Source organism: Mastacembelus armatus, chromosome 11 (assembly GCF_900324485.2).
Source record: "Mastacembelus armatus chromosome 11, fMasArm1.2, whole genome shotgun sequence".
NCBI classification, from domain to species: domain Eukaryota; kingdom Metazoa; phylum Chordata; class Actinopteri; order Synbranchiformes; family Mastacembelidae; genus Mastacembelus; species Mastacembelus armatus.
The window spans coordinates 22,809,971-22,941,789 of NC_046643.1; the positions used below are offsets into that span (position 1 = coordinate 22,809,971).

The 131,819-nt window shown below is 42.0% G+C and overlaps 8 protein-coding genes and 1 long non-coding RNA gene across 25 annotated transcripts; 7 read left to right on the forward strand and 2 right to left on the reverse strand.

The window, feature by feature from the left end:
• The first annotated feature begins 1,987 nt into the window (after positions 1-1,987).
• LOC113125872 (oocyte zinc finger protein XlCOF6-like) lies at positions 1,988-8,896 on the forward strand. Of its 2 annotated transcripts, none has more exons than XM_026299463.2 (3): positions 1,988-2,151; positions 2,354-3,933; positions 5,196-8,896. In XM_026299463.2, exons 2-3 carry the CDS (start codon positions 3,636-3,638, stop codon positions 7,316-7,318), a joined length of 2,421 nt encoding a protein of 806 aa, XP_026155248.1. In that variant the 5' UTR covers positions 1,988-2,151; positions 2,354-3,635; the 3' UTR covers positions 7,319-8,896. The 2 variants fall into 2 exon arrangements, with proteins under 2 accessions (XP_026155248.1, XP_026155246.1); XM_026299461.1 differs by having other exon boundaries at positions 3,682-3,933.
• A 2,194-nt stretch (positions 8,897-11,090) lies between these two features.
• On the forward strand, positions 11,091-44,401 carry LOC113125867 (regulating synaptic membrane exocytosis protein 2-like). 10 transcript variants are annotated; one of them, XM_033325431.1, is made up of 37 exons: positions 11,091-11,511; positions 12,864-13,037; positions 17,143-17,353; positions 20,043-20,218; positions 21,692-21,872; positions 21,972-22,188; positions 22,262-22,543; positions 25,304-25,368; positions 26,433-26,552; positions 26,644-26,743; positions 27,090-27,213; positions 28,148-28,194; positions 28,272-28,360; positions 28,452-28,487; positions 29,372-29,502; positions 29,718-29,889; positions 30,007-30,166; positions 30,325-30,348; positions 31,009-31,077; positions 31,322-31,457; positions 32,705-32,755; positions 32,857-32,925; positions 33,008-33,067; positions 33,711-33,878; positions 35,533-35,621; positions 36,354-36,383; positions 36,663-37,085; positions 37,235-37,276; positions 39,790-39,812; positions 39,903-40,000; positions 40,528-40,668; positions 40,837-41,021; positions 41,255-41,387; positions 41,710-41,822; positions 42,366-42,467; positions 42,866-43,005; positions 43,578-44,401. In XM_033325431.1, the coding sequence occupies exons 2-37, from the start codon at positions 12,883-12,885 to the stop codon at positions 43,764-43,766; spliced, it is 4,551 nt and encodes a 1,516-aa protein (XP_033181322.1). In that variant the 5' UTR covers positions 11,091-11,511; positions 12,864-12,882; the 3' UTR covers positions 43,767-44,401. The 10 variants fall into 10 exon arrangements, with proteins under 10 accessions (XP_033181322.1, XP_026155231.1, XP_026155238.1 ...); XM_026299446.2 differs by having other exon boundaries at positions 11,091-11,473; XM_026299453.2 differs by having other exon boundaries at positions 11,091-11,473; positions 21,809-21,872.
• Positions 44,402-45,395: 994 nt separating this feature from the next.
• dnai2b (dynein, axonemal, intermediate chain 2b) lies at positions 45,396-49,627 on the forward strand. The gene is made up of 12 exons (XM_026299465.1): positions 45,396-45,633; positions 45,994-46,155; positions 46,321-46,442; positions 46,528-46,670; positions 46,744-46,857; positions 46,939-47,078; positions 47,184-47,306; positions 47,523-47,746; positions 47,831-47,966; positions 48,040-48,186; positions 48,861-49,073; positions 49,544-49,627. The coding sequence occupies exons 1-12, from the start codon at positions 45,451-45,453 to the stop codon at positions 49,607-49,609; spliced, it is 1,773 nt and encodes a 590-aa protein (XP_026155250.1). The 5' UTR covers positions 45,396-45,450; the 3' UTR covers positions 49,610-49,627.
• Positions 49,628-50,901: 1,274 nt separating this feature from the next.
• Positions 50,902-54,702, forward strand: LOC113125873 (gastrula zinc finger protein XlCGF57.1-like). The gene is made up of 2 exons (XM_026299464.2): positions 50,902-51,390; positions 51,747-54,702. Exons 1-2 carry the CDS (start codon positions 51,123-51,125, stop codon positions 53,393-53,395), a joined length of 1,917 nt encoding a protein of 638 aa, XP_026155249.1. The 5' UTR covers positions 50,902-51,122; the 3' UTR covers positions 53,396-54,702.
• Positions 54,703-55,521: 819 nt separating this feature from the next.
• On the forward strand, positions 55,522-59,644 carry mllt11 (MLLT11 transcription factor 7 cofactor). Its single transcript, XM_026299901.1, has 3 exons — positions 55,522-55,675; positions 58,152-58,318; positions 58,485-59,644. The coding sequence occupies exons 2-3, from the start codon at positions 58,157-58,159 to the stop codon at positions 58,575-58,577; spliced, it is 255 nt and encodes an 84-aa protein (XP_026155686.1). The 5' UTR covers positions 55,522-55,675; positions 58,152-58,156; the 3' UTR covers positions 58,578-59,644.
• Positions 59,005-61,787, reverse strand: LOC113126091 (uncharacterized). Its single transcript, XR_003295265.2, has 2 exons — positions 61,586-61,787; positions 59,005-60,673 (listed from the first exon to the last, which is right to left on the reverse strand). It is a non-coding gene; the product is annotated as an uncharacterized LOC113126091 (long non-coding RNA).
• On the forward strand, positions 60,627-70,160 carry gabpb2a (GA binding protein transcription factor subunit beta 2a). 3 transcript variants are annotated; one of them, XM_026299895.2, is made up of 8 exons: positions 60,627-60,791; positions 62,774-62,881; positions 63,400-63,567; positions 64,353-64,547; positions 65,155-65,323; positions 65,416-65,592; positions 65,671-65,789; positions 66,424-66,780. In XM_026299895.2, the coding sequence occupies exons 2-8, from the start codon at positions 62,774-62,776 to the stop codon at positions 66,778-66,780; spliced, it is 1,293 nt and encodes a 430-aa protein (XP_026155680.1). In that variant the 5' UTR covers positions 60,627-60,791. The 3 variants fall into 3 exon arrangements, with proteins under 3 accessions (XP_026155680.1, XP_026155681.1, XP_026155682.1); XM_026299896.2 differs by lacking the exon at positions 60,627-60,791 and adding an exon at positions 61,022-61,531; XM_026299897.1 differs by lacking the exon at positions 60,627-60,791 and having other exon boundaries at positions 66,424-70,160.
• Positions 70,161-70,892: 732 nt separating this feature from the next.
• On the forward strand, positions 70,893-86,869 carry anp32e (acidic (leucine-rich) nuclear phosphoprotein 32 family, member E). 5 transcript variants are annotated; one of them, XR_003295264.2, is made up of 11 exons: positions 70,978-71,065; positions 73,008-73,157; positions 73,346-73,468; positions 73,548-73,710; positions 73,803-73,885; positions 74,524-74,566; positions 74,827-74,834; positions 78,202-78,274; positions 78,985-79,092; positions 82,283-82,386; positions 86,757-86,869. XR_003295264.2 is itself a non-coding variant. In XM_026299898.1 (10 exons), exons 1-9 carry the CDS (start codon positions 71,012-71,014, stop codon positions 79,083-79,085), a joined length of 798 nt encoding a protein of 265 aa, XP_026155683.1. In that variant the 5' UTR covers positions 70,893-71,011; the 3' UTR covers positions 79,086-79,092; positions 82,283-82,450. The 5 variants fall into 5 exon arrangements, 3 of the variants coding, with proteins under 3 accessions (XP_026155683.1, XP_026155684.1, XP_026155685.1); XR_003295263.1 differs by lacking the exon at positions 86,757-86,869 and having other exon boundaries at positions 70,893-71,065; positions 74,827-74,880; positions 82,283-82,322; XM_026299898.1 differs by lacking the exon at positions 86,757-86,869 and having other exon boundaries at positions 70,893-71,065; positions 82,283-82,450.
• plekho1a (pleckstrin homology domain containing, family O member 1a) lies at positions 84,840-98,545 on the reverse strand. The gene is made up of 10 exons (XM_026299903.2): positions 98,368-98,545; positions 97,545-97,694; positions 91,157-91,297; positions 90,258-90,362; positions 89,982-90,083; positions 89,550-89,873; positions 88,994-89,091; positions 88,339-88,501; positions 88,115-88,227; positions 84,840-87,538 (listed from the first exon to the last, which is right to left on the reverse strand). The coding sequence occupies exons 1-10, from the start codon at positions 98,392-98,394 to the stop codon at positions 86,728-86,730; spliced, it is 2,034 nt and encodes a 677-aa protein (XP_026155688.1). The 5' UTR covers positions 98,395-98,545; the 3' UTR covers positions 84,840-86,727.
• Positions 98,546-131,819: the final 33,274 nt, after the last annotated feature.

Below are 131,819 nucleotides of genomic sequence, written 5' to 3' on the forward strand. Positions count from 1 at the left end.
AGAACTTTACTCTGACAACTACAGATGCTACTGGTCTCTGGTGGCTTAGAGTCTCTATGCTGGATTTTGAATTCTCAGTGGTCGATGGCAACATTCAAAACCCTCAGATGCAGAGTTCATCTAAAACCAGACCTGTTCTCCTCTTGGACTGGTTTCTTTACTGATGCAGGAGCCGTTCTGTTTCAGTTCTTTATGTTCACACTTCCGGACACCAGGTGGCGCCTCCCTGCTCTGGATAAGTGAAAATTGAGAACTGATTGATCAGGTTGATCAGGAGCCAATCAGATCAGGATCTGATTGATCAGATGTTGCTGGTTTGTAAAGGCACAAGTTTCGTCCAGTCCTTTTTGTGGACTTTAGTCCTGTTCCGGGGTTTAGTGAATGGCACTGAACTAAATCTGAGCTAAATCTGAATCTTATAATTAAACTGATCGTTTCTTCAATTACCCCAAAAACCCGGATTAAGTCAACCTACCCGTCGGATTCAAGGCTAGTGGGAATTTTTTTACTGGCCCCCTCGGAACGTCGGCGGCTGTGAAGTGAAGCGAACCGACCCGAGCGCGCCAGAGAACGGACCCCCGACACAGATGTTACTGTTTGTGTGCTGCAGACTGCGGTGGCTCTTCCTCACAAAGTGCGTGACTCTAACGCAAATGTTGCAGCTGATTTGAATGTTTATTCGCGGGCACTGAAGTGGACAGTAACGACACTAAACGAAAAGAAATGGTTTAAACATAAAACCTGGTTTATTGATTATGCGAACAAATGTCTCCTCAGTGTCTAGAACTACTGAACATTCAAAGATTGATCAGAACCGGGAACTGAACGAAGTCCGTATGTCTCCTCAGTGTTAAACTGAAGGTTTTACTATTGATCAGATTCGGATCCCACCTGCCCTACCTGCGGCGGATGTGTTGCAGGTGTGAAGGCGGGCAGTCTGCAGTGGCCTGTCTGCAGACAGACGCAGCAGATCAGCAGCACAGACGCATTCAGCTTCATCTGTCAATCACCAATCGTCAATCAATCATGTGGTCATTAGCCATTTTCCTCTTTTTCTGCGGGATAAAAACAGCAGCAGTAGGAGGAAACAATAATCCTCTTAGTCTGGTTTAGACGTCACGTGACCTGACGTCACGCAGCTGAAAGACTGAACACCTAGATCAGGACGGTCACGCTGAAAGGTTATTGTGCAGCCAGGTTAGTTCTCTATGTCCTGCTTTAAATGATTTCATCATGTAAATCCTCATCTGCGTTTCTCTCAAATAAATGTGGTAAAGTGAACAAAAAATTCTCCAGTAAAGTACCTCAGATTTGTAGTTCAAGTACTTCTGTAAATGTGCTTCCTATAAACCAAGGGGTAATGCCCTTAACTTAAAAAAACAAACAAACAAACAAAAAAACCTTAATTAAAATAGTTTGTTGATAAAAATTTGATTATTCCAAACAGGAATATTCATACCAAAATAGAAGTAGACAAGCCACAGCCTGTGTAACATAAATTTTTAATATATGAAATCAATATTAGGAAATGGAATTAAGTATTTTAAAACTGTACTTTTGTACTTGTCAGATTAGTATGTAAATAAGGTACTAGATTCTTTCACCTTCTCAGAAAGACAGGAAAGAGAAAATTAGGATAATTATTAGGACTAAAAAAGACAACTCCGTGTTTTAGGAAAATCCTGGACGTATTTTTTCTACAGAGCATCTGGTTTGTGCAAGTTTAAACAAATTTTAAACAATTTTCTGTATCATCCGCTGAAAATTGTCTTTTGTCTCTTGGATGTTTCGCTCTGGACTCCAGTGCTGTTCATTCTAAAAAATCTGGAAACCATTGAAGAATATATGTGTTTACTTACAACAATAGTCACACGTGATCTAAGCAGCTTTACACTTTTAATTTTTGCGTTAATTGAGAGATTTAAAACAAACGATAAGAAAAATACCCATAGTGCCTCACTTTTATTTTGAAACGTGTTCCCGGAAGTGACGATGATGTTGTCGTTAGCTGAGTAAACCGTTAGTTAGGTTTATGTAAATAATAACAATAATAATGTAAATAACGGCAGAAACACCGGCCCTCTGCGATGGAGCGACACTGTAAACTGTCGGGTGTGGGTCTAAAACCCGCGATGAAGCTGGGAAGAATCGGTTTGTTTTGTGTCTGCTACAAACTGGTTATTTTTGCTAAGCTAACGTTAGCTCGTATTGGCCAGACAGTTAGCTCAATGTGGAAACCTTTATTAATATGTTTAGAATGGTTTACTAATTAAGGTATTTGTTTTTATCTGTATAAAGTCGCTAAATTTATCCTGTGACCGGGATCGGAACCCCCGGTTTTTTTTTTTTACAGCTGAAAACTCGGACCTGCAGCCTGATCATGGAGCTAACGTTAGCTCACCAAGTTAGCAGTGTCAGGTGACCTTTAGCCCTGTCACCATGGTAACCGAGCTAGTTCACTGTGGCCCCCGGTGCTGCAGGACCACCTCTGCGTATGACACCCTGCTGCTTCACGTTTGTGATGCTTTGAATCACGAACAACAGCGATTGACTCATTAGTCCAGGTAGATTGTATTTGCTTATCATTGTAACTCAGGTGAATTAATCAAGTGCAGGAAGTTCTCAGGAAGTGAGAGAAAGTGCTGTTTCTCATAACTCAGTGAAGTGAGTATCTGGGTTCAGGTGTATACTGTGAACTCTGGGAATCTGTGATGTACTAAAGTGGTACCCAAAAGAACACTGAGCAGATTAGACCATAATAAAAATAATGGGTTGTAGCTTATAGTGTATGTATAATTCAATATATGTGTGATATAGGTCATGAATTATTTGTGGTGCATAACATAAATTTTTGGTTCTGAGCTGTTGATATGTAAAACTACATTATTAGATGTTACTTTGGGCAATTTCATCACTATTACACTATATTTATAATAATAATACTACAAATTTTATTCATACCCCATGGTACACAAATGTGATTGTGGCTAAATGATGCTTTTCACTTAAGTAAAGACTAAACTTACTCTTTCTCTATAAACCTATTTTGGCATCATCCAGGTCCAATAACCAGAATAAACAATAAAGGAATAAGAAAAAGTCAGTTGAGAAGTCCAAGATCCATCTTGGCATGTTTTTGGTGACACCCAGATCAAGCAGTTTGTCCACCAGTCTGCTGGGAATTATTATGTTAAAAGCAGAGCTAAAGTCTACAAACAGGATACTTGCATCAGACTGTCCTAATGAAATATTTTTAAATCAATGGAAAGAAACTTCCTGGTCTAAACCCTAGTGGTTGTGCTTGTCCTCAAGGAGGTTCTAGTGGTCCTGTAATGGGATCTTGTGGTCGTTTTAATTAGAGCTTGTGATTATTGGGATGGTTGTAGAGTTTCTTGAGCTGGTTGTTGTGGTCATTTAGGAGACATTAGGAAGTGCTTCATGTCTTAGAGGAGGGTATAGGAGTCCTTTTGGAGGTTCCTGTAATCATTGGAGAGGTTTCAGGGGCCTTATGGAAGTTCCAGTACTTCACTCTTATAATAATTCATAATTGTAGGTTTCAGTGGTCTTCTAGATCAAGCTTGTGGTCCTGGAGGAGGTTTTACGAGTCTTTTAGATGGTTCAAATTTGTACTCTGCATGGTACTAAGTGTCCATGTGTTTGTGTGTTTACTGTTCTCTGTAGACATCCAGGGGTTTTTGGTGAGTAAAGACAAGATTTCTCCTGAACAGTGGAACCCCAGTCTGGACCAGGATCAAGCAGTGGCCCCACACAGTAAAGAGGACCAGGATCCAGCAGAGCACCCACACATTAAAGAGGAAGAGGAGGAAGTCTGGACCAGTCAGAAGGGAGAGCAGCTTGAAGGGCTGGATGAGGCTATCTCCCAGTTCCCGTTCACTCCCGTCCCTGTGAAGAATGAAGATTATGAAGCTTCAGGTACTATAGTGATAATTCTGGGGGTTCCAGGGGTATTTTAGAAATGTTTGTTTTGGGGTTTCCTAATGTGGTTCTTAGTACAGTTTCCTTTAGAACATTCTTAATGTCTTCATCCTTAAGGTGGTACCTGTGATCATCAAAGATTTCAGTTCTCCTGTTAAAAGTTGTAGCTGGCTTTACGAGTTGGTGTTCTGGTTGTATAAGCCCATACACTTTGCATGCACTATTATTGTTGAGCGAAATAGCCATGTGATAGTGATGTGAACTAGCACTAACATTTTCTTAACCAGACCAGAAAAATATGTCTAAATAAATTTGTTAGTTCCACAGTTTGTCCAGCATGTTTGATGTTGAACTCCAAATGTCAAGCAGTAAACTTTTCGCACTCTGCTGTTTCTGTCAGAGGACGCAATAATAACAGTAGCTTTGATAGCCAGATGTTTAGGCTAATGTTAGTAAATGTGTACTTACTTTGCTCTCATTAATAATATTGGGTTGAACCAGAACTTGAAACTTCTTCTTCCACTGGAAAAGTCCTGTACGCATCTTTCGAAAGATAAACATAACAAGCTTCTCTGTGACCCACAACTAGTAGGCTACTATATAAAGTTTTTGACAATTTATAACAGCAGATTATTCAAAAGATAGTGGGCCATTTTTTCTGATGATGCTTGATCAATGAAATGTTCTTCACTGGAGCAGTTCTCCCTGCTAATGCAAACACAGCAGAATCATCATCACATGAGAATGAGATCGCACAGGCAAGATTAAAAATAAAAAGAATCATGCAGCCTTCATGTTTAGGTCTTGCTTGTGGTTATTTACCAGTAGGGCACCTTTCCAAAGGCTTGTTGCATCAGTGGTCCCCAGGTCTGTGTAAGGAATTCTAAGGGGCCTTTAGCAGAATGTCAGGGTTCTAAAAGTTTAAGAGGTTTTCTAAAATTTTGCATCTCAAATTGTATGCATGTAATATGAGGTTCCTTAGGAAATTAAGGATGATCTAGTAGTCCTTTAGATTGTTTTACTGTATTTTATATGGTTTTAGTGGCACTTCATGAGACTGTAGCACTCTTGTACAAGATCTTTCTGGTCATGTCAGAGGTTCTAGAAGGCTTTATACAGATCTTAAGGGTCTTTTAGGTGGTTGAGATTTTGTAGTGACATGTTACTGTCATCACTGACAGTGTCACCACAGCCATCAACAAAACACGAAAAACACAATTCCCACATGGACATGATTCTGTGCCTACTTGTCCCTGCAGATGTCCAGCAGCTGTCAAGAACAAAAGTAGACATTCCCAATGAGCAGCAGGACTGGAGTCCCAGTCTGGACCATGAGAACCCAGATCCCCCATATATTAACAAGGAACATGAGGAACTTTGGAACGGTCAGTCAGAATCAGTAAGGTACTTACATCCAAAGAGACATGTACAGTCAGATACCAACAAGGTTTCAGACTCTTCAGAGCTTAAGACTGAAGTCATCGATGACGAGTGGGGAAGGGCCAGGGAACCTCAGTCACTTTTACACTCCCTGAAAATGACTGAAGTTCTAGCAGGAGATGTGAGATGTAATACTGGCAAGAAAACATACAACTGCCCTGAGTGTGGGAAATTATTTGGCCGAAGCCCACATCTAAAGATACACATGAGAACTCACACGGGAGAGAAACCATTCAGCTGCCCATTTTGTGGTAAAAGATTTACACAAAAGGTGAATCTCACATACCACATGTCCATCCACACGGGTGAGAAACGATTCAGCTGCTGCTTTTGTGATGAAAAATTCACTTGGTATACGCAACTCAAGAGCCACCAGTATGTTTGTGAGTCTTCACAGCTTCATCAGAGCCAGACTGAGGAGAGCAGGGACACTGAGACAGGTGAGAAGTCATTCAGCTGCTCTGAGTGTGGGAAAATATTCAACCGCAAAGATAATCTGAACATTCACATGAGAATCCATACAGGAGAGAGACCTTTCAGTTGCACAATTTGTGGTAAATGTTTTAAACATGGAGGACACCTGACTCAACACATATCAGTCCACACAAAGGAGAACAGATTCAGTTGCAATGTTTGTGACAAAAGATTTACTTGGCTTTATCAGCTGAAAAGACACAAGTGTAGTAGTGAATCCTCAGAGCTACAGGAGGTTTGGACCAGTCGAGAGGGAGAGCAGCTTCAAGGGCTGGAGGAGGCTGATATGACCAAGTTCCCATTCATCCCTGTTCCTGTGAAGAATAAAGATGATGAAGAGAAACCTGAGTCCTCACAGCTTCATCAGAGCCAAACCAAGGAGAACAGAGACTTTCTGGGAAGAGAGGACTATGGAGAACCAGAATCAGCCAGGATCTCAGGTCCACAACAACTTTTAGAACAAGATACTGATGACAGGACTCAGGACAGGCACAAAGAGCAGAAAAGGTATAGTGAACTTGAGTCAGGTTTAAAGTCGGTGAAATACCCTCGAGTTGATTCAGGATGTAATACTGGTAAGAAGTCATTTAGCTGCTCTGAATGTGGGAAAATATTTGGCCGCAAGGAACATTTGCAGACACATGTGAGAATTCATACAGGAGAAAGACCATTTAGCTGCTCTGATTGTGGTAAAACATTTGGCTGTAAGAGGTCATTGCTAGGTCACATGACAAGCCATACTGGAGAAAAACCATTCAGCTGCTCTCAGTGTGGGAAAAGATTTAGCCGTATGGTAAATCTGAAGACGCACGAACGGCTTCACACAGGAGAGAGACCATTTAGTTGCCCATTTTGTGGTAAAGGTTTCACACAAAAGGTGCACATGACTCAACACATTGCTATCCACACTGGAGAGAAACACTTCAGTTGTAGCATTTGTGACAAAAAATTCACTTGGCTCTCAGGATTTAGAAGACACAAATGTGGAATTGAACAGTCAGAGCTCAATGAAACTGAGAACTCAGAGGTAGAACCGGGTGAGAAACCATTTCGTTGCCGTGAGTGTGGTAATAGATTCAATCACAAACACAACCTGAAAGCTCATCTGAGAACTCACACAGGAGAAAAACCGTTCAGCTGCATTGTTTGTGGTAAAGGTTTTATTGCAAGTGGAGCACTGAAGAAACACCTGAGAACCCATTCAGGAGAGAAACCATTCAGCTGCCCAGTTTGTGGCTTAAGATTTACACAAGGAGGAAATCTGAAACGACACATGGTGCAACACATGGGAGAAACACGAGAAAAACCTTTTAGCTGCTCAGTTTGTGGTAAAAGCTTTACCCAGGTATCAAACATGAAGCGACACATGGTGCAGCACAACATGACTGAAACCAGTCAGTCACAGGAAGCAGGAAGTGAATCTGTGATCAGTCAAGAGTGTCAGCAGCAAAAATTGGAGTCTGCTTGAGATTCAAAGTCTCTGATGGCACCCAGTCACTGCCTGCAAACCTTCTGACAAGCTGAAAATGTTTTGTAATTTCTAACTGAGGGCCACCAACATGGATCCAACACACCAAGTGAAACAGATTCTTGGTTTGCCTCTTTCAGAACATTCTACTGTGAACAGATTTGTCAGGGGAAAGATGTGGTGGTGACATTTCAGCTGTTTCCCGCTGCAAATCTGCAGTTATTTTTATTTCTACACACATTGTTGTTTGGTTTATAAAATCAGAATTTTCAAAAATGGACTAATCAGTTAATTGACTGATTGTTGCAGCTCTAATTTAACGTGTCTATGTGAGTGGATGTCATTAAATGGTTGCAGTCCTGTTGTGGCAGAGTGAAGCAGAGACACTGACTCCAGATTAGGGTTGCACGATGTATTATGTCAGCATCGTCAAAAAACGTTGCAATGTCAGTTTTTGACAATACCATGCAGCGCTACTTCAGACCATTTCTATGGAACCGACCGAGACCTGCAGGACAGGTCAGCTTCTGGACACTGCTCCATAGAAACATCATATGTAAATCTAATCTAATAAAAAATTTCAGGAAACAAAAAACAGTGTGGAGTTCACAGACAACACTGCTGTGAAGCTCATATAGGGGAAAGGGAGTTTTTGTTTGAAGCATCCTGATGACTCAAGAGTCTGCACTTGTGTCTGGTGTGTGTATTGATCTTGTTTGAGTCATAATAAACTCATCCAGTGTAGCTTAGAGGAGTATGTGTAAATAAACAGTATGTGTTATGTAGTAGTACACACTGAATGTTGATAAGTGTGCACAAAGAAGAGAAATTTAAATATCACATTATTTCTGCTTTTAAATACTGTTCAAACATTGTCACTAAAATGGAGGAACTATGTATAAAATGAGCTTGTGGTTTGGACACTTGATTTAATGTGGAAACTAAAATTGAGTGTTGGACCTTTAACACAGTTTCAGTCACAGACACAATGAAAGTCTTTTTCTTCTTGTGAAAAGTGAAAATATCACAATAATACAGCGAGCTCTCTGTTTATATCTGAATATCTCTAATTTCTGAGTGAACAACAGGTGATGACAGTTTGTCTCTCACTGTTTTTTTAAAGATGTTTTTATTGCACATGGCTCGTGTTGCAGCAGAACTTGTCAGATACATTTGGTGCCATTTCGGATTTCACAGCTTGATGGAAATATTCTGTATTATTTCAGTAGTAAAATTGCTTGACCTGAAAATCTTGACAAACATCCTGAATGGTTCAACTTTTGAGTGTTTTAACTACAAAGATGTTCACTTTTAAAATGTGGTGTTAAAGAAACAAAAGGTTTTTAAATGTATAATTGTACAATGTTAAAACCATAATAATTTTTGTTTTTGCTCTGACCATTGACTGTGCATGTCGAGATATTTGATCTATATTAACCAATGAAATGCACTTTTCGGATTTAAAAATTGGAAGAAAAGTAAATGTATTAAGATAAAACTATTTAACAAGTCGTTTTGGACTGAGTGGAACAATTTGTCGGTACTGTAAATGACCATTAAAATTACATTTATTACATATATATGAATACTGCCATTGACTTAGCTATCAATCCACTGACATGTCTTATTATGACAAAGAGAGATTTTACCAGAGTCATGTTTGTTTTAAAGCATTTGCATTAACCCTGGATATGTCATCTCCATGTGATGCAGCTTGTCTTTACTTTGCTTCAAATGTTTGTGGTAAACTCGACCATTGTTCCATCAACAGCCGTCAAGTAATATGAAGGGGCAAGAAAAAATACAGGGAGAACATTACAGTTAAACACTTTCTCAGAGCTTGTGAGAATATGCTCAGAAATTAGAAAAAATGTGATCCCTGAAGGTAAATTCCTGAATGTGAATGTACAGGAAGAATGGGATAAACTGCTCAAATCCTGGGCCCGTATTCACAAAGCTTCCTGAGCCTAAAAGTTACTCCTGGTGACGAAATTCTAAGAAAATTCTTAAACATTCTATGATGTTTTCTTAGATTTTCCCCTTAAATTTAGGACTAAATCTTAGTAAAGATAAAAATGATTCACGAAACATCTCAGCCCTAAAAACAGCTCCTAAGGTAAAAATTGTTAAGAGTAGAGATTATTACTATTGAAACACTTTCACAGCCTCATGTAGTGACACAGAAACCTCCTGGTTTCAGTCTCTTCTGTCCAGTTTAGTTTTCTTCTTCTTTTACTTCCTTCCATCTGTCTTGGATTGTTGATTACATGCCATCCAAAAGTGCAGCTTAAACAGACTGTACTGCAGTCATGTTAATTGGTAAAAGCTGAGCCATGTTGCTTCCATTAATGTCAAATGGATTATAAGTAGTAAAATCTGTTTGGTAAATAAATGTAAACTTAAATATAGTAACTACTGTGGAAACTGGTTGACACATTTTCAACATTTGGCTGTTTTAATTAACTTTAAGATATTTTGCCTATAACAGAAACTTTACATAAAGTAGCCTGTGTTCATGATTAATGAATTTCTTAGTACAAACATTTTATGATTTCACTGTTTATCCTATTATCATTTATTCTATTTTCACAAAAAGGCATTTTAAGACCTTTACTTTTTCATCAACCAATCACAGTCCTTGAAATGCTGCATTGTCCCTAGCAACAGGGTCAACCACACCTCCTCACTAAGATAAAGGTTTTTGTACTTTCCTTACTCAGAGTTGCTCTGAGAAGTTTCCTAAACCACTTTTAGTCCAGGACTCTCAGCTAGGACTTTTTAGGCTAAGACAGGAGCTCTCTGTTTTGTGAATATGGGCCCAGGTCTGCAGAGCTGATAGACACTGAAGCAGCGATTGCTGCCAACCAGGCTTTTATAAAAGAAAGATTTTTTTTTTTTTAAATTTTAAACAAACGTGTCTTTTTCTACATACATCAGCAGCATGTTTTACTTTGTCATTATGAGTTATTGTGGGCGCACAATGTTGATGGGACTAGATCTGGTGTTGTAGTTTAAAAAGTTCCTTTGTGGGGTTCTGGTGTTCATAATTTATTCAGGAAGAAAAGACCTAGTCCGGCTCCAGAAAGCCTTGAAGGATCTTTGGAGGGTTGCTGTGGTCCCTGAGGATGATCTAGGACAGATCTTGGGGGATGTGGTGGACAAGCATCTTACTGACCCGCTTAATGTGGGATGGTGTGGACCAACAAGCTGAATACTGTGTATTCAACAGATTTGCATCTGGCTCTAACTCTCATCTCACTCACTGTCAGTGTTCCCTGTCACTTCTAACACTTCCAGTCCAGCTCTGTCCCCTCCATCACCCCCACCCCATATCTCAGTAGTCCAGGTGAGGAGAGAGCTCGGGTGACTAAAAGCAAGGAAGGTCCAGATGGCATCGCCTTTGGAGTCTTTGAGGCCTGTGCAGGTAGTGCATCACATCTTCAACCTGAGTTTGAGGCTACAGAGTGTACCAGCTCTGTGGAAGACCAGTTTCAAAGACTGCACAATCTCTGAGGGCCTAATGGTTACAGACAATGGCCTTATTCTCACATCTGACAGAGACTCTGGAGATGCTCCTTCTTACCGACCTATGTCCTGTGGTGAGACCAGGTCTGGATGGACTACAATTTGCCTACCAGCCACACATTGGGGTGGATGAACCTCTTACAACTCGAGGGCCAAGGTCTACAGGTACAAGACCATTTACTGTACAGCCATCAGTGCTGAGGGACAACATGGAGCAGACAGAGCCGTACCACAGCCCGAAGCAAAGATCTATCAGTGTGTGGGGCATTGATTCTGTTTGTGCTTCTATATTTAGCTTGTCCAGCAGACTCCCCCCCTCCCCCGTGACCCGATGAGCGTTTGTGCGTAGTGACGTCACGTCGTACCTTCCGCCCCCATCTCCCTCAGTCGGTTATTTATTTCCTCCGCCCCCTCGTCCTTCGCTGCTACACCGGCTGCTGCGTCCATTAGCGTCGGAAAGAACCGAGGAACCAAGGCGGGACGCCGCGACGAGAGCAGGCCGAGTAGGAGGCCTGGACCGCCGGGGAGCAGCGTAGGATGAGAGCCGCCACCGGGACGGAGAGCCGCTGAAACCCGGAGTAGGCGACATGACTGCGGAGTAATCAGCGAGAGGACACCTCTGTGCTGCCGGTGAGACACGGAGGACGGGTGGATGCTTTTATAGACAGGTGGATGTCTCATAGGTGGATGCTTTTATAGACAGGTGGATGTCTCATAGGTGGATGTGTTCATAGACAGGTGGATGCTTTTATAGACAGGTGGATGTCTCATAGGTGGATGCTTTTATAGACGGGTGGATGTCTCAGGTGGATGTGTTCATAGACAGGTGGATGCTTTTATAGACAGGTGGATGTCTCATAGGTGGATGCTTTTATAGACAGGTGGATGTCTCATAGGTGGATGTGTTCATAGACGGGTGGATGTCTCAGGTGGATGTGTTCATAGACGGGTGGATGTCTCAGGTGGATGTGTTCATAGACAGGTGGATGCTTTTATAGACAGGTGGATGTGTTCATAGACAGGTGGATGCTCTCATAGGTGAATGCTTTTATAGACTGGTGGATGTCTCATAGGTGGATGATTTTATAGACAGGTGGATGTGTTCATAGACATGTGGATGTCCTCATAGACAGATGGATGTCTCATAGGTGGATGCTTTTATAGGCAGGTGGATGTCCTCATGGACAGGTGGATGCTTTTATAGACAGGTGGATGTATTCATAGACAGGTGCATGCTTTTATCGACAGGTGGATGTCTCATAGGTGGATGCTTTTATAGGCAGGTGGATGCTTTTATAGACAGGTGGATGCTTTTATAGACAGGTGTATGTGTTTATGGACAGGTGGACATCTCGTAGGTGGATGCTTTTATAGACAGGTGGATGTGTTCATAGACAGGTGGATGCTTTTATAGACAGGTGGATGTATTCATAGACCGGTGCATGCTTTTATCGACTGGTGGATGACTCATAGGTGGATGCTTTTATAGGCAGGTGGATGCTTTCATAGACAGGTGGGTGTCTCATAGGTGGATGTGTTCATAGACAGGTGGATGCTTTTATAGACGTGGATGCTTTCATAGACAGGTGGATGTCCTCATAGACAGGTGGATACTTTTATAGACAGGTGGATGTGTTTATGGACAGGTGGATATCTCGTAGGTGGATGCTTTTATAGACAGGTGGATGTCTCATAGGTGGATGCTTTTATAGACAGGTGGATGTCTCATAGGTGGATGCTTTTATAGACAGGTGGATGCTTTTATAGACGTGGATGCTTTCATAGACAGGTGGATGTCCTCATAGACAGGTGGATGCTTTTATAGACAGGTGGATGTCTCATAGGTGGATGCTTTTATAGACAGGTGGATGTCTCATAGGTGGATGCTTTTATAGACAGGTGGATGTCTCATAGGTGGATGCTTTTATAGACAGGTGGATGCTTTTATAGACAGGTGGATGTCTCATAGGTGGATGCTTTTATAGACAGGTGGATGTCTCATAGGTGAATGCTTTTATAGACAGGTGGCCGCAGTCAGGATGTCTGGGCCTGCCAGACCTGCAGCGCCTACTGGGGCTGGGCCGGGACCTGAGTTTCTGGACCTGAGCCACCTGACGGAGGACGAGCGGAGCATCATCCTGTCGGTGATGGAGAGGCAGAAGAAGGAGGAGGAGAAGGAGCAGAGCATGCTCAAGTAAGGCTGGTGGTAGGGAAGGTCTATCAATAATCCATATGATCCATATGATGAAGATGCTGTGCGGTTCTGTTTTTCCTGTTGTACACTGTCCGGTCTGAAAAAAAAAAAGAAAAGAATTTTCAAAATAAATCCCGCCCTACTGTCAACAAATTTATCAATAATCTCAAATGTCCCAAACAGTCATGTGACATAAAAAAAGAGGATGACCTCTGACCTGTTCTCATGTGAAGCATGAGTCAACATAAGCACAAGTATCCAAGGATTCTCAGCTGCAGGTAGTTAAAGTACCACAGTAAAACTACCAGTTGTGCTGATCAGATTATTGATCCTGAGTGATCAAAGCTTCAGAGTTCAACTACTTTGAACAGTTACCTGGTTTAGCCTAGATGTTAGGATGACAGTGTCTGTACGTGTTACTTTGCAATGTGACGAAAACTGTCTGATAAATGTAGTGGGGTGGAGAAAAAGGGTAAAGTAACATAAAATGAAAATAATTAAGTATAAGTCCTATGAAGTATTTTTAATAAAGTACAGGGTATTGAAATATGTTCAATGTGAATGTTCTCCAGTGAGAATCATGAATTTTCACAAGAGGAGACAAGAACAGAAACAAATAGAACAGAAACAAACCACGTTCACCTGCTGATAAAGTACTGCTGCTCCTACAGTCTTTTATTTTGATGATGAGTTTCTTGTGTGTGTGCTAATGGTTTACCTGTTCACACAGATTGTGTTTAATGATCCTGCTGAAGTAATGCAGTGGATGTCATATCCACATTACTGTTTCTCTGTGACTAGGTTGTGCAGGTCCTTCTTCTGGACCAGATTTGATTCCACAGGAAACCACCGTCCTGTGGTTTCTGTTTTCAGCGTTTTGCTGAACTTTACATGTTTTTCAGTGTTTTCACCAGCGGTTTCAGAGAAAGACTTTGGTTGAGGTTTAGCACCATGTTAGACTGTCCAGCTTCATAAATTTGATGCTTTTTTTGAACATAAAGTGAAATTCATATGAAGTGATTCAAATGTGTCACTTTGGCATTAAAATCATTGATTACTGGTATTTTATAGACAAATTGATCAATTATTTGAGACTCATTTGAATATAGTTAATGGATAATAAAAATCCTTATGAATCCTCTAAGTGGCAGCACGGTGGGTTACTGGTTAGCACTGTTGCCTCACATCAAGAAGGTTCCTGGTTTGAAACCCATCAGGGGCCTTTCTCTGTGGAGTCTGCATGTTCTCCCTGTGCTTGTGTGGGTTTTCTCCAGGTACTCTGGTTTCCTCCCACAGTCCAAAAACATGTATGTCAGGTTGATTGGTGACTCTAAATTGCCCATAGGAGTGAGTGTGAGTGTGTGAGGTTGTTTGTCTCTATCTGGCCCTGTGATGGACTGGGGACCTGTCCAGGGTGGACCCCTGAGGAGTCTGGAGTTTGTGAACATTCACTTGTGATTTCACATCTGATTTCTGGTTTGTTATTACTGACTGAATGCTGATTATTGATTATTGATTATTGCTCAACTGACAGTGATTTATTTTTGTTCCTCACTGTGTTTCTGTCTCAGTTGGTTTTAATGGAACTCAGGTATTTGCAGCTTTACTGTTTAAAGCTGATTAGGGGTTGTAGTTTGATGTGGATCGAGGGGTCTACTTTGTTTCCTGGTCTGTGGAAGGGGGCCCCAGAACACACATGAGCCATGGGGCGTGATCACCCTGCAATCCATTTTATAAACACGCCTAAATTTTAGAACACGCATCATGTAAACGGCAAGCCAGCTGCACCATTTGTAAGTTTCATTATTTTCTGTCACATTTTAAAGTGCTGCTTTGTTTTGTTGCTGTATCCTGATCAGTGGTGGAAGAACTCCTGTACGACACCAGCACAACCATATAAATATACTTAATGTTTCTGAAATGTAGTGAAGTAAAAGTATAAAGTAACTCAGAATGGTACTTAGACTCATGTACATGTACGTAGTTATTGTTGGTTGTTGTCTTTACTGTGGAGTAAAACATGAAATGTAATTGGAACCTGCTGGGTGGAGCAGGAAAAGGTTGTGCAGATGTTTTGAAAGTACTTTAAATCCTGTAGTGAGTCCTGATGTATGATATCTGATAAATGTCCTCAAGGTCAAAAAAGTTAAATAGTCTGAGCACAGCACTGATACTGCTGCTGGATATATCAGCTACTATGAGCATAACATCCCTGTCAGGAGCCCAGGTGCACTGTGGGTTATGTAGGCAGCAGCTTATGACCTTTTTAGTGAAGCATGGTGAGAGCATACTGACAGGAAATGTCTGATTTCTCATTACCCATCAGCCCTGGATATGAACCACCAGCTCCAGTTTTTAAGGCTAATTTTAAAAAAAAAATAATGGTGTGACATTACAGGTTGGGGGCATAGCCAGTTTAAACTTGGTACCTTGCTCATATGGTGGAGGTTGATCATGTAATGTTTGTCTCTGTGTTGTTTTATTTTTATTTCTTTCCTACTCATTTTTATGTTGAACTTTGTTTTGGTTTTTTTTTTTTTTTTTCAAAAAACTGCTGCAGTGGATTAAGTAGAAAATAGAAATTAGATTCATGGAAAATACAGAGTCTCTGTGTCCTTATCCCCATGCCAGACGCAGATCTGAAAAACTATACTTCTTTACTTCTTTCTGATGTAAAATCTGATAAAATGACTGGGTGACGCTGAGCCTGTGCTAAAAGTTCTTCTTTACATTTGATGCAGTGTAAATGAAGTTTCTACAAATGAAAAACACTTTTTGTGCAGACAAATTTTTACAGGAGCTGATTAGCAAAGATACATTAGTGAGACAAATTTGTACCAACTTCTAGATAAATAAAAATGTGCAGGATTACAGTAGTTTGTATAAAAACTAAGCAGCTCATTTCACAAATGTTTCTTCATGTTTTCACATTTTTTATGTTCTGATGTTTGTTTCACCATCGTCATGTGTCTGCAGGGATCAGGAGGAAGTCAAACTTCCACTGGCCTCGTAAGTACCTTGGTCTGAACTACTTCTCCGAGTCCACCTGTCCTGGCCCCACCTTTTTTCCAAACCTTAGACAAATTACTTCCTGTTTCCCAAACTGCCCCCCTCCCACTGAGTCCAATTCCTGTCAGCTGACTGTCTGTGTTACCTGGACAGGTTGAAGCTGTTCTTGGGGTTCAGTCACTTGGTTAATAATGTTTCTGCCAACGTGTCCGAAGTTCTGCAGGTTAAAAGTCCGACCGATGATCGGTTGCAGACGTGAGTAAAGACCCGGACAAAAATCTGGGGTCTGTTTCACACCTGTAGTTCAGTTCACCTGGTCCAGACCTGTTTCATGTTCACTCAGGCAAACAAACCAAAATGCGTAAACAGAAGCTGATTAAAGGTCTGCAGATTATCTCACAGTCACAGAAATGTTCCTTCCTGCAGGTGAAAAAATGTTCTGTAACCAGTTTTTTGATTAAACATGATGTTTGCAGTCAAGAGATTCTCGGCTTTTCCTTGTAAAATGAGGGTCACATGATGGAGAAGCCAGAAGTGTCACTGTGCTGGTCATTCTTAGCCTTGCTAGCTGGCAGAAGAAGGTGCATGTTTCTCAATTCCATTAATTCCATACACATTTCCACCACTTGCATCTTTTCCTTATGTCTTAGTCCTGCTCATATAAGTAACAAGGAAAAGAAACAAGGTCAGAGGAGCCAGGAAAAATGAGACATCCTATCTTAACGTGCAGCGTCCACTCACAAACTGATTTCCAATAAAGGGGCGTGTCAACCGGTAACAGACTTCCACATAGGATGCACTTGTGTATTCTAGATTATGGCTCCTCCAGGCAGCCTCCTCGCTCCTCAGAGCAGAAATAAGAGTTTTCTGATGTCCGTCATCATGGTGGGCTGAGACGACTGGGTCGACTGAGGAGTGATAATATAAGGGAAGTGAGATTTACTTGCTAAGTTGTACCTGCCTTCTATATTTTGGCTAGATTTTGAAAGCCAAGTTTAGTTAATGCTGCAGGTCACATGATCCTCATGAACTTCTAGCAAGAACCTCCAGTTCACTTTGCTATATTTTTAACCTCTGACACCCTCTCTGCCCACAGGAAGTTACATCAGCAATTTGAGCTGTATAAGGACCAGGTGAAGAAGCTTGGGGAGGAACCTCGGTCAGCTCAGACAGTGAGGGCGGAGTCCCCGACCTGTGGCATCTGTCGAAAGACAAAGTTTGCTGACGGCTGTGGCCGAGCCTGCTGCTACTGTCACAGCCGCTTCTGTGCCCGCTGTGGGGGGCGTGTCCCTCTGAGAGCCAATAAGGTGAGACCCTTATTTTCAGAAACTAGAAAAAGAAAAGCTTCAGAAAAGCCTATCTGGACTTGTAGCTTACCTTTACAGTGGAAGTATAATAATAATAATAATAATACATTTTATTTCATGGCGCCTTTCAAACTCTCAAGGTCACCTTACAGAGAGAAAAAGGAAGCATACAGCATGAAATACATAGAGTGCATTAAAACAACAATAAAATCAACAATGCATAAACAGAGGGCCAGAATGTAAAGGCAAAAGTGCGGAGCATCCAGGAAGTGGGCGATGTACAGCAAAAGCAAATTGAAACACAGAAACCCAGATGACAGAACAACAAATATGAAACAATATGAGACAATATGAAATAGGCGGAGGGTGGTAGAACATCACGGGCTGCTTTGAGAAGTTAAGAGAGTTAGGTGGAAAACGCTATACGGAACAGATACGTTTTGAGTGATGATTTAAAAGTTGATAAGTCCGGAGACGACCGGATGCGATGAGGGAGAATGTTCCAAAGGCGGGGCGCAGTGTGGCTGAAGGATCTAGCGCCCATGGTGGCCAGGCGCACTGGCCACCATGGGCGTGCAGGTGCGTGTAGGGGTGCAGAGGAGAGTGGAACTGGAGGAACGGAGAGTACGAGGCGGAGAATAGATGTGAAGTAGATCAGTGATGTATGGTGGGGCAGTAGAGTGGATATAGTTTATACGGAAGGACACAGGGAGCCAGTGAAGTTGTTTAAGGACAGGGGTAATATGATGTGAGAATGGAGTTCTGGTGATGGTTCGGGCAGCAGAGTTCTGGACAAGTTGAAGTTTATGAAGTGATTTGAGAGGTAGACCAGTGAGGAGTGAGTTACAGTAATCCAAACGAGAGGTGACAAAGGCATTAACGAGTATGGCCGTGCTAACGGTGGTGAGTGAAGAACGGATGCGGTTTATGTTACGGAGATGGGAGTAGGCCGACCGGGTAGTGGTATTGATATGCTGAGTGAAGGAGAGGGTACCGTCTAGGATGACACCCAGGCTTTTAACTTGGGGGGAGGGGAGGACAGTATTGTTGTCAATTAAAATGGAGAAGGTGCTGGTTTTAGAAAGGGTGGATTTGGTGCCCACGAGGAGAATTTCAGTTTTGTCGGGGTTGAGTTTCAAAAAGTTATGGGTGAACCAGGATTTGATATTATGTAAGCAGGTAAGAAGGGAGGGAGGGGGGAGGGTAGAAGATGGAGCAGCAGAGAGGTAGAGCTGGGTGTCGTCTGCATAACAGTGGAAATTGATGTTATGTTGCCTAAAGATATGTCCGAGAGGAAGGAGATAAATAATGAAGAGGAGGGGCCCCAGGACAGAGCCCTGGGGCACGCCACAACTGACAGTAGAGGGCTGGGAGTGGAAGTTCTGGAGATGGACGGACTGGGTGCGGTCAGAGAGGTAGGAGGTGAACCATGAGAGGACCGAGCCGGCTATGCCGATGGAAGCAAGGCGATGGAGGAGAATATTGTGCGAGATGGTGTCAAAAGCTGCAGTTAGGTCAAGGAGGATGAGGATGGAGACAAAGCCAGAGTCTGCGGCTACTAGGAGGTCATTGGTGATTTTGACCAGGGCGGTTTCAGTGCTGTGAAGATGGCGGAAACCAGATTGAAAGTGTTCGTATAGGCTATTGGCGGCAAGGTGGGTATGGACCTGGTGGTGGACAACTTTTTCAAGAATTTTAGAGAGGAACGGGAGATTGGAGATAGGGCGGAAGTTGTTAAGGTTCGCAGGATCGAGGCCAGGTTTTTTTAGGATTGGTGTGATGATGGCTGTCTTGAGTGATGGGGGTACGATACCAGAACTGAGGGAAGTGTGAATAATGTGGGTAAGATGAGGAAGGAGAGAGGGGAGACAGAGCTTGACGAGGTTGGTTGGTAGGGGGTCAAGTTTGCAGGTTGAGGGTTTGGATTTGAGGATCAGTGAAGAGATAACCGTGGTGGGTGGAATGATAAAACTCGAAAGCGGGGAGGATACTGATAGACAGGGTAGGGTACAGTGGAGGCAGTTCGCAGTGTATGTTTAGAATGCTGGCTTCAGACAGGAGCTCCACCCTGAATTTGATGTTTATGAGTGGACAATGAGTAGAAAGATTCTGTTTGTTTAAATGCAAAGAGGAACTCTGCAGGATCTCAACTCCTACACATGGTGAAAACTGTGGAGTTTGTCCTTTAGAAACATGACGTGATCTGTTAAACAGCCAGTATGAGCAAGAACAGCAAAAACCTGTGTCCATGTTCATACACACTGTTGACTTAAAAAATATCTGTGAAAACGATCTTCAACATATTGCAATCTTAATTTGCCCCTTTAATCTATTTTATAATAAAAATTAGGACTCAGCAGCAGCTGGTTGGGTGTAGTTGTTGTGTTTGGGCACTAAGTGGAGCCATCTGTTCAGATTGAACAGATTTCAATGAAACAAGCGAAAGACACAAAATAGGCCGTTTCTTCTGGCTCACTTTTCTGTTTCAGGTTTGTGGATAAATCAGATCAGAACAGCTGTGAACCATTCACAGTTTGTCTCCAGTTCTGTACACGTTTTTTTTTCATTTAATCAGGAATAAAGTTTCATTGGAGTTGTTCATCAGACACAATCCTTTGATTTTCTCCTTCAGTGTATCACATATTGAGTTTATGAACATTAAATAAATGAACACTATGTTGTGTTTCAGGTGATGTGGGTCTGTAACATGTGCAGGAAGAAACAGGACATTCTCACTCAGTCTGGGGAGTTATTTTCCCATACATCTCTGTGGTCCCTCAACCACACCTCACTTGGGGTCCCACACCCACCTATGCAGGGGCCAGCTGGGGTCAAGGGACCCCCAAGCAATGGAGCTACTGAGAGGTCAGTGAAATGATAATTATCTGTTAATGTTCATATGAGAGTTAGTAACTGGTTTCTAACAAATCAGAAGGTAGCTGTTAATTTGGGTATTAATCCACTTAATAATCTATAATCTCATGATACAGGAAACAAGGGTTTCTATAAATTGTTTTTGTCTCAATCAAAAATTAAAAACAAGAAACACTTTCCTTTAAAGTCCGATTGAGTGATTGAATCAATCAGGGTGCTGCCAACATGGTACCTTGGCACCCCTCCTCCCCCTCCATGGTCTGTAATCAGATTAACTGATTAATAATCCTGCAGCTGACAGAGGCTTAAAACTGCAGCAGCATGCTAGCACTGGCTAACAGCAGCTAGCATTAATCTAATTTCCTGTGTGGGAGGAGCTACAGAGAGGAGACAGAGGTGGATGATTACAGGGTGGGGAATTATTCATGCTGGGCAGGGCTTCGGCTCCGATCCAGATATGAATTACAAACCTGATGAGTGTGTTGTGAAGCTTCAAACATCCGAGAGCTCAAAGACGAACTGTAAGAAACTCTGTTCATGTGTTTGACTTTATATTTTGTCTGTTGAGCGATGCGTCGCAGGTTTTGTTCAGTTTGTTGTCGTGCTGATCTTCATCCAGTTTAGTTATCAATTTGTTTCACTTCTTATTTTGTTGAAACATAAATAAGATTTGTGGTTGATACTGAAAAGACACCTTTGTCATGTAATAACAGTGGACAATTTAAATTTAGCATCCAAAAATAGACATAGCTCATATTTAAAACTTTCACAAATTTCCAGCAGTCGTTTGTGATGTGTTGATTCTGCATGTTCATATCGCAACACTGATGAAAACAGGATTTATTGGTCAGCATTAATCTTAATTGTCGCTGGATTGTTTCTAAGCAAGCTGTCATTTAATAGTTAATCTGGATTCAGTTAATATGTTTTGGAAAATTTTATTCTCTCTTGGGCATAAATTTTCATCCAGTTTAGCTGGGATGTAAAAATGATTCCTCCTTTATTTGGTTCCAGTATAAACACAAGATGAACATCAGACACTTGAAGACCATCCCAAAGCTCTTATTCCATCAATCAGGTCTTTTATGGACCCACATGTGACTAAGATCTAATATTTTAAGATGCTTTTTAGGTTTTTATTGAAATGGATGTATTGGTTTTATGTTTGTGCACCAACTCCTCTACTCCTAGAGACAATAAAAGTAACGTTAACCTTAAAATCAGTTGGTTATTAGATGACTCAGACGAAGAGGAAAATTTGTGTAGATGATTCCACTCTGCTCATTGTTTTCCCTCACCTGTTACACCTTTCATCTTATTTTCACACTAAGACGAAAGGCAAAGACGAGTGAGGGAAACCTGGATGGAACTAAAGGAATTGAAATTTATCCCTCTGGCCCATATCACTCAGAAGTGACTGTGATGAGTGACTCCCCCTCTCTAATTGGTCCGTGCTGTTGACAGGAGGCAGAGCCCATCAGGGTTATATTACAATGGTGGGGGAGGCAGGATGCCTCGCTCGCCTTCTGACCTCAGTTTGGACCGCTGTGCTCGCTCACCATATGGCTCTCATGGCAACAGGGAGGAGGAGCTACGAGACCGGAGGAGACGAGTCAGAGACAGACGAGGCCGCTGGCACTCACAGGTGAGTCTAACAGGACAGGTATGAGGGCTTTCACTTTTTTTTTCACAGTCTGGTCTCTGATGATGACAATGTTGGTCTTGGTCTCCTCTCCTGGATCAGGACCACCCTCTGGACCAGGTTCAGGATGAGCGTGAGCTGTTGCGGCAGCAGGAGGAGTTTCAGGCGCGGTACCGTAGTGACCCGAACCTGGCTCGTTACCCAGTGAAGCTTCAACCGAGCGAGGAGACCATGAGGATGTTAGCTCAGGTTGGCAGGGTCCGACATCAGCGCCGCCACAGTGATGTCTCTCTGGTAACCATGGAGCCTGAGCACACAGGTAGGAATACAACCAACCATCTGCTAGTTGCTGTCTTGCTCCAGGGCACTGAGTCGGACTTGTTTTCACTCAGCTGTCTGTCAGAATCAGCCTCAGGGACTGGTCAGATGTGTAGGTCAGAGGTCATTCTCTGTGGATTGGGCAGCCAATAGCCCCAGACCCACATCTCCTTGCCGCAGCCCATTACCACAGCACCACCTGGACGCAGGCTTCACCCTCAAGAGGAAGCTGGCTACTGAGGGCGCAGTGCAGAGGGGCCGGAGGGTTGCGAAAATGCATGTGATTGGCAGCTTCAGCAGCTCAGAGGAGGAGTTAATGACGACCCCCGACTATACCAGCTGTGATGAGCCCGACAGTAAGTGGCTACATCCTAACTGCTAGATAACTGGAGCTAGGTGTTCAGAGCACAAAGTTAAACAGATCAGATAAAACACACTTTCTCTTAAACCTTTTCCACATTTTTTGATGCTTCCCTCATGGGCTTCCTGGATTTTTTTTCCTGTTTTGTTTGGTTTGACTGATGGACGGTTTCATACGTTGGACTCATAGTAAAAGTCAAACTTTACAGTCACTTTTATAGTGACTCAGTCCAAAATAGGTTTTTCAGGTGTAAAGTTGTACAAACAAGTTTGTCACTGTGCAGTGAGCGAGAAACATTGAGTTAGTGTTCTCTCTCCCCCTGACAGTAATTAGCTCAGTGCAATAATCTTCTTACAGCTGAACTGTGTGTTCACCTCCTTGCTCAGTCTGAGCAGACTTACCCAGCACTTTGTCTGACAGACACCTCAGGGTTCCTGCTAAAACACCAATGGATCCACAGTGGACCCTTACCATCTGGGAGAAAAATACTGAAGCTGGGCTCTGGGCTTTGCTTTTATGTGGTTCTACTGTAGTTCCATAGATTTCAATGCTTTTATTGTTCTTAGGGTTTCCAAACTGCTTGTTTGGGTTCTGTTTGTATTCCAGAGATCTGGTTTTCTGTATAATCCCCCATCTGCGCTGCTTTGTGGTTCTTCTTCTGTTCTGCATGGTTCTGCTGCTCTTCTGTACAGTTCCATCATCTTGATAAGATATTGGGCCCACAGTGGGGAGGTTCACAGCCACAGAAGCAAGTGGTTTTAAAAGAAGATGATAAACAATAGAAAAGTAAACAAACAATGTATTATTACTTTAAAAAAGTAATAATAATTGATATTGGTCTTCATGGGTCTGTCTCTGTCCCATAGGGTTCCTTTGTCCTTACTGCAGTTCATTGCCACTGATGACACTGTTCTTTGAGGTTCTACTTCAGTTATGTTTGATTTGTTTTGGTGTTCCATCATGCTATTTTTGTTCTGTAGCTCTTAAAATGGTTCTACTAATAGTTGTATATATGTTTCTGCTAAATGTTCTGGTCGTTTCCCTTCCCTAGGGTTCTACTTTGTTCTGCTCCTTTGCTAAACATGTTAGAGTAGCTGCAGGTCTTCTCTCAGGAAATCAGACGTCATGCTGACGAGCTAATCTTCTGCCTCCAAGCTATTGGACCACAAGCCAGCTGGTCATAGATTATGAGCTGTGATTGGTTCAGTGGGATCTTGGCTCCTCCTCAGTGGTCTGTAGGTGATGGAGCAGCACAGTCTCTGCTGCCATCACCTTGGACACACCTGGACAGAAAGAAGAACTAGGAGAACCTCTAACAGACCCTCAAACCTAACTGGTCCAGGACCTTGGGACTCTGGAGAACCAGTTTGATAATCTAATCCAGTTTAAAAACCTCTGCCTGACTTGACTGCTCTTGTGCTGCTTGGCCACCGTCTCTACTTTTGTTCAATTGGATTAAAAGAGGAGACTGTGGATTAGGAGGCTTCCTCAGGACCTGCTGTGGACACACAAGAATAGACACTCAGACTGCAGGAGGCAACACAACTGTTGACTAACAGACGACGACATGTCTGCACACCTGACACATAGAGTCAATCAATATCAGAACAACTGCAGGATTCCTGTTGATCTCGGGTTTTGGTGATTTCTTGGTGATCTGCTGGATTTCATTGTCTCTGATCTGGTGGAAAGGTAGAAGAAAAGGAGTTGGGTTTTGGCTGACATGTTGCAAAGAACTCGCCGACCTCCACCGGCATACATTTTACTGTTAGACCTCCAAACTAATAGCACATCGAGGTGCAGCACAGGCTAACAGCAAGCTAACTCTCAGAGCTCTCATTCTGCAGTGTGAAGGAGGCTAACGAGGCTAAGCTATCAGTGAAATGACAGACAAAATGATCGACTCAGTGTTTTGATGCTGTTAATCTTATTACAGACAGGTATGAGCTGCTCTGCAGCCTGCACGCAGAGCTCAGGGCAAACAGCACCCACAGGCAAAGCGAGGAGCAGGGGAGAGGAGCTGCAGGTTCACCTCCTCCTCTTAGTCCTCCTCTGCTTCCTTTGCTGAGAGCTCCTCCTCTTTCATGGTGTTCAGACTGTGAGTACAGTGAGTGTTTAAAGCTGCTTTGACACAGGAGTGTGTGTGTGTGTGTGTGTGTGTGTGTGTGTGTGTGTGTGTGTGTGTGTGTGTGTGTGTGTGTGTGTGTGTGTGTGTGTGTGTGTGTGTGTGTGTGTGTATAAACAATTGCTGATTACTGTTGGAGGCTTCAGAACCACATTAGACTGTAGCTTCTTCATTTCTGTTGAGTGTTGTATTGTGGGACATCAGCACACAGTTCTGTGTTTCTCCACCAGTACTGTTTAAAACAGAACCACACTCGGGTGTTCAGTGACTCTGTGTAGTCCATGTAATTAAGTGATTTGTTTAATTTGAGATACACTCACGTGTTATAATTGAGTTTACACTGGGCCAGATTCAAACAGAATTATTGATGTTTCAGTTTATTCAGTTTGTTTGGAAGCTGCATTGGGCTTCTGCAGGTCACTCTCGTACATATTCTGGTTTCCATAAATCTCTCCAGCAGAGGTGGAGAGTACGGCACATTTATGGAAAATGCTCTGTTGTTACCAAACAGAACAATCTAACATCACTGTGTTTCACTTGAAGTGCTGTGTTAGTCCACGTTTCGTTTAAAGCTGCTGTAGCGTTTGACCTCTGATCTCTGCTCTCTCCTCCTGAATCTTTGGTTGCTAGGAGACATGGATGGCCAGTGGTGGGATCAGGGTTCCTGGCATGGCGAGCCTGCACCCATGTCTATGGTAGGATTAAGCACCGCCCCCCCCTCAATTCACCCAACAATCTAACCCGCCACAACACACCACCACCCACCTATCTGTTCCCCCATAAACCCAGGCAACAGTAGGAAGGGAAACCGAAAACCGGCCAATGAGAAGACAGAGTGTTTTTTTTTCAGCTTTTCTGAGCCAATTAGAGGACCTGCAGCAGCACGTGGTGGGTGGGGCACGTGGATCACAGGAAGAAGCTAATTGGCTGGAGCAGCAGGTATCAACACCTGCAGCAGCAACACACTAAATGAAGAACAGGTATCAATCATACCAATAAGGTTCTACTCTGTTCTTCTCGTCTGAATAATGTCTCTCTGGGCCAATCAGAAGCTAGTGCTGCATGTCACCTGATCAGCGGGCCAATCCCCTTCATGTTCTCTTCTATCTGGGTTTCAGAGCTGTAGATTTCAGGTTTTCTGGTCTTGTTTATCCTACTGTTTGTTCTGGTTCCTTCTCATTCCACCTCCTCCTTTACCTGTGTGACATCTTTGGAGTTACATGTAGAACCTGGACATTATAATATAATTACTCATTATCAGTGTATAGGTGGTTCTCCACACAGAGTAAAAACTTCCAGACCCTGCAGATCTGAATCTCTGTTCTTTTACACATTTCAGAATCTTACTAGCAGTAATAGTTATAAATAAATATGTGCAGAATTATTATCTCCATTATGCTGATAAACAGATATCTTTGTTACTTGACCCAATAAACACCTGTAACAGCAGGACTTAAATATTGTTTCTGATCATAAATTAACACAGTAGTAATAATTAATTTTTTTTAAATTAATCAATCAATGCATCCATTAATTCGACCATACTGCTTAGTCCAATTCAAGGGCGAGGGGGCTGGAGCCAATCTCAGCATGCAGTGGGTGAGAGGCAGGGCCCACCCTGGACAAATCAGCAGCCAATCACAAACCTTTTATTTCTAAAATATCAGCTAAAATAAATTGATCAGATTGGTCTTTTTAATGGAACTGTTGTTGTTTGTTGGTGCGGTTGCTAAGCAGCTGTATGTTTGTGACTCCTCAGCAACCAGTCACATGGCAGCCATCCAAAGATGGAGAGCGTCTGATTGGTAGAATTCTGCTGAACAAGAGGATGAAGGACGGGACAGTTCCTGCAGATACAGGAGCTCTGCTGGGACTTAAGGTGAGAAACTCTTGTTCTATCACTTTTTAAAACGTTGTTGGGCCTCTCTCTGTTTAGATTCAAGGCCTTGCTCATGGGCAGTGTGTTTTAGGTTGTTGGAGGAAAGATGACGGAGTCTGGACGTCTCTGTGCATTCATCACCAAGGTGAAGAGAGGAAGTCTGGCTGACACTGTGGGACATCTGAGACAAGGTAAATAATAGTTTTGTAGTTTATTTGTCGTAACTGCTCCCTCTGGTTTTGAAAACTAAATGACATGTGAAACACTTTTTTCTGACCTGCGTCAATATATTTATTTTTTTGTCACTTCAGTGTGAACACACATTTCCCTGCCAATAATCTGGCTCTTCTGAGGTTAACCTGCAGCACAGGTTACTATAGTCACCTTCATGACACCAGTAAATCTGAGTTAAGTCCAACAAAAGCTGATAACCCACTGATGTGATGCTGTGATCCAGAGCCTGAAAGAAGTGGACCACAACCACTTACAAATCAGAACCATGAGCATGACCTGATCACCCATCTTTGTCTTTTTTAGGCGATCAGGTTCTGGAGTGGAACGGTCGAGTTCTTCAGGGAGCTACATTTACCGAAGTTTACAATATCATCATGGAGTCCAAGCCAGAGCCACAGGTGGAGCTGGTGGTGTCCCGACCCATTGGGTGGGTCAAAGGTCACAAACAAATTTTATGACACTGATGGGTATTCCTCCAGGTAAAAAAAAAGGACAGAGAAATGTCTGCTGGATGGAGATTCAGCTTTACTTGTTGGAATGTAGCAAAACTCCAAAAATGTTCACATGTCTGGATTTTCCCAGCAGTTGGCAGCACTCAAAAAACAGTGATGCCTAAGAGGTTCTATAGAAAACATACCTATCAACACTCCGGGAGTCTCCTGTATTTCACACCCATCTTCTACCACCCTCCCATTTTGTTATTTCTCCTGGTAAAATCCCATAATTTGTATGGCCCAAACCTCCTTATATGAATAATCACATCAATGTAGTATTACGAGGTTGTCCAGTTGCCAGATCTTGTATGAAATGTGTCCTACTCACACAATTGACACATGATACAAACCTCAATCTGGCAACCTGCAACCCAGTTGCGCTGTTGATACCTGCGCAGGGGTGGTAGACGTGGGAAGTTCAATCAAGTGTTACTGGTAGAAATGGGAAGAGAAGACAGGTGGTGCTCCAGCAAAGAAACTAAATATGCATGCAAATTTAAAAACAGCTGAACCAAAGAATTATTCTTATATATCAGTCAAATTGATTATGCCCATGCCTTTTGCAAAGTGTGTTCCACTGATTTTAATATCAGATACGCTGGGAAAAATGACATTACTAAGCACATTAAATCATAACAGAACAAATGCACGGTGGAGGCACAGAAGGATGCACCAACCATTTTGACCTTCAACAGGCAGAAACCAAAATTTGTAATAATAGTAAAAATAAGTAAAAAAACATAAGTCACCTCATTATCATTACCTCCTCATAGGTCTCCTGGATTTTGGTACCCAAATGTTGACTGGTAGGATAGAGAACCTGATCTTTGTTAACAAATTTATAATTTTGCTTTTTTTATTCCTCAGAGATGTTTCTAGAACAGCAGACAGCGCCCACATGCACCTGGATTCCAGTGAGTTTCTCACACAACAACAAACTATACCAGTTTCCAGTTCTATAAACTGAGTTCTTCTCTGTGTTCTTGCTCAGGTTCCAGTTCCTTTGACTCTCAAAAAGTTGGTCCATCCATCTCCGTTACATCTCCCATGAGCCCCAGTATCCCATCCGGACAGGTCTCTGTAAGTTTCCCCAGCATGCACCACACAGCCATGTAGCCAATCACAAATCAGTGATATACTGTCTCCATGGTGACACATGTCTGTTTTTCAGACTCTGAACAGGCGTGCTCTGGTTCCCAGAATTCAGGTAAACTATAGAACAAAGAAGAGTGTGATGTCTGTCTGCTCCACCTATCTTTGTTCTGTAGTTTAGTTTTAGCTTAGAGGTTTTAACTTATGTTAGTAAACTTAAAACCCTGTAAATTAGTGTAGTAAAAAGTTCCCTCCGAAATGTGGTTCTGTCTAGGTTCTCTTCTGCTGGTCTGTGTGGTTCTGCTGTTGTGTTGGAGGGTTTTGTTGTTACCAGGGTTTCTGCTTCTGCTTCAGTCCTAAGGGTTTCTATTCCTTCAGTCATTGTTCCAAATGATCAGTTTGTGTTGTAGATGTTCTGTTGTTTTATATGATTCTTTTTCTGTTTGTGTTACACTTTTTGTCCTTAATGTTCCACTGTTGTTGTGTTTTCTCCCACTGTTCTACATGGCTCTACATAATTTATGGATTTTGTTTGGTATCTCATAGGGTTCTTTTTTCAGGGCTGTGCTGATCTTTTCTGTAGTATTACATTTACCATTACACTGAGTTCTACTTTGTTCTGTTGTGCTATTTATTGACTGTTGTTATTCAGCTGTAGCAGTCTTCAATGTTCTGCCAGCTTCTCTTGCTGCTATTCTTTACTATTGTATTAGTTTTACACAGGTTTCTAGTCTCCACCAGGGTTCTCTGTTCATTAGAGTTCTCCTGATGTTCTGTATTGTTCTGCTGCCTGTTCTCCTTTAACTTTGGGGTTGTCTTTTCTTCTGTGGGTTTCTTCCGCTGCATTAAACTCTTTACGTTTCTGCAGATTCTTCTCCTGTAGTCTGACATTCTTCTGCTGTTTCCCTGTGTCCCTCTCTGTAGGGGACACAGAGACTGCTGTTCTTATTTAAAGAATATATTTTAATATATATTTTGTTTTGTTTTGTTTTTTGACAGATGAAGCTCTGGTATGATAAATTTGGCCATCAGCTGATTGTCACGGTTCTTGGAGCCAAAGAACTCCCTGTTCGAGAGGATGGCCGACCCAGGAACCCTTATGTCAAGATCTACTTCCTACCAGACAGAAGGTAAAAAAAGAGCCAATCAGAGTTTTATGGAACAGGCGAGGTGAGCTGATGAGAGCATGTTGGTTTAGATGTCGATGAAATGTGTAAACATATTGTTTTCAGTGGCCCGTTCTCTGGTTTCATACTTTCTGTTCTCTGTTTTGTGATCCATGATTCTGCTGCAGAACTTGCAAATCTGGCCTGGTGATCAGCTGTTGATTGTCCTCTCCCCGCAGTGATAAGAGTAAGCGGAGGACAAAGACGGTAAAGAAGTCAGTGGAACCTCGGTGGAACCAAACCTTCATGTATTCGCCTGTGCACCAGCGGGAGTTCAGAGAACGGATGTTGGAACTGACAGTTTGGGATCAAGCCCGGGTCCGAGAAGAGGAGAGTCAGTTCCTGGGAGAGGTCAGAATACATGGAGAGTTCTTGCAGAACCATCAGAAATATAGCACCTCACATGCTACACATATAGGCATGTTAAAGGAATAGTCCCATGAAAATCCGTGTTCTCTGTGTGTTCAGGTCCTCATTGAGCTCGACTCTGCTCTGCTGGATGACCAGCCTCACTGGTATAAACTGCAGCTTCATGATGTTTCATCTGTGCCATTGCCCAACGCCTCCCCCTACCTACAGAGGAGAGGACTGCAGCCTGAACCCTCTCAGACCAGCAGGAGGCTGCAGAGTAAGATGGCCATTCTGATTCTGATACTATGCACTGACACTACACTATTTTGATTGTATAACTGCATTTGTTTCTAAGTATTTCTGTTCATCATCTTTTAAGTTGTCATTTTTGTTTGTTTTTATTTTGTTTATATTTCTTCCATGATGCTTTGCCAGACAAAGGCCCTTACTATAACTCAGGTAATAATATCCATGTGTGTGTTATGGCTACCAAAGCTAATGCTAACTCCTCTGACTTTTTCCCAATGGGGATTTTAAGAATCTTCAGAAATCAGCAAGGTTCTACAGCTTCTTGGGGTGGGTCTTGTTGTGATCACATGTTCCCAGAGCTTTACAAAGTTTGGTGAAAATATCTAAAGGAGTTTAGTAGTCACTTAGCCTAGCGCCTTCCCCCATATGATGCTAAGCTAACAGTATCAGCTCAGTCTCAGAGAGCTTAGTCTAAAGCTCCATTTTAAGCCTCTATAGAAAGTGAAACGGCCTCTCTCTCCCTGTTTGTTTCTATTGGGGCTTTTCCACTAGCACTGCTCGGCTCGACTCGGCTCCACTAGATTCGACTCAACTTGTTTTTTTTTTTTTTTAGTTTTCCATTATGGGACAGTACCAGGTACTTTTTTAGTACCTCCTCGGCCAAGGCTCCAAGCGAGCTGAGCCGATACTAAAAGGGTGTAGTAGCGAGTAGGGTGTGTGTTCACTGCTGTGTGTGTGCACACTTTGGGTGGTAATGGAATTTCCCCATTGTGGGACTAATAAGGGTAATAACTTAACTTAACTAAAATAGAGTTGTGTAGTGCTAAAACTGTATAATGGAAAGGTGGCATATGTGTCTCTACCCCCCAGGGTCTCAGAGGATCAGTGACAGTGAGTTTTCAGACTACGACTGTGAAGATGGCATCGGGGTGATATCAGGTGAACATGCCCCTTCGTGCACTGCACCTGCAGCTCAGTGCTGAAGAAACAGAAGATATCAAAGTGAAATCCTGTCACACATTTGGGTCAAACTGTGTTTGTCTTTACTTTTAATTCTCATTGCAGATTTTTCTACTAACACAGAATAAAACCACTTTGATTCTATTGAAATAAATCAGTTTTCATTTTTGGTCTGACCTGGTCTGGTTTGATAATTCAATTTTTCACTTTTCTCTGCACCCAGACTACAGACAGAATGGGCGGGACGTCCAAAGCTCCACCCTCTCAGTACCAGAGCCGGTGATATCATCCAATCACTGCTCTCGATCTGACATGGTCAGGATGAGGTCACGATCACCGAGTCAACCGCCTCCTCACAGGTAAACCACCTGTTTATTTGTAAAACGTGTTGATGTTGAATTTAGTAAAATATTAGACATAGCATCATGATGCAAATCTAAACCCCCTCAGATGAGATAATATGAGGTGACAGGTGAGATTTAAGTTCATTTTCATGAAACATCAGATGAGCAGATGGTAGATGGTGAAGATAAACTCAGGACAGAAAGATGAGATGAGTAAAACGGGATCAGGTAAGATGAACTGAACTTCGATTCTTAACTGACATCTGGACAGCCAGTAGGATTCCTGAAAAAATGGCTCATTTTGTAATCCCTCACTGTTGCTCTTTCGTCATCCCTGACTTCTGACTTTTGACATTTGCCATCTTTGACCTGTGACTTCTCTGACCCCTGGTTGCCAGCGGTAACCCTCTGTACCCATTGTACCGGGAAGATGCTGTGCGGTTGCTACGAGGCTCTAAACTGAGCAGAACGTACTCTGACACCGGCCAGTACAGCAGTCTGGACAGGTAACCATATCAGCACATAGCAACACACCTGACCTGGGTCATATGGACCAGCCAACCAGCTGGTGGTCTGGGTCACAGTGTGAAAGGGGATTTCCACTAAAACCTGTCAGTGAGTAATCAGTAAACATAATCCTATGAGACTGCGCAGGTATTAGATACACCTGTTGTGTTGGATAAACCCCACCCTCTGCTCCTGTTAGACCAATCAATCAACAGGTCAACACCAACGCTGATATGGGTCATAAATAGGGCCCAGGTCTGGACTGGGTGTTCTTCTGTAGTTCTGGTTCTAGCACTGACTTTATACTGTTAATCGTACTTTGATAGTGGTATTCTAGTAGCAGTCGTAGACTACGTCCAAGTACAGGCTTTAGTACTGGCTGTTCAGCTACTACTGCATGTAATGCTAGTTAGTCTTGATTGTAGTACTGGTTTGATAACTGAATTCAGTAGTTTTAGTTCTAGTTGTTTTACTGGTCTTAGTACTGGTATTTGCTGGTGCTTGTAGTGCTCTTGGTACTGGTGTTAGTATTGATCATGCTTTAGTTTATCATTTTGGTTTTAGGGCTTGTACCACTACTGCTAATGATTGGAGTTGCAGTACTGTTTGTACCACTGCTTAGTACTGTTCATGGTACCAGTTTAAACTCTGGACATAATGCTGGATTTAATACAAGTTATAATCCATTTTGTAGTACCAGTTGTAGTACAGTTCATAGTACCTTTCTGTCTGATGATCTGTTTCTTTACATTTAGGAGATCACTGAGGAGAATGTCTGTCACCAACTCTCTCGATTCCCATGACAGGTACTGTAGCTGCAGGAAGAATATTTGGAGTAGTAGCAGTGGTACTCAGAGTAGTTTTAGGATAAAAGTCATCACATCTCATCTTTGTGTGTGCTTCTAAGATATTTTAACGGTCCGAACCACACTCCCTGGACAAACCACATGATGAATGGGAGCTGTGAGGACTACAGGTGAGCCCCAGGCATTATGGGTAATGTTAGAAGAAGCTAGATTCATCATATTCTGGTGTTCTTATGTCCTTCTGTTCTTCAGTCAGGACTTCATCCCAGACTTCCCCTACGAACCTGATGCCTACGACGAGGAACTACTGAGGTAAAATGACTGAGGTTGACCTTCAGACGTTTGACTCTTAGCCTGGTTTGCAGGTGTACACGTAGAGAATAGTAGTGATGCATACTAAATTATCAGTAGAAAGTACACCAAGTTTGTGTTTTTTGAAGAGCAGACTTTGCAAGTTCATCTCTGGAGTTCAAGCTTTGGAGACAGAGTATGTGAAATTTGTAGCTGAGACAACCAAGCATGATATGTTCACCTCAGCTGGACTCTGCAGGTGATTAAACACATCTGCACGCCTGTTGTGTTTGCCAAGCAGTTGTAAAACCAAGTAGTTAAACGCAAGACCAAAGACCTGGTGTAGACCAGATCAGAACTTGATGTTCTCCCTACTGGCGGAAGCCTGAGAATTCTCTTATTTCTTTTCCAGCATCTTTGCTGCACCTGTGTGTCTCCTTGGGGCCTTCTGGGAGATGTTGTTTCAGCAGGTTCAATGCCATTTTGGAGCTTGAGTCATACACTGCACTAACTTGCACTTCCTGTTTACTTCACTCACAGTCCTCAACAGGTGTGACCTGGCGCCAGCAGCCTGATCACCTAGTGATCTTACTTCCTAACCCCTCCTACAGGTGCACTGGTTGTCATGGTGACGATAGCTGATGGTTGTCATGGTGATGTGCAGGTACAGTCGGGGTATGGACAGGCGTGATTACTACAGTCGTTCTCGCTCAGCTGACCAACGTCCAATGGTGGACCGACCTGTCTACTTGCGCTCTCGCTCCACTGACCGAGCTGACGCCACCCACCTGAGGTCTGGGCACTTTGGCCCACACTCACCTGCCCCAACCAGGTGACCAGCAGCTGACCAATCAAAACGCAGCTCTGTCTTCATGGTGCACGATGAATGTTGTTTTTATTTTTTTAGAGAAGCTGTGGTGCTGGACTGAAGCTTGACCCCACCCACCCCTTTCTTTTAACCACACCCCTGCTTCCTTATTGGGTCTTGGTGACATAGCAACATTAACAGTCTGTTCCCTTGACTTCTTTTGCAACTAACCTTGATTTTCTTTTTTAGCATGTGGTTCATGTCTGACTGTGCTTTAATTTTAATTTTATAGCATGTCAGTGTTTGTTGCTTGTTTCTTTTTTGTTGGTTGTCATTGGTTCACTGCTTTTCTAAAATCTAACACTGATATTTTCAGTTTGCTCCAAACTAAACTTTGGGTGTTCAGTTGTCGCCCTGCTGTGAGTTCAGACTGAATCCAAATTTCTTACTGACTGATTTTTTGCAGGCTTCAGTTATGCAACATATGATGCATCTCCATCAGCACATTACATATTTTTCTAAATAGAGGAGTATTGTCATTGTCATATCATGTAGGCAGTGTTGATGAAGGTTGATATGCACAGAAAAACGTTATTTTAAACAAATATTTTTAACAATATATTCACATCAGACTCTCAGGGATTTACATTCTAGTAAGTTCTGTTTTGTTGTTTTGATGAAAAACACCATTTATCTGTCAATTTATTAATATTATTTGTTTTGTCTCGTTATTTGTTACTGTAAATTATAACTTTTCTTCTCAGACCTGATGAATTATGAATCTCAATAAACCTCAGGTTCCTGCACCAGATCTGGTATCTATAGTTACTCAATGGGCAATAATGTGTGTCCACACTGTGCCAGTTAAGTTAGCTGGATTTAGAAGATGCCTAAATGATCTTCTACCACTCACCTGATCTGAGCAGGAAGAAACACAATTGAACAACATGGCTCATGAGTCTGAGAGCATCATCATGTTGTGTTTTTTTTATTGTCAATTGATTTTTATCAAAAATCATGAATTGATTGTATACGTTTGTGGCTGACGCCGGCAACAGCTCTCCTATTAGTTATGGATACAGTTCAGGTCTTCCATAAATATGTCTGGACTGGCTTTCTTTTATAGGTAGTTGTTGGTCTGGTACTCAACATTGCAGGCATGGGGGGAGATTTGGAACCCTGGACTCTTGTCCTCTCCCTCCTTGGTACATGCCTGTTTGCAAGTGCAGGGAAGTTTGAATGTTTGGATTCAGCCTGCTTGGACACAAATCACGAGCAATTTCACAGCTGGAGGTGAACAGAGTTCTGACTGGTTTAACTCTAGTGCAGTAAAGTGAAGTCACACAGCTGTGCATTACATATGATTTAGTGTAGGATGTGCAGGTTCCTGATTAGCCAACTGGACTACACATTGAATGCCAAACATGCTGTTCATGTACCCAGTACTTGAGTGAGGTTTATTTGTGCCAAACAGCTGATAAAAGTTTCATGTCTGGCTCTTGATCAAATCAATCCCATGTAGAAAATGTCCAGTAATCAGTGCATTGAATAATCGTTTGTAATTTGTTGCATAGTATAGTACAGCCTAGCCAAAGCCCAAACCTACACAAACAAAATCCTTAATTAGATACTAATAACGATTAGTAGTTTGAGGCCTGTGTTTCTTTTCTTTTAACAGGGTGGACCCAAGTCCAACAGGAACACCTGTCTTCAGCCGCCGTGGACGCCAGCTGCCTATCATTCCCCCCAAAGGAGCTCCAGACAGAAGTATGTGTGTTAGTTACCAACCTTAAGCAGTACACACATATATATACACACACACTATAGAGATTTAGGGTGTGCCAGTCTTCAGAATGATTTAACAGATGATTCAGAGTTTACACTCTTTGTGAGGCAGGCAGGGACTTATTAATGGCTTACACTGAAGAGGACCAGGCCTTTTACTGTTCGGACAGCCCTGAACTACATGCCAGACAGACTGTAGCAGGTTTATAATCAAACAGTAGCGATACAGTTGGGGCCTCAAAGAGACTTGAAATTGTAAAATTCTGTAAACACATGAATAGCGGAGTAGTATGATCTCTTTTCATGGTACTGTGTTAGTCGTCTGGCTGTTTTCTGTACAGTTTGTAGTCTGTTTTCTGCTTTCTTCCTGGCAAGTATGGAAATCTGAACATAAGGAAAAAGACGCATGGTGGTGTCTCTAAAACTCAGATATGAGATGTGAGCGGGCAATCCCGATAATACGAATCTTAAAATTAGTGCTGTGGAAAAGAGACCAAGTGAGGATATTAGGTCTGAATGCAGCTTGCTGTGGACAGTAAGGTCGCAGTTTTATCAGAAGTTAACCAGCCAGCTCTTAATGTTGGTTTTGGTGGGCACTAATGAGGTTTTTAAACTGTGATGTATAGGTGTTTATCATCTGCATAAATATGGAAGAAAATGCTTATGAAATGATCTTGGGGTTCTGTAGTAGTCTAACAGAGTTGTGTCTTTCAGATGGAGAACCTACTGAGGCTGTGCAGACAGGTACCAGCTGTGTTCTGTCTAGTTTATCTTCAGCTTAGAACTATTGCGCTTCTAAAAATACAGTAATAGCAGTAATTATGGACTACTGGCAAGAGTGTGGGGTGTGGTCTGAACACAGTGCTAACTTCAGTAGAAATTGGTCGAAGTAAAACTGTGTGTTTGGTGAGATTTTGTAACAATCATTTATCACCTCATTGTTTGTCTGTTTTCATTCATCTTTCTGATCTTTTCTGTTTGATTTTCTTTGTTTTCCATCACTTTTGGCCATGACTGCTACAGGAGCACCAACTGTAAATGTAGCCCCTCCCACTGCCTACAAACAAGTCCCACCCACTGTCAATCCTCAGCCACCTCCTGTTATACTAATTCAAGCTCCACCTCCTCTTGGACCTGCCTTACCACACCCTCCCTCTGTTGTACTTGCACCTATACCACCACCAATACCTCCATCCGTAACTGCACCCACATTTGTACCTGTACCTGCACCTGCAACCTCAATGCCAGCTCCTCTCCTAGAGGAAGCTCCTCCAACTCCAATTCCTGCTCTTGCACCTGCACCAACAGTTGCTGATCCCCCTACCCCCACTCCTCCACTACCCCCAGATCCTATAGTCCAGTCACAACCTCTTCCTGAACCTGCCGTGTCCCCTGCACCTGCTCCAACACCTGCCCCTTCACCAGCCCCGCCCCCCCAGACTCCAGGTGTGTATATCACAGGTCTATAGCTGTAAACCATCCTGTAGTCTGGGAGATCACTCATTTAAGTTCTTTATTCTTCATTACCACAAATCATTCTTTCATTCATGTATGTGTTCTTTGTTACATCTTTCTAATGTCATCACACCTGTCAGAGCCAGACAGACGCTCAGCAACACCTGGAGGGACCAGAAAAGGCAAGTCAGAATCTCAGTTGGCACTAATGGTGGGTTCAGGTGATCCTCATCACCTTATACACTAATGAACTGATCAGGTTGTTATCCAGGTATGTGTTGAGGTGTTGATGATGAGTACTGCAATTTGTCTTCTGTGGTTTAACTGGTTTACTATCAGAAATCACCTGATCAGTATATAGTCGAAGTATGACTTTGGTCTGACCAATCATCTTTCTTTCTCTGCCATGATGCAGAGGTCACATGGGAGGACCAACAGAAGAAAACAGCCAATGGTATGGTAACACCTGTTAGCCATACACACCTGCAGACAGGTAGCCCTTAGATTACATGACAGATTAGTCTCCTGACTATTGGTGACTCCCAGTTCCCTTAATTGTATCCACATTTGCCTCACTTGTGTGTTTTTCTTGCATCTTGGTCCCACCCACGTAGGATGCAGGAAGAAATGTGATGAGAAAGGATTTGAGGAAATACACGAGACATCCTTTCCTCCAATCTTTCATCGGTAGTGTTCAGTTACAGACTGAATTCTGATAAAGGCGCATGTTGGTCCAAAGCAGATTTCCATAAACTTCTTGTTTCCTTGCTCATGGCTCCTCCAGAAGCCTCACAACAGCAATAAGAGCTTTCAGGTGGTTTTCAGTTGGTGGACTCGAATAACGTCCACATTTAGCAAGGATTAATCAAATAAGGGGATTGGGATATACCCTCTGATGCTGTGTTTCTTACCGGAAGTGGAGCAGTTAGAGTTGGTTTGGTTGTACTGTCTCTGCCACTTTCACTCATTTATCCATTCACCTGTTCATCTGGTTATTTATACATCTTCTTGTTTTCTAGTTGGATTGATTTTATTTTTATCCATCCATGTGTCCTAGAGCTGGGTACAACAACAATAATAATAATAAGCCTTTAACCACAGAACAGAATTGTGTCCAGTATTGGACCCTGAGTTATCTGAGTTTTTCATCTGTTTCTTGTTTGTCCTTTGGCTTGGTTAATTTTTTTCAGTCAGTCTGAATGTAAAGAAGCTGAATTCTGCTGCTACTTTAGTGAATGAAACATCAGGGCCCATATTCACAAAGCTTCCTGAGCCTAAAAGTTACTCCTAGTGACGAAATTCTAAGAAAATTCTTAAACATTCTATGATGTTTTCTTAGATTTTCCCCTTAAATTTAGGACTAAATCTTAGTAAAGATAAAAATGATTGACGAAACATCTCAGCCCTAAAAACAGCTCCTAAGGTAAAAATTGTTAAGAGTAGAGAGGAGGACTTTTAAGGGCTTAAGAGTTTCTTTAGCAGACTAAATGGCTGAAAGAAGAAATTTTTTCCAAACACTGAACCATCGTGAGTTAATTAAACTCTACAGGTTGGATCACGATGGGATAAAGTTTATGGTCAAACTTATTAGAGATGTGCTCACATCCTCCACCCAACGTAGTAATGTCCTAACACCAGGAATGAAAGAGATTACAACACTGAGGTATTTGGCAACTGGAAAAATGCAACAGTGCAGTCAGTAGTGATGACTTGTGTCTGTCACAACCTCCCATCAGCAGAGTGACCACACAAACTATTGAAACACTTTCACAGCCTCATGTAGTGACACAGAAACCTCCTGGTTTCAGTCTCTTCTGTCCAGTTTAGTTTTCTTCTTCTTTTACTTCCTTCCATTGTTGGCTACATGCTCCCATCAATCTCAAATGGATTATAAGTAATAAAATCTGTTTGGTAAATAAATGTAAACTTAAATATAGTAACTACTGTGGAAACTGGTTGACACATTTTCAATATTTGGCCGTTTTAATTAACTTTAAGATATTTTGCCTATTACACGAAACTTTGCACTTTGTGTTCATGATTAATGAATTTCTTAATACAAACATTTTATGATTTCACTGTTCATCCTATTATCATTTATTCTATTTTCACAAAAAGGCATTTTAAGACCTTTACAGATAGTTTTTCATCAACCAATCACAGTCCTTGAAATGCTGCATTGACCCTAGCAACAGGGTCAACCACACCTCCTCACTAAGATAAAGGTTTTTGTACTTTCCTTACTCAGAGTTGCTCTGAGAAGTTTCCTAAACCACTTTTAGTCCAGGACTCTCAGCTAGGACTTTTTAGGCTAAGAAACTTTATGAATACATGCCCAGGTGTTTCCACTGTGATGACTTTCAGTGATGTCAGTATGATCGTCATGATGTTGTTGAATCACAGCTGTTCAGGATAGACATGATTGTCACATTTTGATGTCACCTACTTTTATAAGAGACTTCTGTGTAAAAGAAGAGTGTCTGGATATTTAAACCAGGGGTGGCCAAACCATGGTCCTTGAGGGGCCACTGCCCTACTTGGGATATTTAGGAAACAAGCAGGGCAATGGCAGGACCTTAGTTTGGCGATGCCTGGTTTAAAGATATGTATGTACGTCCCCACACGATTCAGTGACACCACTGTGCACTGTGCAAAACAAAAACAAATAAACAAACACTCTCTTCTGTCTCTGCAGGTGTGATGAAGGATCCATCAAAGGTGAGCAGACTGAATCATGGCATCAACATAATACACAATCCATAGTGCCACATTCACCTGTGCTAACCTGTGCTCTGTCTGTAACTCTAGATGAGAGACAGTCTGTCCTTTAAATCATCAGATAGCGATGTGAGCGACATGTCAGCCATGTCCAATGCCTCTGACACCCGATCTGTTTGCAGAAACAGGTGAGTCCAGGAACCAATCACAGAGCAGCATTCATGCGTTTATGTTAGTCTTGTCAGCCTTTGTCAGTGCATGTGTTTATGTAAAATATAAATAACCTCCCGATGGATGCACAAAGCTGCTTTTATTAAATGCTTTTATTATAAATTAAACATGTATGAACTGAAATTCTGTGATGGACTGGTGACCTGTCCAGGGTGGACCCCTACCTTTCACCCAAAGAGAGCTGGGATAGGCTCCAGCAGATCCCAGAGACCCTGGTTAGGAATAAGGGGGTATACATAATGACTGGATGGATGGATGAATGAATTGAAACTACTAAGGCTGGCTACACACTAAGCTTTCTATTTTTTAAATAATAAAACTAAGTTCTGATGAATGTCAGCATGTTGTTGTTTATTTGCATTTTTGCATGCTATGTATGTTAGCATGTTTCATTAATTTAGCATGTGTTAAGTTGGTGTCTTAAATGTGTTTCCATTTTGTTTGTCTGCATGCTGTTGTTTTCTCCTCTCATTGGGTGAGACAGTCGAACAGAGGCTCTTGAGGGCCAATCAGTGGACTTGGGGGCGGGAACTGAGGGAACACAAGGAGTACAGGCAGAGGATGGAGCCATGCTGCAGAAGAGCGAATCAGTGGAGGAAGGAGAGGAGGAGTCTGAGGCTTCAAAGTAAGAGACTGACTAATGAGAAGCCTGAACAAAATTCAGAGTAGTTGCCATAGCAACGGTAGTTATGGTGCCCTCCCACCCTCCTCCAGGTGACTGTCGGGTGTTGCTGTATATGCTCCTCCAACCCAACTGCTTGACAGGTGTGGCTGTTCCTCTCTTGTCCTGCAGGGCGGCACCGGCTTCAGGGACGCCTCTTATGAAGTCATCGAGTGTTGGTGGTGAAATCTGTTCTCTGGGGAGAAACGATGACGACGAGGACGACAAGAAGCGACGCTCAAGTTTCGGAGCGAGGATGATGGGAATGGTCGGACTGGGAAAGAAGAGTCAGAGCGCCTCCCAGCTGAACCCTGAAGGTCAGTCCCAGTTTTATCCGTTAAAAGTGCTCAGATGTTTGATAAAGGATGAACAGCAAGGGACTCTTATATATCATATTATTTTTTTTCTAATTTAGGACCGTAATGTATTTTGTCATTAACCAAATTGAGATCAGATTGCTTCCTCTGCTCTGGTTGGTTGAAGATGAATAACCAAGTGCTGATCACCTTATTTTGAAACCTTCTCTCTTTGTTTGTCTGTGTCCATCCAGAGGAGAAGAAGAAGAAGGTGGTGAGACTCCCTGTCCAGAGGAGCGTAGAAACTGGTTTGGCCATTGAATTTAAATCTCGATTCACCCGACAGCCGAGTCGTGACCCAGACGCGGAGGACCCCAAACCTGGAGCGTAGGAATCACTGTTTTTAAGTTCATCACCCTTTGTTGTCTTTTTATTGTCAGACCTCTTTTTGTTCTGTTACTCTCTGTCCTCTTACTACTGCTCCTGTTTTCACTGTATTTGAAGTTGAATATTTGAAGTAATTTGTCTTCAGTATATTGAAGTGAATATCCTATCTTGGTAATATCTTTTCTCTATAATATATATTTTTTACATTTTTATTTTGTCTGTATTTTGTTTTACATTCTATTTTATTTGTTTTTCTACTGTACTTAATGTTATATGTATTTTAACTTGTTTCATACATATTTATTTATTTCCAAATCTTCAGTCTGATATTTCCAGGAGTGAAGTTGGCGTCAGACAAACAATTTACTAGCTTCCTGGAAGGGTTAGGCCCCGCCCAACTCGCTGGACGTCAGACTCTGGCCACACCCCCCATGGGTACTGACCAATCAAAATAATACTATACATTAGCACTTATGTATCAATTTTTATGCTAATACATCAAACATTATATTAAATATATTATCTTTATATTAGCTTTAAGCCTTTATTTTAAATTGTAGTTTTTATACGAACTCTACGAATTTTTTCCCCAGTTCTGTTGGATGTTTTTAAGTTTGGTTTTTCTTTATAACACTGACGTTACATGTGAAGTTACTTCAGGCTTTTTTTAAATTGTGATTTTGTGCTACATAAATGAACTGAACTTGATTAATAATTAGGCTTTAAATATGCAAGTTAAGATTTATACATTTTTACACTTACACAATAATTATGTGTTTAAATTTAATAAGTGCAATAGTACTCACCTGTGATTGGTTGGAATAAACAGATTAGGTTGTGATTGGCTAAATAACTGAGGTTATCAAACATTTAAAGTACAACAGCAGACACACTGACCCGTTTTGTTATTATTTAAAACACCTGTTATCAATGACATCATCTACCAAAGGCTACTCTGACTGGATGCTTGTTGATCAGGTGATATCCAAATTGGGATGGTGTACAGGAAGGAGCGTCTGGACGTGGAGGTGATCCGAGCTCGGGGGCTTGTGGGTAAACAAGGCAACAAGAACACGCCAGGTGAAAACACTACATAATACTACTATATACTATAGCAATGTGCAGTGCTACACATTATACAGCGTACCCCTACTACGTTGTACTTAAAAATGCAGTTTATAAACCCTTAATTAATGAGTTATAAGTCTGTAATAACAGATAAAGCATTTCTACACGTTATTAATGTAATTAAATAAAACTTGTCATGAAGAATTTATAATTAATTAATAAACAACAAATGATTATAGGAAAAAAAAGCAGATGTGTTTAAACTATACAAATGTTATCACTTTGCTCCAGTTTTTAGAACATAAACATTCTTCAGGTTAACAGTCAACTGCACAGACACTGAAGAAGCTAAAAGCAACATTGGTCAGAGCTCTGAGTTTTATAGAAACTGATTGTGTCTGTCTGTGTAGCCCCGTATGTGAAGGTGTACCTGATGGCTAACGGGAAGTGTGTGTTGAAGAGAAGAACTCGTCTGGCAAGAAAAACGCTCGACCCGCTTTATCAACAGCAGTTGCAGTTTGAAGAAAACCCAGAAGGAAAAGTACTCCAGGTAATACACACAATAGTTACTGCACAAACAAACACCAGCAGCAGAGCTGTCAGTCAGTCCAGAGACGCCCACACTAACAAGTCTAATCAGATGAAAAACAAACAAAAGGAACTATGATTTTACTGACATTGAGAACAAGAACATGTATGTGGCATACTAAATCCAGTTCAGGTTTGAAGAAGTTCAGGGTAAATAATGAAACAGGTTTAAGGATTAAGGATCTTTATCACACAGCACATTTGTTTCTCACCATCAGCACCCTGGTCACAATTCTTTTTTTCTGTTGTACTGTTGATCAACAGTGCCCTGCTACAGTCTTTTCCTTCAAAACACCTATAAATAATTGTTTTGTCAGCAGATTCAGACACTTCCACATGTCTGAATTCTCTTCTGATGATCGCCTTCAACAGAGGTAGCTTCTGAGCACCAGCAGGACAGACTGAGGATCCTTCAGCTCTCAGACCTGTTGACCAAATTTCTGTCTTCATAAATATTGAACTGTTATATCAGTAGGACACAAACCTTCAAAATGGTTCAGTTTCAGCTCTGTATGTCTACCTCTCTGTCTGCAGATCATTGTGTGGGGCGACTATGGTCGGATGGACCATAAATCCTTCATGGGCGCTGCTCAGATCCTATTGGATGATCTGGACCTGTCTAACATGGTTATAGGCTGGTTTAAACTCTTTCCTGCCACTTCTTTGGTGGATCCTGGTTTGGCCCCGTTGACCAACAAGGAGACCGAAGCCAATAAGTCGTAGCGACAGGAGATGGGACCGACTGCACTGTCATAGTAACAGGTTGGGATGAGAGGCGGGGCCTAAACATCCTCCTATGCTGCTGCATGCTGCATGATGACATCAGAACAGTGACATGTGTCACAGTGGTGTCACCAGGAGTGGGAGGGAGGCCCTGGCACAGGAAACGACCCTCCGACTGAGGACAGGGGACACAACAAAGGATGCTGGGAGAAGAATGGACAGGAGAGGCCATGCTACCTCCAGCTGCCAGCCAATCACAGCAGCTCCTCAGGAGTCACATGACTGTTAGAGGCATGTCCAGAAATGATAAAACAGGGGTGGGCGACACCTGCACTTCAGGGGCTACTGCCCTGCTTGTTTTCTAAGTATCTCTGCCCAGCCCAATTCTGATTCACTGAATCAGGTGTGTTTAGCCAATCAGAAGCTGGAAAATACAATTTCACTTCATCTTCCCCAACAGGACAGTGGCCTTTGAGGAACATGGGTTGCCCAACTCAGCCACAGACTCACCTGATAGTTTCCATGGAGACAGGAACATGGAAGTGTGGTTGAAAAAAATATTAGAACAAAAAACATCTGTTAAAAAAAGTGAAATGACTTAAGAACATCTGTAAAATAAAAGGATTCAATGTTCATTGGTTTTCTAAATATCACTTCTTTTTGATCAACTGAGATTCTGTCAGGTTCTACCAGTATCATTGACCTGTTTTATAAGGTTCTACTGGTACCACTAAGATGGTTTGAATTTATTCCCCTGACACATTTGTATGTCTGGTACTTTGCTGGTATTTTGAATGCAACACTAGTTCTACTCTTAGGCTCTCAAGTCCAATTCTAAGGAATTTCTACTTTGAGTATTTCCACTTTGTGCTACTTCATCGTTGGACATCACTACATGTCAGAGCCAAACCTTGTATTTTCTCCTGCTCTACATTTATCTGATAACTTTAGTTCCTTTTCAGAATCAGATGGATGCAACAAAATACAGTCTGATCATCAAACTTTATTGATCCCTGGTGGGAAATTCCCAAGATACCCAGCAGTATGGAAAGTACTTCAAATTAGAAGTATATAAGGTAGTTAACATCAGCTCCACCTTTACCAGCTCCAAAATTAAAGTGATCAACACAATAATCATCAATAATTAGAATCCAATAATATCAGATCCATTCATGTGAAATGGGCCATTCTGCACAATGAGTACTTTTACTTTGGATACTTCAACTACATTTGGATGATAGTACTTTTGGACTTTTACTGCAGTAATATGTTGAATGCAGGACTTTTACTGTGAACAGAGTAAAGGTCCTTTATCACAGCAGGGCCTGTTTAAAGCACCTCCAACACCATCAGGATTCAGTTTCCAGTTCCCCTCTTATATATCATATTATATATCAATATTTTAAACTTTATATTTTGTTAGTGAGATTGTTTAAAAAAATAACAGCATGTTATTGACGTAATCGCTCTGTGGGATTTGTTTTCAGGTATTTAGACATATGAAGGAGCAGCATCAGCTGAAAACCATGTTGTCACGACTGTTTTTAATAAAGTTATTTTTGAAACGCACGGCTGTTGCCACGATACGGTAAACTCTGCAGCTTTCACTTCGTTGCTAGGATACAGCGACCCGCGCCGCCATTGTTGTGAATCAGTCGGTAACGGGAGGTGTCACACCGACAGGATGGAGATCGTCCACGTTTACACGAAGCTCCGCGGGGAGTTTGGCCGACAGTGTCTCTTCTCTGACCGGCCCACGGAGCTGCTGGTAGACATACCCCCGGACCCGAGCCTGGTTCTGCAGTTCATCCGGAAAACCCCCAGAGACCAGGCCGTGCAGGCCTGCCGGGAAATGTCCGAGCACCAGGTGGGCTATACCTGCTAACACGTCACATTACGTCATGCACAGCTGTATTAAAGTCAAATCATATGACGTTTACAACATAGAGCTTCACAGCACGTGAGCTTAGCAAAGATGTGTGTGAAGATACTGTGCAGGACTAAACACACGATGAGCAGTTTCACATTAACACGACACCAGTGTTCCTAATATTCTGACCATCCTGCGCCTGCTGTGGACCACGTTCCTTAATGTGGTCCAGAACAACAGCACCTTTCACCGGGAGCCCAATAACGAGCAGAAAGTGAACGAACATGTTTCTGAACAAATGTTTTAGAGCTATACAGGTGTACCCTAAGATCGCAGCTGACATGTTGGTGTGTCCAGGTGAACACAGAGCGCTTCGAGTCAGACAGCTGTGGGATAAACCATGTGGAGGGGGGGTGGCCCAAGGATGTTGACCACGAGGAGATGGAACAAACCATCCGTTTCAGGAAGAAGGTGGAGAAAGACGAGAGCTACATCAACAGCATAATGCAGCTGGGCAGCGTAAGATCCAAGTCCACATGGACCCACTTCACCTTAGTCCACTTCAGTTTACTTTTATTGAAGCTGACTTGTATTCACTGTTCCACACGTGCTGTGTGAAAGTTTGCTGTTGGCGTGCGTCACTGTGTACTGTGTAATGTCACAATGTGATGTTGTGTGGTCCAGGTCATGGAGCACTGCATCCGACAGAACAACGCTGTGGACATCTACCAAGAGTACTTTGAGGATGAGGAGGAGGTGGAGGAAAGTCAGGAACCACCATCTGCCAAGACCGTCCAAGTCTTCAGGTACAGCTGACACCAAACCGGTTGACCGATGCTCTGACTGGCCAACTATTGTGATTGATTGATAGTTGTACTTCCTGAACTGCAGGGATCCAAACGAGGTAAAGCGCACCATCACTGGTCTGTCATGGCATCCTGATGGTGGCAGGAAGCTGGCGGCTGCCTATTCTTGCTTAGAGTTCCAGAAAGCCTCCAAAGACATGAGCATGGACTCTTATATTTGGGACGTTGGTGAGTGAGACAGACAACAGCTGGATTTAGAATTACCAGAGTCCATCTGTTCACACATGGATTTTTGTTTCAGACAACCCGAACAGGCCGGAGATGACCCTGAAGCCAGTGTCTCCACTTGTCTGTCTGGACTACAACCCTAAAGACTCCCACACTCTGGTTGGAGGCAGCTACAATGGACAGATTGGTGGGTTCAGGACCGGACTAATGAGCAGATGGTTTTCTGTGACTGACGGGTTTTACTTACCTGTAGGTGTGTTGGTTTTAGCATACTGGGACACCCGGAGAGGCAGCCAGCCTGTGGAGGTTTCCTCTCTGGAGCAGAGTCACAGAGACCCAGTTTACAATATTGTCTGGCTGCAGTCTAAGACCGGGACAGACGCCTTTTCTGCATCAACCGATGGTCAGGTAACTGATGATTGTTATGTCAAATTGACTCAGGACCAACAAAATTAGTGGAATGACCCTTTAAGGTAATCTGTGCTTATAAAATTAAAGGTCTGTCTGTGTCAGGTCCTGTGGTGGGATGTTCGCAAGTTGAGTGAGCCCACCGAACGTTTGGTTCTGGACCCAGGCAGAGAGGGGAACCTGGACCGAGCCTTAGGAGCCATCTCGCTTGAGTTTGAACCCACCATGGTTAGTTTTTATGTTTGGATCTCTAAAACCAAGATTTAGGGCACCTCCATATTGATTCTGGTTTGTCCCAGACTAAGGTTGACAAATCACTGGTTCCAGCTCCCACCTTGAGATGGGTGTCACTCCCTGGGTCTCATACCAGTTGAGTCTGTCCAGAAATGGTTTTGTTCTTTGTCTCTCACTCTTATTTGTCTTTGTCCTTTGATGTCTATCCAGCCGACTAAGTTCATGGTGGGGACAGAGCAGGGCATGGTTATCTCCTGTAACCGTAAAGCCAAGACTCCTTCTGAGAAGATTGTTTGTACGTATGACGGTCACCACGGACCCATTTATGCCCTGCAGAGGAATCCTTTCTTTCCAAAGAATTTCCTCACTGTGGGGGACTGGACAGCCCGAATCTGGTCTGAGGACATCAAGGAGTCGTCCATCATGTGGACCAAGTCAGGCACTCCCTCCCAAGATTTTTGTCATTTAGACTCAAACTTTGCTTTAAACCAGATTTTAACTGTGTTGTGTTTCTTCAGATATCAGATGTCATACCTGATGGACGCCTGCTGGAGTCCGGTCAGACCTTCTGTCTTCTTCACAGTAAAGATGGACGGAGTGCTGGACGTCTGGGATGTCCTGTTCAAACAGAATGACCCTACTCTTAGTGTTAAGGTGCTCTGATTTTCCCTGTAAACAACAAAATGTTGTTGCCTGTGGTTGATGTTAATGTTGATGTTGTCTTCAGGTCTGTGACAAGGGTTTGTACAGTCTTCGTGTCCAGGATAATGGACGTTTGGTGGCATGCGGCTCACAGCAGGGTGGAGCTACGCTGCTGGAGATCTGCTGTGGACTGTCGACGATCCAGAAGAATGAAAAGAGTCTTCTGGCTGCAGTAAGAAACAGGGAAACCATCGCTGATGTGAAATGTATAAAAATCTGACAAAGTTGATTATTATTATTCATGTTCACAATGGCCCTGTGATGGACTGGTGACCTGTCCAGAGTGTATAGGGTATAGATGATGGATGGATGTATGTTCACAATGATAAAAGTAGATGCAGAATGGAGGCTTTCTGAACACCCTCACTAACATTTAAGAATAGAGCTGCAAAGATTTATTAAATAGTTCATTTGCAGCACATTGTTTTTAGTCAAACATTTTTTGACAAATTATTGACATTTGCAAATGATTTTATGCTTTTTTTCTGTCACACTTAACACAAAATGGAATGTCTACGAGTGTGACAAAATGTAAAGAAAATTCTATTTTCCACCCTTTTAAAACAAAAACGACAGTTTTAGCAGACTGAAACCTCTTGACAGACCACTTCAACCTGCTATGTGAAAGTCATGTGACACGGGTGAACCGTCAGATTTAATCACATTTTTAAAACTACACTGTCATAACAGAATTTCCAGAAATGTAGTTGAGTTTTCCAGTAGCTCCGGGTAAAATGCTGCTGTAGTCATCAAACACCAAACTTCATGATCTGTAAAGCGATTTCAGTCGTGCAGCTGTGGAAAGAGAAGATTGTCACTGCGCTGAACTCATGTACTTGTTTCCAGATGTTTGAGCGTGAGACGAAGCGAGAGAAGATCCTGGAGGCTCGGCAGAGGGAGATCCGACTGAAGGAGAGGAGTCGGTCAGAGCAGAGCAGGGAGGAAGAGGCAGGACGAGAGGCGGGAGACGAGAGTCCTGATCAGCTCATGGCCAGAGCAGAGAAGGATTTCAATAGCATGGTGGAGACAGAGCTGAGGCGAAGGGATGAGACTCACCGGGTGCTTTTCTTTCCTTTGTCCTTAGTTGTCTCCTTCATTTCTGTGTTTTCCCCTTGAAGCACAAACATCCCAAACATGCAGGTTGAAGCCTTTTATACGGCTAACCCTAAACTATTTTTTCTGTCTTAAATATCAGACACACAGGATCTACCTCTCTTTGTATTTCAAAATGTCAACATTTAAAATTGATTTTCTAGGCATTTCTCTCCCTATATGAAAGTCAAAGTTGTGTTTTAAAGCTGTTTCTTCACTATCAGGAATAAAACGCTAACACAGACCCACAAAATCTATTTCAGTTATGATTTCATTGAATTTTTGTGACCTGAAAAAGTCAAATATAGAGATAGCAATTAAAACAACTGTGGGTGCAGAACATAAGCACACTCCTCAGGTTTTTAAACATTTATTAGACTTGTGTTTTTCCTTTGCCACCTGAAAATAACAGCAGACTCAATATCCTTGTTTTTCAGGAGAAAGGCATCTGTGAAGAAAAGGAAGTGAAGGGTGAAACAGAAACTTCAGAAACATCACAATAAATAAAACAAATAATTTTTTATTCTTTGTTGCGATGACTGAACCGTGTTTTCAGCCTTTTGTCCAAGTCGAGCTGTGGGGCAACTGTTCAGTGACTGTACAGTTTGTTCAGTAAAGCAAGTTTGCATGAAGCCAAAGAGTAAATTTTATTTCAGCATTTCTACAGGAAAACAGAAGATATTAAACTAGAAAAAACAACAGAAAGATAAATTCTAACCAGTGGTAAAAAATAAAAACATATTCCAATATTGCATTTTTTGTTTGAGGTACTTGAGTTCTTTCCCCTTACATTTCAATATGATGGAATAAAATCTTTTTACCACCCTACAGTTGTTTTGACAGTTGTCAGTCTTAAGTTGAATATTTTACAAACAAATATAATTATCAAATTAAATACCCTATATATTTTATAAATAACTTCTATAGAATAGTGTTCTTCACTCCAGGTAGCCTACAATATTTAAACATGCTAGTTATAATAACGTGTGAACGTAAGCACAGTGGATTACTGGTTAGCACTGTTGCCTCACAGCAAGAAGGTTCCTGGTTTGAAACCCATCAGGGGTCTTTCTGTGTGGAGTCTGCATGTTCTCCCTGTGCTTGTGTGGGTTTTCTCCAGGTACTCTGGTTTCCTCCCACAGTCCAAAAACATGTATGTCAGGTTGATTGGTGACTCTAAATTGCCCATAGGAGTGAGTGTGAGTGTGTGAGGTTGTTTGTCTCTATGTGGCCCTGTGATGGACTGGGGACCTGTCCAGGGTGGACCCCTGCCTTTCACCCAAAGAGAGCTGGGATAGGCTCCAGCAGGTCCCTGGGACCCTGGTTAGGACTAAGGGGGTCTAGATGATGGATGGATGGAAGCAAATCACTTTGATACTTTAGTTGAACTGTGCCGCTATTTAATTAGTTTTAATTTAAGATGTATTTGTAGTGGAATGTGGTGTAACGACCCTGTAAAACACTACAAATTCACATTTATTCCAAATTGTGGCGATGCCAAATTTCATTGTTCTGTCGCGATTTCTGCAGCATCCATGCGTTGCGACAAAGCAGCGTAATAACGTTTTGGAAAAACAATTTTATCACAGTAAGAAGCTCTTTGGTGAGTGAGTTATATGCCGAGTTCACCAAACGATACTACTAAATCACAGCAGATGTTATGGCGTGTTTTAAAAATACATATTGCCATAGATTAGTAAGAGAAAAAAAACTCAGATTTTTAAACGGAGTCTCGCTTGAAATTAATTCAAACCAGACTCATTTAGCAGATTTATCACTTCATATCGGTGTAACGACGTGATGTGATAAAACTGTTATTGGCGTAATTTTTATTTACGAAGTTATTTCTGCACCTTCGTCTTCAACAAGCAGCTAGCAGTTAGCGCGTTAGCATCCTGAGCTACGTTCCCAGCTGATGACGAAAGATCGTCGACGACGTATTTACGCAAACACGCAACGTTGAGGATCCCGGAAGCGCCTTTGCGTTGTTTATATTCTGGTCTTTGTTCCTCCAAAATGTCCAAAAAATGGCCCAAAAGCACCGAGAACCGGAGCCTGAGAGCCGTGATCGACCAGCAGCTAAGGGCCGCCGCGGAAGAGATCTTCCGGCTGTTGATGGAGCGCAGACAGGCGGCGCTGGAGAGGCTGAAGGAGCTGGTGACGGAGCGAATGGCCGCGGCCATTGAGGACATCTTCACCGCCTTCAAAGCGACCAGAGCGACCGAAAGAGAACCGGAAGAGCCCGGAGAGAGTCGCAGACCAGGACCCGAAGCAGACAGGGCAGGTCAGTGTCCGGACACCGCCTTCAACGTTCAGCCGCATCACACGGTCTTTTAGTGGATATACTGTGCAGCACAAGCAGCCTTTAGCTTCATTATACACTCCTGAAACCAGAAAATTGATCAGAGACTATTTGCATTGAAAAATCCGAACACTGCCTCAGTCCAGCAGCAGTGAGGATTTGCTGCATATCTTTCATGATAATAAACTGATCGTTTGGGGGTTCAGATGTCACCTTGAACTGTTTTTCTCTTCAGTCGATCTAAGAGTAATGTGGTTATAGAAAAGTTTAATTTTTGAATCATACAATGAAGTTGGTCAGTTTTAGAGCAGTAACATGTGCTGTGTTGCTCTCTGCAGAGTTGTGTCTGTCACTTGGTGTCAGGAGCCCCTCTCATGAAAAATGCCTGAAGCCCAATGTCTCTGTGGGCAACCAGCTGAAGGAGCCTCTGCCCAGCACATCATCCAGCCAAGAGACCATCTCTGAACACCACCATGGCTCAGCCTCACCTGACAAACCAGCCGGGGAGGATGAGGACAATGAGGAGATGATGTCACACTGCTGCAGAGCATGTGGGAAGTCCTTTGACAGAAAAGGCTTTTTGATGAAACATGTGGAGAAACATTTGAATGAGGCTGAATGTCTGTGTGGTCTGTGTGGTGAGCGTTTGGAGTCCAGCAATGGGCTTAAGTTGCACCTTCAAACTCATCGTGACAGCAGCAAGACCTGCCACATCTGTGGCAAGAAGTTCCCTTCAATTCGAGCTCAGGAGACACACCTGAGACTGCACACTGGAGAGAAGCCCTTTAACTGCCATGTCTGCAGCAAAGGCTTCAACCAGAAGGGCAACATGCTGACACACATGAGGATCCACACGGCAGAGAAGCCTTTCAAGTGCACTGTTTGCTGCCAAGAGTTTAGTCACACCAGCTCTCTGGAGCGACACATGAAAGCCCATGAAGGGCAGACACCCTTCAGCTGCACAGTTTGTGGAAAAGGATTTGCAAAGACTGCTGAGCTGAGGCGGCATACCCGGAGCCACAAGCCTGATGACCAGCTTGCCACCAGGAGCAGACGCAGGAAACCGAGTCTCACTCCTTCTCACTGCTGCAAGATCTGTGGAAATGCTTTTCACAATAAAGGTAACTTTGTGCGGCACGCTGAGACTCATTTAAATGATCCTGACTGTCATTGTGGTGTCTGTGGGGAGCAGTTTGAGTCCTCAGAGAATCTGCAGCTCCACATTCAGAGTCACAGAGAAACCAGCAGGATCTGTGACATCTGTGGCATCAGCTTCAGGGACATGGAGATTCACATGAGGACGCACACAGGCCAAAAACCCTTCAGGTGTAAAGACTGTGGGAAGGACTTCCCCAGGAAAGGTTCTCTTGAGCGACACATGAAACTGCACGCAGGTGAGAGGCCGTACATCTGTGAGTTCTGCGGAAAGACTTTTGTTGAAAACATTGTCCTAAGGAGACACATTAAAAGCCACATGGGTGGGAAGCCGAGGATTTACTCCTGCGACGTCTGCGGCAAAAAGTTCACTATGAGCCAGCATCTGGATGTGCATAAGCGGATCCACACTGGGGAGAAACCATACACGTGCAGGGTCTGTGGAAAGAACTTCCGGCAGATTGGAAACCTGGACTCCCACATGAGGATCCACACAGGTGAGAAGCCATTCATCTGCAGCCTCTGTGGGAAGAGGTTTCGCCAGAAGATCTCACTAGAGACACATGAGAGGTTTCATAAGAAGGAGAAACCATTCAGTTGTCAGGTCTGCAACAAAGGCTTCGTCCAAAAGATCGACCTAAAGAGACACATGCTGACACACACTGGTGAGAAACCCTACAGCTGCCATGTCTGTGGGAAGAGGTACCAGGAAAAACGCTCAGTGGACTCACATATGAAGGTCCACACCGGAGAACAGGTCATCAAACATTCAGCTGTGATGCCGAATCAGAAACTACAGGAAGGAATTCACACTGATTTCATCCAGCTGTGACAAACCATCTATGGACTCCTGTGTACTGGGGCAGTCACAGTAGCATGGCCTGCCAGACCCAGTTCTTTTTTAGCGAAAGAATGTGGGTCTGGACCCCCTGCCATAGAGAGGCTTTTCCTCCGGCCTCAAAAGAACCGGGCCAGTCACAGCTGTTTATCTGCAATGAGGTGGGCTTTACTCTCCAGTCGTCCAATCAGATTTAAACAAGACTTGCACATATGCACTGACTCATTCGTAAAGTTTCTCTAAGCAAGTCCCAAGTCCACAAATCTTTTTACAACTGGCGTTTGCTGTTTACTCCATTCAAAAATATGCACAGAACTGGTGATAACACTGTGTGTTCTCATGTTTTTACAACAAAAACAACCAGCTTGCGGTAGCATAGAGATGGTCTCACTGTCGCTTTGTTTCTCTGATTGGTTTACTCTGCGTCCATTGATCCGCCCCCTGGAAATTACTCTGAACTGAAGAGATTCCAAACTAATTCTTCGTATAGAATAGAAAAAGAGTTAGTCTGGCTGGCCAGCCTACAGTCAAGTGGTATTTTCTTGTTTTTAATCATTTTTGAAGGCCCCTTCTCCACCGAATAATGCCAGAGGGTGCAGGAGTTCCAATTTTAAAATTTTCAGTTTCAATTTTCCTTTTTCAGATTCACTTTTTACATTTTTCGGTTTCAATTTTCTGTTTTTCAGTTTCGTTTTATTCAGTTCTCATTTTTCCAGTTGAGTTCTGGTACAAAAACATCATGGGGACAGGTGTTACATAGCCATGTCCTCATTGGCCAGCTGCTTGGCCAGTCACTTTTCAGCACAACACCCCTGGGAACAGTAGCTGGCCAGTAAGAATGTAGTACAATAACAGCCACTCAAAAGCAGCTGGCAAATATGGATGCAGTTCTCTGACATCTACCCCAATGACATTTTGTGTGGCAGAACTGCCAGAAATGAACTGAAAAAAACAAAACAAAACTGAAAATGGAAACTGAAAATTTTAAAATTGAAATTGAAATGGAAAGGCTGAAAATTGAAAACTGAAAAAATTATTATTCACTTTCAATGTGCTCATTTCTGTTCAGCGCTTATTGTCTGAAATCTCATTCCATGTAATGTCTGTCACTCAGACAGAGGTCGCTCACTGGGACAGAAGGTGAAATGTGTCTCCTTGTGTGAAAGAGATGTAAAATATACCCATCACAGATGTTCAGAGCTGGAATTTTACTTTCTGTAACATTTATGTAGTTGGAATACCATGGTTTAAGTCTTTCAGCTTCGATTTAAAGTCAAAAATAAAAATGCGTCAGTATCAAATGATTTGCCATATATAAGTACATGTTGAAATCTGCGGAGTGCAGCTGCTTCAGCACTGAGGCATCCGGAAAACAACGCAGCATTGAAACTGTTGGGCAGTGTTTTCCTACCAAAGACTTTCTGGGAGAGGAGAGAGACTAATACAGGTAAGTAGATCCACCTGTGCCATGTGTGAATGGGCTCGAGACGAAGCGCACCTGGGGAACAGCTGATATCACTTGGTGTTGTGTCGAAGTATGTTCTCTCAAATTCCCCAACTTGAACCTGCATCTCACCGTATCGTAACCAACACCACCACAGGGTGGCGCTACAGGAAGCGTGGACATAAGGACAGGTTGTCTGGTCCTCACACGTTCAAAGGGCTGTTTGAGTGTTCTGACCTGGTTTGAGGTTTAGGTTAGACCTGGGTTTCTAATTAGGGGACTGGCGGATGTCTTCCTCACAAAAACAAAACCAAACGCGGGAGGCTCATACTGGAAACTATATTTTCAAATTAAAAGTATAAATGTTCCATTGAAAACCATCCATACATGGCTGAAACATGAGAAATCACCCTGAATATACTGTAGGCTATATGAAGTAAAAGTACATAATGAGGTTTTTTACAAAACATTAACGGAAAGATATACCCACGCATTCATGATCTATACGAATATTCTGTCCATGTATGACGTTTTGTTAGTAATTGTTTTTTTTAATCATTGAGCTGCATGTTCACAAACTATTTCGTGTGACTGTTCAGGTTTCACATGCAAAATAAATATTAAGCATAACAAAATTTTATTTAGAGTTTTATTTTGAGGTCTGCAAACGGAAGTGTGCGTGTGTGTTCAGGCGAGCTTGACACAGGCGCAGAGCTCATTCTACCTGCAGCAGCTACAGCGGAGCAGCATCTGGTCCGTCTGCAACAAAAACCGACAGAACAAAGAAGAATCACAGAAACCAGTTTTATTTTCACACAGAAAACGAACAGGTAAAATCTTCACATTTCTCTGTTTAATATTTCAGTATTTAAATCTGTGTATTTTATGTGTAAAGCCGGCTGCTGCTGCAAATGAATAAGCAAGTAGGATAAAAGTAAATATCTGTGTGATGAATATCTGTTTTACATTTTTGTGATAAATCTCCGTAATTTATCGTGTAAACGTGTTTTTGAATCATCGACTTCTTTGAGGCTGACCACCAGGCCAACGCCTCAGAGCAGCCTGATTAATGTCTGGGTTTGTTCAAATCAATAACCGATAAAATAGGGAGAAAATGTATTGATGAAATATTTAAATGAGCGCCACCGCCGTTTGTTGCCGTCAACATGCAGATTTTTCCGCGATAATCTAATCAGGACCAATATGTGAGAACGAAAGCAGCCGAAAATTAAATCGATGAAAATGTGAATGTAGTTTGGTTGCAGGAGAAGCTGCTGAGTCAGTGAAGTGATGCGGTTTATTTCAGTGGCGGAGAGACGCGATGAGCCAGTTCCTGTTTTTGACCCTCAGGAGTAATCAGATAAATATATCAGAGCTGTGGTGACACACACTCAGTTTATATTTAAATACCAGCTGTTAACATAATATTTCAACATCAGCGGGACGTGATGTATAAACGGGCCAATAGACAGTGGACAAAAACAATACAAAGTGAAGAAGCTGCAGACACTGGCGTTACTGGTTTGTTATAAAATCCACACACAGTGCAAATAAGGTCAAAAACAAAAAAATCAAATTACTGTGACTTTCTGTTTCCTTCAGTAATCTCTGCAACAGCTAAGTGTTTGTTGGATTCAGTTAAACAATGATATGCATCATATGAAAAGCTTGTTTATCCAAATTAATAAAGATCTTTGATATTTCAGTGAAATTAAGTAATTTATCTAATAATCTGTATTGCGTATATAAATTTTATATGACGATAAAACACATCAAATTATATTATTAGTATCGATGATTTATCTTCTGCGATGTGATCATCAGCAGGGTCAGGAACAGTGTTTATAGAAAGTCACCACACTCTTTTTCCCAAATGAAAATCTGTTAGAAGAAAAATTACATAAAAACTAGAATCTTGATCAATGTTTGCTTTAGTTCCATTGGTCCGTCTCATCTCTATAAGTTTCTGGACTCTTTTTGCATGTCCAGTACCAGATTTTCTTTATGTCAGATGTTACTTATCTTTTATCAGACATTTATTAGAGATTTTTCACAGAACATTATTACTCTAAGCTATTTTTTATTCTTTTCCTCCATGTTATCCCTGTTATAATCAGGATCTAGATTATAGAAAGTCTGTACAGAGAAAACCTGGGAAACAAACCTTGTGACAGTCATAGTCATTGTAAACCCAAGAAAAGAACAGGACAGTGGGGATGCTGTCATCTCTCTAAATATCTGATAGAAATGAAAATAATGAGCAGGTGGATTTTTAAAGCAATGATTGAAAACCAAACTTTTATATGAGGGCACACTTAGGGCAAGTGATTGGCCAAACCATCTGTCAGTCACGGGCTAACACTAAGTAATTTCAACCAATCAGAGCAACGAGTCACATGACGTATGTGTGCGCCAAAGATTAAACAACATATCACTGAGGACAGTCGGTGTTATGGCCGTGGACACTAACAAAATGCAGTTTCTAATACCATTAAATCAGTGAACATGTAGGTTCATATAAAAAATGAAGTTATGTAAACCTGAGTAAATGTTCTGTCTTTGTGGGACAACTGTAAAAGCTGATTTAACACAATGAAATATCTTTTTTGGTGTAGTATGTTCTGCTGTGTACTGAGGAAGCAACAGACACTAAAAATTAAATCTAACCAACTTTAAAATGAACCAAAGCTGCTTTTGGTCTGAACAGGTTTCATGAATCCATAGTGGACATGGCTGTACCAGAGCCCATAGAACAAAAGACAAATTCATCAGTGCTTCTCTGCCATCCTCTAATAACATCATCCTGGACATTTGGTTCCTGTGCTGTCAGGTTTTTGAATTTTAGGGTTGTTTTTAAGTTCAGACAGACTTTGTCATTTGAAAGTTCTGTAAGATGATTCCATATTTTTGTCATTGCGTGTCTTAAGAAAAACAGGGGGCATGCTTATGTTATTGGTAGCAGAATCCGTAAATAAATTGTTCATGGAACCAGAGTAGAAACATAAATTGCAGTTTTTTTTGTTTATGTCGCAGTTCTGATTCTTGTTGTTGCTGACAGTTTTTCTGTTATTGTCTTGTTGACAGCAGTTTTTATTCGGCTTTCTGTTAAACCACAAACGTGACCTGAGACCATGTTTCAGAAGTAAAGGTATCACAGACAGACTTGGTATCCCTTATCAGTGCATGAATACTGGTTGATTTCTGGTGCAAGAGGAATTGTCAATGTTTGGGGGTCAGTAAGGTCATAAGACAAAAGCTGAACAGCATCAGAAATGTGCTATTCACAGCTCTGCATTTTTATTCTAGATTGAATGATGATGGAGAAATCAAACAGTCAATATGACTCCTTCCTGTTCTGGAGGGAGCCAATCCCAGCCCTCGACCTGTCTGAGCTGGAGGACCTGGGTTTGATTGACAGGCAGCCAGCCAATAGCAGCAAAGGGAAAGACAAAGCAAGGGGTCAGGACGTGGAGGTAAGAAGAGCTAGTGACCTCAGAGATATCGATCTTGTCGAGTTTTTCACTTTTTACAGTCTCTGAAGGAAGACAGCGTCGACTAGGCTCTGTTTCCACTGCTCCATCAGCTTCTCTCTGCTCACAACAAATAGTTTTTTAATGCAATTGCTCTTCTCCTCTGCAGGACGAGCTCTCTGAGTTTTCCTCCTTTAACTACTGGAGAGCTCCCATTGGTGATGTGGACGCTCTGCTGGCTGATCTCAACCTGCTGCTCTGATGTCACCTGAGTCCACATCAGCTTCACCTGACCTCTTACCATGGATCAGTCTCTGTAACCCTGCCCCCATTCTGCTCTTGTTTACCAAAATAAGATTTTCATAAATCTGTCCCCCAGAAAGACAGGACCAAGGTCTGCAGAGATTGATCTTGCTTCAGATTAAACTCGAACCACTCTGCACTCACTCTCTAATCCTGAATTAGTTTTTGTTAAAACATAAAGACTGACTCATGTGTCAGCAGGGACCTGATCCATAAAGTCAGTTCAGCTCAGGATGTTTTACTTGTTAAATGTTAAAGTATTTTTTCCCCCAAAATTAGCATAAAACCATGTGAATGGAAACACATCTGCTGTTCTAAGTGGTTTTAAACCATAGTGATACAAACCTGAAGAGAATAACAATTTCACCGATTTTTAAAGATTTCTACTGCTCTTTGTTATTGTCACTTCATTGTGAAACGCTTTTGTCCCTGCCAGGCTCCTGTAGGAGTGATGACTCCAGTGGTCAGTATGTTGAACTGGTTCTCTGAAGTTACCTGAGCAGGTTACCATGGTGCATCAGAAAACCTTAGTTAAACCCAGAGAGCTGATAACATACTGATTCAGGCCCCATAACAGCTGTCACCTTTTGGTTTAACCAGGTTAGAACCTGTTCTAAGCCTGTGTTTACACTGGAACACGAAACCAGATTCTCATCAAACAACTTCCCAGTTTGAACCCATTCCTGTATGAGAACAAGAACAGATAATTATAAACACATCAGTGTAAAGATCCATTTTTGGTCAATTTGTATTAATTTCAGATATGTGTGAAATGGTTTTCATAATTGACAAAGTATTATTGTGTTAGATTAATGGTTTCAGAAGGAAACAAGTAGAGGTAAGAGAGGTTATTAATCTGCTCCTGTCTGTGCCTTTGTTTGGAACCTGAGCTGCTTGTTAATATTGTTAATGTCCATCCTGCTTATTTATTTATTTAAATGAATCACAAGAGTTAAACACCATAAAACTGGTCCCACCAGAATGTACTGTACCCCCAACAACAATAAAATTTCCTTTTGAGCTAAATTCCTTTTTTTTTCTGTCACAAATGTTTGTGAAGATTTCACACACAACAAATCATTACGAGGGGAAAAAAGTTTGTTTTACAGTTCCTAGAGTATGTCTCTGTAAATTCATGAGGTGTCAAACAAATGTTTTCAAAAAGAAAGAAAAATCATAATGTAGGAGATTGTGTGTTTGGTTTTAAGTAGACTTTAAAAATAAAGTGTTTAATTTCCCCATAATTAGTACTTAATCCCATTCTAGTTTCTTGGACAGAAAGCAAATTTTTACTTGCTCTGACAGATGATTTGTTAGAAAACATGGGAAAAGAAAAAAAAAACTTTATATTTAACTACACTAGCATAACATTTAGCAGTGAACACACAATACAGGTGTATTGTAAATTAAACAATCATATTTAGTAAAAGTAGAAAACGGACACAAAACAATAAATACAAATATAACAAAACAGAAAATGTCCAGAAACCAACAGATACAAGGGTGAAGCTATTTATATCTGTTTTTTCATATTCTTCACAATGATTAAGCTAATATGGTGTTAGACTATATTCAGATGCATTTTGTTTTATGAATAATAGATTGACCTAATAAATGACGACACAGTTATCTCCCTAACAGCTGAACATGATCTGCTTTTACCAGGTCAATACCAGAGTACTGATCTATGATTATCGCTCACTACCTGGTATTAAACTAATCAGTAATTGAATTTGCTTCACTCTTCCCCTGGTGATTTATTTTCTGTGGTCATTTTTCTGTTTAAACTGTTTCTGACACTTAACCTGATGACGGTGGAAACAAACTGCGCATATTGACATTTGATTTTAACTTTGTTTAGTTCTTGCTAGCTGAGCTGTCCCAGGCTGTAGACAGACTGACCTGAGGCCAGCTCTGGGTCCGGTACCATCTCGGGTCCGGAGACTCTGCGCTTCACTCTAACCTCAGATCAGTTCCCGCCGTTCAGGAAGCCCCGCCCACAGGGAGGTTAACGCTCACTCTGGCTTCCTCCTCCGGTGTCGCGGAGCCGCCATACTTGTACCAGAATAAACACAAAAATAAGTTTGTAAAGCCACACTCGGCAGGTGAATACCTGTCACAATTTGATTTACGTCGGGAGACGTAAAGTGGCGGGACTCCCCAAGGGAAGAAGGTAATCCTGGTTTTGATTTAAGTTGCTACCAGTCTGCATGCACACCGGCTAACGGCTAACAGAACTAGCTGGTAAACACTAGCGTTAAGGCAGACACGAAGAAGACCACGCTTCCGATTAGGACTTGCCACATAAAATAGAGATTGACGAAATAAGCTGCAATTGTGAATGTCACATTTTGCAACACTAATTAGCAAATTATCAGTCGAGCAGCTATAAAGCGTAATCATTCTGGAAACTCGTAGCGTTAGTGTGGTAACTTATATAAGCATTATTCAATAAATAAAATAGCGTTACAGTATAAAATGCATAAACAAGTGTAACATCTTTTTTTGTTATTGGCGAAGAAAAGCAGGATTAACAGCTGTAATGAAATTCATTTGAGATCTTCTGAAGTTACACTAAACTACAAAAATCTTTACGTTCAGCAATAACTCTGAACTTAACAAAGCTATATCTTATTTTGAATGTTACACTGCTAACATCCGGGTAGCTACCTGCCGCCTATGGCTAACTTGCTGCAGTAAACAAGGCCGGAGGACCCGGAGAGACCACAGGGCGCCTACTGTCTATGTTCTGCGCTTTGTGAATGAAAATTTGCACATTATCGAGCTGTTAGTCCTCATCGCACAAAGAATTTACCCCACAGAGTCCTCGCACAAGTGATAGTTTGGTGTGTTTAGGTAGCTAGCGTGCTAACATTAGCTAGGAGGAGCTGGCTCCTAACAAGACTGGACACGGTAAGTTACTCCAGTTGTTCTCCTGCGGAATAAAGCGCATTTATTTCACTCAACTGGTGATATGCTGACAACATAACCCAAAGTACTCGCTACTTTCCAGCGGAAAATCTCTGGCAAGCGGTTTAACGGTGCGAAAGCTCGATAACCGGATGTGGAAGTAGTTTTGTGTAAAATAGGAAATTTCTCTGACTTCCCCCGGAAAACCAACAACTTTATATCAAACGGTTTCCTGTCGGTGTTACGGTAAAGGTTTCTGTACAGGAGTCGACGATTTTGAACGGGTGTGGTGGTAAATAACACCACGGAGAGGGGAGATCGGGGGGACGTGGCATATGGCGGACTCTTTTCTGGCCATGAAGGCGCGTAAAATGGCTTCTCTGCCGCGGTGAGAAAATCCTCGTCCGTGTCTGTTTCACAACCACAACATCGTATATTAGCCCGAGTTCCTTTATCGGACAGGGTGTCGGGCTAGTAGCTTTAGCCACTTTTCTGTTAAAACCATTGTTGCCAATAAAGATATCAGCCGCCCAGTCATACCAGTACTGCAAGTTTACAACCCGTTACATTTTTTATTTGTGGAGTTCTTTTTTGCATAGTGTCGTATTCTGGATGTCACAAAACAAGCAGCATTTTTTAGTCCATGGCTTGCACAAAAACTTTACACTTTTCCACGAAATATTAATGAAACAAGTAGAAACCTTTGCACGAAAAATGAATAAGGTTGTGTTAATAATAAAAACGTGTTTAATTTTGTTTTGTTAAGACTAACAGCATAATTTTGTTAATTAAAGACTGTAGCAATTATATTTTTAATTTAAAAAATTAATAAACTGGTGTATATGAGTAGTAGTATTGATCCAGGGCAAACCTTGACATTTTAGTGGGAAGTATTTCAAATATACATGTTGTGTTATAACTATGCACAGGGTCTGCCCTCTACTGTTTGAAACACAGCCACTGCAAATGTATTTTGCTGTTGGGCTTATCAGGTGGAAGTTGATGTTAAAATGCCATTTTTAGAGCAGCACAAATGACAGATGTACCCTCTTCAGGACCCATCCATCCACATGTTTTCACAATATTACTTTTCTGAAAATACAACAAACCAGACCATCATATGGTTGGCATCAGTTTTTCTATGTAATATCTTTCTCTTTAGTAGGAAAACATGCTATAGTGCACAGGCATTTTGTTTGATTTGTTTAAATGTGGGTTGATAGTAAAGATGTCTGTCTGTGCCAGATGTCGCTGGTGGACCTGGGCAAGCGCCTGCTGGAGGCAGCTCGTAAAGGTCAGGACGATGAGGTCAGAAACCTGATGGCCAACGGAGCTCCATTCACCACAGACTGGGTGAGACACGACCTACCCATGAGGAACTTTTTCATGAGGAATTTTCATGAGGAACTGTGGCGAATGGGAAGTTCATTCAGCCACAGACTAATTCCTCCTAAAACCAAGACAGAGATTCAGGAAGTCTTTTGTGTCCACGCCCATAAGACACTATAATTCCATAATATAAACAATAACACATACACACCACATACACACGTGTGCATGCACACATACACACACAAACCCCCAAAAACAAATTACTTTATTACTTTTCTACATACAAGTTAATTGCTTTATTAATTACTTTATTAATTACTATCAATTTATATAATTTAAATAATATTACATTTAATAACTTTAAATGAGAATAACTGCTGTAACAATTTAATTTCCTCTTGGGGATTAATAAAGTACTTCTTCTTCTACCCCTTGACTTCACTCTGTGCTGCATTTGAAGCTGCCTGCAGGAGAATCACAATGTTTTTGCCACAGTAGCAGTATTATTGTGATAAAGGTGATATTTGTTTGTGCTGTAGCTTGGTACATCTCCCCTCCACCTGGCTGCTCAGCATGGTCATTACTCAACCGCTGATGTCCTGCTGAGGGCTGGTGTCAGCAGAGATGCCCGCACCAAAGTGGACAGGACTCCTCTGCATATGGCCGCTGCTGAGGGGCACACAGTCATCGTCGAGCTGCTGGTCCGGGTGAGAAACCCTCACAGTTAGTGATATGGTGATGATCCTTTAGGACTGAGAGTCTCATGTAATAGAAAGACAACACCTTAGTGTGGGTTTGTGACCTGTGACCTTTAGCTTTCCAGTCATTATAAGTGTTAATTGTGTTATTATTTTAGTTATAATTTTCATCGACAAGTTTTCACTGACAAAAATGAGACGATAACTAAATAAAAATTGATGATGACAAAAACTATAATTAAAATATATTGACATTTTCATTATCTAATTGGCCCAAATGTAAACATATGTCAAAACAATGCAGAAAAGGCAATTTGATGCATCTTAATTCAGCCATCCTTAACTGTGATACCTCAATGAATGAGAAGATATTAACCGAATAAAAATATTTAACTCTTTACATTGAAAACTCAAGTTCATTTGTGAATGTACATATGTTTTGTGTCTTAGACCACAGTTTGTTTTTTTTTTTTTGCTTAGTTTAGCTTTTTTCCCTTTGTCCTTCATGTTCTTCTGTAAGGGCTGTGTTAGAAGTTTGTTTAGGCTTAGTAAACCTACATAGTAAACCACAAGTTGTTGTCATCCAAAAATTAACATAACACTTTCTGTGTCAAAGAACATTTGAACACATGTACACAAGCACAACATCGACACAACACTGCTGTCCCTGCTGAAATTGTGGCTTGAATGGACAGAAGTCAGTTGGTCTGGAAAAAAAAAAAAAAAACTACAAACCATAAAGTTTTCACATTTGTGATGAGTAAAACACTGTCTTCTTCTGCATGCACTTTCAGAGCGGTGCTGACATCAACGCCAAAGACATGTTGAAGATGACGGCTCTGCACTGGGCAGCACAGCATGGACATCACAGCGTGGCCGAGACCCTCATCAAACATGGAGCTGATGTGCACGCGCTCAGTAAATTCGACAAGACGCCATTTGACATCGCTGTCGACATCCAGAACACCGAGCTGATGCTGCTGCTGCAGGTGAGATGCAACTTCTGGCAGAATGCTCAAACATCTGCAAGGTCAGGAAGTACATTTAAATGCTCTGTGTTCAGGTCCTGAGTCTGTATTAAATAATATGGGATTAAAAATGTCTGTGAAGCATTTATTAATATAAGGATAAATATATTATTTGTGAGACTTTTGTTCTATGTAGCTAGGATGGTATTTTTACTGTGTGTAATGATTCACATATACCACCTTCTTATGCAACCCTACCAAAGCTTTTTGCCCCCCACCCATGAAAAAATTTCTAGTTCCGCCACTGACCGGTATGGTAGTAGTGAAGAAGCTGGTACTCTTTTTTTGTTTTACTTTTTTGACATTGCTTGAAGGAATACAGACATGAAATTGTACTGATGAATTGATATGACCCTTGCTTTTTTTCTCTCCTTTGTTCATGTTTTTGTTTTGCTTGTTTTCTGTGTCTGTCACAAATATTAAAAAAACATTGAGGGTTAATGTAGATGATGTAAAGGACCAGTAGATGACTGAAGTGTTTGTGTTGGTCACTGAAAGAAACAGTGAAATAACTGATGTGAAACATTGTCACCAGATTTATTCTTACATGTGTGCTGTATGTGTGCAGGAGGGAATGCAGAACCAGGTCAATATGAACCAGGTGAATATGAATCAGATGAGTATGAATGTGGAGACCAGCACCACCACCAACCAGCCGCAGTTCATCATCCAGGGGATACCTGCTATACAGGGGGGTGTGGTCAACTTGGCTGAATTGCTGAACAAGGCCAATGCAGGTATGAACACACACCTACATGCACACCGTTTTAAGCGCTGAAGTTGGCAAAATGTACGTTTTTTTTTTATTTTTACTGTTTTAATGTCTCAGGGGACTCAGAGGAGGCGATGGCAGCCAGTGCTCTGGACTCCAACATCCAGCATGCAGCTGTCGTCAATGAGGGTGGTCAGAGGGTCATCACCATAGTAACAGACCAACATGGCAACCTGCAGACCACGGGAACGATGGCACAGCCCTTCTTTGTGACCATGCAGCATGGACAGCAGAGTATGACACACAAACACTTTCTGAGGTCTATGGCGGTGTTGGTTCTGGTGCTGACTATTGATTTGTATTTATTTTCAGTGCTGGCTGTGCCAGCCAACACAGTGACAGAGGAGGTGGTGACAGAGGATCCTCAGCCTCCACCCTCCAGGAAGAGGAAGCTGGAGGTGACCAACAACCATAATGACACAGGAGAGACGGTGAGAGGACATCGGGCTTATTACTTTGGCACAAGTAGAGATGTTAGAGGCAGTGGAAGTGACCCTGAATCAGTGTTTTTGTTAACTCTGGCTATACTGTGCCAAAAAAACAAAAGAAAACTGCATCTGTGGATGCCATGTATGTCTGCCCATTGAGCATGCAGCTTCTGTGGTTCGAGTCTGGTCATGGACATTTGTTGTAGGTCTCAAACGCTCTTTCTTTCTGTCACCATTTAATGTCTTTCTCTGTGACCAACCTCTGAAATTGAGGCAAAAATGCACCAAAAATAAGGAAAACCACAAAATCTGAGGCTGTGCAGAATCCGGAAGCAACAGGCTTTTTGTATTTTAAAAGTTTCTCAAACTGTAATTGATCTGTTACTGATATTTTCTACTCCTGCCTTTCACCCAACGAGAACTAGGGTAGGCTCCAGCAGATCCCTGTGACCCTAAATAGGAATAAGCCTGTATAGCACTTGGATAGCAGATAACGTTCAGAGATTGGAAATATGAACTTTTTGGTATTTCTGCTTTAAAAAAAAAAATAACTGAAAACAGTTGTTGCTGATTAATGTTCTCTACCTTCATTATTTGCTGATGAACCGACAATCGACTTTGATACATTCTCCTACAGGAACTGCTACAGAGGCAGCTTCAGGAGGCCAACAGGAAGGCTCAGGAGTACCGACAGCAGCTGCTACGTAAGGAACAGGAGGCCGAAGAGTACCGCATCAAGCTGGAGGCCATGGCCCAGAGTCAGGCAAACACCACGAAGGCCACCACCGTGACTGGTGTCAGTACCCCTGCCAATGCAGCCCCCAGCCCTGAGGAAGTAGTGGGAGGGGAGGACGAGGAGGAAGGGGCTGCCTCCGTGGTTGAGGAGGAGGGAGAAATGGTGGTGCTGCAGGAAGGAGGCATCATCATGGAGGGGGAGGAGGGTCAGGTGACGCTGGTGGAGACAGGGGGAGACGCAACCGAGGTCAGCTCGTAATGGAGCTGGGGGTGCAGAACGGGTGACATACCAACAAAGACATCTAAACAGGACTGGGTTGGTTTGACTTGTGCAAGTTTGCATCCTATTTAAGAGTGAGACACGGGAAAAAAAACAGGACAATTTCAGGTGTGCACCATTTTGAATACCCTAAAGATTTGATGCAACCGAGAGACAAAATGGCTTACCCAAAAACAGAAGAGACAAATATGACTAAACCTTCATAGTGGATTTGTCAGTCACGCGCCATTGTGAATCCCCAAAAGATTGGCTAACAGTATATCTGAGAGGAAGAACAAAATGTAAAGACAAAACAGTAGGAACAGGAAGACTGACTGATGGAGGCCACACAAACATCATGGAGAAAGTTAGTTGTGCACCATATTGATTTGATGATTGATCACATACAACAAGCAAAATGGCTTACCCACAAAAATAAAATAGACGAGTAAACAAATGCACAGATTGAATCCTTGAATGATTCACGTTAACACTTAAGAAACTAAGACAAAGGGGCTTCTCCAAAATGATGAAATAATATGAAGATGATGACGGACTAAGAGCAGAAGAAACACAAGTTTAATAGTGCACCATCACTAATCCTGGAAGTATGTGATAACAGTATGCTGGAGAGATGAAGCAAAATGACAGCTGGAAGAGAAAATGGACTGAAACAAGCAAACACGACAATGCATTTCAGCTGTGCACCATTTTGAGTTCCCACCACTTGTTCTCTAATTGAAATACATATTTAAGTGGGATGCAAAACAGCTGCTGCAGAAAGGATTAGTGGTGTATGAATGGATCAAAGGGGAAAAGGATAAATGAACTCAGGAGGGAGATTTAACCTTCGATTGAAGGCACGTGTACTTTTTGTTAGTGATCCCAAACCAAATCAAACCTTGGCGTTTGGGAGACAGTCCTTTTCGTTATGCAGTCCTATCGGGTTCCTTAACATTGCTTTAATGATTCCCCATCAGACGAAAACTAAGAGTAGGTTTTTGTATAATGTAGGGATTACTCATACTGCAGGAATTTAGTTTTAGTTTATTTTAAGATCTTTCTCTTAACCTCTGGACACAGATGGTCACCCCGCTATAATCATTATTATCCCTTTATTTCTGTTTCAAATTCCTGAAGTGTGTTTGATGCCTCGTAACTATGATAAATCCTTTTATAAAACGAAGTTAATTAAACCCAGCTCTCGTTTGCACTATTTTGCTTCCCCAAAAGAGTGCAGACAGAATGGCCAAACAGAGGTGTGAAAGCAAAGAAAAATTTTCTGTATGTTCATTTTTGGACACTACAAGAACTCACTTTGTTTTTTGTTGTTTGGGTTTTTTTATATTTGTGGCAGTTACTTTTGCATAATATTTGGGCCACCAAACTAAGTTCCTATTTGCTTCCAAAAAGTACTCCAAATGAAACAAGGAAACCGAATAGTGCAGTGAAGTGATGAGACATTTATTTTGGAGATTAAGCATTGACATCTGTGTCTGAATATAGAAAAACAAATTTTCAAACACATAGTTTGCAGAGTTCCAACTGAACTGAACCAGATCGATCAACCTTTAATCCATTTAGTAATTATGGCAATTATTCTTCAACACCAACTTTGTTTTTCATCAGCAGGTGGTTTTAAATCAGCAGGGTCCATCTGCGCTGACAAGACACAATTTCACACCTGTATTCAAGACTGCTCAAAATAATTTTTATTATTGATTTGTTTCTGATTATTTAGACTATAAAGTCTGACATGTCTTCAAATGTCTTGATTTGTCAGTTTAAAATCCAGACATACTTAGTTTACTATCATAGTAAACCAAGAAAGCCTTCAAGTATTCACATTAAGGAAGCTGGAAGCAGTACATTTTTGATATTTTGGTTTAAAACTCTTATAACAATTATCCAAGTTAATAACTAATCAATTAATTGAATAATCGTTGAAATTCCATTTGGTTGAAGATAATCACTGATGATTTTAGCATGTGTGCTGATACAACAGAAAACTGCGTCATATTTTTGACCTTTGGAACGTCATGGTCTTCATCCTGCACATTTTTCCCCTTTAAGTCCACATTGTGTATATTTTTACCTTCCTGTTGAGCATTTACAACTTTTAGGCTGATTTCCATTCTCGTTTTGAGCAGCTTTCACTTCATTTCTTTGAAATTTGAAAGTCATTTTGTCTGGTAATGAAAACAAGTGTTGCTGTGTTTTAATACACTGAGATTTATAAAAGTCAAACACTATAACTGCTGCAATTAGTTTTCATTTTTTGGTTGATCTGTATGTTATCTTAATGGATAACTGATTAGTTGTTTAGCTAATAATATGTTTGAAATTAGTATTAATTGTATGTCACAATTTCCAAAAGCTCAGTTGGACATATTCAATCCCAGAGTTTAATCAAACCTGGAAAAACTCACCTTTAGAAGCACTGTTTACTTTTGCTTAAGAAATTACCTAAATAGTTAAAAATGATATTCACACCTGAGCAGGTAGACCAGGTGTATTTTTACATAGTTGATAGGGGTTATCAGAATAGTAATTGTTATAGCTCCAGACTGGTGAGTTCTTGGTTAATATTAATTTTATTCATGTAAAAGTTCCAGGAAATTGTGAAAAGTTAAGGTTAGAGTTACCTAAGACCTAGCGGGATGTCATCACCCTGGGTTGTTTTTACTCAATCAATCAAAAAATTTGTTTGTGACAGAATAAGCAGCACATTGGAACAAGGGAAGTGTTTTTGACTTAAACATTGAAAATAGTTATTTTGCTGTTAATCTGTGATTCTGTTTCAAATCTACATCTCTGACCTTTCCACTAGAACTGGTTACAGATTACAGATATTAAACATTTTCTTTTATTTAGCAACATAACTTTACAAAAATATATCAGCTCAACACTGATGTGAGGGACCATTTAGGAGATTTTATATGAGCTGAAAGCAGCAACTGCCTGGAAGAAAGTGAGTTTAAAAATGTGCCGTAAAGGCTCAGAAACAGGTTGAAGTTGGCATTTTGTAGTTGAAGATGAAACATCAGAAATCAACAGTGAGATCCTTTAGAAAACTTGTGTTGCTCCTGTCCTGGTTCAGTCCAGTTTGGCCTCACAGGGTAAAATGAGGTCTCTGTCACAGCTTTGTAAACCCACCTGTGTCCTGTCTGCATTTTGTCATGCACTTCTCTTCTGCTGGTCAGTAATTCTGCATCATTTGAGTTGAGTGTAGTTATTTTTCTAAGCTCAGTGAAGCCAACCTTTTTTATGTACATATAAAGTTGTATTTTTGTAACTGTACCTGAATGCTTCAACATGATGATGGTGATAGCTGCCTGCATTGGTAATCTGAAATATAAACACTTGTTTTGTTTTTTTAATAAGAGCTTGTGTTTTTAATGCTGCCGCACACTCAACGCTGCACTAGTCTTTTCACGTATCAGTCTGATCACACCTGAAATTTGTATTTATGAGTTTTAAGCCAACAACAATGGACATGCAATACCAGATATTACTCACCCAGCAGCAGCTTGTTGTTTTTAATGGTTTTTGGACTTTTATGTTTTGTAGAACAAATTACACTCAATAGTCAATTTATTAGAAACCCGTGTCAGACTGATGAGTCTAATCCAACAGTCCTGCAGTAAAATCCTCCTTCAGGAAGATGATAATGTTTAGTTTGTGTTTCGCAGCTGAAACCTGTGAACGATTATTTTACAGTTTATGCTGCTGTTAGACTGGACTGTTATGCCATGTTTCTGTTATTTAGTACTTAGTCTCCTTAGTATAATTGTAGTGAAACGCCTCTCTGTGTAATGTGTACTGATACTGTATCTTTAATTTGGAACCATTTTAAACGTACATTTTTACAGTGTGGTATTAGTATTTCTACTATATTTTGATGGAGATAGCAGGATTAGTGTATTGGGTTTAAACAACTACACTTCCCATGAGGCTTTGTCAGGCTACCAGTGGCCTTGGGATCTCCTCGCCCAATTCGTGGATTATGGCCGATCTACCCTGATTGACATGACCATCGTCCAATTAGAGAGGGCAGATTGACGCGCGGCCAACCCTGTGCTTCGGGGGGCGGGACCTGAATGGAGGGGCGGGGCGGGAGGTATCATGGAGGATCAGTAGACAAACTGGCCGCCAGAGGAGTCAGCGACCGCTTTGATCCCCGGACTTTCTCAACTGTTTACCGAGCGTTGTAATCATCGCACACCACGCAATGGACATGAAGAAGCGGGTCACCTTAGAGCTTCGGAACCGGAGCCCGGCGGAGGTGAGTCGCTTTCATTTTAATAACATTTTAATCATACTAAAAGGTGATGTGCGACCGGAGCTTAGCTGCTCTGCCTCGGCCATCACATGGAGTCCGCTACTGACAAGATCGCACCTTTGCTGTCGGAAACTCGGTTCGTTAAACGTTTTACCGATGAAGTTAGGTCTCATCAGCCGCCGCACCTGGTGAGAGCAGAGGTCCCAGATGGATGTAGAAGCATCTCACGCCTCGGACGGACCGACCGCCCCCTCCGCTCCGGTGAAATCCAATGTCCGGGAGGGTGAAATTATGAAACGCAGCAACGGTTCTGATCGTTGAACACATCCCACCGGTTCACTAGATCCCGTTCAACCGAAAGCGCCTTCACGAATACCGACGTGCAAGTTGGACTCTGAATCGTTGACCGGCTGCTTTGACGGCGACGCACTGGCGACGAAAGCAGACTTAGCACGCGGGTGTTCGGTCGGTGTTATCGGTGTTTTCGGGCTTTGGTCCCGAAAAGCTACGACGACGTCGCTCGGTGCTTGTTCGTCAGCGAGCGGACATTTTAAATTTCCTGTGGCTTCACCGTATATTCCGACATTTTGTGAGTCTTCACGTCGTTAAAGTGGGTTTAGAAGTAAAAGTGTCGATGACGCTGAGGCTCGGTCGGTATTTTGGTGCGACCCTGTCCGGTGGCGGACCCAACGGAGGTCGGCCGCAGGCTTTTTGAGCCGGGGCTCGGTAACGCGTTACCTCCTATCGATGAATATTTGATTGAATGGGAAACAAACCGTGGGACTGTGGTGCACTTATTGTCCGCCACCGTGTAAAGAGGATTACTGGTGTTTGGATTAAAGTGCCGTAACGAGTGAAACAGATTACCGACAACTGTTGATTTCTACAAAATAATGTACCTGGTTAGACCCACGTGTCACATCACCTCCGTTACTTGTTTACTTTCATATGGCGCGTATTAAACACTTGAAATGGGTGTAACTCGGTGTAAACGCAGAAACGTCCCCGGTTTGGTCGGTGTTATTTGGATCCTTTCGGTGTGGGTAGATACGTTATATAACAGGACTGCTCACGGACCAACTTTCGGTTAAAAACGGTCCGGTTCGTATTAACTGGTCCTGTAGGTAACATACTTGTACTTCTGTAGTTGTGAGGACATTCGTAGACATAATGCATTGCCTAGACTCTAACTCTACACATCACAACTAAATGCCTAATCTTAATCCTAAAACCAAGCCTTAACAGGACTCTGAAAAAAGTGAGGACCTGGAAAATGCCCTCACTTTGATAGAAATATGCTCAAAATGATACTCACAAAGATAGCAATACAAGTACACACAGTGCATGGTGCTGATGTTACATAAGCACAGGAACCAGCCTGCACTGCTGGGAGCAGCAGGTGAATAGTAACCCACTAATCACCTCAGTCCATTCCAGTAAAGACACATCAGTTGCTGGATTTAGTTTGTCCTGACCAACAGAGAAACTCCCCAGACCTCCTCAGGCCAGACTGTGGGACCAAGAAATATTTGGTGTTTTCAGTTGAAAACTGAGAAACCGCTGTGTTTTTCTGTTAATTTACTTATGTAAACAGCACTAACTATATTTTCAGCTAGAAATTGTTAATGATCCATCTACTTAATAGTTTCTCAATTTATCAATACATTTTTTTTTTTGTCTCAATGCTTAGAGTGAACTGGAAATCCACAGAGACATTTAGTTTACTGTCACTGAACCTCAGACCACAGAGTTTGTGGCGTTTTGTTTAAAAAAAGGTTATTAATGGAAAACTAGTATTAAATTGGTTGTAGATTAGTTTTGATCTATTAATTGGCTGGTAAATTAAGCACAGTTTTCAGTATTGTTAGTTGAACATAAAGTCACATACGTAAACACAGTGTGATGTATTAAATATAATTAAACATGCCTTTATCCTCTGCTTCAGATCGTGGAGCTGGTGGTCGATAATAGTCGCTCTGCAGATGGCGAGGTTGAAGGTCTGACGGATGAGTTTACAGAGCTCCAGTTCCTCAGTATGGTCAACGTTGCTCTCACCTCGCTGGCCAAACTGCCTTCACTGCCCAAGCTGCGCAAGGTAAGACACACACCGAACGCTGGGCAGGGTTATTCACATCCTTTGTGGTTCATTTTCAGATTACCACCGTTTGTGTTTGAATCAGCCAATGTTGAGTTGGATAGTCAGTATTGTTAATTTTTCATTTTCGAGGCTTGCTGTGGATTTCCTGATGCTGCGGCTGTTTGAACTTTTCTGTGTTTCTTAAGTTGGAGCTGAGCAACAACAACCTGTCTGGTTCTTTGGAGACTCTGTGTGAGAAATGTCCCAACCTGACCTACCTCAACCTGAGTGGGAACAAGATCAAAGAGTTGAGCAAAGTGGAGCCACTGGTCCGAACACACCCACACACACAAGTTTCAGTATGTGTTTGTAGCTGTTAACATTCTAACATGATTCCTTCTGCTGCAGCAAAACCTAAAGAGCCTGCAAAGTCTAGACCTGTTCAACTGTGAGATCACGACTCTGGAGGACTACAGGGAGAGTGTGTTCGAGTTGCTGCCTCAGATCACCTACTTGGATGGCTTCGACCAGGAGGACAACGAGGCCCCTGACTCAGAGGCCGAGGAAGAAGGTGTGATGCTGAGTTGGTTTTAATTTGTGGCTGACAAACATTATAAACAAAGCCGTACCTCATCTCCGTCTGACCGTCATCTCTGTTCATAGACGAGGATGGGGCAGGGCTTGCCGGTGACTATGATGACGAGGAAGACGAAGAGGAGGATGAGGACGGCTCAGAGGGAGGAGAGGTGCGGCTGCCTTGGGCTCTGTCCTTTACTGTTAGATTCTAAATCTTTTGTCTTGCTGAGGAAACGAGAGGCTAATTTACAAACACTGTTGGTCTGAGGTTAGCTCTAAACCCATGGCAATGAAACTTTTATGGTGGTGATTGTAATGTTTGAAACAAAGTCTGCACTGAGCTGGTTTATGGGTTAACCTCACGTGTGATTGTGTTCTGGACCAGGTTCTGAGCCAAAGTGGCTGCCTCTGAAACACGACCCTGATCAGAACAAATAGACGTTGTGAGCAGAAGTGGGTGAAAACTTTTTGCCCTTTCTTGGAATGATAAGGTTCTTTGCAGGAATTTGTATTGAAGGTTGAGTCTGTACAGCATCTCTCGTTCACAGATATGATCTGTGGTTATTTTATGTTCTGCTGTTTTTGTGTGAAAGAAAATTTAAAAATAAATTGGATCTGGCATTTTCTCTTCCTATTTTTCTAACCGATGCAAACGAGCTGTCAGTCGGCCTGATGGAGATCAGCCTGGCCACAGTGATATTCATGTGATTAATTAGAACTTCGTTGGTGTCGCCCCATCTCAAACGAGCTGTCTTTTATTTTGAAAGTGTGAAGCTGAAGTTAAGTTTTTCTCTCCTGTTTGGCTTAGGAGGAGGATGAGGATGAGGAAGACTACGCAGAAGAGGAGGAAGGTGAGAATTTCATCGTCTGTGTGTATTTTGATTGATATTCCTTATTTGAAAAATGGTCAGTGCTTACTAAATAATTATGGAACTACAGAATGACAGACCTCAAATTAAGTTGTTTCCATCTGAAATCTGCATCTCGATCACTGATCACTGCATCTCGAACACTGATCCTGTTAAAACATTTCAACACTGTTTATGGAGGAGTTCTGATTGTTTGGGATCCTATAGATCTCCTCTGATTGGCCTGTTTTCTTTGTGTGCAGAGGGTCAGGTGGGTGTTCAGGGACAGAAGAGGAAGCGAGATGTGGAGGATGAAGGTGAGGATGAGGAGGAGGAGGAAGACGACTAGTCCTCCGGCCCAGCATTGTCTGAGTGTTGTCCTGTTCTGCTTCTGTCCGGACCCGACTTCCGCCAGACAGCAAGAATTTACAGGGACAGCAACAGGAACAGTGTGGTCTGACATAGTTCCTTTCAGTCTGTGATAGAGTATCATGTCTTTATTTTTAGATAATATATAAGATTTACAGAGTGAGAAGATTTTATCTGAACATTACCTTTTGAGGAATCAACATCTCCCTTTAAAACCTGGTTCAGGATCAAAGCTTCTGTGTGTCTGGTAAGTTTGCCTCCTCTCCATCCTCTGAACTCTGATCCTCGTCTTGGGCATTTGGCACAAAACCTGAAGTCCTCGTCTGGATCAGCTCCTCATCGCACCCATTTTTGACCAGGTGTCACTTCCATAGCTGCCACCTTCCTCTAACCCTAACCCTTATAATAGTCTGTCACTGTCCAAACTTCAGGGACTGACACGGTTCCCGCTCAGAAAGATTTCTGCAGTACCGATTACAAGACTTGACTTGGTCAGTTTGTCCCGGGTCCATCCGACACATAGCTGTTCTGACGTCTGTAGTTTCTGACTGACTCTGTCTAAACGCTGAGATTACTGAATAGTCATTTATTTTTGAAATTATGCTGAACTCATATGCTGCTGTAACTTCCTCTGCACTGTTTCCTTAGGAACCCTGCCGCTGCCACAATATTAAGATAAGCTGATTGGTAGATCACGTTTAGAGTAGCTGAAACTGACAGACCTGCTCCACTGCGACTTGTGTTGAAATTAGCTATTAGAGCTAGCAGATGAGCTAGTCAGTACGTCCACTATTCACCCTGCCAGCATCTCATTTGTCTGGTCTTGTAGTCTTTCCTGGGCTCCAGTTGTTTGCTTTCTGTGAGCTGGAACCGAGGTCCTCAACCTCCACAGCTTTTCATGTCCAAAGATGCAGCTTCAGAAACGTCTGCAGCTATCCATTGTACACACACCTGAAACTTCATCAGTGTAGCTGAGCTCATTCATGAAATTCCCAATGTGTGTTGCATTTGTTGAAGGGATTCTGCAGGAACCTGATTTTTCTCCTGGGTTAGCAGTTTTCAGTTTGAACTAAAAACAAGTGGCTTGTCATGCTTCAGGCTCCGTCTCCTACTCCTGGAGACAGTTCACCTTCACACAGGTCCAAGCTGCATCCACGTGCTTCTCGTCAGCTCATCAGAGATTTTTCTGCAAAGGTTTGGACATTTTGATTGTAAACCTCACAGAATGAAGACCTGGATCAGGTGTACTGGGTAAATTAAAGATCCAGGAACTTTTATTTTGACATGTCCACGCTAGCAGCAAAGTGGAACCAGTCCATGGTCCCAGCTTTTTTAAAAGTGATGTCAGTGAGCTGTCAATCACATGCATCCCTTTAATGTAAATCAATGAAAAGTTCCTGACTCGTGTTTAGACTTCCTGTTACCATCCGGTGTCTTTCATTTCCTGTCCTAGATCTACCTGTGAACACCTGAACACACTGTGGGTATAACAACTTCTCCTTTATGAGCTGGTAAAAGTCATCTGAACATACTGTTACAGCTGAGCGGTGTGCAGTGGATGATGGGACACTGAGGATGTGACAGCTGTCTTCCAGAGTATTGTTGACCTGTGTGAAGGTGGCGGGGCCTGAAACAGGGTACACCTGTAGAGTCTGCCTCAGGTGTCAGTGCTGCATTGGGGTTCTGCACCTTTTCCTGCTTTCTCCTGCTGCAATTCACAGTTACAAACCTGAGCTGGTGGGAAATAAATGGAGCAATGACAAAAAAAAAAAAGATAAAGTACCAGTACCAACAACAAACAGTGATCATGTTCAAATGGAGAAAAGTATAAAAATGTCAAACATTTGTGGGGGAAATTTAAAGGGAAAGTTTTGTTAAATTAGTTAATATTGATTGGTTTTATTTTCAGTTTATTTGACAGATCGTCAGGTTTGTTCCTGAGGAAGCAGCAGGACTCAGACTTTTATCCAAACTGATGTAAAGTTATAGCTTTTCGCTCATTTTTGCTCTTAAAAGCAACATAAACCTTTTAACTAACAGACGTGGCTCATCCTGAGCAGCTCTGAGAGAGAAGAACTGAGGCAACTATTTCAGGTTTTTAAGATCTTTGCTTCTGAGTCAAAGTCTGGAGCTTCTGGATCACAGCTGTTCTGGCTCACAGACTTGAAGGTCCCTTTAGTAGCTGTTCTGAAGCTTTTAGATGGTTTTTGTCAGCAGGAGTTTGAGCTGTTATTACGGTTTTCTTCATGTTGGTTTAAAAGCTGACGTTCAAAAACAGGAGCTAACAAAAGGACATCGGCTGATATGACCGAAAGCTCTTGAACCACTAAAACTAGAAAGGATTTTCTACTTAAGTTAATTTGAAGTTTAAATTTTTATAAAATTTCAAGAAAATTAGCAAACTATCGAAGAGAAGGCCAAATATTTTGGGTTTCCAGCTTCTCTGCAGAGCAGATTTGTTGTTTACTGTCCCAATAAAGCGAATCTTGGGCTCACTAAACGGTTAATCCATCCACTGAGAGGTTAATCTTGAGTAACGGGTGTTCGTTGGTGGGTGTTCCATGAACTCATCTGTGAATGTGAACCAGGTGCGATGTGTTGTTTGTAGGAGTGTAAAGATGAAAGGTCCAGCCTGTCACACCTGCCAAGGTTACTGACCTTTCCCTGGTTTTTAAGGCAATACTGTAAATACACTGAGCTCAGATTCAGCTTTTTTTATTTTTCAAGACTTTACTAATTTTACAGATTTGTTTCTGGCAGTGAGGTGACAGTTGACCCACAATTGACCTTTGACCCCAGCTCACTCTGTCAGCTGTTAGTGTCTGTCCACTGTCTGCAGGGAAAACTGTGTTTGACTTTCTGTGGTGTAACCAAAACAATACTGAGAGGTTTTCAATAAAAATACTAAAGGAAGAGAAAGTTCGAGTTTTTTTTTGTTTTTTTTTTTCCCCCCTCATGTTGAGATGACACCCAACTTCTGTTTCCAGGTGATGTGTGTGACAATTGACTGTTTTGTTTAAACTCTTTCCTTATTGTTTAAGATGAGATAATTCTTTCTTATTCTTTAATATCTTTAGTTGTTTTACTCTGATCACTCAGCAGTAACTGACAAATCTGTTCTCTTCAGGATATATTTAAAGAAATATGATTTAAGTGTTTATTTCCATAAATTGTCCAATATCTCACCTTGTGACACACTGAAATGAATAAGTTGTGATTTTTCCACCTCAGCCAGGTGTGAAGACTTTTTCATTCGTGTTTCCCTCCAGCTGCTGCAGATCTTAGACTTCCTGAAACCAGCCTGCATCTGCTGCAATGTTAAAATCGCCAACAAGGAAGAAGGTGAGGGGTTAAAATCCAACACTGAAACAGCAGCAGAAATACTAAAGATGAAGAGAATCAAACAAAAGATAGTCAGAAAGGAGAAATGAGATGGAAAAATGAGGACATGAGTTAAAGAAAAATAGGATGGAGGAAAAGCAAACATTTATAAAATTAATTTAAAATCAAGTTTCCAAACTGAAACTACACAATAGAGTAAATAAATTTTACAAAAAGGAATAAAAATGAAATGAAAACCTTTAAAAGTTTGAGTTCCAGTGAAATAGTAAATTTGATGTATTTGTCCTGCAGGGGGCACTGTTATCTTTCTGCTCAAAACTATTTTAGGATTTCAGAACATAAGAATTAATTTAATAAGACACGCAAGTAAATATTTAGGTAATTAAAGGACCATTCTGCTATTTACATGAAACAAACCTGCAGAAACATCACAGGTGACATATCCTTATCTCAAACACATCCTGAAATCGATTTTACTGCACTTTGTTTCCGGATATAGATACACAAACAAATAAATTACACATTATTTAAAGATGGAAAAGGCAAACTGTGTTTAAAGCACACATGAGGAACTTTCATGAAAACATGGACTTTAAATGCTGGTCTGCTGGTTATCGTCATTTTTAGGCTCCTTCTCCTCCTTTAGTACTGAAGTAATAGTTGAAGGTGTGTGTGTCTGTGTTACCTCCTCTTTCTTCTTCTGCACTTAGAGTTTAAACAAAGTGGTAAATTGTTAATGGGTACAGCAGCTGTGACATCTCCCACCCCTGTCAGCCATGGTCCCCCAAGAGCCAGGACTCAGCTGCTGTGATTGGTTGGTAAGTGACAGCTGATAGCATGGCATCACTTTCTGGTGACAAGATGTTCATTAATTATTTATTTGTAAATTTAAGCATTGATCATTAAGAGGAAACAAGATCATCTAGAAGTAATTTATTTTCTAATTTTCATGTCTGTTGTCTCACTGTTGTTTCTTTTATATATTTTATAAGGACCAATTTGTGTCTGAAATAGACTGATTGATTGAATCAATCTTTGTCCATTTTGGGCACATGTACATATTTACAAAAATACTTCACAGTTAGATCCCTCTGTTGTTTGAGAGCAGGCGCCAGTCATGGATTTCCTGTAAATCTGAGTGCTCACCTGCCCACAGCACCCACGTGGTCTCACCTGGTTTCTGACAACAGGAGTGGAGTGTGTGCATCACATGTTGACATCAGACCTGAAAATTATTGTTTCTTGTTGAACTAAACTTTCACCAGGTTTAGACTCGACTCACATCCTGATGTTTCAGTCAAAAAATTGCATATATTCCACATTGGCATCATCGAAAATCTTCCCGCCAGATGTTCACTTATGAACTGCATGTGTGTCAGTGTCATCCAGCAATGCGGCTTTTCCCGCTAAGTGCCACAGACAGTAACATCTGTAACCATGGTAATTGGACACAACAAAGATGGCAGCTTAAATGCTTATATATTAAAAATGAAACTAAAATGCCACTAACTAGACAAAAAAAATATTTTGACTAAAACTAGACAAAAACACAAATTAAAAATGATAAATTTTAGCTAAAACTGCCAAATATGTTTAACAAAAGACTAAATTTAAATTTAAAAGCAGGAGCATTAGTTATGTGTGGAGACAAGTTAGTATCTTGTTCCCACACTGAATGATGTCGACAGGAGATATGTGCAGAGGAGGGAGACATTAAAACAACCACATGGATTCTGATCTGATTGACCTGACTGTTCTGACTGTTCTGCACACTCACACATCGGATCTAGGACCACATATACAAGTGGCTCAGATCTGATCGGAGAACAGCTGGTTTGGACTTCACACTGTGGAAACATCAGGGCTGAGAAACTCCAGCTGTGATGTGGATGCAGCTTTAGATGGAGTCTGCAGATGTTTCCCCATTGATGATTAATTGTTGTCATTTTTCCACTTTTACCTGGAAATTATCACATATGTTCTCTGCAGTTTTTTGATGATTAGTGTTTCACTTACTGAGGTGAAGCTCACCTGGACTATGGTACCACGTAAAGCTGGAGTGATTTTCTCAACATTCCCTCCTTCATTACATGCCTTGCATTGAATTTGAATCCCCTTCCCAACTGGTTCTCCTCTTGCTCCTGGTGCTCTTCTTCTTCCTGCTGCGCTCAGTGTGTCGAGCTGCAGCTCATCACTTGTTCAGTGTGTTTTAAAGGATCACTTCAGGGTTTGATGCTCCCCTCCACATTCAGAAGCAAATTTTGACTTAGTGGAAATTGACTGAGTGGAGCTGTAAGGTTAGAGAAACATGGTGGTTTTGGTTAATTGTGAATAAACAGTTTGTGTAGCAAAGTTTCTCTGTAGCAAATACCCTCACGTTTGTGCACAAGCCTGAAAATAATTTGTAGTAGGTGTGGCCAGATTGGCTGTGAGGTAGGAGGCAGATTCAGGAAACATTTTCCTCTTGCCATGACATATTTATTTCTCTAGGGTGTTCCCATAGGTGCATAAACATCAAAAATATTTCCAAAAAAATTGAATAAATAACTGTTTACCTACAGACCACTGAACTACCACAACTCAAAGTAGTGTACACATAGTTGCACCCTACTGTTCTCTCCCCTACAGTTAGCTTTTGACTGCTTTTATAGTCTCTCTCCTCTGCAGCAATTATCTCCTGGGCATACCATCTAGCCTTTGCCACATCTCTCCTGAAAACACATTAAAATATATTCCATTAGATAAAATCTCTCTTGTTCTTTTACCTCTATTCTGCAGATAATTACCCATAACCACCCAAATTACCCACTAATGACCTGAAATACCCCTAAAACAATGTTCCAAAGGTAACCCTTCTTCCCTTCTCACTTGGTCCCAACTGATGACATCACCAATGACATCATCCAGGGTATAAATACAGGAAATACCTGGCTGCATGCTCCTTTTGATTTCTGCCACCTGAGGTAAATATGAAAAACAGCAGTACAATTTCCAATAAATATTGTGTTACCCAGTAATGTTACTTGTGAATGTGAGCATTAACCCAAATGATGGTAAAACTATGGCCAACTATAACAAACATAGACAGACTCGGGATATCTGCTGGCTACAGATGAAGCTATGGCTCAACACACAATTAGCACGTATGGTTGACAAAAAATTTCCCAAAAGATATGTTCATCTGGTGACATCTGGTGTGCTCCCACTCACTTTGTGACATAATTGGAATAAAAGAAGTTGCTGATTTCAGTCAACAACAGAATTGGAGCAGTAGAAGAGCTTTTGGTCCTGAAAAGAGTAAATCAGGCCTGTAGCTGCAGCTTCTGATGACAGTTGTTGGTGGTGACGCTGAAACTAAATTCTGTGTTGTGGAGCAATGTGGAACCTGTCATGTTTGTGTGAGTCTGGTGTCTGTGAAACCAGAGCTCCATTTTCCTGAAACCAGAAAACCGTTTCATGTTGGTGGAGTCAGTACAGGTAAGATGGAAAACAAAACATGTTTTGCATTTGACAAACGTAAATCAACAACTTTCTTACAATGTTGATTGGAAATGTGTTTGCTGCAGTTCAGTTTAAAATAATTTCTGGAGACAAAGAGAAAAGGGTGGAGGAGGGGAGGAATAAATGAGGTCGAGGCTTCGCACAGACGCTGTAGGGCTCTGACTCATAATGAATACACACCATCCCCCAACACACTGTATAATCCTCCCAGTTTGAGCCGTAACACTGACCTGGTCCACACCGGACATGTGTGTATGTGTGTGTGTGTGTGTGTGTTTATAAAATATGTAATTCGCCCCACCCCCTTGTAAAGAGAATAACTAGAACAGAAGCATCAGACAGCGGACAAGCGAGCATTACAACACACATGGAGGGAGGGAGGGGGGGGGGGTAAATAATTTATTGAGCTGTGATGTGAACACAAATCTGCTTCCACCGTTTTTATCTCTGTAAATAACCCAGTTACTCACACACTTCAATTCTTCTGCATTCACTGTCTGATTTCAGTGTCTTCAGCAGACTGGGCCCGGACCGACCCCTGAGCGCCTTAGGCTGAAATAGGGTTTCGAGTCCCCAGAGACCCCTCAGTTTATGCCAGTCCTTCCACTCTGGTAGGTGAGTTCATTAGTCCTGTCACTGTGTTTAATTAGAGGTAGTAGCTGCTGATTCAGTCTGTGTGTTACTGAGTCCAGATCCCATCCAGAGACTGACAGCACCAATGAATGTGGTGTCCTCAGTGTAATGTGTGTGAGTCCAGAACCTGGTTCAGCTTATGGGTCTGAGCCGTAGACCTCCATTGTTGTCCAAAAACTATTAAAAAAACAGCAGGGAGCCACACCGCTGACCTGGCTCCCATGGTTCTTCCTCACCAACAATGGGAGGCCCGTCTTTTTCCAAAAACCAGCTCCAGACATTGCTGTGAGCAGAGAGAAGCTGGAGGAGCAGTGGAACCAGAGACCAGTCGATTCTTTGTTCCTTCAGATTCAGTAAAAAAATGATAGCTGTTCGGGAGATGATTTTCAAAACTTTAGTTGTAGAAAAGTTGTACACTAATATTTCTACTTTTACTTTAGTAAACACCTGATTCCAGAAGTGGAAAAGAACTTGGATTGTGTACTATTAATACCACTGTGCAAATTTACTTTCTCTCTAAGCGTACTTAGGCTAAAACAAAACCAATATCAAAAGCAGAAGTACTAAAAATGGAAATTATACTCATATATATGCAGTACCTGCGAGTATTATAAATGACTTCATGCACATCCTGCTGAAAAAAAACTGAGTTTCTACTGATTTCTGCTGCTCCCTCTTGGTGCCAAGCTAACCCTGAAAGCGACAGCACAAACAGGACAAATCTCTAAACCTGCTCCTGTACCCTGATCTGTGGTTTCCAGATGCAACAGATTAGTCACCAAGAGCAGCTCACGCATGCATACACGTGCACTCATGCGTTAGTGCCAGTGTTGTTGTGTGTTGTGGAGGTTGTGCTGCCCTACATCTGCTCTTCATCACAGCTCACTGACCCTAGTCCCCCAATACTGGGCTGTCGGCCAATGACACAGCTGCGTAATGCAGCATGTGACCAGAATTTGGAGTGAGAATCCTAGATTCCAGAAACCCAGTTCAGTTCCCTCACTCAGTCACTCATTTACTCAGCCCAAACTCAGGCAGCCACACCCTGCAAACACTGCAGGTTGACAGTAATTCCTCATCTATAAAATTCAGAGTATTGGACTGTGGGATCCATGTTTTTGTCATTTGATTGAGAAATGGATGTTTTCATTCGTGGGTGGCAGTGTTGCAGTGGTGTCAGACTGTGTCCATTGAGCAGTAGATGGTGGGTCTGAACTCCGGTGGACCTGGGGCCTTTCTGTGTGGAGTCTGCATGTTGTCCCTGTGTCTGTGTGGGTTTTCTCCTCCCACAGTCCATACTCATGCAGGTCAGGATTAGGGTCTGAACCCAAGTGGACCCGGGGCCTTTCTGTGTGGAGTCTGCATGTTGTCCCTGTGTCTGTGTGGGTTTTCTCCTCCCACAGTCCAAACACATGCAGGTCAGGATTAGGGTCTGAACCCAGTTGGACCCGGGGCCTTTCTGTGTGGAGTCTGCATGTTGTCCCTGTGTCTGTGTGGGTTTTCTCCTCCCACAGTCCGAACACATGCAGGTTAGGATTAGGGTCTGAACCCAGTTAGACCCGGGGCCTTTCTGTGTGGAGTCTGCATGTTGTCCCTGTGTCTGTGTGGGTTTTCTCCTCCCACAGTCCAAACACATGCAGGTTAGGATTAGGGTCTGAACCCAGTTGGACCCGGGGCCTTTCCGTGTGGAGTCTGCATGTTGTCCCTGTGTCTGTGTGGGTTTTCTCCTCCCACAGTCCAAACACATGCAGGTTTGGTTGGTTGGGGACTCTAAATTGCCTGCAGGTGTGAATGTGAATGTGTCTGTCTCTGTGTGTCAGCCCTGTGATTGGCTGCTGACCTGTCCAGGGGGTGACCTGCCTCTCACCCACTGCATGCTGGGATTGGATGATGGGTGACTTATGATCTGTTTATGACTGACTTTTTTTTTTGTCTCGATCCAAATTTTTATTAGTTGATGACCAGAAGACTTAAAATTATATCTATAGATAGCTGCAGATAAATAGGACTTTAATATCACATTAGTGTTTTAGTAGTTATTTTTAGCAAAACAAGAAATTAACCAGTGACTGGGTTGACCTTTTCCAGATAAGTTTAGCTTGATTCAGTGGACCAGCTGAAATAATTTTACTCCCCTGCAGTTTCTTTTATTTTTCATGTGAAGATGAAGTCTGGATGATCAACATGGCACATTAAGGGTTTTTATATGTCATTTAATAATGCATTACTGTGTACAGTTATTCAAACTACATCATTCAAAACATATAAACCTTTAGTGAAATTTTAAAATGCAAAACAAAATATTTAAAATAACTTGTCTAATAAAGTGAACAATGGACTCAGGACTGTTTAAATGTGCACAAACTGTTGAATAAATAAAATAAATCAATTTGTTCAACATCTTTTCACCAACATCACTCACAATACAATGGAACCATAATAGGCAGTGTCAGTGCCTTTTTCTGTGGAGTTCTTCTAAATATACAGAAATGTGTAAAAAGAGAAAAACTAATGGACAAACAAAGGTGAATTTAACATTAGTGACTTTTAAACAGACAGTTTATTTGTTCATTTATCAGCTAAAAGCTGTTGATGCATCTTCAGGTCTTTGTCATCCATATTTTCAAAAAAAGTGCATGTTTTAATAGAGAAACATAAACTCTATTGTGTCATTTGTCCGTGATTGATTAAAATATCACTAATTTGTGAGTCTATAAAATGTTTCCTTGAATTAGTTTGCTCAATCTGATAAACTGACAGATTTATTTTTTGCCAAAATACAAATTAGTACACAGCTACTTTAATGGTTTCAGCACTTTATGTACTAGAAATAGTTTTTAGATGATTTCAGGACATACATGTTTCTGTAAAGTTACCAACATGTTCAATTCAAAGTACAATTCATCATGAAATGTGTTTTATTTAATGCATAAAATTTATTTTCCATGTTCATTTTGTCATTTGTTATGTATATTTCATGATTTATGTCTGAGATGTGGAAATTTCGTCATGCATGCAAGTCAAAGACATTTCACAACTTCACATTTATAATTTCCACTGTGAAAAGTTCCTTTAGTGCAGATCTTCATAAAAATTCTTTAAAAATGCAAAACCATTTATTTACATTATGCTTTTAAAAAGAAGTGATTTTTTTTTTTTTTTAAACTCATGGCTGCTCAGATACAATGTCCAAGCTTTATTTGGTAAAATGCAGCATAGCTGTCAGCTGACATAATGGTTTAATATGGGTCTTTTGGGTATTTTTTAATGTTTAATCATGTGACCTGTTGAATTTTTAAATCATGAGGATTTTAGTTTCTGTTTGCATATATTTTACCACACAGTGGCCTGTGGTGCTCCTGGGAAAAAATGCCTATTGCACATCTTGTTTTTGCGTGTTCCAGCTGTGAAGTGTTGGAGAATCGGATCTTTTTCTATTATTGCTTATATTCTCTTCATTGTATAGAACATTAAAATCCCTGCTTTTTGTTAATGTGAATCAAAATCTTTTGAGGCTTAAAAATACCAATGAGCTGAGATGTTTTGTGTGGGATATACAGAGCTACAACTAAACCAGAGACCAACAATTTATAGTTGATTAACATCGATGTCACAGAAGACCAAATATATACTGACCAGTAAATCTGGTTCTTAATAATTATTAGAAATTAGTTTTTGCCTTTTAAAAAAAAAAAAAAAAGACATTTAATGTAAACTCCTCCCACTGTGCCCAGAGAAAACATAGTGCTCTTCATGTTTCTGTTATATTGAAAAAGGTTCTATCATATAAATGTTGACATCTTTCCTTGGAAAAAATGGCTTTGAATGACAAACTGTGTATCTTTTCAAAACCACAAATATCTCTTGTAAAGTTCATTGGAGGAAAAAACTTTTCATTCAAAAAAAAAGACAAATTAGAAAAATGTGCAGCACTATTACAAAAGTATAAAAGGACATGCCTCTCCATCAAAAGTGGATTTACCTAAACTTAATGTGACACATTTGTCACACAGACTTTTGGGAATAAAATGGGCAGCAGCCATGAGAAGGCAATCTGACTAGTGACAGTCTAGTGCATGGTGGAGGATTAAAGTCATTAAACCTACTGGGAAGAACTGGAGATTGCTGGTTTCAAAGGAGTCCACATTTGATTCAGTGTTCACATGCACCCCCACTGTCTGTGGAGTAAGAAATGAAAAATAACAAATAGAATTAATTCTGCACATCCTGTCTGCTTTGTGTATTTAAAGCTGAAAAACATTGCTACTTTAATTGAGAAAATTCAATAATTGATTATTGATGCTTAAAAAAAATCCTCATTAGGTTGTCTTGGACTTGTCATCTTCAGGTGATGTTGGTGAGGCAGGTGTGTCATCCTCTTCTGAAGCTGGCAACTTAGCAGCCACTGCCGCTGTTGATGTCATCTTCTCATAGGTCCTCCTGTGCTGGCGTCGCAGTGTCTGGCTCTGCAGCTCCTTCACCTCCTGCAGCACTTGCTGCGCTTCTTTCCACGATGACACGGCCTCCTCCAGCAGGCGCTCAGCCTCGGCACGCCTCCACTCCACCTCTAGGTGCTCCTCTGAGAGAAGAGAGGCAGGCAAGGCAGGTGGAGGAGGTAACAGGAGGTGTTTGTCAGGTGTTCTGGGATGCGAGGACTCAAAGGATTCAGACAGACTCAGGGAGTTCTTCTGACAGGGCAACTCCTTGCTGCTCAGCACATGAGGGGAGTCGGTGTCACTGCCTCGTATTGAATCAGATGATCTAACCTGAGAAGAGCTTGATCCTATAATAAATAGAGATGATTTGGGTGACTTCTCTACAGGATAGTCGTCCTCTTTGACACCAGAGGAGCTGGATGGTCCTTTGAGTTTTGGTGAAAGGACTGTGTTGGATCTTTTTGACCGAGGCGAGTCGGTGGAGGTGAGGCAAGATGAATCTTTCAGTCGAGGAGAGTCACTTGTTTTGGAGGCAGGTGACTGGGATCCCCTGGAGTGAGGTGACTCAGTCCCTTTGGAACGACTTCTCTTCGCTTTGGATCGAGGAGATTCTCTTCCTCTCAGGCGAGGAGAGTCTTTGCCTCGGAGACGAGGAGAGTCGCTGCTCCTGCTCCTCGGAGAGCCAGACGACCTGCTGAAAACCAGTGTAATACTACTAATTATTCTTAGCGTCATACCGCAGTGTTTAAATATTGGATGGTTATTTAACAATTACAATCCTGTTAAACTCTATGTATAACGAGACCTTCAATCTCCCAAATAGCCAAAACAGTCTCCAGTGTCTGATCCTACATCCTTGCCATTTAAGATAGGAACATCCAAAATATGCAAAATGTAAATAAGGTAATACATGACTTATATCTAGATCTCTGTAGGTGCTCTGAAGGCCTGGTCAGATCACCCAGAAATGTTGAACAGGGTTCTGGTGAAGTTGAGTGCAGCACATTGATGAAAACACATCTACAATGCATCTGAAAATGAATAAAGATTCGGCTGATGTGTGCTCCAAAAGGAAAAAAGATCTTTGACCAAGTTACCGTCCTGCTGCCGCTTAATGTCAACACCATGTGTAACCAATGCATTGTTTCCAAAAACCCAGTTTATGATGTCTTCTGGAGTCCTTTACTTGATTTGATTTGAGAAGATTTGTAGCACTCGACTTTACGAGACTGGCATGCTTTTTAATATTAGTGAAAGTGTTAAAACCAACCTGGAGTGAGGGGAGTCGGAGCCCCGCAGGTGGTGGAGCCGAGGAGAGTCAATGCCCTTCAGGTAAGGTGAGCTCTCTCCTTGTTCTTGTTCTGCTTTGGCTTTCTGTAGCTCCTGTCAATCACAACACACCATGTTAATCATAACTGTCTTTATAACCGTTTTTGCTTCTGTAATGACTCATGTTTTTTATCACACGAAGATAATCAACAGATGTAGTCCAACCTGCAGTCTCATCTCCTCCAGCAGCTCCTGAGCTCTCTGCATTCTCTGAGCAATGAGGCTGTGCAGCTGACCAACTGGTGGGACTGAAGCACCACCCCCTGACTCCTCTTCTCTTGGACAACGACGAAGAACAGAGCGCAACTCCGAACGAATCATTGCTGGTCTGAAGAAGGAAAGAAACAAATGATAGAGTATAGGTATTCATATTATGACAACATATTAGTCAGTCTACATTCCAGTCTTTCTGTAGTTACCAAGGAAATGAGACTGCAGATGCAAGTGGCCAGAAATTAGTTTTGTTTCAAGGTTTCTGCCTTCATCCTTGGAAACAGGACAACATGGACATCAAGGAGACTGGAGATAAACTACTTCTCAACCATGTCAAAATGATTGAGCGAAGATGGTGCGAGCATCAGGATTCCTTAGAGGTGTTAGAGGATGCATCTGACAGACTCACTAGAGGAATTATATATGTTGTCTGGCCTGGGACTGTCTTGGTATTCCCCCGAAAAGCACCAACAGTGAGTCCTTGCTCTCTAAGGATTACCTCAGGGCAGACACAGCACAGTACAGCAGACACGCATGCTGTTGGGAATGGATTGGGGGAGTGGAGCTGTGTTGTGATAGTTTGTTTAATTGTCATGTGTTTGTGTACCTGGACGAGAGGACTTCATCCATGGAGGCACACCGACTCCGGCCCAGCATGCTAAACCTTTTGCCTGGCTGTGGTGTTCGAGACTGAGCCTGGAGGACCTGACAGAGAACATATGGTTAAGGTACGTTGTTTTTATTGATGGTTCACTGATAAATGGGGGCATTCCGGTTGAAATATAATGAATGACTCCCATGAGTTTTTTGGGCTTACGCTGAGCGCACCAGATGACACAATAAGTATACAACATTGCAAATTACCACCCTGCAAAAACTCTGAGAATATTATATACTGTGTATCTGTGCTGTACCAAGAAGACATTTGAATTAATTGAAAAATTGAAATTACTTTTGCCAAAGAAACATCAAATTTAGAGCAAACTGTTGCTTTAAAATAAACAAACTATAGATTTATCTAGTAAATCAGCAACTACAGGCAAAAGCATTTGCAGGGTGCTACAAAAGTTTGTTTAAAAAAAAGACTGAATTGTACTCACCAACAAAATTACAATTAGTAGTAACTGAAGCTATGATCTACATTCCTTAAAAAGTTTACCTACTTGTACCTGCTGGGTTTTGTGGACCTTGGATGCCTCCAGGTGGGACTGCTTGCCCCAAGAGCGCTCACTCCCCCTGGGCAGACTGCCAGTCTTCACTCTGGGCTCCTTAGAGGTCATCCTGAGCTTTGAGACATCTGTGCCTGCCCGTTGACGGCCACCGACTGCCCGAGATCCAGCTACTGCCACGTGTTCATCCCCCCTCTGCTGGTTGACCCGGAAGCTGTTCTCCCAGGAGTCCTGAGAGTTACCATTGTAGTCAGGGGAGAAACCATCTTCCTCAGCGACCAGGTCAAGCATCAACATACCATGAGAGGAGGTGGATGCCTGGGGTGAGTAAGATGATATGATTTTACTGAAGACTATGTCAATACTGGTATTTCCTTAAAGAAACCATGAGTGAATAAAAATCAGAGTAATGAGAGAGTGCAGTACCACGGCCATTAGGTGTCCTCTGCTTGGCAGCCGGCGGCCATGAGGGATCTTTGCTCGGTCTCTGGTGGGATGAACCAGTACACTGTCCTCCTCAATGGTCACCTGGACACAAACAGGTGAACTAACCACTAACCTTTCTGTAACTTTGAGGAATTTTTCATACACGATATTATTAGCACTAACCATAAGCTTTATTAATATTTTGTGGCAGTAAATAAACCTTTAATAAGGTATCTGGCATCTCAGCAAGATTTACTACAAATAAATGTCCCAGACCTCATCTAAAACTCTGTTCTTGGCTTTAATGATTGCCACATTGAGGGCGTTCACCCAGGATTCCTTTTCCTCCGGACTCACTGCCAGAAACACAAGGTTAGGAACCTGCAAAAAGAAAAAAAGCGTTGCTATGTTGGATACAAAGACAGTATGTTTGTACCTGTCTAGGTTAACCAACCAGGCGTAAACAAACTAAAAGAAATGATCAGGCAGCCGCAGACAACCTTCAAAATGCTGGTGAGTTTTTTTGAGTTGGCTTGTTTAGTTAGTGTTCAGGCTAGCAAACTATAAATAAAGTATTTTTGTGGTACCTGCTGTGTATCTCCTGTACTTTACTGTGCTTTAGTTACAGCAGGACAGTGTTGCTAGTGGTGTTAATGTTTATTGTAGGTAGTGTACATTGTGTCAACGGAAGACCTTTGAACTGTTTGAGATCCCTCTGTGAATTATCAGAAATAGAAATCAGTGAATGTCGTTTGGTTTGATGGTTTACATATTTTGATGTGAGCCCTGTGTGGTGGCTGTAATAAACTGCAGCAGATTAAAACAGTCAGGGGGTGGGTGAAAGAAGGAATTTGGACTCTGCAGGGATTATTCGTCCTCTGACAGACTAATGGGATTCTGAAGAATAAGCCTTTTCAGAAGAGAGAAAACCAACACAGCTTGGGCTGTTACTGCAGTTGAGGCAGAGTGGGTGGGTGCTGTTCAATCAGGTCCACCTATCCGAAAAAGATGTGGTGGAAAATCCACCAATGACATGGCATCATGAGTCAGCAGGGGCAGTGTAATCTCTTAGCATAAAGGACGGACATGAGTGGAGGATGATGAAGAATAAAGACAGAAACTCTGAAAAGTGACACAAACTGAAAGCTGACAGTTTAGGTGGGAACATATCTCACCGTGTTTCCCGGCTGTCGGCAGCGCAGCAGAGTGAAGCGACTGTGGTTTTTCTTGCTACGACTCTTTGCTTTCCTCAGCTCCTCGGAACGATCATAATCAGCCAGGTGAAACACTTCCTGAGCTTTATGCTCGTCTTTCACCTGGAAAGAAAAAAGACATGACCTCAACATCTAACACAGATTTACAGAAACAAAAAATAAATATTTCTATAATATCTCAGTTATTCTTACAATAGTCTTATATAAAGGTAGAACAAATTTTATAAATCCTGGAGAAGACTCCAGAGGTCCTTGAGGTTGTCAAGTCCTTGAGGGTTTGAGTAGTGGTCTGCAATGTTCCAGATGTCCTTAAAGAATTTCTAGGTGACAATGGAGAATCCAAAGGGTCTCTATGAGGAGTTTCTTGAATTCTTGAAGGGGTTCCACAGGTCCTGGCAAAGGTTATACAGCTTGTTGTGAAGGATCAAGTGGTCTTAACAAAGTCGTATAGGTCTTTTGGCAGGGCCCAGAGGCTCTTTCCAGAAGTCCTTATATAGGTTTTAGATGTTTCTGAGAAAGCACCTGTGGTCCATGGGGATATTCCAGTGTAAATAGTCTGAGTGGAAATAGTCCCTATGATTCTTGATGATGCAGCAGAGCCTGTTGGAGAGTTTCTCCAAGTGCTTGAATATGATACACTGATCTTGAGGAGGCGTTAGAAGTCTTTGGACAAGAACCAGAGATCACTGAGGAAGATTAAGGATCTGGTAGGAGGTCCAGGTGCTTGTAAAGGCTAATCTTTAACCCTCAGGGGTCGACGAATGTGCCAGCACGTTTTGTGGCAGTGATTAATGGAGCTCTAGGGGACCTTGTAGTATTTCCAGTTATTCTTAAACAGTTTGTAGATGTCCCTGAGAAGATTCTAGCAGTAAATGAGGAGGTCACAGGATTTATTGAGGTTTCAGAACTTCCTCAGCATGTTCTAAGGTCCTTCATGAGATTTTAGAGATCCTGTTTTGGAGATGCTTTCAGCGTGGACAGAGCCATCTGTCTCCTGATGTGTGACAGGGACATGCTGCAGTTTCACTGACTGACTCAGTAAAATTATCACACTGAGTAAAATGGCTGCGTTTGCTTTCCATGTTTCATTCATCAGACGCTTTCACCTCATTCAACTTTAATTTGCTTAAGTTCAGCTGAGAAACAGCTTTTACTGTGTGTATACTGAGAAAGTACTGCTCATACTTCTGGTGCTACTACATCTGCTGAAAACACTACTACAACATTTTGATGCCACTTTTACTGCTAAAGTACTCACACTAGTAGTATGCTAGTACTACTATTACTGCTACCACATGTTCAATCTGCTTCTGTTTTCAGATTACCTTTGCTCCCACTGAGCTTACTACTGCTAAAGCTGCTAGTATTGGAAGCTGCTCTACTACAACTATTACACCACTTCCATAACTACAAGTATATGGACCACTGATTAACTACAGTGGTGTGAAAAAGTGTTGGCCCCCTTCCTGATTTATTTTTTTGCATGTTTGTCACACTTTGTTTCAGATCATCAAACAAATTTAAATATTAGTCAAAGATAACACAAGTGAACACATCATGCAGTTTTTAAATGAAGGTTTTTATTATTAAGGGAAAACAAAATCCAAAACTGCGTGGCCCTGAATGAAAAAGTGTTTGCCCCCTAAACCTAATAACTGGTTGGGCCAGCCTTAGCAGCAACAACTGCAATCAAGTGTTTGCGATAACTTGCAATGAGTCTGTTACAGTGCTGTGTGAATTTTGGCCCACTCATCTTTGCCAAATAGTTGTAATTCAGCCACATTGAAGGGTTTTCGAGCATGAACCGCCTTTTTAAGGTCATGCCACAGCATCTCAATCGGATTCAGTTCAGGATTTTGACTAGTCTTCATTTTGTTTTCCTTCAGCCATTCAGAGGTGGAATCGCTGGTGTGTTTTCGATTATTGTCCTGCTGCAGAACCCAATTTCTCTTCAGCTTGAGGTCATGAACAGATGGCCGGACATTCTCCTTCAGGATTTTTTGGTAGACAGCAGAATTCATGGTTCCATTTATCACAGCAAGTATTCCAGGTCCTGAAGCAGCAAAACAGCCCCAGACCATCACACTACCACCACCATATTTTACTGTTGGTATGATGTTCTTTTTCTGAAATGCAGTGTTACTTTTACGCCAGACGTAATGGGACACACACCTTCCAAAAAGTTCAACATTTGTCTCGTCAGTCCACAGAGTATTTTCCCAAAAGTCTTGCAGATCATCAAGATATTTTCTGGCAAAACTGAGACGAGCCTTTATGTTCTTCTTGCTCAGCAGTGGTTTTTGTGTTGGAACTGAACCATGCAGACCATTTTTTCCCAGTCTCTTTCTTATGGTGGAGTCATGAACAGTGACCTTAACTGAGGCAAGTGAGGCCTGCAGTTCTTTGGATGTTGTTGTGGGGTCTTTTGTGACCTCTTGGATGAGTCATCGCTGCGCTCTTGGGGTAATTTTGGTTGGCCGGCCACTCCTGTGAAGGTTCTCCACTGCTCCATGTTTTCACCATTTGTAGATAATGGCTCTCACTGTGGTTCGCTGCAGTCTCAAAGTTTTGGAAATGGCTTTATAACCTTTTCCAGACTGATAGATCTCAATTACCTTCTTTCTCATTCGTTTTTTAATTTCTTTGGATCTTTGCATGATGTCTAGCTTTTGAGGATCTTTTGGTCTACTTCACTTTGGCAGACAGGTCCTATTTAAGTGATTTCTTGATTGTGAACAGGTGTGGCAGTAATCAGGCCTGGGTGTGGCTAGAGGAATTGAACTCAGGTGTGATAAACCACAGCTAAGTTATGTTTTAATGGGGGGGGGGAACCTACAGGATGTTCAACTGTGCCCAAAAGTCAGCAGGTGAGAGCACCAGAGAACACGATTGTGTCTGATCTGTCATTGATTAGTTAAGACAAAGTGGATGATGTCAGAAGAGACAGGAAGAAGGTGGATTGAGCAGAAATAACAACCAGCTCAGGTTTTTCTGTGGAAACCACTTATTTTTGTTATTGTGTTAGTGTATCAGCAGTGTGCTCTTGTCTAAACGGTCAGAATGTTCTTCATGTTTTTGTCCTTTGGGGCTGCAAAAAAACAAAACTATATATATATATATATATATTTATTATTTGTGTGAAATATTTGTCAAAAAACATCAAATATGAAGATAAATTTTCTTTTTGCAGCACCAGCTGCTTTGATAAGTGTCCCTTCAATCTGAATCATGTTGTTAAAATTAGAATCAATCATCAGCTGTGAAACATCCATCAGTCAATATGATCAATACAAGCCACAAACAGCATTGAACCTTTTCAGAATTTTGCTTAAATAATTACTGCTAATATCTGTAACTTCATTATACTACATTTCTGTTTCATAATGTTCTGAAACTGCTTTTAAAGTTTTTTTTTTAATGTAGTTATGCTGCTATAGGCCTAGACTCCCCGAGGACCATCAGTGCACTGAGTTCCCATAATCCCCTCCCCTCCCTTCCCCTCTCTTCCCCTCCTCCCCCCTCACATGTATATTCCACCATCGAATGTCACTAACCTTGTGCTCTCTCCCTCTCTCTCTGTTCTCTCTCTGTACCTTCTGCAGGTGTTCCTGGTCCTGGAGCTGTATATTGCTGATGTGCAGTTACTGGCCCCACCAACCTGCAGTGTCTATTTGTTATTTATTGTGCTGTTCTTTTCTCTCTGCTCTATCCACTCACCCCAACCGGTCGAGGCAGATGGCCGCCCAAACTGAGCCTGGTTCTGCTGGAGGTTTTTTCTTTTGTTAAAAGGAGTTTTTCCTCTCCACTGTCGCCAAGTGTTGTTCATAAGGGATTTGTTGGGTTTTTTGTTTTGTAAAGTGCCTTGAGATAATTTGTATTGTGATTTGGCACTATCCAAATAAAACTGAATTGAAAAAAAAAAAACTGAATTGATACAGCAGCCGTGAAACATCTGGCACCTTCATCTTCCCCTCCTCTCCACCCTTATCTGGAAATGAAAATTACAGAGACCAGGATGGGAACAAAAACTAGATCCAGGAAACCATGAGAAACCACAAGAGAAAAGCTTTGAAACAAACAAGGCAGTAAAATGAAAGGAAACCGTCATCACTGAAACTCAAAGCCTGTAAATCAATCGATTTGAGAGTGTGAAGAAAATGGTCCATATTTCTCTTCTTTGACTTTTTCAGTCGACTATCAGCTGATAAATGTTTTTTAAAACACAAAATCCATGTGGCTGATAGATTTTTATTTTCTTAAAAGTACTTCGATATAAAACATATATGTTTAAAGTCTTTCCAGATTAAAGACACACCAACTTGTTTCTAGATGAGTCTTGAAGGTTTTCACTGGTACCAAACCTTGTTTAAATCAAAACAGCTTTTCAGACAGAAGAGCAGATGCTCTGCACACTAACATGTTGGTGTTAATCAGAAGATTCAGGTATGTTTGGATTGAAAGCCTATAGATGAAAATATTCGTGTTTTATATGTATGTAGAAAATGTTTCACTGAGCAGAGCTGTGATGACTCCTACTCTCCCTGTGCTTCACTGAAGTTCATCCTGTGCATGAATCATCATTCTTCATTATCATCCTCATGTCCAGGCCTGTGTCTCTGCAGAACTAAAAATACAGAGCAGTGTGTTTTTATGCCTGACTCAGCGTTTGGACACTTGCGTAAGACCCTTATATAACAGATGAACACTCAGCAGTTCAGGATCCAAGTAGACCTGCTGCTAACATGCACACCTGCCTCTGTAAGGTATTTAGGGACCCCCCAACACTCTGAACAACAAAGTTCACATCAGCACAGGTGCTGCTCTGCCTCACCCACCAAGTAGTGAACAGCTGATCAACGTGAAGCTGCAGGAGGCAGAGCTGAAACATCTGAGCTGATGTATCTAACAGGAGACATGGTGGGGCTGTTGGCAGGTAGGCACTGTCGGACCAGAGGAACCTTTTCATCTTTCAGGAAGTTCCCCTTTTTTGGACAGGTTTTTTTTTTTTGGACTTTTAGCTCCTACTCTGGAGTAGTTCCTTTTCCATACAGTAAGACCATGAGTGATGCAAGTTTACATTGATTAATCAAAAACACTGGGCCAATGCAGTAGCAGGCTCCATTTGTAAAATTTAATTTAGGTTGAATAGACAAATATATAAAATAAAAAAAAACTGCCAAAAATGGACCTACACCATTGTCTGGGCTGCCTACGAGATAGAACAAATTCAGACAGACCTTTAAGGATCAAAGCAAAATATGAACATTTTCTTAAGCCATCCATCCATCCATCCATTTATGCTGCTTTATCTGGGGTCAGGTCGGGGGCAGTGGTCTATGCAGAGATGCAGAGACTTTCCAGGGCCAGGCGAGACATAGTTTCTTCAGTTTGTCCTGGGTCTTCCCCAGGGCCTCCTCCCGGTGGGGCATGCCCGGAACACATCCCCTGCGTCGTTAAATGACTTGCGCAGAAGTGTCGTTGCTATGGCAACCATCAGCCAGTCTACATTACTACAGCTTTCCTACTGGGGCCAGAGGTGGATCTACAGGGGCAAGGGGGGGTAGCTGGCCCCCCAACTGTAGGGTTAGCCCCCCAGCTGCTCCCCACACTGGTTTTGATCTTTTTGTCTAAGATTGTGTGGGATGTGTTTATTAATATATATGTGAAAATAAACAGATCGTAAAAATAGATTTGTGAATCTTCTGTTCAATTTATTTATAGAATTGTATTTTTAATATATATAAGAATTAGGGTTAACCCTAACCATATATACCACCTTCTAATGCCACCTTACCATAATGTTTTGCCACCCCATAAATTTCTAGATCTGCCACTGACTTGTGTGAATGTGCTGGAGCTGTTTTTTGAAAAAAGACAGGCCTCCCATTGTTGGTGAGGAAGAACCATGTGAGCCAGGTCAGCGGTGTGGCTCCCTGCTGTGTTTTTAATAGTTTTTGGACAATAATGGAGGTCTACAGCACAGACTGATAAGGTGAACCAGGTTCTGGATTCACACACATTACGCTGAGGACACCACATTCATTGGTGCTGTCAGTCTCTGGATGGGATCTGGACTCGATATCAAACATAATCACTGGCTACTGCCTTTAAAATCGCTTCTCTCCTGCCCTGTTCTCTCTTAATCTACAGAGGTGAAAACAGAAGGTGACAGCAGCATCAGGATTGTCTACTTCAAAATCTCTGCGTTGCTATAGAGTAAAAGTCCAGCATCACAGCCCAATTCTTCTGTCTCTGCCTGAAAATCACAAATTGTCCACAACACAAAACTACCCACAATCCTCTCTGTTCTGGCCAGCACGCTGACCTCAGCAAATGCACTTGGTCTCACCTCCTTGTCAGAGATGTAGAGCTGGTCTCCTCTCAGTACCACATAGCGGCTCCTCCACAGCTCCCTGAAAATTCCACGGCCATAGAACTTCCTGATCCAGCCCACCTTCTCCGGCAGCTGGACCGTTTGCTGAGCCAGATCCTGAATGCCCTGAAACATCCAAGAAACAAGTCAAAGAGGAACTCCTGGACCCAGCGAACACAGAAACACTAAGGGGAAGGTCTGAGGGAGCAGAACAACCAGAACTTTTTTCAGTTTTGTCTTGGTCAGGTGGTTCGGATGCTGCAGACACATAATTTTATAAATACTGTTGTACAGCTGAGGACAGTAAGAAGAAACATGAATAATTAGTGAGATGAAAGAAACTGACGTCAGCCATATTCACAAACAAACTGTTTTCTGTCTGTAAACACGATGATTTCACTGTGGTTCCGGCCCCTGCGTTTAGCAGATCCTTTCTGCAATTTTACTAAGGCTGAACTTTAGGAAATCTGCAGCAGAAACATTAGTCGAATGATTTTGTCAGTGAAAGTGAAAACCGGGGGGTCGGAGCAGTGACTGAGATGTTTGTCATTATTCAATCACAGAAAATGCGATTTGACCCAACGAATCACAGATAAAAGGTGAAATCACGCGCGTGCTTGTGCTGCATGAGTGCTGCTCTTTCCAGTGGAAAGGAATAAATGAATGTGATGTGTACTCAGGTGAGGTCCTTTCAGAACCCCCGAACATGCAGTCGCCTCCCTCTGAGATGGACGGGCCGGACCACTAAAATCCTGAATTAAAAAATCCGTGCGTAAACGGACAGAAACATGGTACCTACTCGTCTGCTCGGGTTGCTTCTCTTCATCCTCCCTCCTCTGTCTCTGGTCACATCAACGGGATACAGGTTCGACCCGGCCCGGCGTGAGCTAGTGCCCAGCCCCGGTAGCTCGGTGCCCGGTCAATCTTGGCGCCGTTGCCGGTGAATCCGTTGAGTCCGCGTACACGTCTCGATCCTCAGATCCGCGTCTGTCTGAACCGAGGCTGCATCCTCCCTCTGCGCGTGCACGTGGAAACAGCTGCTGTCTCAGCTGCACACGGGCACGCGTCCTTATGTACTGTGTATTCGGGTAAATGGGGCCCGACAGCCCCGCATCAAATGAGTGAATAAACACGACTGTAAACTATTCAAGAGAAAAGCTCTCAGAATCTATAAAAATGATAATAATACTTTAAAATAAGATGCTAATAGAAGCCCACGATTAGTTCAATTCAGATGTAAGTCATCCTCTTAATTTCCTGTGGTTTCATGGTCAAGTGTATAAGGTAATGCCAGTTAGAATTCAGCTCAAGGATTTATAATTAAAATGACATTCGCAATTGTATTGCAGTGTACATGTTGCCAAAATGAAAGAAAATTAAAATGTTTTAATTTTCATTGAGGTTGCAGGATTATACAGCATTTGGATAAAGGCAGCAGTAATATGTCAAATGAGCATTAAATAAAACAGCTGCAGAAATTAAACACCTTTTTCTTTGTTCTTTCAGGTTGTTTTTGATCTCCTAGGAAGAACTTAATGAGGTTGTATTGACCTGGAGCAACCAGTTACAATTATGATAGTTTATGTCATGCCAATCAGTACCTGTACTTTTATGTTAGGTTCCCCCACTTTCTGTGTCCCCTAATGTTTTCCCCCAACTTCCTGGTCTGTCATGCTTTATCTTAGGTCCTAGTTCCCTTATTTTATTGCTCCTTGATCAACCTGGAAGTTGTTCCGATCCGCCGTGATAAGGGACATTCCAAAGCTCTTGTTTCTGTTCTGAGCAGCCAGGAGACTGCCTGATTTATCTGAGGATAAGTCCCTGCCCTGTCATCAACAGACAAAAGGAAAAAATAATTTGTAATACATCACAACTGTCAAATATCGCAGAATATTATACACTCTAATTCTAATTCAAATTTTGTGTTATTTAAAACGTAAACTTCATAAACTGATATCAGGTTTATTTCAATGCAATATCCAAAATATTTCGGTTAAATATCCATAGATCATCTAAAATTATTTTTATTGATCTACCAAATTTATTGTGATTACCTTTCCAGTAATAGAAAAAAATCATGTGCTTTATGTCTTTAACGTCTGTTGGCCACCTGAATGTCTCCTGCTTTAAGTGTAACAATATAAAATATCTAATTTGCAGCAGCTATGATTTTAAAGTTTGCAGTGTCTAGTTTGTTCTTTTTAATGAAGAGTTGTAGTTTGTGTAGCTGCTGTGTGGGTTAACGTCGTGTTTGTGTAGCTGCTGAGGCTCATGTAGCCGCTTAGCGTCAATTATCGTGTCGGTATTTCCGCTGGTGCCGCGACTGCGTGAGCTGAGCAGCAGAGTTTAATCCCGCATGTTTTTTTGGCCTCGCACAAACGGAAGGTGAAGCGGCGGCTATGCTGATTAGCATTAGCAGTTTCGTTGGTAAGTGTTGGCGCCAAGGCGGCCTGAGCTCCGACACGCAAACTTTGGTGGGAAGCATATACCTGTATTTACTGAAGTGCTGCCGTTTAGCGCAATGTTGTGTTTTTCTTTACTTGGGGCTTTAGGATGTCGGACCAGTTGCTGCCTTTTGTGCAAGCGGTGCCACGGCGTTTAGACGCCTACGGAGAAGCGCAGCGAAGCCTGTTGGAGATTCTGTGTGGCCTTGAAAGTTGTTGGACAAACACTGAAACCAAACTACTGGTTCTGACGGTGGAAACGGTGAGTACATAATGCATATTCCTGTATCCGAACCTTTACAGTTCTTCAGTGTTCACATTTGGACACAATGCCTGCCTGGACCTCTTTAAATACAGGCTCAGAGTCAATGTTTGTGGTCCATAAGTCCAAAGTGAGACACTATTAAAACACAAACGACCCTGTTTCCAGCTGGGTAAGGTAGATAACTAGCTGTGAATGAATGAATTAATTAAAATTGACCTTTGTCCTTAGACTGTGTAGTGCACCAAACTCATTTGGCACGTTAACCTTTATTTAACTTACATTATAAGAGTTGTTTTAGAAATGTTCTAGTTTTATATTTTTGTGAATTTGCATTGTCCAGCCTTTTTTAGGTCAACTTTTAGCCTGTGTAGTGTCACCAAACTTATTTGGCACATTATCAGTGTCCTGTTATTTTCTACATCCCTTGGTTTTGAAGAATTTGTGATAATTTGTGTGAGCTGTTTTTGTGAAAAACATAATAGCTTGACTTTTAGCCTGTATAGTAGCACCAGGTGCAGTCTGTACATCAGCAACATTATGTTATGGTACAAAACAGTAAGTTTAATTTTTTTCTCCTGTCAAATAAAAATTCTCCTTTTTTTTTTTTTCCTTCTTCCAAGCCAAGTGTTGTACAATCAAAGGTGAATATGTCCTAGCTATGAAGCAAAAGGATGGAAAGGTATAAGCCTGTGTAGTTCAGCTCAAGCTGCACCATTTAAATGGAGGCGTTGTTGGGGGGCACAGGAAGTTTGTAGACTGACAAGACAAACTGAATTTAATTTTACTCAAACTTCATATTAACATTCAATAGCTTTATGAATCTTAGATATTGACACTTCATATATATAGCTTCATCAATTTTGTTTGTTTTTTCAATTTTAATGTTTTGGTGGTGCTTTTAGTGTTTCTCTGTTCTTTGTACAGCACTTCGGAGGCTTTATGTTAATAAATGTGCTAAATAAAGTGGGTTGGATGTTCACAAGCAGAGGTGATTAATCAGTTGGCTGATTATTTTTAACAATTGGGATCAGCCTATGGTTGAGCATATTTAACTGATTAACAAACAGGCTCATCTGTGGGCAGCCCAGTGTTGTGGCACCTGCCCCCTTGTCAATCACACTGTATAATGACAACTGTAGACTGAGTAACTTTGGAAGGATGAAAAGAAAAATATAGGAGAAAACAGTAAAAAATCCTCAAAGCAAATACTTTGCCTCAAGTATTTGTTTAATTACTATCCATCCATCTTCTTCCGCTTATCTGGGGCCGGGTCGCGGGGGCAGTAGCCTAAGCAGGGATACCCAGAACATTCCGGTTCTACAGGTCATTGTCTACAGGTCAGATATGTAGGGAAATTGGATTTTTCCAAGTCAGTCTGCTGACATGGCATGGTATCCATGGTGCCCTCCTGTGGCTGAATTTGGGTATTACAGGCATTAGAGGCTGAGGGCTGAAGGGGGCTGAGGGCTAAGCCCAGCTCAGCAGCTAGGCGTTGTGTGAAGTGAAAAGCAAGCAAAATAGTATATGCTAAAGAAAATAAATATATGCTAAAGAAAACAATAAATATATATGAGAGGAGGTAAATCAAATCTATGAGATGATGTGAATCAGATGAAAAAGAAGAGTTTAAAAATGTGTAAGGTTGTCGCATATAAAATCCATCTATTTCAGACCTGCATTTTGACTAGTATCTCACAAGAGTGAATCTGTTTTCTTTTGAAATGAAAATAGTGGCTGTGTGTGCGCGTGTGTGCGTGCGTGTGCCATAAAGAAGCCAAATATGGATGGATGGCTACAGGTCAGATGTGGTTGCAAGTCATGCTGTGCTGGCAGTGGATAACTGCCCTCCTGTGGTAGAATTGGACATTGCAGGAGTTAGGGTAATCAGAATCAGTTTTATTGCCAGGTACAGCAAAAAACACTTTACAGGACTAGGAATTTGTCTTGGTGTCTGGAGCAAGCATATATGCAGGAGTATGTACATAGTTTTATAATAAACTAGAAAGAATAAAGAATAAAAATAAAATGAATACTATGGTATATACAGAAAAGTGAAGAGTGCGTGAAGTGTAGTGCACTTTAAGTGTGTTAAAGTGTCTTTGCCTGTGGCTGTGGCTGCAGCAAACCAGACCGTGATGGAGGATGTCAGGATGGATTCGATGGTGGCAGTGTAAATGTTCACCAGCATCTTTGAAGGGAGGTGAAACTTCTTCAGCTGCCGTAGGAAGTAGATCCTCTGCTGAGCCTTCTTGGTGAGGGAGCTGATGTTATGCTCCCATTTGAGCTCCTGGGTGATGGTGTCGCCCAGGAAGCAGCAGGACTCGACAGAGGTCACCGGGGTATTGTAGATGGTGAGGGGGTGGAGGGGGGCTGGGTCCTTCCTGAAGTCCACAACCATCTCCACTGTTTTGAAGGAGTTTATAATATAATAATATTTATAATATTTAAGACAACTGCAATATACCATACTTGAGTAATAATACAAACTGTATAATCTTCAAATTTTTTAAAATTTACTGCCCACTTCACATGGTTTATTTATCATAAAATATGTTTGTTTGAGAAAGCTTACTGCCTGAGTTTCAGCTGACTTTGATGATGTTGACCTTTTGTTGTGTTTCTGCCATATTTTTCACCATTAACTGAATGCTTATTTTCAGTGCTCTTGTCCAATGTCCTGTCTTTGGCTGGTTATACACAGATCTATTCAGCAATTGGAAGTGAAGTGTCTGAGTGGCTGACATGAACAGAAAAGATATCAACACTGCTTAGAAGTCATTTTATTTATCTGTCACCATTTTTTGACATTTGGATGTTTTAAGATTTTCTAAATGTGCCTTATTGAAATAACACCCAAACAAGTAGTAATAAACTTATGATTTGGATTTTGGTTTGTTGGTGGACGTCAATAGACTCCAGGTCATGTGAGCTCTTGCTCAATAGCTTCCCGGTCATGTGACCTGATGACTGCAAGCCATGCCCATCTTAGAGGCCTCGTCTGTCCCCACCAGACACACCTCGAATAGTTTAAATATGTGACTTCTTTGACTTTTACATATTTATTTTTGTTAATATTGAGACTTTGAGTCATGTGAGCTTTTGCTCAATAGCTTCACGGTCATGTGACATGATGACTCCAAACTATGCCCATCTTATAGGCCTTGTCTGTCCCTACCAGACACACCTTGAATATTTTAAATATGTTACTTATTTGATTTTTTATGAATTTTTTTGTTTAATTTTGAGGCTTTGATTTTCGATCAATAGCCTCCAGGTCATGTGAGGTTTTTTTCAATTGCTTTCCGGTACTATTGATACAGGTATAAATTATGAATGTTGACATTTCAGTCTTGGTGAAAATCGCCCAGATAATTCTCATAGACTATCATATAAATTTGTTTTTCAAACTTTAGATGCTGCAATGTATTCTGTATGGATTCCGGAAGGGCTTGCACTAATGTGCTTTCATCATATGTAACCGGTGTTACAATTCGCGGGAGTAGCAAGCTAGCGGGATTCACGGTCAACATAGCTAACATTACCTTATTACAGAGCAATATGATCAAATCATTAAAAGAAATACCATTAAGTTATTGTAGTAATCTGGATAAATTGGTAACTAAACAATCAGGACAATCCCGACCAAATTTAAACACAAAACAAGTATCTATAAAGGGGGGAACTGTATAATCGGGGTTTTTCGCAGAGCTGGTATGAGCGGAAAACATGGCTAACGGGCTGTGAAGTAGCTAACGCTTTGTTTTACTACCCCTGCATTCTGTTTCATCCTGATGGAGGCACCGGCACGGACACCACATGGACAACGACAGGTGTGTTTTGCTTTTAGAGCCAAAAATGTCTCTGAGGGTGAACCAATAAATAGCAACCCACTGCTGATGATCACTGGTATGTTCATTCATTGTAGAGCCAAATTATTATTCAACACATCGACAATGAACTCCAGGATGTAGCTGTCCACAAAATACTGTGACTATGTAGCTGATGGAGAAAATTTTGGGTTGAGTCCATCTAGCGATTACTCTGGTTGTATTCATATATGCAGGGATCAGAAAAAACAAATTGTTCAGTGCAGTGTGACAATGTGTAGTTTGCTAGCTGTTCATTTAATGGGTCACCCTAGCCATCATGGCAACCTGAGAGATTTGTCAGGAGCCGCCACTGAGTCAGAGATGATTAATGTCCATGGCCTGCACATTTTATTGCTTTTTTCAATTTACAGAACTATCAATGTGCATGAGAAATACCATATATAATATATTAATGTTTTTGGTGCACTTTAATTTTGTGCTATGCACCGAATTGAAAAAAAAAATAGTTGCACCATTGCAACCATGTGCAACCTTGTTCTGGGTGCAAATAATTTTTATTTGAGAGCCTCAGTCTTTAGTTAAGCAAAAACTTGTTCAGAAATGTTTTATTTGCATTACTGATTGCAATAGATTGGGAGCGGTGAGTGTCTATTGACAGTCAACAGTGAGTGACAGTAGTCACGAGGCGATGACTTTGGCCGGACATCCCTGACCTTTCCAGTTATTGCAGTCATGTTCCAGGGACTGACTTGCACACAGACTGTTAGCTAGCTGCTAGCATTACGACAGAGCTGCCTGACACTACCAGCTACTTCCAAACATCAATTTGTAGCCAAACATAAATGAAGGGGTTTCTTCATTAAAGAATAACTTAATATTCTTTGTTATTATGGACAAACTCACCTGAAAAAGGCAGTTATCAAAAAAACTGTACCAGTAAAAATGAGTATGTATTTATCTATGGTTTTTCATAAATTAAAGTTGACTGTTTTGTTTTTGTAAACTCTTGCATGAGTCAAATCATGTATGAGTATTTATTTTGTAAAAATATACAGATAAATGTGTGTATTCTAGCTCCCTATAATCAGGACATGAAGCTCTATGTAGACAGGCCAAATGAGCATCAACAGTAATTTTTAGTAAAATATGAGATAAACTTTATTTTTCCCTGAAAGTAAACGTATATATTTTTGTTATTTCAGAAAATAAATAAAAAAAAAAACATTGTTGAAAGGCGTGGAGTCTGGCGGTGAACTTCACCCACAACGATGGAGGCCCCACCCCCTCAGGTTCCAGCCAATCACAGCGCAGCGCTGGACACTTTGAGTGACGGAGACGCTGGGGCAGAGACGCTGACGTTCGGAGAAGAAGTTTGTTGTTTGCCAAGAAGATGCTGTGTTTGGACATTTGTAAGAAGGTTAGTGTCGTGTTTGTTGAAGTTTCCGTGTTGTTGGACATTTTTACAAGCATTAGTATCGTGTCTGAAGCGGGACAGGCTAATGTGGCCTGATTAGCGTCAATAAGTTGGAAGCAACATTTCAAAGCACTGACGGCGCCTGTTTCCAGCTGTTGTAAGGTAAGACAAGGAGCTATAATTGTTAAATTAATTGTTATTAAATAATAATAATGTTCGTTTGGTTTCCTAACTTTTGTGAATTTTTATAGTTCAGCCTTTATTGAGTCACCTTTTATCCTGTGTTGTCACCAAATTCATTTGGCATATCATCAGTGTCCTATTATTTATTTAATGCTGCTTTTCTATTACACAGTTTTAGCCCTTCTCATCTCGACTCGTGTTAGATAATTTTCCAGTACAACTGAGTACTGGACCGTCATAGCGGGGCGGTGCGGTGCTTCCTTTAGGGCCGCGGTGTTTTTGGAGCAGCGTTAGCAATTTGCTAACGATGCTAAATGGAAAACAAACTCTAGTTTTTAAGATGGCGGGTTTGACTCGGGCGTGGCGCTCAGGACTCCAGTGACGTCACTCCCTGTCCAATCGGTGACCCGCAGTCTGGTGACGTACCTGCTCTCAGGTACTGTCCCATAATGGAAAACCAAAGATAAACAGTCTGGTCGAGCCGAGTAGTGCTGGTAGAAAAGCTGTTTGTTTTTTTAAATATAATAGCTTTTAGCCTGTGTAGTAGCACCAGGTGCAGCCTGGGCATCAGCAACGTCATGTTGCTTATAGCACAAACCAGTAAGTGGAAAACTATAGAATATTTTCCCCCCAATAAATATTTTTCAAAGTTATGTTGAAGTTTTTGTCCCAAACCACGTGTTGTATGATGAAAATGGAATGGGTACTAGCAGTGAAGCAGAAGGATGAAAATGTGTCAGACCATGGAGTCTTTCAAAAAGCATCTTAAAACATTTTTACTTCAAAAAGCATTTTAGTTTGAATGCTGTATTGTTTTGCTGTATGTGTGGTTTTAATCAAGTTGTAGCTCTTTGAGATTTTGGTATCAATGTAAAGTGCAGTATAAATAAAATGGAGGTATTATTGGGTAGCACAGGATGTTTTACCTTGAGTGACTTGAACAGGTACTTTAAAAAGTAGTCGTACATACGATGTACACTGACAAGACAAACTGAATTACTGTTTTACTCAAACTAATAACATTCAGTACCTTTGTGAACTTTTAGGTATTTGAGCATGTTCACAAGCAGATGTCGACTGATAGCCATTTTTAACATGGATCAGCCTATTGCTGAGCATATTAAGCTGATTAACAGACAGGCTCATGTGTGGGCAGCCCAGTGTTGTTGTGGGACCTGTGGGATGCTGCCCCTTGACAGTCACATTGTAAAATGACAGGTGGAGGCTAACTAACTTTAGAAAAAAATGAGACGACACATTATGCTTCAACCCAATAATTGTATTTCCAGATAAATCACCAAAGATTGTCTGGATAATTTGAATAACATCTGACAAAACTTATACCAAATATAACCTTAAAGTCTCACGATTCAAATGGTATAAAGCTATATAGGATTGAATTATCACAGTGACTACAGTTTCTTAGCAGGGGTGATTTTAGACCCTTTTTAGATGTAGATAGAAATACTTTATTCATCCCAAACTGAGAAATTCCACTGTTGCAGCACTAATTTACAGGCACTTGACATAAACACAAATTTCACAAGAAAAGAAAACAGTATAAGAAGTTATTTAAAAAGATAGAATATATAAATTATATACAATATACAGTATATAAGAGTGCAAATTTAAACAGAAAACCTGTGCAAATATTGCCAGGGGGTGTGCTCAAACACACCTAAATTTTGTTTCAGCACACCTAAATAAACTGACCCATGAAATTAAAAATTCTGATTTACTGTTCATTTTTTTATTTTAATGGAAATTTATCTCTTGTGCAGTTTAAGCAAAGTGTCTCTCAGATAGAAAGGTACTGGCGAAGGACATGATCCACGGGAGCCAAAGGTATTTCTGATTGACATAAGTGGATGAAAGAACATCCACTGTAGTTTGGTTTTGTGGTCTTTCTGTGTATTTTATTCCTTGGCATTTAAGTGTGGTGACCTCAAATGAAAAATTAGGATTAATAGATGTAGTGCAAGGATTTTGAGTTTTACGACTTTTTAACTCCACTGCAAATGTATAGAAAGTATAACTTCAGTGTATTAACTGATCTGCTCTTTTGTTTGATTTCTGTAGGTTATTTTGAACTCTACTGCTTTTCTTTTTTAAAGCAGTGTGTATTTGTATTTCTTGCTTGATGCTTTTTTCCCCTGGCTATTTAAGGAGGAATGCCATTAACATCAACATCCACAAGAATCCACAGCCAAGTTTACACAGCAGCCACAACCAGCCTGGAGTTCCATGCTCACCCAGGCACAAGCGTCCACAGCCAGACTTAAACAGCATCAACAACCAGCCATACCTCCAGCCACAACCATCCTGGAGCTCCATGCTCACCCAGCAGGAGTCCTCTACAGGCAGGCTTACCCAGCAGCCAGCAGTCCACTGATCCACGCTCACCTAGCCACAAGCATCCACAGCCAGCTTTACACAGTAGCAATCTACATCCTAGATCACCATGGGCACTCACGTAGAAGCATCCATTGCCCAAGCACCATGGTCTCTCAGGTACAAGCATTCATTACCAGCCTTGTAGACAGCAGCACCAAACAGTCTAAAGGCCAATGCTCAACCGGCAGCAGGCCTCCACAGGCAGGCTTACCCAGCACCCAGCAGTCTACTGCTCCACGCTCTCCCAGCCGCAAGCATCGACAGCCAGCTTTCCACAGTAGCAGTCTTCATCCTAGAGCACCAAGGGCACTCAGGTACAAGCATGCATTACCAGCCTTGTAGACAGCAGCACCAACCAGTCTACTGCCCAATGTTCAACCGGCAACAGGCCTCCACAGGCAGGCTTACCCAGCAGCCAGCAGTCCATTGCTCCATGCTCACCCAGCTACAAGCATCCACAGCCAACCTTGCATAGCAGCAATCTTCATCCTAGAGCACCACGGGCACTCGGGTACAAGCATTCATTACCAGCCTTGCAGACAGCAGCGCCAACCAGTCTACAGCCCAATGTTCAACCGGCAACAGGCCTCCACAGGCAGGCTTACCCAGCAGTGAGCAGTCCACTGCTCTGCGCTCTCCGAGCCCCAGGCATCCACAGCCAGCTTCACACAGCAGCATGGTCACCTAGCCACAAGAATCAACAGCCATCTTTCCACAGTAGCAGTCTTCATCCTAGAGCACCATGGGCACTCAGGTACAAGCATCCATTACCAGAGCACCATGGTCACTCAGGTACAAGCATTCATTATCAGCCTTGTAGACAGCAGCACCAACCACTCTATAGCCCATTGCTCAACCGGCAGCAAGCCTCCACAGGCAGGCTCACCCAGCAGCCAGCAGTCTACTGCTCCACGCTCTTCTAGCCACAAGCATCCACAGCCAGCCTTGCACAGCAGCAATCTTTATCCTATAGCACTATGGTTACTCAGGTACCAGCATTCATTATCAGCCTTGTTGACAGCAGCACCAACCAGTCTACAGCCCAATGTTCAACCGGGAGCAGGCCTCCACAGGCAGGCTTACCCAGGAGTGAGCAGTCCACTGCTCTGCGCTCTCCGAGCCCCAAGCATCCACAGCCAGCTTCACACAGCAGCATGGTCACCTAGCCACAAGAATCAACAGCCATCTTTCCAAAGTAGCAGTCTTCATCCTACAGCACCATGGGCACTCAGGTACAAGCATCCATTACCAGAGCACCATGGCCACTCAGGTACAAGCATTCATTATAAGCCTTGTAGACAGCAGCACCAACCACTCTATAGCCCATTGCTCAACCGGCAGCAAGCCTCCACAGGCAGGCTCACCCAGCAGCCAGCAGTCTACTGCTCCACGCTCTTCTAGCCACAAGCATCCACAGCCAGCCTTGCACAGCAGCAATCTTTATCCTATAGCACCATGGTTACTCAGGTACCAGCATTCATTATCAGCCTTGTTGACAGCAGCACCAACCAGTCTACAGCCCAATGTTCAACCGGCAGCAGGCCTCCACAGGCAGGCTTACCCAGCAGTGAGCAGTCCACTGCTCTGCGCTCTCCGAGCCCCAAGCATCCACAGCCAGCTTCACACAGCAGCATGGTCACCTAGCCACAAGAATCAACAGTCAGCTTTCCACAGTAGCAGTCTTCATCCTACAGCACCACGGGCACTCAGGTACAAGCATCCATTACCAGAGCACCATGGCCACTCAGGTACAAGCATTCATTATAAGCCTTGTAGGCAGCAGCACCAACCACTGTATAGCCCATTGCTCAACCGGCAGCAAGCCTCCACAGGCAGGCTCACCCAGCAGCCAGCAGTCTACTGCTCCACGCTCTCCTAGCCACAAGCATCCACAGCCAGCCTTGCGCAGCAGCAATCTTTATCCTATAGCACCATGGTTACTCAGGTACCAGCATTCATTACCAGCTTTGTAGACAGCAGCACCAACCACTCTATAGCCCAATGTTCAACCGGCAGCAGGCCTCCACAGGCAGGCTTACCCAGCAGTCAGCAGTCCACTGCTCTGCGCTCTCCCAGCCCCAAGCATCCACTGCCAGCTTTCCACAGTAGCAGTCTTCATCCTACAGCACCACGGGCACTCAGGTATAAGCATTCATTACCAGCCTTGTAGACAGCAGCACCAACCAGTTTACAGCCCAGTGCTCAACCGGCAGCCGGCCTCCAAAGGCAGGCTTACCCAGCAGTCAGCAGTCCATTGCTCCGTGCTCACCCAGCCCCAAGCATACACAGCCAGCTTTACACAGCAGCATGCTCACCTAACCACAAGAATCAACAGCCAGCTTTACATAGTAGCAATATTCATTCTGGAGCACTATGGTCACTCAGGTACAAGCATCCATTACCAGAGCACCATGGCCACTCAGTTACCAGCATTCATTATCAGCCTTGTAAACAGTAGCACCAAGCAGTCTGCAGCCCAGTGTTCAACCGGCAGCAGTCCTCCACAGGCAGGCTTACCCAGCAGCCAGCAGTCCATTGCTCCATGCTCACCCATCCCCGAGCATCCACTGCCAGCTTTCCAAAGTAGCAATCTTCATCCTAGAACACCACAGGCACTCAGGTACAAGCATTCATTACCAGCCTTGTTGAAAGCAGCACCAACCAGTCTACAGCCTAATGCTCAACCGGCATCAGGCCTCCACAGGCAGGCTTACCCAGCAGTCAGCAGTCCACTGCTCTGCGCTCTCCTAGCCCCAAGCATCCACTGCCAGCTTTCCACAGTAGCAGTCTTCATCCTAGAGCACCACGGGCACTCAGGTACAAGCATCCTTTACCAGAGCACCATTGCCATTCAGGTACAAGCATTCATTACTAGCCTTGTAGACATCAGCACCAACCACTCTATAGCCCATTGCTCAACCTGCAGCAGGCGTCCACAGGCACAGGCTTACCCAGCAGCCAGCAGTTTACTGCTCCACGCTCACCCAGCCCCAAGCATCCACTGCCAGCTTTACACAGCAGCATGGTCACCTAGCCACAAGAATCATCAGCCAGATTTACACACTAGCAATCTTCATTCTATAGTATTATTGCCACTCAGGTACACACACTCATTTTCAGCCTTTTAGACAGAAGCACCAACCACTCTACAGCCCAATGCTCAACCGGCAGCAGGCCTCCACAGGCAGGCTTATCCAGCAGTCAGCAGTCCACTGCTCCACACTCTCCCAGACACCAGATTTCACAGCCAACTTTACACAGTAGCAATCTTCATTCTAGAGCACCATGGTCAAACAGGTACAAGCATTCATTACCAGCCTTGCAGACAGAAGCACCAACCAGTCCACAGCCCAATGCTTAACCGGCAGCAGGCCTCCACAGGCAGGCTTACCCAGCAGCCAGCAGTCTACTGCTCCATGCTCTCCCAGCCCCAAGCATCCACAGCCAACCTTGCAGAGCAGCAATATTTTCTGTAGAGTACCATGGTCACTCAGATACAAGCATCCATTACCATCCTTGTAGACAGCAGCACCAGCAAGCCTACAGCCCAATACTCACCCGGCAGCAAACCTCCACAGTCAGGCTTACCCAGCAGCCAGCAGTCAGCAGTCCACTGCTCTGCGCTCACCCAGCCAGAAGCATCTACAGCCAACCTTGCACAGTGGCAATCTTCATCCTAGAGCACTATGTTCAATCAGGTACAAGCATCAATTACCAGAGCACCATTGCCACTCAGGTACAAACAGTCATTACCAGCCTTGTACATAGCAGCACCAACCAGTCTGCAGCCCAATGTTCAACCGGCAGCAGGCCTCCAGAGGCAGGCTTACCCAGCAGCCAGCAGTCTACTGCTCCACGCTCTCCCAGCCACAAGCATCCACAGCTAGCTTTACACAGTAGCAATCTTCATCTTAGAGCACCATGGACACTCAGGTACAAGCATTTATTACCAGCCTTGTAGACAGCACCACCAGCAAGCCTACAGCCCAATGCTCAACCGGCAGCAGGCCTCCACAGTCAGGATTACCCAGCAGTCGGCAGTCCACTGCTCCACACTCTCCCAGCCCCAAGCATCTTCAGCCAGCTTTCCACAGTAGCAATCTACATCCTAGAGCACCATGGTCACTCGGGTGCAAGCATTTATTACCAGCCTTGTAGACAGCAGCACCAACCAGTCTACAGCCCAATGCTCAACCGGCAGCAGGCCTCCACAGTCAGGCTTACCCAGCAGTCGGCAGTCCACTGCTCTGCACTCACCCAGCCAGAAGCATCTACAGCCACCCTTGCACAGCGGCAATCTTCATCCTAGAGCACCATGGTCACTCAGGTACAAGTAGCCGTTACCAGCCTTGTAGACAGCAGCACCAACCAGTCTATAGTCCAATGCTCAACCTTCAGCAGGCCTCCACAGGCAGGCTTACACAGAAGTCAGCAGTCCACTGCTCTCCACGCTCTCTCAGCCCCAATTATCCAGTCAACTTTACATATTAAATGTCTTCATTCCTAGAGCACTATGGGCACTTAGATACAAGCATCCATTACCAGAGCACCAAGGTCACTCAGGTACAAGCAGTTGTTACCAGCCTTGTTGACAGCAGCACCAACTAGTCTACAGCCCAATGCTCAACCTTCAGCAGGCCTCCACAGGCAGGCTTACCCAGCAGTCAGCAGTCCAGTGCTCTACGCTCTCCCAGCCCCAAGCATCCGCAGCCAGCTTTTCAGAGCAGCAATCTTCATCCTAAAGCACCTTTGTCACTCAGGTACAAGTGTATATTACCAGAGCACCACGGCCACTCAGGTACAAGCATTTATTACTAGCCTTGTAGACAGCAGCACCAACCACTCTATAGCCCAATGCTCAACCGGCAGCAGGCGTCCACAGGCACAGGCTTACCCAGCAGCCAGCAGTTCACTGCTCCACGCTCACCCAGCCACAAGAATCCACAACCATCTTTACATAGCAGCATGCTCACCTAGCCACAAGAATCAACAGTCAGCTTTACACAGTATCAATCTTCATCCTATAGCACTATGGCCACTCAGGTACAAGCATCCATTACTAGAGCACCATGGCCACTCAGGCATTCATTATCAGACTTGTAGACAACAGCACCAACCACTCTATAGCCCAATGCTCAACCTGCAGCAGGCCTCCACAGGCAGGCTTACCCAGCAGTCAGCAGTCCACTGCTCCACGCTCTCCCAGCCGCAAGCATCGACAGCCAGTTCTACACAGTAGCAAACTTCATCCTACAGCACCATGGTCACTCAGATATAAGCATTTATTACCAGCCTTGTAGATAGCAGCACCAACTACCCTACAGCCCAATGCTCAACCTGCAGCAGGCCTCCACAGGCAGGCTTACCCAGCAGTCGGCAGTCCACTGCTCTGCGCTCACCCAGCCACAAGCATCCACAGGCAACCTTGCACAGCAGCAATCTTCAGCCTGTAGCCCCATGCTCAACCAGCTGCAGTCCTCCACAGGCAGGCTTACCCAACAGCCACCAGTCCACTGCTCCATGCTCACCCAGGCACAAGCATCCACAGCAGTAAACTTGATTCTAGAGCACTATGGTCATTTAAATACAAGCATCCATTACCAGTCTTTTATACAGCAGCAATAATCAGCCTATTGACCCGTGGTCACTCCTCCACAGTTCAGAAGTTGCTTGCAATTCTATCTTCATACAGACAGAAATATTCTTTATTACACATGAACACCAGCAACAAGTAGCCAAGAGATTCGTGATCACCGAGTAGCAGACCTCCACAACCAGGCTCACCCAGCAGCCATCGGTCCACTGCTCCACGCTCACCCAGCCACCAGTAATCACAGCAGCAATCTTGGTCCTAGAGCAGCATGGTCGCTCAGGTACAAATATCCATTAACACCCTTCTAAACAGCAGCAGCTACCAGCCTATGGACCCTTGACTGAGGCACAAACATCCATTCCCATCCTTCTACACAACAGCAACAATCAATCTATTGACTAACATTCAGTCAAGTACCAACATCCATTACCTGCGTTGCACACAACAGAAACAATCCATTTGTACACTAATTGTCAGTCATTTACAACATTGTATTACCAATTTTGTACATTAGTAACAATTTATTTCATAATGGTACAAACATCTATTACCAGCCTTGTCTACAACAGCAACAATCAGCCTGTGGAGTATTGTGCACTCAAGTAGGAACATTCATTACCATCCTTGTACAGAACAGCAACAAGAAGCCCATGGACCCATCGTCACTTGTCCACAAGTTGCCTGGAGTTCTATGTTCATAGACAGAAGTATTGATTATGCTCCATGCTCACCCAGCCACAAGCATCGACAGCCAGCCTTACAGAGCAGCAATCTTCATCCAAGATCATCATGGTCACTCAGGTACAATCATCCATTACCAGCCTTATACACATCAGAAACAATCAACCTATGGAGTAAGGGTCCCTGAGGTACAAACAACTATAACCAGGCTTTTATATAACAGCAACAGTCTATGCAGTAATGGTCACTCAGGTATATTTATTACTAGTGTTTTATACAGCAGCAACAATGAACCTATGGATCCATGGTGACTGAGGTACAAACATCCATTCCCATCCTTGTACACAGCAGCAACGATCAATTTATGGATTAATAATCACTCAGATTTGAGCATCCATTACCAACCTGTAGACAGCAGCAACAATCAGCCTATGCACCCATGGTGACTGAAGTACAAACATTCATTACCATCCTTGTACAGAGCAGCAACAGGAAGCCTATGGACCCATGGTCACTCATCCACAAGTTGCCTGGAGTTCTATGTTCATAGACAGAAGAATCCATTATGCTCCACGCTCACCCAGCCACAAGCATCGACAGCCAGCCTTACAGAGCAGCAATCTTCATCCAATATCACCATTGTCACTCAGGAACAAAAATCCAGGTACAAACATCCATTACCAGCCTTGTACACATCAGAAACAATCAACCTATGGAGTAATTGTCACTCAGGTACAAACATCAATTACCAGTTTTTTATGTAGCAGCAACAATCAGCCTATTGACCTAATGTCACTCATCCACAAGTCAGAAAGTGCTTGAAGCTCCATCTTCATACAGACAGCTGTCATACTATACAACTGTTTATTACAACCCTGTCCCTCACCAGCCTTGTATTCAAGAGGCAACAGTCAGTGTTTGGACTAATGGTGACTGAGGTACTAACATCAATTACAAGCCCTTTTACTCAGTAGCAACAAGCAGCCTATGAAGTTATGGTTACTCAGGTACAAACATCCATTATCAGCATTGTACTCAGCAGCAAGAATCAGTATGCACTAATGTTCACTCAAGTACAAACGTCTGTTACCAGCCTTGTACACAGCAGCAACAATCAGCTAATGGAACCATGGACACTTATATACAAACATCTGTTACCAGCCTTGTATACAGCAGCAACAATCAGCCTGTGGACCCATGGTGGCTGAGGTACTAACATCCATTACAGCCCTGTATTCAGCAGAAATAAGCAGCCTACTGAGTAATGGTCACTAAGGCCAAAACATCCATTACCAGCCTTGTACACAGCATCAACAATCAACCTATGATATAACAATCAGTCAAGCATAAAAATACGTTACCAGTCTTGAATACGGCAGCAACAATAAGCTTATGGATCTATGGTTACTCAGGTACAAACATCAATTACCAGCTTTGTACTCAGCAGCAACATCCAACCAAAGGAGTTATACTCAGTCAAATAAAAACTTCTACCAGCCTTGTACACACCAGCAACAGTTAACCTACCAGAAATGTTTATTGACTAATGGTGAGTCAAGCAGAAACATCCATTACCAGCCTTATATTCAACAGCAACAACCAACCTATGGACTAACAGTTAGTCAAGCTTAAACATTACCAGACTTGTACAGAGGAGCAACAATCAAACTGTGGACTGGCAGTCAGTCAAGCACCCATTTCCAGCCTTGTACAGAGCAGCGGCAATCAGTTTTTGGACTAATGGTGAGTCAAGCCGAAACATCCATTATCAGTCTTGTATTCAGCAGCAACAACCAACCTACGGAGCAATAGTCAGTCAAGCATAAACATTACCAGACTTGTACAGAAGAGCAACAATCAAACTGTGGATTGGCAGTCAGTCAAGCACCCATTTCCAGCCTTGTACAGAGCAGCAGCAATCAGTTTTTGGACTAATGGTGAGTCAAGCACAAACATCCATTACCAGCCTTGTACACAGCAGCAACAAGCAGCCTATGAGCCTATGGACCCATGTTGGCTGAGATACAAATGTTCATTCTCATCCTTGTACACATCAGCAACATTCAACCTATGATATAATAATCACTCAGATTCAAGCATTCATTACCAGCCTTGTATTCAGCAGCAAAAATAAACTTATTAAATGACAGCCAGTCAAGCTAAAACGTCCAATGCCAGCCTTGTGCAAAGCAGTAATAAGCAGTTTATAAAACCATGGTCACTCAGGTACAAATACCCATTACCAGTGTTGTACTCAGCGGCAACAATCAGTCTTTAGACTAATGGTTACTCGGGTACTAACATGCACTTCCAGCCATGTACCCCAAAGCAATAATCAATGGTTGGAGTAATAACTGAAGTACATACATCCATTGTCACTTTTATAATCAGCAGCAACAAAACCAATGGAGTAGTAGTCAGTCAAGTAAAAGCATCTATTACCAGCCTTGTATACAGCAGCAGCAGCAGTTAGTCTACAAGCTCATGTTCTTTCTGATATAAACGTCTTTTACCAGCTTTGTATTCAGCAGCAATAATCAACTTATGGACTAATGTTAAGTGAAGCACAAACATCCATTACCAGCCTTGTACTAAGCAGCAACAAGCAACCTATGGATCCACGGTCACTCAGGTACAAACATCCATTACCAGCCTTGTATTCAGCAGCAACTATGAAACTATGTAGTACCAGCAAAATAAAAATATTCAAGTTTAACCTCATATACAACAGTAAAAATCAATATATGGAGTAATAGTCAGTCAAGCATAAAATATTCATTAACTATCTTGTACATGGTGTTACTGAACATTGTATGGATTATCACTCAGATACAAGCACTCATTACCTGTCTTATATACAGCAGCAGTAATCAAGTAATAGTCAGTCAGCTACAATCATTCATTACCAGTCTTGTACACATTTACAACAAGCAGCCTATGGATTAATGGTGAGTCAAGCAAAAACATCTATTACCCGCCTTGTAGTCAGCAGCAATAAGCAGCCTATGGATTAATAGTGAGTCAAGCACAAACATATATTACTAGGTTTGTACTCACTAGAAACGTTCAACCTATGGATTAATTTTCAATAAACTACAAACATCCATTACCAGCCCTGTACACAACAGAAGTAATTTGTTTGTACACTGATAATCAGTCAAATCCAAGGATCTATTACCAGTTCTGTACACATCAGTAGCAATCTATGCCATAATGGGCACTCAGATACAAAAATTCATTACCAGCCTTATATACAGCAGTCACAATCAGTCTTTGGAGTATTGGGCACTCAAGTAGAAACATCCATTACCAGCCTTGTACACAGCAGGAACAATCAGCCTTTGGACCCATAGTCACTGAAATTCAAACATCTATTACCAGCCTTGTACACAGCAGGACCGATCAATCTATGGACCCATGGTCACTCTGATATAAACACTCAATACCAGCCTCATGCACAGCAGCAGCAATCTATATATTAATGCTCACTAAGGTACAAGCATTGTTTACCAGCTTTGTATACAGCTGCAACAGTTATGCTATAGGTTAATGGGTAATCAGGTACAAAGATTTATTACCATGCTTTTACATAGTAGCATCAATGAGCCTATGGACCCATGGTGACTAACATACAAACATCCATTACCATCCTAGTTCACAGCATCAACAATGAATTTATGGAAAAATAATCACTGAAGTTCAAGCATTCATTACCAGCCTTGTACACAGCAACAATAATCAGCCTATGAAGTAATGGTTATTCAGTACAAACATCCATTAGCAGTTTTATACACACCAGCAACAAACAATCTTTGGAGTAATGGTCACTCAGGTACAAATGTCCATTATCAGCCTTGCACACAGCAGCAACAAGAATCCTACAGACCCATAGTCACTCATCCAAAAGTCGCCTGTAGTTCTAAGTTCATAAGGACACAAATATTCATTATGCTATATGCTCACCCAGGTAGCACCAAATGAAAGCTTATTGGTTGTTGAATCAACACAGGGCAGTTGCATCACTGTAGATATAAATAATGAGGACCTATAAGGGAACTAAGAAAAGAGCTCATATTTCAACAAGGGTGTGAGGTGTTTGGGTGATTCCAGGACCAGATGAAAGCTTATTTGTTGTTGAATCAACGCAGGGCAGTTGCATCAGTGTAGACTCAAGTAATGAGGAGCTATAAGGCAAGCAACTAAAAACAGCTTATAGGTGAAGAATAATTTGAGGTGAGAGTGTGATTCTTTGAATAAATGTAAGGTTGTAGATTGTTTGATAAATACAGTATTAGCATTAGTGTTAATAAAGTTGATAAAGACATATATATATATATATATATATATATATAGTAAAAAGGGAATTTAAAGAATTTCCAGTTTGATATGAACGACAGAAGTAAACAACATTGAAATGTTGATTTTAAGTTCTGTATTGTAACTTATGAAATGAAAATGTGGAATTTGGTAGTGGTAATTGGAATTTCCAGATTGAGTTATGAAATGAAAATGTGGAATTTGGCAGTGGTAATTGGAATTTCCAGATTGTGAGTTTTATGAAATGAAAATGTGGAATTTTGCAGCTGTAGTTGGAATTTCTAGATTGTGAGTTATGAAATGAAAATGTGGAATTTGGCAGCTGTAATTGGAATTTCCAGATTGTGAGTTATGAAATGAAAATGTGGAATTTGGCAGCGGTAATTGGAATTTCCAGATTGTGAGTTATGAAATGAAAATGTGGAATTTGGCAGCGGTAATTGGAATTTCCAGATTGTGAGTTATGAAATGAAAATGTGGAATTTGGCAGCGGTAATTGGAATTTCCAGATTGTGAGTTATGAAATGAAAATGTGGAATTTGGCAGCTGTAATTGGAATTTCCAGATTGTGAGTTATGAAATGAAAATGTGGAATTTGGCAGCGGTAATTGGAATTTCCAGATTGTGAGTTATGAAATGAAAATGTGGAATTTGGCAGCGGTAATTGGAATTTCCAGATTGTGAGTTATGAAATGAAAATGTGGAATTTGGCAGCGGTAATTGGAATTTCCAGATTGTGAGTTATGAAATGAAAATGTGGAATTTGGCAGCGGTAATTGGAATTTCCAGATTGTGAGTTATGAAATGAAAATGTGGAATTTGGCAGCTGTAATTGGAATTTCCAGATTGTGAGTTATGAAATGAAAATGTGGAAATTGATAGCAGCAATTTTAATTTCCAGACTGTAAGTTATGAAATGAAAATATGGAATCTGGCAGCAGTCATTGTAAGGTCTGGATTGTAAGTTATTAAATGAAAGTGTGGAATCTGGTAGCTGTATTTGGAATATCCAGATTGTAAGTCATGAAATGAAAATGTGGAATTCTTAAGCAGTAATTGGAATTTCCAGATTGTAGTTTTGTAAATGGCAAATTGGAATTTGGCAGCGGTAAATCAGATTTCCAGATTGTGAGTTATGAAATGAAAATGTAAAGAAAAGGTGGATTAGATAACAGCTGATGATTTCATTCAGTACATCTTTTTCACAGTAGTTGTTTTGACTATTCATAAGAGGATTAGTAGTTTCCTATGGCCATAGTAGGGAATGTGAGCTGGAATTAGACCATGAGGAGACAGGTTAGTTTTATTCTACTGATGATGTGTTGTTGCAATAGTAATGCTTATGGGCCGAACAACAGTGCAGAGTACCTGGCCTTTTTGGAGTCTCTTGTGGGGCTGCTGAAAGGTGCTCCTACCGAGGACTCCATAATTCTGTTGGGGGACTTCAATGGTAACGTGGGCAGCGACAGTGACACCTGGAGGGGCGTGATTGGGCGGAACAGCCTCCCCCATATGAACCCAAGTGGTGTTCTGTTGTTGGGCTTATGTGCTAGTCACAGTTTGTCCATAGCAAACACCATGTTCAAGCATAAAGATGTCCATCAGTGTACATGGCACCAGGACACCCTAGACTGGCCAGAGGTGTCAATGATAAAGTTTTCAGTCATGTCATCTGATCTTTGGCTGTATGTCTTGAACACTTGGGTGAAGAGAGGGGCAGAGCTGTCAACTGATCACCTGGTAGTGAGTTGGATCTGCTGACTGAGGAGTTAGCGGGACAGACTTGGCAGGCCCAAATATACTGTGAGGGTTTGTTGGGAATGTTTGGCCAAACTTGCTGTCAGAGAGGTCTTTAACTCACACCTCCAAGAGAGCTTCTACCAGATCCTTGGGGAGGTTGGGGACATTGAGTCCAAAAGCACCATGTTTTCCACCTGTATTGTCAATGTGACGACTAGGAGCTGTGGCCATAAGGTTTCGGGTGCCTGTCGTGGTGGCAATCCCCGAACCCAGTAGTGGACACTGGTGGTAAGGGATGCCATCAAGCTGAAAGAGTCTTACCAAGCTTGGTTGGCTTGTGGGACTCCCAAAGCAGCTGACATGTACTGGAGGACTAAGCGTGCTGCAGCCCAGGCAGTGACAGCGGCAAAAACTCGGATATGGGAGGAGTTCGGTGAGGCCATGGAGGACTATATGTCGGTCCTGAAAAAATTTTGGCAAACCGTCTGGCACTTCAGGAGGGGGAAGCAATGCTGTACCAACAGTGTTTACAGTGAAAATAGGGAGCTGCTGATCTTGACTGGGAATATTGTCAGAAGGTGGAAGGAATATTTTGAGGATTTCCACAATCCTGTCAACACATCTTCCATAAGGGAAACAGAGGTCGGGGATTTGGAGGCTGATCCATCCATCACCCAAGCCGAAGTCACTGAGGTAGTTTGGCAGCTCCTCAGTGGCAAAGCACCAGGAGTGGATGAGATCTGCCCCAAGTACCTAAAGTCTCTGGATGTTGTTGGGCTGTCATGGTTGACACGCCTGTGCAACATTGTGTGGCATTCACAGACAGTACCCCTGCCCTGGCAAACTTAGGTAGTGGTTCATCTTTTTAAGGAGAAACAATGCATTTTCCATTCTGGGTGTGGAATACTGGACAAATGGTACATACTCTGAAGGTTGCTCAAGGATTCATGGGAGTTTGACCAACCAGTCCACATATGTTTTGTGGAACTGGAGAAGGCATTCGACTGGGTCCCTTGTGACATTCTGTGGGACGTGCTCCAGGAGTATGGGGTCTGGGGCCCTTTGCTGAGGGCTATCCAGTTTTTGTACAAGCAGAGCAAGAGCTTGGTTCACAATGGCAGTAGTAAGTGAGACCTTTTGTCAGTGCAGTGTTAGGGGGTTAGGCTTAGGTGTAGTTGTTCTATCTCGATGACTGGGTTTGGGTTAGGGTTAGGGGCAGGGTCAGGGTTAGTGTCAGTGTTAGGTTTAGGGTTAGGGGACTGTCTTATTTTCCCAGTCTAGAGCCCACACTGAGACCCTGTCTGGGATTTGCACGGTCCTTCTCCGGTATTGGCCGGCGTCTACCACAGCTCATTGAGGCCTCCTGGAAATCTAGTGTTTAGTTTTTTAATCCAATTATTTTCTATTTGTCTTCTTTCTTTTTTTGACCAAAACAAATTATGTTGTAGACATGTAATTCTCAAATTTTTTAGGTTATGTTGTAAAAAGTGTTGTACCAAGTGTGTTTTTGTTTCTTTTTTGTTTTTGATGTTGTATCTATGTTGGGTTAATCGCACTCGAATTGAGTTTCCAGTCTCTCCAACATATTTTTTACCACATCTTTGGGTAGGAGTGGTATGTAACTCAGATTTTTTTGTATGTATTGATTTATGTGGTTCAGATTCACTTTTTCATTAATTGAGAGTCCGTTAGGGCTATTGATCAAGGGGACTCTAATCTCAGCCTGTGGGAAGATAGCTTTGGCCCTCCCAACTGCTCTTTGAATTTGTTTTTTTGTTGTCTCTTTAAATTTTTGTTCTCGATTATTCAATCCAAACCTCAAGATAACCTTTTCAACCTTGGTTGTGATTGTAGTTTTATTAAGTATAGCCTCCGCATGCCTGAATGTGGCACCCGGATAGCTGTCTATCTGTAAATCTGGGATCTGATACTCTGAGATTCTGCTGAGGTTCGAGTCTCCCATGATGATCCACTTTTTCCGGGCACAGAGTGTCCAGTCAACCATCTTGCGACTGGTACTCATGTGCCGTATGGGTCGAAGGGTTGAAATCTCCCAGGGCTGGCTCTGGTCCAGCCTTGGAGTGGAAGTGTACCCTATTTTAGGGTCTCCCATTAGTTTTGTGTTGTCAACTGGTCATGCTTCTTTTTCCCTTTTTAGTGGAGTAGGAGTCAGGATTGGGCATGAATTATGCACAAGCAATATCCTCTCATGTGCCTCTCTTTGCCTGTCCCCATGTAAATCCGGTTTTGACAGTCCCAATGGGTCCTGCCTGCATGTTTGTTGTTGTTGGTCTGTCCCTATTTCGTCTATTACTTCCAAATCTATCAAGAATTTCTCAACCACACAGGAATTATGTTGTTGTTTTAGTCCCCTCTGTGTTCTCTTATTTCCAATTCTTTGGGGTAAAGAGATGGATGAAAAATCCATAGGTGTGTCAATACTAGTTGGAGTAGCCGTAGGGCACCCCCCCGGAATGGAGGGGAACTCCCCCCGACCACTCCCTGGGCCCCCACACCCGGAGGAGTCGAAGCTCCTCTAGATGGAGGGATAAATTTCCTCAGTGTAGTTTCTGGATTTTCCTCAAATGGGGTTTGAGTTCCCAATTCTGTTCTCAGAATGGAAGAAATGGAATCCACCTCCAAATCTGACTGGTCTGCGACCAGTAGACACATCAGGTTGTCGACTTGATCCATAGTTTTGTCTTGGAGTCTATCTTCCATATTCCGTCTGGCCCATTTTTGGGCAACTGTGTAGGCCTGCTGCCAATCCCCTGTCATCATGGAGGAAAGTTCCTCCATTATTGTTTCAATGCCCCTCGTGTAGTGTTCCTCCAAGATTAACTGGGTGGTATAGCCCCAATTTTTGGCGTTTCCCACCAGCAGTTCTCTTGTCTCTGGTGTGGGCAACGCTGGGGCTATAATGTTTGTGAGGTATTGAACCAGGTGTTTGATGGTGGGTGGCTCCATTTTGGTTGACACATTGTTTACATGGTGTACCATGCGGATCAGTTTGTAGATTCCCCTGATCATTTTGCTAAATGTGGTTGTTGGTTTGATGTAATTTGTGTTTTTGTCATCTCCAGTCCTTTTATTTGGATTATTATGTGTTGTTTTTACCACCTCTGCATATGTGCGGGTGGTCCGTTTCGGGGATTGGGGTCCACTTCTTTGTGGTCTTTCCTCCCCGTTTCCCTGTTGATTGTTTGTCCAATATGATTGTTTCCTGTTTGTTTTGTAAGTTTGTAGTGTATTGTGGGTGAACCCACTTCCCACACCCTTATTGTTTTCATTGTGTATTTTAATACATCTACGTGGAGTCAATTGTTGTCTCCGGTAGCGTACTGGTATCCAATCATCTTCCATTATTCAAACCGTTGCAACGTTTCGATACTACTTTGGTATCTTCTTCAGGCTCGGATTGAATAAATTTGACACTGTTAATGTGAATGCTTTCCTATTGTAGAGATGTATACTCTTCGAGAGTCAGGAGTAAAATGAGCTCTCTCCCCTGCTCCGCCTCTATTTATACTATTGGGTGTTACTTGTTTTTAATGTTTCCTTTTTCCAATGTGTTTTTAAACTGAATCTATGGTTTTTACTTTTCCATCCAAACTCATATATTAATCCTATGAGATGAACTTTAAGTTACCTTGTTTTATCTTTGACTGTGTATCTTTTTAGGTTTTATTCCCAATCATTTTATCTTTTTATGTTTGACTTTTGTAAATGAATTCCTTGTTGCCATTTTAATCCTTTCCATGAATTTTTTAGTTCTTGGCTAAATTGTCCTTTTGAATTATGAGCTTTAATTATTTTTGTAGTGATATACAATGTATTTCAAATAATTTTTATATACTATTTGTTGTTTTATATTCTCCTTAGGAAAAAAACTATTTTTATTTGTTTTCATGGTTAGGGTTAGGGCTAGAAAGGGAGACAAACCAGAATATAAGGAGGGTTAGGGTCAGAAGGGGAGACATAAAAATTAGGGTTAGGGTCAGGGTCAGTGTCAGGGTTAGGGTTAGGGTTAGGGTTTAGGGTTTAGGGTTAGGGTTAGGGTTAGGGTTAGGGTTTAGGGTTAGGGTTAGGGTTAGGTATAGAGGGTGAAAGTCACGATGACTCTCATTAGAATGACTCTCATTTGCATAGTGGCTGTGATTGGTCAGAAGGAAGTTTGAAAATCAGCAGACAGTGAGCTCAGAGGACAGGCAGGCGGAGTTGCATGTGAATAGCAGGCACTGTGTGAATTGAAAACAAGCACAACAATATGTACTGGGCAGAAAAAATGAATAAAAAATATATATATATGAGAGGAAGTAAATCAAATGAATGAGATGAAGTAAATCAGATGAAAAAGAAGAGTTTAAAAAATGTGTAAGCTTGTGGCATGTAAAATCCATCTATTTCAGACTTGCATTTTGCCTAATATCTCACAAGAGTCCATTTGTTTTTGTTTGCTTTGTTTTGTTTTATGACATGGAAAGGTGATGCTGTGGCGGCAGGCCCGTTTGTCAGAGCCTGCTAGAATCTGCAGATTGTAGCAAGATCTGACAAGGCCATCTGCCTGCCCTGTGGCATCATTGGGCATGGCAAGGGTTAGGGCTGAGGGTTAAGGGCTGAGGGTTAAGGGCTGAGGGTTAGGGCTGAGGGTTAAGGGCTGAGGGTTAGGGCTGAGGGTTAGTGGCTGATAATGTGTGTGTGTGTGAGACTGTGAGTAGACGGAGTGCATGGTGTGTGAAAATGGGCAGAAGGGAGTTTGAAAATGCTGAGAAGTGAGTTTGAATGATGAGAGAAGCAGACTGTAGTTACTGCTGTGTGCGAGACAGGCCGACTCCAGTCATTGAGGTGGTCAGTTTGATTTTTTTGGCAGAGATAAATGTGTCAAAACGCATAAGTTAGTGTGGAAGTGTTTGTGTGTCATGCAGAAGCCAAATCTGCAGAGAAATTGAGAGCTGTGGCTGTGAAAATGGTCTACAGGTCAGATATGTAGGGAAATTGGATTTTTGCAAGTCATGCTTCTGACATGGCATGGTATCCTGCTGCCCTCCTGTGGCTGCATTTGGGTATTGCAGGGGTTAGAGGATGAGGGCTGAAGGGGGCTGAGGGCTAAGCCCAGCTCAGCAGCTAGGCATTGTGTGAAGTGAAAAGCAAGTAAAATAAGAATATATACTGAGAAAAAAATTAATACATATATATAAATATATATATATGCGAGGAAGTAAATCAAATCCATGAGATGAAGTGAATCAGAAGAAAAAGAATAGTTTAACAATTGTGTAAGCTGCTGGTATCAAAACTCCATCTATTTCAGACTTGCATTTTGCCTAATATCTCACAAGAGTCCATTTGTTTTTGTTTGCTTTGTTTTGTTTTATGACATGAAAAGGTGATGCTGTGGTGGCAGGCCCATTTGTCAGAGCCTGCTAGAATCTGCAGATTGTAGCAAGATCTGACAAGGCCATCTGCCTGCCCTGTGGCATCATTGGGCATGGCAAGGGTTAGGGCTGAGGGTTAAGGGCTGAGGGTTAAGGGCTGAGGGTTAGTGGCTGATAATGTGTGTGTGTGTGTGTGTGTGTGTGTGTGTGTGTGAGACTGTGAGTAGACGGAGTGCATGGTGTGTGAAAATGGGCAGAAGGGAGTTTGAAAATGCTGAGAAGTGAGTGAAAATGGAGAGAATTGAGTTTGAATGATGAGAGAAGCAGACTGTAGTTACTGCTGTGTGAGAGCCAGGGTTGGGGTTAAGGGATGAGGGCTGAGGGTTAACCCCAGCTCAGCAGCTAGGTATAGAGGGTGAAAGTCACGATGACTCTCATTAGAATGACTCTCATTTGCATAGTGGCTGTGATTGGTCAGAAGGAAGTTTGAAAATCAGCAGACAGGGAGCTCAGAGGCCAGGCAGGCGGAGTTGCATGTGAATAGCAGGCACTGTGTGAATTGAAAACAAGCACAACAATATGTACTGGGCAGAAAAAAATGAATAAAAAATATATATATATGAGAGGAAGTAAATCAAATGAATGAGATGAAGTAAATCAGATGAAAAAGAAGAGTTTAAAAAATGTGTAAGCTTGTGGCATGTAAAATCCATCTATTTCAGACTTGCATTTTGCCTAATATCTCACAAGAGTCCATTTGTTTTTGTTTGCTTTGTTTTGTTTTATGACATGGAAAGGTGATGCTGTGGCGGCAGGCCCGTTTGTCAGAGCCTGCTAGAATCTGCAGATTGTAGCAAGATCTGACAAGGCCATCTGCCTGCCCTGTGGCATCATTGGGCATGGCAAGGGTTAGGGCTGAGGGTTAAGGGCTGAGGGTTAAGGGCTGAGGGTTAGGGCTGAGGGTTAGTGGCTGATAATGTGTGTGTGTGTGAGACTGTGAGTAGACGGAGTGCATGGTGTGTGAAAATGGGCAGAAGGGAGTTTGAAAATGCTGAGAAGTGAGTTTGAATGATGAGAGAAGCAGACTGTAGTTACTGCTGTGTGAGAGCTAGGGTTGGGGTTAAGGGATGAGGGCTGAGGGTTAACCCCAGCTCAGCAGCTAGGTATAGAGGGTGAAAGTCACGATGACTCTCATTAGAATGACTCTCATTTGCATAGTGGCTGTGATTGGTCAGAAGGAAGTTTGAAAATCAGCAGACAGGGAGCTCAGAGGCCAGGCAGGCGGAGTTGCATGTGAATAGCAGGCACTGTGTGAATTGAAAAGCAGCAAAAGAAGTATATGTACTGAAGAAAAAATGAATTAAAAAAATGTCAGATGAAATCAATGAAATCCATGAGATGAAGTAAATCAGCCGAAAAAGAAGAGTTTAAAAAATGTGTAAGCTTGTGGCATGTAAAAATCCATCTATTTCAGACTTGCATTTTGACTAGTATCTCACAAGAGTCCATTTGTTTTGAGTAAAAGTGAGTGAAAATGGATAGAAGTGAGTTTGAATGATGAGAGAAGCAGAATTTAAATCATTGCTGTGTGAGAGCCAGGGTTGGGGTTAAGGGATGAGGGCTGAGGGTTAACCCCAGCTCAGCAGCCCCCCCGTGGCAGCATTGGGCATTGCAAGGGTTAGGGCTGAGGGTTAGTGGCTGAGGGTTAAGGGCTGAGGGTTAGGGTTAGGGTTAGGGTTAGGGTTAGGGTTTAAAATGCCTCTTTGGGCCTGGGTGCACAGGCCTATGGGGGCTCATCAGAGTCAGCCTTAACCTGTACCAACCTCAAGTGAATAAAACAAATCTCCTGCAAATGATGCAGCCAATCCTTAGATGAACCCCTAAAATAATAAAAAAAATAATTGTTGTAAAATTGAACCATTTTAAAAGAAATTATTTATGAGAAAACTAGATTATGTCAAATATCTCAGCTTATTTAATGGGCTAAGTCTGTAGGGAAATCCCTACTGGGAATCGAACCCTGTACCTCACATACACCATGTCTCTGTCCCAACCTCTAATCCAGAGGCCATCTAGTTATGACTCTATGTTTGTGAACCACTGTCATTGCCTCTATACTATTGGTTCTGGTTAGAATAAAACCAAATTTAAATCCTAGAGGGGAATAAAAGTAGAATTAGGGTTAGGCTTGAGAGGTTTTTTTTTGGGGGGGGGGAGGTAGAATTTAAAATAATACTTGGGGTTTGGTGAAGGATGGGTTTAAAATAAGATTTAAAATTAAGGTTAAGGTTAGGGTTAGGGTTAGGGGTAAGGCTGAAATTAAGATAGTGGTTAAAATCCGGTTAGGGTTAGGCTTAAAGATGAATTTTAGCATTTAAAAGTGAGGTTAGGGTTAGGGTTATAATTGGGTTTACAGTTTAAGTAAGTTTAGGGTTAGGGTTAGGGTTAGGGTTAGTGTTAGGGTTAGGGTTAGGGTTAGGGTTAAGAGTAGGGTTAGGGTTCAATTTGTTTTTATTAAAACTTCTATGCACGGGCCTACTGTCAAGAAACTGGATAGTAGAGGGGAAAGAGAGCTGCATCCTCCACCCAGAAGAACCGGGTTCGAACCCAAGGCCCAGCGCCAGCCACCCCCAAGGAACATGGGCCCGAGCAGAGGCAAGAAGAACATTGGACCAACTTGATTAAGTTATAAATAAATAAAAATCTCCAAATCAAAATAACTATATGGTTGTTTATTTTGTATAAATTTTATTTGACTTGGCTGTAAAAGAGGAGAGCCATTGCAAACCTACTATAATCAAACAAAACAAGAAGGGGTAGAAGGGGAAGGGGGAACAGGGGGAGCGGGGAATCATGAAAAAGAAGGTAGAAGAAGGGGGGGGGGGGGTTTGTGGAAAGGAAGGAGATGGGGTCAAATACTGCCAACAAAAACAAAATGATATGACCAAACAGAACCAGTGTATGACTAACCAGGGAGAAGTCCAGAGTAAGATCTTGCTGGGGGCTAAATTCAATAGTATTCTAAGATTTATAATTTTTAATTAATTAATTTATTTATTATTTATTCTTATTAAATTTGCTGTTATAGGATGCCCCTTGAGTACCTAAGTGCTGAATGTTAGTAAGTGCCACAAGAAAAACTCTCAAAATCATGAAACACAAACAAAATCATGCAAAATGTTTTTAATATAATCAAAAGAAACCTATAATATATGAAATAACCAAGTAGTCAGGGAGCCCCTAATAAAATACATATAAATCCATCCATAATGACAAACAATTAATTATATAAGCCCAAAGTAAACAAGATTCTGATTAATGGACTAAACCCCGAAGTCATTCACTATATAATGTTCTCTGCAATAGAGAATAATCTCAAGACAAGAGTCAGTGTGTCCAAGATGGATTCAAAATCGAATTCCTTTGGTTAATTACAAAAAAAAGGAGAATAGGGAGTGAAGTAAAAGGGAGAAGGGGGAGGGGAAGGGGGGGTCCGAGAAATGGGGAAATTTTTGGTTCAAAATAAATTCTGGTTAGAATTTCCTCAATTCCAAAATTAGAATAACAGTTGGGGCCTAACAAAAACTAAAAGAACAAAATAGTGGAGTGGGGGGGGGGGGGAGGTTTCAAAGGAGTAGGGGATATTGGTCCAAAGTAACTTCCGGTTAGAATTTCTTTGGCTCCAATATTAGGGTTGAAGCCTGATAAATTAATAAGGGAGATGAGGAGAAAGCAAAAAGAATTTCAAAGGCACACGGTCCAAAGTAAATTCAGGTTAGAGTTTCTTTGGCACCGATCCCTAAATTAGGGTTAAGGCCTGATGAAAACTGAAAGGGACGGGAAGTGAAGTACAAGGGGATGGAGAAATTTAGGTCCAAAGCAAATTCTGGTTAGAATTTCTTCAGCTCCATTCCCAAGGTTAAGGTAAAGGAAAATATAAAACTAAAAAGGGTGAGGGGGGGGAAATTTGAGGAAAAGAGGGGGTTTAGGGTTAGGGCCGGGGAAGGAAAAGGTTAGGGTTAGGATAATATAAAGGTAGGGAAATAAGGAAACATCCTTATTAAGAGGGGGGGGGGGGGTTTTTAAAGGGAGTGAGAGGGGGGTTAGGGTTAGGGCCGGGGAAGGAAAAGGTTAGGGTTAGGATAATATATAGGTACGGAGATAAAGAAACAACCTTATTAAAGGGGGGGGGGAGGGGAAATAGAGGGAATGAGAGGGGAAGGAATGATGGAAGGGGGAACGTGTGGGGAGGGAAGAGGAAAGGGAGAAAAAAAGGCAAGTAGGGAAGAAAAGGGGAAGGGAAAAGTGAACACTAGGAGAAAAAACTTTTGGATGAATGAATGATCAAAACTTTGCTCTACATTTCCTCTGCTCCGTAGTCCAAGGTCCATCGGTCCCGACTCCTGGTTCTAAAAGCTGTTAAAATTAAAATCCGACATGTGTGCCTATAACTTAAGACATTTGTACTAATTTTAGGGGACACCATTGCTGTGGCTAAGGTCCACTATTGTTCCCTAAAAATTTCATACAATTAGTAGAAATTAAAAGTACAAAATTAGAAAAGGGGAGAGACAAAATGGAGTCCTAAGCCCAAAGTTTTAATCGCTGCACAAACAGGAAGCGAAAAATTGGAATTCCATTTTTAGTAAGGTGAAGGATTCAGGCGTTGTCCTTTTAATGGTCATTTTTGACTTTTATTGGACCCGTCATCATCTGTTCCATCTCACCTAGCAGAAGTGGCATCGGAGGGGTCCAAGTAGGATTTCTCTTTATAATGCCATTCCAATCTGGAATTTAGTATTACTTGGGCTAAATCTCCTATGTTCTCTCCCCTTTGGATAGGTGAATTCTGTTGCAATGGCTGTAGATACAAACAGAATAAACTATTTTAATTAGTATAGTTAAGTATAAAAAGAGTATTTAATAATAAGTAGGAATGTGGGAAATAAATTCTACATAAAAATTAAAATATCAAAATCTACTTAAGGAAATATACTAGAGCTTGTAATTATTTTGTATTATATATTGAGGCATCTTCCAATCTATTGACCAACCGGGCACAATGAGAATATAAAAAGGAAAAAGACTGAAGGACCCACCTGGAAGAAGAAGGAGAAAGTTCAGCTCCAATCGCCGTCCGGGTCTGCTCCATTGGAGGTGTACCAGAAATCCTGCTTCATATAAATGTCTGAATCCAGTCATTAAAAATTGAAATAGTCTTGGACTGTGGTTGATTCTCTTCTCCTGTGTAAAGGAAAGGTTTTTCTCTTGGCCTTTCCGGCCTGTGAGTGTAATAGTTCTATGTTCGCTCCTTACCTTATTCGGAAAAGGACCGGGTTAGGTCGTTCCAAGGTAAGGAAAAAACAAACATAGCTGTATTCTTTCAGTCAAAGTCCATATCAGTGATCCAGGCTGGAGAACATGACATTCTTTGCTCCCCTCCTTCAGGTAGGGCCCAACGCCAGTAGTATGAGTAAACTAAAATTGAATAAAATCTCCTATTTGAATTAAACAATTCTTAGGATTAGTATAAAAATGAATATAAAATTCACAATGTGTCCGGCGAGTCAATTCCCCCCCCTGTTCCCCCTTCCCCCTTCTACCCTTCTTGTTGTTTGTGATTAGAGTAGGTTTGGCAATGGCTCTCCTCTTTTAACAGCCAAGTCAAATAAAATTTTATACAAAATACAACATATATTTTATTTTGATTTGGAGATTTTATTTTATTAAAACTAATCAAGTTGGTCCAATGTTCTTCTTGCCTCTGCTCGGGCCCATGTTCCTTGGGGTGGCTGCGCGGGGGGCCTTGGGTTCGAACCGGTTCTTCTGGTGGAGGATGCAGCTCTCTTTCCCCTCTACTATCCAGTTCTTGACAGTAGGGCCCCGTGCATAGAAGTTTAATAAAACCAAATTGAACCCTAACCCTACTCTTAACCCTAACCCTAACCCTAACCAATAACCCTAACCCTAAACCCGAACCCAATCGACTGGCGAAAACGTCAGGGAACTATTGAC

What these genes read in the sequence shown, in the direction of transcription:
- anp32e (XM_026299898.1), top strand. Translation starts at nt 71,012, where the DNA reads ATGGACATGAAGAAGCGGGTCACCTTAGAGCTTCGGAACCGGAGCCCG. An exon ending in CACTGCCCAAGCTGCGCAAG is followed by an intron (nt 73,158 to 73,345) that starts GTAAGACACACA and finishes GTGTTTCTTAAG; the next exon opens with TTGGAGCTGAGCAACAACAA. An exon ending in CTCAGAGGCCGAGGAAGAAG is followed by an intron (nt 73,711 to 73,802) that starts GTGTGATGCTGA and finishes CTCTGTTCATAG; the next exon opens with ACGAGGATGGGGCAGGGCTT.
- gabpb2a (XM_026299895.2), top strand. Translation starts at nt 62,774, where the DNA reads ATGTCGCTGGTGGACCTGGGCAAGCGCCTGCTGGAGGCAGCTCGTAAA. An exon ending in CTCCATTCACCACAGACTGG is followed by an intron (nt 62,882 to 63,399) that starts GTGAGACACGAC and finishes TTTGTGCTGTAG; the next exon opens with CTTGGTACATCTCCCCTCCA. An exon ending in GCTGAACAAGGCCAATGCAG is followed by an intron (nt 65,324 to 65,415) that starts GTATGAACACAC and finishes TTAATGTCTCAG; the next exon opens with GGGACTCAGAGGAGGCGATG.
- LOC113125873 (XM_026299464.2), top strand. Translation starts at nt 51,123, where the DNA reads ATGTCCAAAAAATGGCCCAAAAGCACCGAGAACCGGAGCCTGAGAGCC. An exon ending in ACCCGAAGCAGACAGGGCAG is followed by an intron (nt 51,391 to 51,746) that starts GTCAGTGTCCGG and finishes TGCTCTCTGCAG; the next exon opens with AGTTGTGTCTGTCACTTGGT.
- plekho1a (XM_026299903.2), bottom strand. Translation starts at nt 98,394, where the DNA reads ATGAAGAGAAGCAACCCGAGCAGACGA. An exon ending in GAAGCAACCCGAGCAGACGA is followed by an intron (nt 97,695 to 98,367) that starts GTAGGTACCATG and finishes TGGATGTTTCAG; the next exon opens with GGCATTCAGGATCTGGCTCA. An exon ending in GCCGACAGCCGGGAAACACG is followed by an intron (nt 90,363 to 91,156) that starts GTGAGATATGTT and finishes TTCTTTTTGCAG; the next exon opens with GTTCCTAACCTTGTGTTTCT.
- LOC113125872 (XM_026299461.1), top strand. Translation starts at nt 2,088, where the DNA reads ATGGAGCGACACTGTAAACTGTCGGGTGTGGGTCTAAAACCCGCGATG. An exon ending in GATGAAGCTGGGAAGAATCG is followed by an intron (nt 2,152 to 3,681) that starts GTTTGTTTTGTG and finishes TGTTCTCTGTAG; the next exon opens with ACATCCAGGGGTTTTTGGTG. An exon ending in TGAAGATTATGAAGCTTCAG is followed by an intron (nt 3,934 to 5,195) that starts GTACTATAGTGA and finishes TTGTCCCTGCAG; the next exon opens with ATGTCCAGCAGCTGTCAAGA.
- dnai2b (XM_026299465.1), top strand. Translation starts at nt 45,451, where the DNA reads ATGGAGATCGTCCACGTTTACACGAAGCTCCGCGGGGAGTTTGGCCGA. An exon ending in TTGAGTTTGAACCCACCATG is followed by an intron (nt 47,307 to 47,522) that starts GTTAGTTTTTAT and finishes ATGTCTATCCAG; the next exon opens with CCGACTAAGTTCATGGTGGG. An exon ending in TCGTCCATCATGTGGACCAA is followed by an intron (nt 47,747 to 47,830) that starts GTCAGGCACTCC and finishes GTGTTTCTTCAG; the next exon opens with ATATCAGATGTCATACCTGA.
- mllt11 (XM_026299901.1), top strand. Translation starts at nt 58,157, where the DNA reads ATGATGATGGAGAAATCAAACAGTCAATATGACTCCTTCCTGTTCTGG. An exon ending in CAAGGGGTCAGGACGTGGAG is followed by an intron (nt 58,319 to 58,484) that starts GTAAGAAGAGCT and finishes TCTCCTCTGCAG; the next exon opens with GACGAGCTCTCTGAGTTTTC.
- LOC113125867 (XM_033325431.1), top strand. Translation starts at nt 12,883, where the DNA reads ATGTCTGGGCCTGCCAGACCTGCAGCGCCTACTGGGGCTGGGCCGGGA. An exon ending in TACTTCCTACCAGACAGAAG is followed by an intron (nt 29,503 to 29,717) that starts GTAAAAAAAGAG and finishes CTCTCCCCGCAG; the next exon opens with TGATAAGAGTAAGCGGAGGA. An exon ending in TGGCATCGGGGTGATATCAG is followed by an intron (nt 31,078 to 31,321) that starts GTGAACATGCCC and finishes CTCTGCACCCAG; the next exon opens with ACTACAGACAGAATGGGCGG.